At 43.5% G+C, this 144,179-nt stretch overlaps 4 protein-coding genes and 1 pseudogene across 15 annotated transcripts in view; 3 read left to right on the top strand and 2 right to left on the bottom strand.

The window, feature by feature from the left end:
- Positions 1-33,578, bottom strand: part of LOC133501221 (metalloreductase STEAP4-like) — an 89,945-nt gene extending 56,367 nt beyond the window's left edge. For 2 of the 10 annotated variants that reach the window (XM_061820822.1, XM_061820823.1), the window contains exons 1-2: positions 23,671-23,894; positions 19,559-19,613 (exon numbers count right to left, since the gene is read on the bottom strand). Coding sequence is in view for 6 of the 10 variants with exons in the window: in XM_061820814.1 (XP_061676798.1) it covers positions 11,760-11,829; positions 19,559-19,613; positions 33,460-33,542 (208 nt within the window). In the remaining 4 variants the exon portion in view is untranslated. Of the gene's footprint in view, positions 1-11,759; positions 11,835-19,558; positions 19,614-23,347; positions 23,633-23,670; positions 23,895-33,459 lie in introns of those variants that run through there. The other 8 variants (XM_061820817.1, XM_061820818.1, XM_061820814.1 and 5 more) reach the window with 8 other exon arrangements.
- LOC133501220 (G patch domain-containing protein 8) lies at positions 6,750-56,569 on the top strand. 2 transcript variants are annotated; one of them, XM_061820812.1, is made up of 4 exons: positions 6,750-7,473; positions 44,451-44,588; positions 51,356-51,486; positions 52,843-56,569. In XM_061820812.1, exons 1-4 carry the CDS (start codon positions 7,321-7,323, stop codon positions 56,291-56,293), a joined length of 3,873 nt encoding a protein of 1,290 aa, XP_061676796.1. In that variant the 5' UTR covers positions 6,750-7,320; the 3' UTR covers positions 56,294-56,569. The 2 variants fall into 2 exon arrangements, with proteins under 2 accessions (XP_061676796.1, XP_061676797.1); XM_061820813.1 differs by lacking the exon at positions 6,750-7,473 and adding an exon at positions 44,071-44,324.
- On the top strand, positions 24,001-24,121 carry LOC133501536 (5S ribosomal RNA; annotated as a pseudogene).
- A 16,614-nt stretch (positions 56,570-73,183) lies between the features above and the next one.
- On the bottom strand, positions 73,184-109,894 carry si:dkey-12j5.1 (uncharacterized). Its single transcript, XM_061820507.1, has 11 exons — positions 109,668-109,894; positions 109,282-109,391; positions 109,033-109,179; positions 108,799-108,951; positions 105,812-105,921; positions 105,604-105,727; positions 103,962-104,054; positions 103,322-103,390; positions 95,721-95,774; positions 84,076-84,228; positions 73,184-73,496 (listed from the first exon to the last, which is right to left on the bottom strand). The coding sequence occupies exons 1-11, from the start codon at positions 109,732-109,734 to the stop codon at positions 73,323-73,325; spliced, it is 1,254 nt and encodes a 417-aa protein (XP_061676491.1). The 5' UTR covers positions 109,735-109,894; the 3' UTR covers positions 73,184-73,322.
- Positions 109,895-110,140: 246 nt separating this feature from the next.
- mindy3 (MINDY lysine 48 deubiquitinase 3) lies at positions 110,141-142,312 on the top strand. 2 transcript variants are annotated; one of them, XM_061820505.1, is made up of 16 exons: positions 110,141-110,313; positions 110,738-111,057; positions 111,466-111,545; positions 111,684-111,744; positions 111,826-112,020; positions 113,809-113,860; positions 115,173-115,287; positions 115,381-115,454; positions 115,592-115,671; positions 116,326-116,396; positions 117,397-117,477; positions 131,557-131,629; positions 134,691-134,763; positions 137,731-137,818; positions 138,555-138,626; positions 140,943-142,312. In XM_061820505.1, exons 2-16 carry the CDS (start codon positions 110,964-110,966, stop codon positions 141,090-141,092), a joined length of 1,359 nt encoding a protein of 452 aa, XP_061676489.1. In that variant the 5' UTR covers positions 110,141-110,313; positions 110,738-110,963; the 3' UTR covers positions 141,093-142,312. The 2 variants fall into 2 exon arrangements, with proteins under 2 accessions (XP_061676489.1, XP_061676490.1); XM_061820506.1 differs by lacking the exon at positions 110,141-110,313 and adding an exon at positions 110,347-110,412.
- Positions 142,313-144,179: the final 1,867 nt, after the last annotated feature.

Genomic DNA, 144,179 nt, shown 5'->3' with positions numbered 1-144,179 from the left:
ATATACCTAAAGGTTTCATCTTGTGAATCACCAGTGCAAATACCCACACCCACCCTCAAATCATGCTCATGCATATTCAAAGGGAGCCAATTAGTGTCACCTGATCTACAATATAGCTTCTTGAGAACCTTCCTCTAAACTTGGGGGGAAAAAATTAGCTTATTTCTCATCATTCTGCAGTCCTGGTGATTTTTGCAAATGTCGTTTGGATTGTGTGGAGAATGCACACATTACTACTGCAATGTCCACATAGTGGCTGTCTTGCACATGGAAATACTGGATATCACCTTGAAGGGCTTGCGATCATAACGACATTAACTAAAGAAGTAGGGAGCATGAAGGTAATTTCCTGAATTAAATGTTTTTATCTTTTCAGGACGAGGGAATGTTATTTAAAAATGGATACTGAAATCGTAGCGACCGGTGCATTGTCACTGCTCTTTGCCTTAGAAAATACACTGAGCTGGCGATGAATATGTATGTCTATAGATGTCTCAGTATCTGTCTGCATGCGCTCTAATCAGATTTACCAACATCGCATAAGATCAGCAGATCACCCACTGCAATGGGCACATCTCTAAGGACACGCCCGCTGCGCTGGAACGCCCGGCTTGGCGCAGACCGGTCTGACAAATTGTCAAATCCCTGCAGCAAGGCATGTTCTTGCGCAAAATCTGAATCTGCCAGCACTTACACACTACTGCAATTAAGCGGTCTATGAAAATGGAGCAACACCCCATCCATCCATCCATTTTCTGAGCCGCTTATGCTCACGAGAGTCGCGGGAATGCTAGACCCTCTCCCTGGTGTCATCAGGCAGGAGGCGGGGTACACCTTAAACTGGTTTCCAGCCGATCGCAGGGCACATGGAGACGGACAACAGTCGTAGTCACAATCACACCTATGGGCAATATAGAGTGTCCAATTAATCCAAGTTTTTGGAACGTGGGAAGAAAACCTACCCAGGCACGCAAACTCCACACAAACGGGGCCGAGATTTTAACCCACTTCCTCAGAGCTGTGAGGCCAAAGCTCTACAGCTGCCTACCGTGCTGCCGAGCAACACCCCATTACAAAGACGTCACTTGACGGTGTAGGCGTTGTGGGTAACCTTGGCTTGTTTACAGTGCACGATGGTACAGTGCACATCTCGGGCACGGCAGCGAGGCCCGTGGCTTTGATCAGAGACTTGGGGGGAGGAGATAAGTGATGTTACTTTTAAATTTTGCTAGCTTGTTTTAATGTGCATATCTTTCCTTTAATTTGTGTAATGTGTAGGATGGCAGAATTGTTTGATTACCTTATTAAAATAGCTAACTATAATAAACACTGAGATTTGGTTTCCATTATAAACTAAAGAACTAAAAAAGAAAAACACTACTTTACTCTGTTTTTTCTGCATAGGTTGGCTGTCAATTACAAGAAAATAAAATAGAACATCTTGACCCCGTAAACTCAGTCCCAGGTTCAAATTGGGGCGGGACAGCACAGTAGGTTAAAATCTCAACAACATCCCTAAAGGCAGGTGACAACACATTTACATGAGGAATTCTAGACATTTGTAAACAAGCGCTTAAAATGTCAATTTTCATCAAAAAACAAAAGGAACTTGCTGGGGTTCACAAACTAAAAATCAACCAAGGAGTAGCAATACGACTGAAGCACAAGTATACTTTTTAATGTCCAAAATCTTCACAAAAGAACAAAACTTGTCAAACCTGTGCAAAACTCAGCGTCCTCGATAACAGCTGCACATGAATGAGCCATTATTATGTGTAGAATTACAGCTCTCTATTCATGAAGATGAATAATAAATTGAGTGATTCTTCATCCCCACTCCCCCCCAAAATTTAAAAAATTCAACAAAGGCCATAAATCATTAAGTTGGGGGTAAAAAAAAAAAAAAAAAAATCCCAGAATTCTTTCGCATCAAAAGTTTTATTGTTAACATTTGTCTCAAAGAGACATAAAGGTTTCATATGGTGTTCACTAACAGCTGATTTATGAAGTTATGATGTTTTACAAAAAAGTGAAATAAACTTTACGAGAATACACTAACGCACATTTGGCCACATATTTTTTACGGCGCTTGCCGCAGCCGATCCCAGCTGACTTTGGACGGGGAGGCGGAGTATGCCCCGGAGTCGTCCAAAGTCGGTCGCAAGGCAGCAAAAGCTGCAAAAATGCGAAAATAATGACATAAAGATTACATAGGTCAAATGACACTGAGACGACCGATGATCATTTCTCAGCGTGACATTCGGTCTCCCATCACACAGTACAAGCCCTCAATAACCATTACATCGCTTGATGTTTGTGTGTGTGTGTGTGTGTGTCAAAGAGCAGGAGTGTTCATCATCTGTCACCTTTTTTTGCGTGGAACATGAAAAGAAAGGTGAGAGAATCCCCAATGAGTACAAAGACAAAATTGAGAGCCATCAAGCACTCGCTGGCTTGCAGCCTCACTTTGAATCGCGCAGTTTGTGACTGGGAGGTGACTTACTCGACCCGTGATGTCATCTTCAAAGAGATGAGACTGAAAAGCTGGCAACTTGGATGTGACTTGCCCTGACCTTGGGCACGGGATACAGACTTGGCAGAGAGCTACAAGGACTACATGGCTACTCAGCCTAACAAGTATAAGAGGTTGAGATTCAAACCCTGACCATCAGAACTGTGAGGCTGACATGTGAACAACGTTTGCACAAACAAATTATTATACAGTGGGTATGTAAAGTATCCAGACCCCCTTCACTTTTTGACTATTATATTTCAGCAACTTTCCCCCTCATTACTGTACATACCGAAATGCAGGACTCCGAGGCAAGGGCATCATATTGAGTGGTTTGATCTCAGAAGGAGGTCAAACACAGAACGGCAGTCCAAAACAGGTGGAAGCACAAAAACGTGCACAAGGTCCGATAACTATGAGGCAAACTAAGGAACATCGACAAGACGAAAACCCTAACAAAACCAAAGAGGCACAGGTTTGCTATGACAAAGGATTGCTCTACGCTAAACTTGCGAACTTACGCACAGTACCGGACTATCCCAGGATGCAATAAAGCATATGCAACGAACTGGCAAATGCCAATGACATATTCACCACTTAATTGCTTGAACAATTTGCGTCCCAAATGTAACACAGTTGTGTGACAGCAGTCAGACGTGGTACCGCCAGGGTAGTGGTTTGGCCCTGCCCCTCACAGGAAGCCCGACCCACAGCAGTGGCTATGCCATGCCCCTGACACCATATTGACAGAAACAAACAATTGTTGACATTTTTGAAGATTTATTTAAACTCGGCTGCGGTCCATCGATTCTGATCATCCTTGAGTTGGTTCTCCACCTTCATTGGAGAACCATTCCTAAATCTGACAGTCTGGCCAAACTGAGCAAGAATATGGGAGAGGGAGGTAAAGAATAACCCAAAAATCATTGTGGCTCCAGAGATGTAATCGGGAGATGGGAGAAAGTTCCAGAAAGTCAATGATCGCTGCAGCCCTCTACCAGTCGGGGATTGATGACAGAGTGGCCTGATGTAAGCCTCTCTTCAGTTCAAGACACATGAAAGCCCACCCGCTGTTTGCTATAAAAACATTTTTAAAAAACACCTGAAGGATGGTGAGAAATAAGGTTCTCCGGTCTGAGACCGAGATAGCAATTTTTGGCCTTAATTCTAAGCGGTATGGGTGGCGAAAACAAGACTCTGTTCATCATCTGTCCGACAGAGTCCCAACAGTGAAGCATGGTGGTGGGAGCATCGTGCTGTGGGTGTGTTTTTCAGCGCCAGGGACAGGACAACTGGTTGCAATTGAAGAAAATGGGGTTAAATACAGGGATATCTTGGACGAAAACCTTCTCCAGAGTGCTCAGGACTTCAGACTGGGCTTAAGGTTCATCTAGCGACAAAACAATGATCAATAAGTTCCCAGCGAAAATAACGACGGAAGTGGCTTCACAACAACTCTGTGAATGTTCTTGAATGGCCCAGCCAGAGCCCTGACATAAACCCAATCGAGCATCTCTGGAGCGACCCAAAAATGGCTGCCCACCAACATTCACCATTAAACATGACAGAACTGTACAGGATCTGCAGGGAGGAATGGCAGAGAATCCCCAAATCCAGATGTGGAAAAAGACTCAAAAGCAGCTGAAAAAGGTGCTTCTACTAAATACCGAGTAAGGGGTCCAAATACTTATGCCTGTGTGGTATTTTTCAAAAAAAAATCTGTTTTATTGTCTGTCAATATGTGGTGTTATGTGTACATTAATGAGGAAAAAAACAATGTCGATTATTTTAGCAAATGGCTGCAATATAAGTGAATAATTTAAAGGGGGTCTGAATACTTTCCGTGCCAACTGTACATCTACAGCGTAAGGTCCTCTTTCTCTTCTTTGCTTCAACAATTTGCCTTTCCTGTATCAAAAATTAGTCTCCGCAGGCATCTTAAATCACTAAAAGTCAAAAATTGTGAGAGAAGCATTAGTCATCCATTTACCTTAAGACACGTTTTTACAGACTTGTGATAATTTTCCAACAGAATAATACATTCTATAAGAAAAGTTTTTGCTTACCGTCACTCAATGCATGGGGGGGGGGGGACGAGCAATAACAAAATGTAATTTTCAGTAGATGCAGTTATAATAGACCATCACGCTTCCTGAGTCTGTGCTTGCAAAGCAATGAAATATGTCAGCAAAACAGTGTCAACCGCCTTCCACCCAGGAGTCGCTGCTTTCAGATGCATACAATACTTTCTGGGTCCAACATTACATACAGTACACCTACACAATCTAATGACATTCCAAGCGAGAAATGTACAGAATATGTAGCATTTACAACGATTACATGATGCTCAGAGAGTGATTCAATAAATAACATTTTCAGATTATCACCAAGGAAAATTGTTTGGCATATTTCGGTCACTTCACTACATCACAAGAATTTAATTAAAACTTACAACGTCAACGTTCTTACATTAACATTCAGAGATTAGTAGCTGGATTCTCTCCCCTCATACCTGCCACATTTCATTGGGTAATATTAAATATTTGCTGAAAGCCAAACTGTGTACAGTCAGATCCGCAAAGATCCACAATAGCCCTCAGTTTAATGGCTTATAATCGAAATATGATTTTTTTTCAAAATGCACAGCAAGCCTTCAATTTGCACAAAAAAATTGACTGCCGGTATTTGCTCCCCGCCGCAGATTTATTGTCTATGAAAATATATCCAAAAGTACCTTTTAAAAAAAAAAAAAAAAAAAAAAAATCAGATTTAGCTTTCAGAATACAATCCTCATAACAAACATTAAGTATAATTGATTTAAAATTGCAACAAACACTGTTTGGAAATTAAAACCTAAATATAGTATAGTAAAAAAATAAATACTTAAATTTTGATACGAATGAAATGTATTGCACATAAGTTAAAATAAAAAATTGTACCTCTCAAGAATGAAATGCAAATGTACAGTACTGTGCAGCACGGTGGTGCAGCTGTAAGGGGATGGCCTCACAGTTCTGAGGACCCGGATTCAATCCCAGCCCTCCCTTGTGGAGTTTGCATGTTCTCCCCATCCGTGCCTGTGTGGGTTTCCTTCGGGCACTCCGGTTTCCTCCCACATCCCAAAAACATGAACCGGACACTCTAAATTGCCCCTAGGTGTGAATGTGATTGTGAATGGTTGTCTGTCTTCATGTGCCCTGCGATTAGCTGGGAACCAGTTCAGGATGTACCCCACGTCCTGCCCGTTGACAGCTGGGATAGGCTCCATCACTCCCGCGACTCTTGTGAGGATAAGCGGCTAAGACAATAGATGGATGGATGTACAGTACTGAAAAGTTAAACAACAAACAAATGAATTGTACTTAGGCAGTGATTCTTTTGTTTGCCATTAGAGGGAGGCCAGTAGTGGTCCGAAACTGTTTTAAATTGCAAAAGAATTAAAAAAAAAAATACCTTCAGTACAGCGGCGCATCGGCACACCTGTAGAGCATTGGCCTCAGAGTTCTGAGGACCTGGTTCAAACCCCGGCCCTGCCTGTGTGGAGTTTGCATGTTCACCCCGTGCCTGTGTGGTTTTTGTCCAGGCACTCCGGTTTCCTCACACATTTCCAAAACCTGCATTCATTTTTCTAATTCTAAATTGCCCCGAGGTGGGATTGTGAGTGTGACTGTTGTCTGTCTCCATGTGCCCTGCGATTGGCTGGCAACCAGTTCAGGGTGTACCCCGCCTCCTGCCCGTTGGAAACTCCCACGACCCTTGTGAGGATAAGCCGCTCAGAAAATGGATGGATGGATACCGTCAATACTTTCACTGCTCCTCCTTGCACCTCGTTAGTGAACAGCTCCGCGATTACACTGTTACAGCTGCTTCTCTGTCCCTCATCTTAAAACCCAGCATTATTAAATCTACATCATATTAGTAATTAAAATCCTACTACTGCACACACACTGTTGAATGGAAATCTATACACAAAGTAGAATCCTATCCATACACACGTGCTGGAATGGAAATGATCTGGAAAAGCAAGAGGGAGAGAGAGATAGAGGAGAGAGAGAGAGAGACAGAGAGAGAGAGAGAGAGAGAGACAGAGAGAGAGAGAGAGAGAGAGAGAGAGTGTATATTTCTTTCGTAGGAAAGAATTTGATCCACATCAGCCCGCCTTGATCGGCTCGAGCCTCGACCATAACTCCTGTGGACGGATTTACGCCTCCTCCTCCTCGCACACCTCTGGATTTAATTCATAGCACGGGGACATCTTAAATCTGGAGCCAATCAATAGAGATCATCAAGAGGCAGAAGGAGGAGAAGAGTCGCGAGGTGGGGGAGCGGGGGGGTTGAGTGGGGATGGGAGGAGTGTCACACCTCCTCCTCCTCCTCCTCAAACATCTTTCCGTGCGTGGAGTAGGAGCAGCAAAAGTGCACCAACCCGAGAGGAAGAAGCGATGAGGGACACGGAGGTGGGGGCGAGATACAAACCGGAGCCACCTCCAAAAAAAAAAAAAAAAAAAAGGCGCGCATTCATTCATCTCAGCCTGACCGAGGACAGCATGCCAAGCGCCTTCACACTCCAGCGGCTCGGCTCGGTCCAAAACATCCCACGCCCCTCCCGCTCTCTTTTTCTTTCTTTCGCACATGTGCGCATATAGTTCTCATCCCTACTCCTCATGTGCACACTTGCGAGTGAGTAGCAAGGGGGGGGGGGGTGTGAAGCGAGGAGGGCGCGAGGAGCGAGGCTGTCCTCACCTGCGCCCGACTTTGACGCACTCCGGGACGCCACCGCGGGGGCGGCGACGCGAGGCGGCCGTCACATGGGCCCCGAGCCCCGCGAGTCCCCCGGGATGGCGTGCGGCGCCTGTTACTACCTGGTGATCAGCTCCACGCATCTCAGCAACGGACACTTTCGGCGCGTCAAAGGGGTCTTCAGGGGGCCGCTTTGCACCACAGCCGTGTGTGAGTCACCGGTAGGTACCCTCTTTTCCTCCACTTCGAGCTGCATGCACCCCATCCACTTGCGCAAGGAGCTTTTTGTTTCGAAAGTAGCGGAAAACTCTCGTAGCCGCAGGCAACTCCGTTAAACGACAGTTGATGACTGAGCTGGACTCTTTATTATTGTAAGGGGTATTGGAATATGAATACCACGATTTGGTATTGAAGCAGAAAGTCATTGTCCCTCCATGCTAATTCCCTCTCCCAAGGCTATGGGAATAAACAAATGGAATTGCATTAGAGTGCTTTCGGGAAGAGATTACCTGGCCTGTTGTAAATAGCACTCATTATCGGAGGTGTGTTACTAATAGGATGTGTGTTGCTTCGTGTGTGTGTGTGTGTGTGTGTGTGTGTGTGTGTGTGTGTGTGTGTGTGGTGTGTGTGTGTGTGTGTGTGTGTGTGTGTGTGTTCTATTGTGTAGGTGCACCGGAGCAGCCTACGAGAATAATGCCACAACCTTATTCTTGTGCCTTTGCCACTACCACCAAAATGGCATTTAGTGTCAAAGAGAGCGTATGTGTGAATCTCTGGAGTCGGTACCATTCTTTAGTACGGCCCGTCTTCGCTCACTGATACTACTACTACCCAAACAGACGTAAGGAGAGTGGCAGAGACGATGGAAAAAGTTGTGCTTGACATCACCGGGAAACTTTCTAATCTTGACGATTATGACGATAACAAAACATGGAGGCATACACAAACAAATGCCGATCCTTGTTGTGGTCCGAAAAGCCCAAACCTGAACTAAATACGGTCATTGCGCCACATCTGGCCCGTTCACGGACTTTAAGTGGCCCCCACAGTCTTTCTGATGTCCATCCATCCCTCCATTTTCTTTTCTGCTTATCCTCACGAGGTTTGCGGGGAGTGCCGGAGCCTATCCCAGCTGTCAACGGGCAGGAGGCGGGGTACACCCTGAACTGGTTGCCAGCCAATTACAGGGGACATCGTGACAAACAACCGCACTCACAATCACACCTAGGGGCAATTTAGAGTGTCCAATTAACCCATTCGCAACAGGCATCCATCCATCAATTTTCTTTGCCGCTTATCCCCACGAGGGTCGGAGAAAGAGCCAGAGCCTATCCCAGCTGTCAACGGGCAGGGGGCAGGGTACACCATGAACTGGTTGCCAGGCAATTACAGGGGACATCGTGACAAACAACCGCACTCACAATCACAACTCGGGGCAATTAAGAGTGTCCAATTAACCCATTCGCAACAGACATCCATCCATCCATCCATCTTCTTTGCCGCTTATCCCCACGAGGGTCGGAGAAAGAGCCAGAGCCTATCCCAGCTGTCAACGGGCAGGAGGCAGGGGTACACCCCGAACTGGTTGCCAGCCAATTGGAGGGCACGTACAGACAAACAACCGTACTCACAATCGCACCGAGGGGCAATTTAGAGTGTCCAATTAACCCATTCACGGGCAGGGTGGCAATTTTTTTGCCTTATTGAGATAAAAGTCTCCTAACAGGCCACAATCAAGGAAATAACACTTCTTTTTCATTTATGGTTAAGTTATATGATAACTTTACTCATTTATAATCTGCTGCCCACGAGAGGGTATTTGGGTTTTCTTAGATACCAATTATGGTTTCAGATTTAAATACTTAAATATTTTGATATACAGAAGGAAAATCATGATGTCCCAAAAATGGGACGCTGCCCACATATGGGTTACTGTTGCATGTTTTTGGAATGTGGGAGGAAACCGGAGTGCCCGGAAAAAAACCCACGGAGAGAACATGCAAACCGGGATTGAACCTGGGACCTCAGAACTGTGAAACAAACGCTTTACCAGCTGATCCACCGTGCCGCCCTTTCTGAAGTCAAAAGGTAAAATGTGCGTTACTTTGATTTTCATAACTTGTTTCTTTCAGTGTTGTGCTGATTAGGCAAAATTGCCGCAACAGTGAGCGAATTTTCTGACCTCTCCATTTCATATTTTTATAATGATTTGGGAGTCCGGCTAATGTGGCTTAATGGGCCATACTCATAATGTCGGCACACTTTAAAACACAGCGAAATTCACTGTCGTGTTTTGTTTGTAAATACAATAAAATGTGCTTAATGGGGTCGTTCTTAAAACATGCCAAGATTGGGAAGATTATAGTACTGAATTGTTGGGATATATCTTCCGAATTTTTGTTAATCTGATAAGTGGGGCAAAAAACTATATCTGTGACACAATACTTTTTTTTTTTTTTTTAACCCATTAGTACCAGTGGAGTATGGAATTTGGTATCAAACTACATTATTTATACCCACAACTAGAAAAACTACATCTTGCCTAAAGTGGAATGTGTTATGAGTTATTTTGGGGAGGAGTGCCTTGCCATCTGGCCCCACGTTGATTGTTTTGCAAGACAGCGGCGGATCGAACAGTTTCCCTGCTCCGCGGCTCGTTGCCAGCCTGACAACTTTTTAGAGAAGCCACAAGAGGTTCAGCACAACAGCGTTATGGCCCGTTGCAGGGCGAGGAGGAACTGGGGAGAAAATTTCACCGGTGAGCATCGCGCTGCTGTGGTCTTCGGCAGCCACAGTAGCGCGTTGTCCCACTGAATTTCAAAGGGGGGGAAATTGTCCTCGCAGCACGGCTTACGGTCTTTATGCCATCCGAGAAGCCGCTTCACGGCGGTCCGTAAGACCCGCTGCAACGTGGGTCGCTTTGAATTTTCCTCTCCCCGCTTAGGAGCCGAGAGAGAAGGTAGTTATTTGACTGACAGCTGAAAGTTCCGGAGAGGCGGGTTTTTCAACACATTCAGCAACAGCTGTTTGGTTGTGCTTTAAAAATATTAAAACATTGATGCACATACTGTGAATTATATTTAAATAGTCATGTATTTTCAATAAGACATCTGCAAAACATCTGCTTTATTTTTAGAAAACAATGTGGAACGTTTTTGCCTATTATGACTTTACAAGTAAGCTTAAGTGAATCATAATTTAAAAATCGGTAATTTGAAATAATGTTCTGTTTTTTTTAATAAAGGGATGAAAATTTTAAAATGTTATTTCATCCAATTAACCCCCCCCCCCCAAAAAAACTGACACTACAGCTTTATCAATTATTAAAATGATTGTTCGTTTTTATTTCCTAATCCTACCAACATAAAGTAGGTAGCAGTTGATTTCAATGATACCATTTAATGATTTATATAAATATATTAAATGAATATAGCTCACATTAGATATTAGTAGCCGGCATGGTGGCACAGCTGGAAAACATTGGCCTCACAGTTCTGAGTACCCGGGTTCGATTCCAGCCCTCCCTGTGTGGAGTTTGCATGTTCTCCCCGTGCCTGCGTGAGTTTCCTCCAGGTCCTCCGGTTTCCTCCCACATCCCAAAACATGCAACATTAATTGGACACTCTTAAATTGACCCTAGGTGTGATTTTGAGTCCGGCTGTTTGTCTCCATGTGCCTTGCGATTGGCTGGCAACCAGTTCAGGGTGTACCCCGCTTTCTACCCGTTGACACACGGGATAGGCTCCAGCCCTCCCTGTGACCCTTGTGAGGATAAGTGGCTAAGAAAATGGACGGATGGATAGATATAATGTTGTTCGACAACTGCTGCAGTTTCTCAGATTGCCTCTCGAAAACTAATTGCTCACCCCTGAACTCAACCATACTCCAGCGACCGTCTGACTGCAACACCCAATACACGGCGGACATACTGTATCATCGCCATGTAAGGTAGTGCTGACATATTTTGTGTATGAAATTCAAGTAAATTGTTGTTAGCAAAGTCTTAAGATAAGTTGCTTCAGTAAGGAGCTCATTTGCTCATTGTCCCCTCGGTTTAGGGTTAGGAACCCAACACTAAACTCCGCCTGAACTCTAACCCCTGCAAAACTTTGTCAGCAATAACACAAAATAATTATATCCAATGCAAAAACTACATCAACAATCCTGCATTAAAAAAAAAAAAGTATTGATTGGCATTGTCAGGAGTATTGATTTCACAATATGTTCATTAATGAGGTTGTAGTTTATAGTAGTTTCAACTCTCATATCGCCAAAATATCAAAATATTAGACACAGCTCTCATTATGGCGCATTTGTTCATGCATGCAGGCAGCCATTACTTCATTTTGACTTTATCGCGCTCAGAGAAAAAAAAAAAAAAAAGACGACTAGCAGTTACTTTGCGCAACATCTTTCTTGACAAACGTACATGTGTCGAATTGTCCCGCCTCAAATATTGATGCATGACACGCTGTATTAACTTTGCGTTTCATCTGTCTGCCTTCACCTCTTTGCCGGCTCTTTTGATGTCTCATCCGTCTGTTGCTGCGCTCCTTCGTCTCTTCCTCCGCACTCTTCTGTTCTGCACACGGGAAACAATCACGCGGCAGCCAATAAGATGTTGATCATGCGTCAAGGCACAAAACACGTTTCCAGCTGCTTATCTTCCCGTTTGGAACATAGAACCAGTATTTAACTATGGACTGCTTCCGGCAGGCTAATTTTTGGTGAGCTATCTGACCGAAAGTAAGTAATACACCGTAATTTAGTGAGTTAGTTAGCTGTGAAAAGTTTTTATAAACCCTCAGATACATCAAGTGACCTTCGACTGCCTCACAGTTCTTTGGTTGTGGGTTTCAATTTGCAGTCGGCCTTCCTGGTTGGAGTTTGCATGTCGGTTCATCACTATCCGAATCACACATCACACCTCGACGTTGACCAATAGGATTGCATATTGTTGATGGGCGCCTCGCCTCGCATGCTTGCTGTTGTCAAGATTTATACACGCCCACCAACAGAATTTTACCAAAGCTTTAGAGCATGATTCGACAGAGTACTGCCTTGTTTACATGAAAACATTAGTGCTAGCGCTAGCTTGCCAGGGTATGTAACATTATTCTGCTTGCTTTCAAGCCGTATTGTATTAAAAGTATGTGAACGTAGTTCAAGTTCTTCTTGAATGGACACCCCTCTCCTCCTCCTCCTACCATACTTTACCTCTTTTTATTGTTTCCCCAACCTAATACAATCCATTGTTGTCGCCACTATGGTATAACGGGTGTATCTGGTCACGTTGACCGGTGACACGTTTTCTGGTTCCGTCTCTCCGACAGGGCTTGATTTGCCGAGATAAAAGTCCAGGGGTCATAAAAGACGAGATATGGTGCTATTGGAATGAATGCCGTCAAGAGTCGTCACCATTTGCCTGAGATACGGCTAGATTTTATGGCAGTAGTCTGGCATATTGCAGTTGTGAAAGACCAAATTTGTCTTGTAGTCTGATGCAGGCATCATACATCTATCCAAAGCTGTCTTAAAAATCCATGGTCCTCAGTCAGAAAAGGGTGGCATACCCTCTCCAGGTCGGTGATGAAATCCTTCCCCAAGTGGAGGAGTTCAAGCATCTTGGGGTCTTATTCACGAGTGAGGGAAGAATGGAGCAGGAGATCGACAGACGGCTCGGTGCTGCGTCTGCTGTGCTGCAGACTTTGTATCAGTCCGTTGTGGTAAAGAGGGAGCTAAGACGAAAGGCAAAGCTCTAAATTTACCAGTCGATCTACGTTCCTACCCTCCCCTATGGGCACGAGCTGTGGGTCATTACCGAAAGAACAAGATCCCGGGTACAAGCGGCAATTCAATGTCTCGCCACTGCTCCTCCGAATTGAAGGGAGGCAGATGAGGTGGATGGGGCATATGATTCGGATGCCTCCCTGGTGAGGTGTTCCGGGCATGTCCCACCAGAAAAAGACACCAAGGAACGGCCCAGGACAAGCTGGAGAGACTATGTCACTCAGCTGCTTTGGGACCGCCTCGGGATCCCTCCGGAAGAAGTGGCTGGGAAAAGGGAAGTCTGGGTATCCCTGCTGAAGCTATTTCCCCCGTGAGCCGACTCGGAAAAGCAGGAGCTGATGGATAGATGGATGCATGTTTTAAAAATTACTTATAGATGCTCCTGTTATTTTGGGTAATGTTTTTCATTGGTATAATAGTCCGTCCATCTGCAACAAATGTCCCTGAAGTAAACATGGACAGTTGCTTCCGGGTGCCACAGATTGGGTCCAGGTAGCGCAAATATACTATCAATAATATTTTTTATTGCTTTGAAGCAGAAATATTTTATTCAACCAATTTTTGTGATTGACTTAGCCGATTTCTTTTCACAGCCGTATTTGCCTGTTCTGGAGGTGCTTCTGTGGAATTTTTCCAGGTACTTTGGCCTTCTTCTCATCTTCTAAAAACGTAGACGTTAGGGTCAGTGGAAGTGCAGTATTCAGCTCAGATAAAAGGGCTGTTTTGCTCATTGATGGGGGTTCTAATCCAGTGAGGAATGACAATGCTACAGCACAACATTTTAATGTGAAGCGGAATAATAAAAAAAAAAAAACATATTTGTTCCATAACAGCATTAGTCTGAATGCTTGATCATTAGCATTAGCGAAAGTGGGCCAAACACTTGATTGCTAAATACTGTGCTCGAGTGCGCGCATTTTCTTTTCTTTTAATTTCTCATGGGAATGGATTGAACCTGTAAAGTGACATAGTGCTGGATTTCAACATCCTTTTTGTTGTGCTCTTGTGTGAAATCTGCATCAATTGAATCCATAAAACCTGGTCAATATCACAACACTCTTCCCTCTGGCTCTATGGGGGGAAAAAATGGACTCAATGTTTTGCCTTTAAACACAGAAGTTGACGTTTTTCTTTGTAAGCATCTGACTATTTGATGTTCTCTGTAATATTTCACTTTCAGTAGTTTGCAGGCATCTAAATACTCCATGTAGTTTATTTAGTCAGTTAAATGTTTAATGATACTGCCGCAATGTCGCTTTTTCAGATTAACTTTAGAACGAAAGAAGCGGATGAGAATATTTATGCATGTGATGTGGCTCTTGCCTCCTCTGATTTGTAATTGAAGAACAAAGCAGTGCAACAGTTTCTTGGCATGGGGATGCTTTACTTAATTTAGCAGGAAGCACAAACAGGATGGATGATTATCACGGCGTAATGAGGCATCAAGCAACTATTTAGTGTGAGGTATCACTTAAGTGTTATTAATTCGTGAGGTGGAAGAGGTCTTCACTCCATTTGGAATTCTGCGCGAGCTACAGCTTGGGAGAGATAAACCCCGTGTCCGCATTGATAAAGATGAATCTACATGTGCAAATCTTCGCGAAGTTAGATAAAAAGTTGACTAAGCGGGTGTCAGGAAGGTCAGACAAATACACACGTTTCCATATTTATCCATGCGGACACAGCCCAATTTATGTACCTGTCAGAAGGATAAACATTCTTGTGGATGGTGGTTCAAATAGAATATCTTGTGTAAGCTAAAATATTGGGCCTTGGAGAGACATTTTTTTAGAGGTGAGCGGGAATTGTCCTTCGCACTGAAGAAGACAGACAAAAATATGATGAAATACAATATGGTTCAATTAATTAGTCAAACAGGACTAGATCCCTGAGTTCACATTAAATCTTAATTCTTACAATAAGATTTTGGAAAGTTGAATGCGTCTTATTTGTTCTGGAAAACTTGTTCGTATTCCAGCATGAATATTCTCTAGTGCACATGACAAAGTCTGACGAGTTTCGTGTGGGAAAAACCACACAATACACTTGTGGGATGGACGAGATCAGAGTTTGACCAAGCTATCCATCCATTCATTTTCTGAGCCGCTTATCCTCACAAGGTTTGTGGGAGTGCCGGAGCCTATTCCAGCGATCATCAGGCAGGAGGCACGGTACACCCTGAACTGTTTGCCAGCCAATCGCAGTTGACCAGGCGAAATTCTGATTTTCTTTTACCATGAAATTCTTTCAACTTATTCCACAAAGTCCACTGTCTTTATTTTATAGCTTTTTTTTTTTTTTGTTTAGGCTGGACTCTTTCATACATCTATCTGGATGTTTGATTTGTTTTTGTCCAATCAGATTTCAGTTTCTGTGTATTGCATTATAAATGTCATTTTCCCCAGGGCCTTCAGAATCACTACTGCTGGTCCAGGTAACTTTAACTATATTAGCAATTGGACTAACCAATCTGAACCAGATTTCAAATTCTCTTCTGGGCATTGGCGAGCTGGACCACAATAAAGTCGTCATTTTTCCATCCAATGGTTGGTTAGTCAGAGCTAGCCACGTTTGACCAGTAAAACATATTGGGAGCACTATGCACCCATTGATACATTTAATAATCAGCATCTCAAGTGAGTATCATGTATTATATTGAAATTATGTTTTATCTTATTTAATATCCTGATTCTGAATCTTTGCATTTCGCATATAGCATTGTATTGGTGGTTTCTATAAATGCTACATGATAGTAATAGTTCATTGGCTGATGAAGTTTGATTAAAAAAAACCCGCGGCTCAACACAGGCAATAATAATAATACACTGAATACACTTTGCTGGAGAATTTTTATCATCACAAATGCAATCCCTGTCCACTAGCACTGGGTTTTGTCATTGTTGTTTTGACATTTGCCTGAGACCAGTTTTTGTTTTGATGTTCCAACAATAGTGTTAGTCATGAAAACAAATCGCCTCCAAAAACAACATCTTAAAAGAGTTTTCCTTTTAAAAATGTTCCGTACAAAAAGAACCACAGATGGGATTCATCAGAACACTCTTGTCTGCTCATTGAGGAATCGACCAGTAAGGTGAGCGTGTTTCGATAAGCCTTCATCTTCCTCGACAACGTCCACCACACGTGCGTTGTCTCCCCGCAGGGCGCCTCGGTATGTCTACATTAGACATTACAGCGCATCAGTAATTATCCACTATGACAGGCCCTTCGGACATGGCTCAACTGTAGTCCTCCTAATTGCATTTGTGAGTAACATTCGCCGGTCTTTAAAATCTCATTGGCACCTCTTTTAGCTTTTATTGAGGACAGGAGGTGAGAGAAAGGAAACAAGAGGACAGAGGCGCAATGACTGGATGAATTTCTGCACATGTGCCTTTTGGAACGCTCCATCAGTAGAATATGATATAGCTTTGTCGCTGCATACTAAAAGGATCATCCGCTTTGATGTATATTTAACCGCCGTTGCAGAAAAAAAAAAACAGATGAATCGGCGCCTGGTGTCAGAATGAGTGCCAACGCGCCAGCATGTGTGCCTGTGTGCATTTGCACCCATGCAATCCGAAGCGGGAGCTGAACAGTATTTATGTAAATGCAATGGCGTTTCAACACGTGCCCTCAACAATTATCCTCGAAACAACAATTTAGCTGTGTAAAAAAATAAAATAAAATAAACCTGAGCATGTTGGAAAAGTGCGCACTACTTGGAAGAGACGGAGATGAGCCAATTGGTTCGATACTTTGCTCAAGGCTGAAAGCATAAATCTCTCTCATATTGAAATGAGACAAATAAGCACATATCAAAGATGGTTTTTGAAGTTTGGAGTGCTGGTTTGAAGCCTTGAGGGGGGAAAAAAAATATTGTCATTGCACAAGAAAGCCCAGGAATGAGAGGTATTGATTGACTCTTTTTAAACAGGATTACGCAAAAACTAAGCAGATTCTTTTCATGAAACTGAAACTAGGTTGGTCACATTCTATCCATTTTGTCAGCAGGGTGGAGCGACTTTCAGAGGGGCCACAAGTGGAGCCAAATACAGAGTTAGGAGGGCACTGCCCCGTCCCTCCTGCCCCCTCTGAGAACCGAGACGAGATTGTGCCATAGCAAACAGTGTAGCTTAGCCTCTGGGTATCAGACGTCATGGCTATCAATATGCTTTTTGGCGATATGTCTTCTTCTTTTCCTTTCGGCTTGTCCCGTTAGGGGTTGCCACAGCGTGTCATCTCTTTCCAGCTAAGCCTATCTTGTGCACCTTTCTTTCTAACACCCAAAGTCCTCATGTCCTCCCTCACCACATCCATCAACCCTCTCTTTGGTCTTCCTCTCGCTCTTTTGCCTGGCAGCTCCATCCTCAGCACCCTCCTACCAATAAACTCACTCTCTCGCCTCTGAACATGTCCAAACCATCTAAGTCTGCTCTCTCGAATCTTGTCTCCAAAACATCCAACTTTGGCTGTCCCTCTAATGAGCTCATTTCTAATCCTATCCAACCTGGTCACTCCCAGCGAGAACCTCAACATCTTCATTTCTGCCACCTCCATTTCTGCTTCCTGTTGCTTCTTCAGAGCCACCGTCTCTAATCCGTACATCATGGCCGGCCTCACTACTGTTTTATAGACTTTGCCCTTCATCCTAGCGGAGACTCTTCTGTCACTTAGAACACCAGACACCTTCCACCAACTGTTCCACCCTGCTTGGACCAGTTTCTTCATTTCCTTACCACACCCACCATTGCTCTGGATTGTTGACCCTAAATATTTGAAGTCGTCCACCCTCGCTATCTCTTCTCCCTGGAGCTTCACTCTTTCCCCACCGCCCTTCTCATTCACGCACTAATATTCTGTTTTACGTTCTGTTTCTAATCTTCATTCCTCTCCTTTCCAGTGAATGCCTCCATCTTTCTAATTGTTCCTCCACCTGCTCCCTACTATCAATGCATATCACAATATCATCTGCGAACATCAAGGTCCAAGGGGATTCCAGTCTAACCTCATCTGTCAGCCTATCCATTACTACCGCAAACATGGCCGGCCTCACCACTGTTTTATAAACTTTGCCCTTCATCCTGGCGGAGACTCTTCTGTCACATAGAACACCAGACACCTTCCGCCAACTGTTCCACCCATTTAAAACCGCATTTAAAAATAGCATATATTACATATATTGCACGTGTTTATTGAATCACATGGTATCTATGTCCACTCACATACACACACGATATTATTTTGGGATTTATTTATTTTTTTTTGCTGTTTTTAACGCCCATTTCCAGCACCGTGAGGCAAATTAATCTTACTTAAATGTTCGACAAATGACCACAACCGAGTGAATTATTAAACAGCCACTTGGTCACAAGACATATTTTTCTCCAGTTGTTTTGAAATGAATTATACATGATCTCCATTTATCACCTCTGTCAGCTTGTCACCGAAGGCATTGTTTACCTCCGCTTTCGTATTTAGTGGCGGGACTTAGAAGCAGATTACACTTCAGGGTTGAATTTAAACGGTTTTACACACGGTTGAAATGAAATAAAAGCAGCCATTGAGTCGTTTCTTGCGCACCAGAAAGGTTGTTATTGAATCGAGGCCTCTAAGGCTGCAGTCACTCAAGATCACAAAGACACACACCCACGTACGTACACAGCAAAGCACAACAATCTGGAACTGGGCAGGTGAGTACTGAATACTTAAGTGGTGTGTGATTGGCTCATTCCTGCTGACCACTGCAAAGCGCCCTTGCTGATCACCGCTTATGTCCTCCATCACACTCAATGTGACCACGTGTGTGTGTGTGTGTGTAAGGGAGAACTGTGGATAATTGGAACGGATGGCTGACTCGGGACAAAGCAAAAGAGGAGGGAGGGAGGGAACGAGACGCTCGGCATTGATTTTAACACTCTCTCAAGCTCTTTATTGACATTTCATTTAGCTAATGAATTCATTAGCGCTTCTTAGCATAATAACCTCCACTTGATAGCCAGGATGGCTCCCCCGAGGAAATACGCCATGTTTACTCTACGGGCCTTCGCCATTTTCTTTTCCAAACTCAATCTGCGCTTTCTTTGATTTGATGTTCTCCCCAGTGCCCAACCCCCCCGTCTCTTCGTTTTTACACATTCAACCACCGTATGTTTACAAACTACGAAACAGAACCACCGGGGGCAGGAGACACAACATGCCATTCACGAGGAGTGCTTTCCGGTTTGCGTTGCGCTTTGACCCTTTGCTCATCTACTAGATGGCAAAGTTATTTATTTACTTTGCTGAGCGATGACTCACCCGCACACGTCTTATTGACCTTTGACCTGCTGTTTACCGATGAACACACATGCGCAGAAAGCCTAAACTTACACGACTTGAAAGACCATTTGAGCCTTGTGATAAATTATTTCTCCTACCGCAGGGAGGGCAGCGCATGATATAAAAGGAGGGCAGGAGCGGTGACAGCACACAGTATGCGATCAGATTGGATGCACGGCAATTTTGAGCGTAGCGTACCTTAAAATGAACGCAGACGGGTGGTTTTCTCCTCTTGCTCCCTTGGAACTGTTCCCTAAAATAACACAGAGAGAAAATATAGTTTATTGTCAGTCTGGGGGGCAAATAAAGTTGTGAGTTTATAAGGAAAAAGGAAAAAAAAACAACAACGTGATATCAAAGTTTTATGGGCACTCAAAAGGCACCTTCGCTCCAGGCCATTAATTTCGGACCCCTCCTTGGTCATTTTACTTGCGCCTTCAAGTCGCACCGTGTTGCTCCGGGAGAACTTACTTTATTGTTTTATTGTTGTTATTTTACTTTAATTTCAGCTTATTTCTCTCATATGTTTGGCCCTACGTGAATTAATGCTGCGGAAACACTTTAACCTCCCCACAGGGATCCGTTAAGTTCTCATAACATATTCATTGAACTTGTATGATCATAGACAACCCTCTATAATGCAATCATTGTCACTTTTTAACGTTGCAATTACATTGTAATATCTGTATCAATGTCGTGCAAAAAAATTATTCCTTCAAAGACTGCAATTTTTTTAGTCAACAAATTATGTCCAATGTAAAAATTTAATGACATGTTTTCGATTAAACAACAATAATACGCTTGTGCCCAAAAGCAAGTAATTATATTTGGATTGAAGGATTATCCTTTTGATAAAGTGGCAACATGCAATGTTTGTAATGAAAAGAAGAGATACAACTATGACGTCTAACGTCATCCTTCACAATAAAAGCCGTAGACAGCTTTAGCTAACCAGATAGCTGGTGAAGCAATAACAATAACTTTTTGGGGATCATTAAAAATCATTTGTGAATGTGTTAATACAGTAAAAAGTGCAAGTACAGCTACAGAGTGCAAAGTGGCTAATATGAGGATATGTATTGTGACATAACAAAATTGCTGAGGACTTAACCCAACTAATGGCTTGACTTACTTCATTTTTCTTTTTTTTTTTTTTTTCCCCCCTTAACCTTCAACCGCAAGCAACACGGCCCAAAAACTGAAAAACGAAAAACAGCGACTGACCCGGCCAATCGTGAAAAATATACGTGTTGTCAGTCACGTTTGGCCCTCGCACTTATAAAAAAAGTCTGTCACGGAAAAACTGACACCCCCGGCGTTCCTATTGGAAAACAATTTTAAGGTGGCACATACACGAGTAGCAGCTGTTTTGTTTAATTTGTTTGAAACACGGACAACATGGGGTGATCGAAAAGGAAGTTGCCTCGCCGCTGTAACCACCTTGTAATAATATGAATAAATGAAATGTGCAGGAAATAAAAAGTTAGGGTGAGAATACTTTTTCCAAGTGTCAGCTATTGATTCACAAATACTGTTATTGTTATTGTTAATGTTATTTTCTTTTGTCATTCTCATAGTAGTTATGGAACACTGTAGCGTAATTTCTGGACTATAATCCGCGACTTTTGTCACACGCTTTCAACCCTGCGGCTTTAGCAACGATACGGCTAATTTATGCACTTTTTTCTAACGGCCGCCAGGGGGACTCAAGCAGAAAAGGTAAGAGTGAGACACGTGTCGAGGAAGACGCAAGTTTAAGCTAACTTCTTTTGCGTGAATAAAATTACCATGAACAGACCCTCATCATGGAAAATCTAAGAAGAAATGGTTATGACGCAGCTTTCAAGTTAAAAGCAATCAAGATGGCTGATAAAGAAGGAAACAGAGCTGCTGCACGTAAACTTGACAGAAATGAATTGATGGTGAGACGGAGGAAACGGCAGCGAGAAGAACTGGAGCAATGTACAAAGACGAAAAAAGCTTTCACCTTGCAACAGAGTTGCTGCTGTGTTACTGCCGTGTCTAAGTGACTTTTATCGGTATGTTTTTTTACCCAGCCCTGTTAGTGCTGTGTTACTGCCCTATTTCTGCTGTGTTACTGCCACGTCACAGGATAGAAAAGCTAAGGTATATTATTAAAACGGAATACTCTGTGTACCGTCTTTCTTTCTAAATATCTCATGTTTCAATGTGGGCACATGTGGCTTACACACAGGTGCAGCTTATGCATGTACAAAATCGTTTTTTCCTTTAAAAATGTACTGGGTGAGACTTATAATCAGGTGCATCTTATAGTCAGAAATTACGGTACTTGTTTCCTACAGATCTGCATTTTCCCTTGTTGGTTTGTCAGTAGCTCTCCACCTCAATGTGGTTTCTATGTGACTGCTAGGCAGTTGTAGTACTGTGTGATCTTCTCTCTCAATTCTGAGCTACCTCGAACGCAAACTTTCTCTCTCTCTCTCTCTCTCTCTCTCTCTCTCTCTCTCTGCGTTACACAATATATACAGCGCTTACTCATGTGGGGTTCATTTGGTCTTTTCATAAGCGAGGAGTGTGGTTTAGACCTCAATAAAATTAAAGTGAATTGAATATTTCAGAGGCTGTTGGCTCCATTCATATGAGTCGTGTATTTCCATAAAAGAGACTCTTCACTCTTAATCCATTAATACATACTTTGTGAATTTGTAAATAGAGTTTAAGTATTGTAAAAGAAAATCACTATATCTACTGTAAACAGTTTATTGGTGTGACTTGGCAAATTGGCGGTGGCAGGTGGCTTTGTACACAATTTTTATTGTGAAAGTTGCTTCCCATTTCGACAAGCTCTTGAATCTTTCTTATTCCCCTTCTAAAAGTCAAATATATTTAAATATTCTATTTAAAATCTCTATTTGCTGCATTATACTTTATTTGTTTGGTGTGTAAACAGTGGCAGGTAGCTATAACCTTTAAATGGTTAAATGGTCGACGATCGGCCAGTAATGAAAACTAGTTTCCAAACCCCCACCACGCTGCACGAAAACTCAGTCGGTTTGGGTCCCAAAAAATAAAAATTGGGGTGGGGGGTTCGTGGGGAACTTATAGGTGGCTACAGGCAAGACATTAGATCGGGTAAAGATCAGAAACGTGCAAAATTGCACAGACCCAGCAGATGTCCTGCCTCAGTTTGCACATTACCGCTATACAGATGTTTGCATTTGTGGTCATTAGTGATCCCAGCATCAGATAATTATCTGGAGTCACACCACCACATTACAAACACGCACTCTTATGCAGTTAACGTGTGTTTCATAATCACAAAGCGCGTGGCGAACCATCTGGAACAGCAGCTGAGGTTCAAAGTGAAGACAATCAAGGATCTAATCAACAAACAACCGCCCCCACCCTCAAAAAACCCTCACAGGTACAGATGTAGGACAGAGCTAGAGTATGTTTTGTACTCAGCAAAATGTTTTGTGGTAAAACGGGAGTCACCAACCTCTGCGAGGAACAGTACTTCGTGGGTATTGCTTAATGCGAAGGGTCCCAACTTTTAATACACACTTTTGAAATAGAAAAATTCTCAAAATTACCTTAAAATAAGTGTGAATAGAAGTTTCTTTTGGCTTGTCCCGTTAGGGGTCGCCACAGCGTGTCATCTCAGATGAACGCTCATATTTGTTTGGCACAGTTTTTATGCCGAATGCCGTTCCTGACGCAACCCCTCTTGGGGAGACCTTAAAATAAGTGTGAATATTAATAAATAATGATATTTGTATATCTCACTGGTGTCAAAATCACGGCCCAGTCGCTACATGCGTCCCACCCAAGCATTTTATTTCCCCCACAAAAGTGAATCATGTGTGTCAACTTCCATGATTCTTGCTGAAATGCTGAAATTAAATCACAAGACAAAATGTTCTTCAAATAAACCACAACAAAACTGAGACAATTGTTTTTGCTGTAAAGAAAAGCATATTTTTGTTAGTAAATACTTGGACTCACTAGCTTTAAAAACTACAGACCAAGTCTGAAACCTTGGTGTTCCGACCAGTCACTCATCAATTTGTTGGGTATATGAGGCTGGACCCAAATGCAGGACTCAGAGGCAGTGACATGATGTTGAGGGAGGGTTTAATCCAGGCAAGGGTCATGCGCAGGTAAGCAGTCCAAAAAAAAGACAGAGGCACAAAAACACGAGGCAACAGGCAAGGTCCAAAAACATGAAAATGTGGTCGAATTACTTTCAGGCAAAAAACAAGACTTGACTTAGCTGTGGTGGCACAATAACGCTAGGCTAATAGATAACAGGAGGCTTGTATACTCACACAGACTACTGCAGTTTCAAACACAACAAACTGGCAACTGAGAATGACAAACTGGCCTAATTAGTCTCAAAACGGTGCAGGTGTGGAGCTGCTGCAGAAGGCAGCTCCGCCCAGGGCAGCGGCTTGGCCGTGCCCCTGACAATACTGTTGTAATGTGTATGTTGTCATAACGGCCCTGAGGGAAAGCATAAACTCGCAATGTGGCATGAGACAAAAATCAGTTTGACACCCCTTGTATGTGACGACATCATGTTTATGATTTCTCAGGGGAGGAAACAAATACATGTCGATATGCAACAATTTATTTCCATCAATGTCTCCAAATGTTTGGCTTACGACCATGCTACCCTGAGAACGCCCGATTTCGTCAGATCTCGGAAGCTTAGTGGGTTTGGCCCTGGTTAGTACTCGGATGGGAGACCGCATGGAGGGAGACCAGGTGCTGTAAGCTTCTCATCCATCAATTTTCTTCACCGCTTATCCTCACGAGGGTAGCGGGGAGTGCTGGAGCCTATCTCAGCTGTCAACGGGCAGGAGGCAGGGTACACCCTGAACTGGTTGGCAGCCAATCGGAGGGCACATAGAGACCAACAGTCACACTCGCAATCAGTGTCCAATTAATGTTGCATGTTTTTGGAATGTGGGAGGAAACCGGAGTGCACGGAGGAAACCCACGCAGGCACGGGGAGACCATGTACACTCCACACAGGCGGGTCCGGGATTGAACTCGGCACCTCAGAACTGTGAGGCAAACGCTGTACCAGCTGGGCCACCATGCCGCCTACACTAAGTACCACCTTGATAAATACTTACTAGATTTCCAAGTACCAGCATCATGACCAGGCACATGCACAGATGTATCACAAGTGGTGCTCCAGCACCTGGCCTTTACCTTGTGTGTGGAAATTATCCATCTGCTGGAGCTGTTTTATTTTTATTTTTTTTGGTTTGTTTGTTTCAATTCATCAATGTTTTAAATTGCAACAATATCAAAAAAATATGTTCTGTTATTAAATTCCGCAGTATTTGAGTTTCTGTGAGATTCCACCATCCCCATCGTCATGCCTCGTAAGCTTGTCTCCCTGGCTAAATGCAGAGGGGTTGCGTCAGGAAGGGCATCCGGTGTAAAACTGTGCCAAACAAATACGCGTGCATCTAAGATGACGTGCTGCGGCGACCCCCTGACGGGACAAGCTGAAAGGAAAAGAAGAATGTCTCCAAATCTATACAATTTCAAAAGATGAATTCTACAAGATTCCTAGGAAATTACAATGTCCCATCACTGGTGAAGTATTTTTTAGAAAAGGTCCTCAGGCTACTTGTGCGGTCCTTGTCAGTCATCTAAAAAAAACGTTGCCCGCGGGCTCTATTTTGGTGACCCTCTTCTTCCTCCGGCCATTTCTCATTCCTCTATTCCTCCGGCACGTTCATTTTTCAGCAGCGCAACCTTGGACTTCGAATGTGTGCGAGCGTCGGGTAAGCATATGTTGGGAGTCGGTACGTGTGTTTTGTGCGCTGGAAATGCCGTAATATTGCCGAGGCAAGCCGGCGATAAAAAAAAAAAAAAAATCCTTTGAGGAATTTGCCCTTCAATAATTTTGCTTTTTTCTTGGTGCTTGATTCTGCTTTTACGTGAATGTATGGATTGATAACTATACACTATGTATGAATGGATTCGAGGATACACGTTACAGTACAGCTGTACTTGTGCATTAGCAGGTATTCCCTTTTTGCACCTGTGCGCTCAAAGGCCGGTAGTATGTGCATTTTTACGACAGCCGGGGTTAAGAGCAGCTCTGACAAATTAATTATCTGTCCTATGGGGTGGGGTGGGCTGGGGAGGGGGGGTGGGGGACGATAGACTGAGAGAGGGAGAAGCTGTGAACCGGCACCTTCTGGTTAAGCACAAGCCAACAAATTATTCCAGTCCAAGAGAGACCAAGGGGCTCCCTCAGAATAAAGCAACTTGGAATTCATCCTCAGTTTGATCCTTAGATCTGTTTTTTTTTTTTTTTTGCCCCCCTCCCACAAACACACAATTCATGTTCAGCTTTTTGAAAGTAACTAGCTGAAAAAAAGATGTGCAGGCATTTTTTTTTTTTTTTTTCGCATTTGCACATCAAAGAGTTCAGAAGAATTGTGAGTGGTGTGAGTAAAAGTCGCATCTCCCGAAAAACTGATGGCATAAGATCAAGACTGGCTTTGCTATGGATCTTTTTGGCGCGGCTGGATGCCACGCGACACTAATCCGGAATGCTGTAGTTCAAAACCCGACTGAAAAGAAGCTGAAATATCATTCGAAATATAGCATGGACCGTCCAAATTGGCTTATAGACTTAAAAGTCATTCGCTGAAAAAATGAAAAATCTATCTGGAGGTGTGAGTTGAAGAAAAAAAAATGGGATCGTTTCATTTCTAATGGTGGCACGAAAACTTAATTCCTTGTCAGGATTCCTTTTGGATTTTGATTGCCCCATCCATCCATCCATCCATCCGTCCATCCATTTCCTTCGCCACTTATCCCCACAAGGGTCACGGGGAGTGCTGGAGGATATCCCAGCTGTTAACGAGCAGGAAGCGAGGTACACCCCGAAATGGTTCCCAGCCAATCGCAGGGCACATCCAGACAAACAGCCGCACTCAAAATCACACCTAGGGGCAATTTAGAGTGTCCAATTAATGTTGCATGTTTTTGGGTATGTGGGAGGAAACCAGAGCGCACAGAGAAAACCAATGCAGGGATTGAATCCGGGACCTCAGAACTGTGAGGCCAACGCTTTACAGCTGCGCCACCAGATTTTGTAATACTTTTAAATATTTATATGACCAGTGATTACCAAGTGTACGGCGTCTCTCGCACAAGGTCAGCCGGGATAGGCTCCTGTTACTTGCAAACCCTCAAACAGGACAAGTAGTATCAACAAAAACAACAACAACAAAACAAAAACAAAAACAAAAAAAATCAAAAATTATTAACTTTACTGGAAGTCAAGGTCTGCCAAAGCCCTCTCAACCTTGACCTTTCCCCTCACCCCCATCTCAGATCGACTGGCGAGAAAGGGTCAAAGTCGGGGTGAAGGATTGATAGACGAAAAGGCCCTCACTGAACCGTCACGTCATGAAATCTTAACCTGTGAAGAAACTACGTGCGTCTGAAACATAACTCCTGCCAAGAATAGCGATCACTGTATACGGGACATATAGGCTCCTAGTTATATTAAAATGGCCAACAGTGTGTGCATGTGCATGCACGCCTGCCTGCATGTATGTATACATGGTGCCTGACAAGTTTTATTTGTTCCTTGAGCCAGTTTGAAATGCAAAACATTTCTATCTCAGGTCATCTTTCCTCCTTAATACCAACACAAATGGCAATAATTCTTTGTAGCATCCACTCCAAAAAGTTTTAAATGTTTTGAATGAGTAACTGACGGTGTAGTGATACACTTTCCTTACTTTGGTGCAGGCAGCGTCGGTTAGCACTAACGCCAGCACCGCGCTAACGCTGACAGGGCCGGTTAAAATAAAACTGACCTGTAAATATCACTGACACACACCAGTAACACACCAGCCACACGCTAGCACAACGCGAGAGCAGCGCTAACAGGGATGGGAAAACTCACTTCCTCGGCAAATATATTCCACCGGTCTCATTCTTCCCTTTTCTGCTCGAGTGCCCCCTTGCCGCCGTTAGAAAAAAAATGCACAAATTAGCCGAGATTGATTAGATTGAAAGCGTGTGAAAAAAGTCGAGGCTTGTAGGCCGTAAATTACGGGAAGAATGTTATAAGGACATAAATGGAAAGTTCCACCATTATGTTTATATTCATACTGGTGTATTACAGCTTCACGCTAAAAGGATATGTAACAACGTCCGACTAGCTTGAAGCAGCCAAACACAGATCTGATTCGTTTTATTTGTCCCATCTCGCCTTTACATGAGCCCCCATGTAGTCGATAATCTGCTGCAATTATCATGAGCCGGAGCAAATTTTTTTTTTTTTTTTTTTTTCTTTCAAATTGAAGATGGCAGCCGCTCGGCGTAGCACTGGGCACAGAAAGTGTTTGCCGCGCACAGCCGGGACCGCAGCTTCGCAGTAGTCCGCACGTCGCCCCCAGCTACCAGCCAACCGAGACTTGGCTTTCCTCCTCCAAATGGGCAGCGAGCCTGCTCCTTCTGTCTGTTTGCGTAAGTCACTTTGGCGAGATTGCGTTTAAATATGTTACCGCGGTGCGCCGGCGCATGCCGAGAGGAGTACTCTCGGGATTAGTCATAACACTGAAACGGGAAAGCAGGTGGAGAGGAAATGGATTGAAAGGGAAACCCCACACCTGAGAAAAGAAATGCGCTTGCGTGGGTGTGTGTTAATGTCATCATTTCATGGGTATTCATTACTTCCTCCACTTTTCCTCCGCCATCAAATCCACAGGCAAGCTATAAACACATACTCCGGATCTGCTTCTCTTTCCTCCTTTTTCCCCCCCTCCCTGACATTTCTACTGTTTGGCTGTCTTTCTCTGCTCATGTTAGCGAGACGCATTTGTGCGGGGGATTCTTTGGAATCTGTATGCAAAATCCCCCCCCCCCACCTCCTGATCTAGAAAAAGCCACAGATATAAAAACGAGGCTCGCGGGATGCGGGACTCCTTGGTTTGAGCCAAGTTCACTTCATCCTACCAAGGTGTGAAGACAAGGTTAGAGTGTTGGGGAAGCTGAAAAAGAGTAACTAATCCCAGCCGTGACAAACTGAGGAAGCGGCCAAATTCTTGCACGGGTTCTGTTTGGATGTGGGCATGTTTTTTTTTTTTTTTTTCGTGCGTGTGTGTGAGAGCGTGTTATTTATGTAAATGAGTGTCATCGGCCGAAGAGGAGGCAGAATTCCCAGGCCCGATGAGTGGCTTAATGATTCATCAGCCGAGCCGAGGCAGGCATCAATAATGGATGACAGAGTGGGACGCGCAGGATTGCTCGCCACTTGATTAAAGGGCTCCACAACCCGACGCCTCACTCCTCGTCTGCGAGAATAAATAAGAAAATAGCGTACACGAGCACCCTCGCACACCCACGCGCACCTCCTTCTCAATTTATTTCCGTATGGCTTTACGTCTTCGCACCTCTCTCGCATTCTGTACTTTATAAGCCCTCGTCCGCTCCTCATCTCTTGGCTCTGTTTCTTTGGTCTTAATCCAATCACGGCAAGAAGGCTGAAGAGGCAGAGAGATGCGAGGGCAAATAACATGAATATAGAAAAGAAATCCCCACGTGAATGCTTTACGCAGGCACAGAAATTTCTCTGGGGACGGAACATGAAGAGGCCGACGAGAGGGGAGTTTTTCCAAACCTGCACGTGGGTGTCAAACCTTCGACTATTAGGAGAAATAAACCGCTAAAACCCGGAGCTACACGGCCGTACATACTAATGCAGCCGCACGCAGAGACGGAGAGAAGTTTGAGACCAGAGCGAGACGCGGCGCGAGCGAGAGGAAATGAGAGAACGTGAAAAGAGGGGGGAGCTGCTGAGCGAGTCCTGGTGGCATTTTAGTCCCTGAGCCAGCAGAAGGTCTTAACTGCTTCAATCTCTGAGCGTGGCGACAACAGAGTTGGACTGTTGTGCGTCGCCGGGCGTGTGCGGTGGCTTTGTGAGCGTGTCTGCGCGTGTGTGTGTGTGTATCCGTTATGAGCGCGAGCACAAGGGAACATTTCTTTTCAGCTGTCACTTCTGTGGTATCATTACCCAGACGCACGCTCTTCCTCCGGTGCGCTACAAAAAAGATCGCTCACTCTTTCGGGCCACACTCTTGTTATGCCCGTTAGCGCAAATGAACCCCGTGGAATACAGTTGAAGCCAGACATTTACATACACTGTGAGGATAAGCGGCTCGGAAAATGGATGAATGGATGTGCAAAAACACACATTTCATTTTTTTGTCTCACTGCGTGAAGTCAAATCAGACTAAACCTCTCGTGTTTCAGGTCAGTCAGGACCACCCAAATATTTTTCACTCATTTATCCATTTTCTGAGCCGCTTATCCTCACGAGGGTGGCAGGAGTGCTGGAGCCAATCCCAGCTGTCATCGGGCAGGAAGCAAAGTACACCCTGAACTGGATGCCAGCCAATCGCAGGCCACATAGAGACAAGAGACAAATCAAAATACGCCAGATGTTGCACTTCAAATGCAGTTGTGCAGTTAGATTTATGTCCAACACACAACGCAAATTATGACAATGATTAAAAATAATGACTCCCGTAATTTCTCAAAAATAATGTGCAATTTTTTTCCCCAAAAATATTTTCATAAAGTCAATGGAGCGCATTATATTTGGGTATGGATTAAAAATAACAAAAATAAAATCTGTATACTCACTTACAGTTACATAGAATGGGAAAAAAAAGGTACACATCTAAATTTTGATATGATATTCGATGTCTCATGTTACACATTTATATATTACAATAATGTGCGCTACCAACCTGAACTCTGACCTCCTCAGTGGAGATGGGGGGGGGGGCTTTGCATTTTATGACCGTTAGCGTAGCATGTTTGTTGCTACTGCACCAAAAATCCGAAACGACTGCCCGTGAGTTTGTTTTAACTTAAACGAAGACGAAAAAATGGGCGAGTTGTGCAGCCGCGTTAAAAGAAATGTGTCATCACTCTGGCCGATGACGTGACCAAACCGGAAGCAAAAAACAATGTGAGTTGAAACTACATAGTACGATCAATAAAAAAAAAAAATAGCGCACACAATTGTAATGCTCACGTTTTTAAAAGTGCCCATTATGCTCATTTCTACATAGTTTGAGCATTCGTTTTGATAGCAACCTGACACTAAGAAGATTGTAGCCGAACGGAGGCTACAGAACTGGACCAAGTCATCAATGATGAGTTTGACGGTGATGCACAAAGGTAGCTAACAATGGATATTTTTCAGATTGGAGATCAGTCAGATGCGTCTTTTGAAGTCTTGGCCAAGGATGTGTAATGTAGTGGGTAAACTTCAGTCTGCACAAACGCTTTATGCACAAATATTTACTACAAAAAATGTTTAAGTTAAATCGTGTTAAATAGTTTAATTTTTTAAGATTGAAATATGTGTTGTCAACAGTACTAATAAAATGTTATGCCATCGTTGAGCATTTATTTTAGTCGGTTGAGGGATTCTGTTCTAACAATTGCAGGGACCAGTACAAGCGTGTCCTGTGGCGTGTCCCGAGATATGTATCACCACTGCATCAGTACATGCACAAAGATTATTATCAATGATTGTTGCACAGACGATTTTTTTGAAAAACAATAAAAGTACAAACCTAGCAAAATAGAAATCCAGATAATTCCTGATAATTTGAGCAAATGGATTGCATCAAATTGGTGGTGCGCACTGTTCATTGGTAGAAGGGTTTTCCTGATTTTTTTTTTTTAGGTCAACTTTGGGGGTGCGCATTATACTCGAGAAATTACGCTATCTGTGAAGTGCTTCAATGTAAAACTTCAAAATATGTGCTTAAAATTCTATAGATTGCATAAAAGGATGCCATAAAGGAAGCTTAGTTCCCTGAGTGGCGCACATCAACAACAGTCCTCGCTCCCTCTTCTCAAACCAGCCCAGCCCCTTCGCTTCCGTTCCAAAAGTTCCTGAGTTGGCGAGATTTAGCCGAGCGTTAAGAATGTTGCATGTAATCTCTAAATCGCATTAATCTTGTTTGCTTGGCAAATCTCCTTTGCCTCCAACACTGATTACCGTCATCGTCTTAACTTGTCTTCCTTTTTCATTTGTGTCGTCATTCCCGGATGTCAGATTAAAGTCCCAATTTGATCACGTCACCAGACGCGGACGCAATCCTCTCTAAAGGCCGTCAATCAGCAAACAATGAGACGGGCTGCGGGTTTGAGAATACAAGATTTATAGATGGAAAGTTTTCAAAAATGCCTTGAGTGTAAATACCAAGAGGGTGTGCACCATTTTCTGCCATTTGCCTGAAAGTACTTCAGAGAGGAGATGACATTTTGCGAGAGACGAAAGAAGGCTGATGGAAGGACACTGAACCGACAAGTGCTCCGGAGGCTTTAAAGGAGCGAAGACACGCAGCGCACCTCGCAAAAGAATTGATGATGTTAGAGGAGAAGAAGGAACAGAAAATGAGAGGTCAAATGAAGAAAGTGTGCAGACAAAACACAAAAATCTCAGCAGCCGAAAGGTAGCCGCTTTCATGCGGCAACAGAATGTCGTTGCATTCCTTTCGCCAGCCTCAAATCTGCTGTGGCGGGAGCATCACGGGAAAACAAGAGCAAAAAACGGGCGTCACGCTGAGCATAATTACAGTATACATGTTCTGTCTAAGAGACCAAGAGACAAGCTCACAGCTACATCCTTTATTCTTGCCGTCCTTTTGTCTTCCTATAATTGCTTTTATCGTGTTCACCTTAATGTGCTCTGGGAAGAGCAAGGAAAAGCAAAAATTGCCTTTCAGAGAAACAAATACGAGCCCCTAAAGAGCAAACTGAGCGAGCGGAGAGAGAAAATGATAAATATACAATTAAAAAAAAAAAACCACAGAACAGAGTTTGGAGGTGTTTTGGGAATTTGAACACTTGCTTGGAGACATCCATCCACTGAACGAGGAGTCATGTCCATTCAACCTTGTGAAGTGGATTTTGGCACACAACAGGAGAGCAATAATAGCCTGCACGGAATATACTTTAGAAGGCACCTGTTGAGGTGCGTTAAAGCGGGATGTTCAGACGGATTGAAAAGAAGGGAAAGGGATGAGGAAGTAGATCTGCAGATCACCGGAAAGGTTATTTGGTGTCGCATTTTGACGGGCAGGGAATTAAGTGTTGATCGCTGAGCTGAGCGATCTTTATGGTCTGGGCCTTGGGACTTACACCATGGATTTATGATTTTGTGCTTCAGCCCCGCACAACAAAAGAAAAGGCATTTATTCTGTTCATACGTAAGCTCATAGTTAGCAGCATTGATCAGAGCAATACTTTCCAACATTTTCCTCACCAAAGATCATAACGCTATCCAACTTCTGCAATGGGTTTATTGTTGTAGAAGTGCGGTAGTGGACAACTAAGCTGATCTGTTTGTTCTTCATAGCCTGCTTTAAACAAGAGAGCAAAAATTTTACAAACTATAAAATGCTTGTTTGAATTAAGGCTGTCGATATGAAACCTTTTAAGAATTGATTATCTTACAGATATTTCACCGAGTACTCAAGTAATTGCCAGGAGGCCCCGTAGCTCAGTGGTTAGAGCACTGGTTTGGTAAACTAGGGGTTGTGGGTTCGTATCCCACTGGGGCCTCCACTTCCCGAGAAGGGTTGCGTCAGGAAGGGCATCCGGCGTAAAAATTGTGCCAAACATATGTGCGTTCATCTGAGATGACACGCTGTGGCGACCCCGAAAGGGACAAGCCGAAAGGACAACAACAACTCAAGTAATTGCCAGGCACACACAAACAATTTAACAAAAATTACTCTGTACTTTTTTTTTTACTACTTACACACATTTCATTTTTACAAATGAGTGATTGATTTCTATTCTTGAATGGCATATATTGATGGTGAGCATGTTGTATAAACTCTGGTATGGTATGGTATAAACTCTGCACAGAATTTAAAACAAGATCAACCTTTGCTATTTAACTGTTAGCATTCTCGATTAGCATTAGCGCGCGAGTGATTTACATTTTAATTTGACAATAAGGTGCATACTTCCATTTAGGTCATTCATATATCAGATTATATATAGAGTTCAAATCCAATGTCTTAAAAATCACTTACGAACATTCCTCGTAGTTTCGGCAATGTTTTTCTACTGGCCCGATAGTGCGTCCGTCCGTAACATATGTCCGTGGAGTAAACATGGACAGCAACTAAGACGTTCCAGTCGGTGCAAAATGGTTGCGGTCGGCCCAAAATGGTTTAATTCATATTTTTTATTGCCTCGAGGCAGACATTTTTGCGTCGAAGAACTTTTGTAGTCGACTTAGCCGATTTTTTTTACAGCCCTGGTGTGAGTGTTATCCCGTTTTTCTCTTTTTCTTTCACAAATTATTCACATAGGTATGAGTAAAAATAATGAAAAAAATTGTAAGTCAGTCATTTTTTTTCACATACACACCAAGGGCTCTATTTTCATGAACACCATAAAGAGACAGGAATTTTTTTTTTTTTTTTTTACATAGGTTGTTTATGTTCTCACGAGAAGTCAGCAATACATTTCATACAATGTATTAAATTTTACACTGGAGTCTTTTGTAGGAGTTCAACTGTCACAACATTTACATCCCTGAACCTACACAATCGAAATAAAACCCCTAAAACCTTGGATAGTAATCACATATTAATACTATAACGTGCATTTAAAAAATAAAAAAATAAAAACGTAGCCTTGGGTAATCTGAAAATACATGATTTCTGTTGTCATACTAAATCGCCATTTAAGCGATGCAAAAACCACATAGAGTCAAGTAAACTGTAATATGAAATCCAATATTCTTTCCAAATGATTCGGTTGCAAAGGACGGGGATCAAATTTGAGGAGGCACACATGGCGACAAAGGGCACATTGCGCATTAGCAAATCTAATCTGCTCATCATTTATTTATTCAGTTTGTTTCATGCATGCTGCTCAACCTCAAAGGTCAGGAAGAAGCACATTGTTTTTTCTTTATGTTGGCCAAGCAGCAACAAAACCGAGGAAGAACATATTAGCAGCCGGGCATGTGTGGCTCTTCTTCATCTGGGTCTTCCTCTCCCTCCTGCTGACGGCGGTTTTAAAATCGGTGACAAATCGAGACCAACTGCTAAACGACATTCAGACTACATTTGGACAAGGAATCGTCGCATTTATCCTGCTCGCCCAGCTACGGATTATTAGCAACTTCAGGGCGGCTTCATCTTTCACCTCGCTCGCTAAGAGCTGTGAGAAATTGATGGGGGCGGGGCGTTGAATGTCTTTTTTTTTTTCCCCATCATTCTGTCACTTTTTAAGCTTGCTGTCCCAACATTTATCCTTCTTCGATTCTTCCCTATCATTAAGACAGTTGAAACGTTCTCAAGATATTCTGTGACACTTTTACTCCTGGGTTAATTGGGGCAATGGCCCCCTCCCCTTTTTTTAAGGCAGTTGTTACTTTGCGTTAGTCCATCCATCCATTATCTACCGCTTTTCTGGGTCAGGTCACAGGGGAAGTAGCTTCAGCAGGGATACCCAGACTTCCCTTTCCCCAGCCACTACTTCCAGCTCTTCCGGAGGGATCCCAAGGTGTTCCCAAGCCTGCCGAAGGACATGGTCTCTCCATCGTGTCCTGGGTCCTCCTCTGGGTCTCTTTCCGGTTGGGACATGCCCGGAACTCCTCACCAATGAGGCGTCCAGGATTCCATGTCTCTAGAGCTAGTTTCTGTAGCCGGGGATCGGATCGGCAAGGTCCCCGACTTTGGCCACCGCCTAGCTCACATTGCACCCAACCCCTGTGGCCCCTCTCACAGGTGTTGAGCCCATGGGAAGGGGGACCCATGTCACCCTTTCGGGCTGTGCCCGGCTGAGCCCCATGGGTGCAGGGTGGGTGACCCCCACCTCCAGGTCTGGCTCCAGAGGGGGGCCCCTGTGACCCGTGTCTGGGCAAGGGAAACCAATCTTAAATTTTTGTAGTCATCATAGGGGTTTTGGAGTCATACTTTGCCTGGTCCCTCAAACTAGGACCTGTTTGTCATGGGTGACCCTACCAGGGGCATGAATCCCCAGACAACTTAGCTCCTAGGATCATCGGGACACACAAACCCCTCGATGGCTCAAGGAGGGGACTTTGTGTTACTATTGCTTAAAATGCAAAATCACCATAAATCCACAAACTTCCCAATTTTTTAACATTTTACACATTTTCTTCACCGGCTATCTTCACAAGGGTCGCGGGGAGTGCTGGAGTCTATCCCAGCTGTCAACAGGTACACCCTGAACTGGTTGCCAGCCAATGGGAGGCCACATAGAGACAAACAGCCGCACTAACACTCACATCTAGGGGCAATTTAGAGTGTCCAGTTCATGTTTTTGGGATGTGGGAGGAAACCGGAGGAAATGCACACAGGCACGGGGAGAACAGGCAAACTCCACATAGGCGGGTCTGGGATTGAACCCGGAACCTCAGAACTGTAAGGCCAACGCTTTACCAGCTGATAAATACTTACTAGATTTCCAAGTACCAGCATCATGACCAGGCACATGCACAGATGTATCACAAGTGGTGCTCCAGCACCTGGCCTTTACCTTGTGTGTGGAAATTATCCATCTGCTGGAGCCGTTTTTTTTTTTTTTGGTTTGTTTGTTTCAATTCATCAATGTTTTAAATTGCAACAATATCAAAAAAAGAAGTTCTGATATTAAATTCCGCAGTATTTGAGTTTCTGTGAGAGTCCACCATCCCCATCGTCATGCCTCGCCCTCCCCCTCCCCCACTTTGCTATCATGTAGCGATCATCAGACCGAGCAGCTGCAGTGACTCAGACAGATTGTAAAGACAGTAATGGCAGCATTTGTCATGTTTTGGTGCAAAATGTCAAACAAAGTGCCACTAAAAAAAAAACATCATAATAAAGATTACTAAACACACACAAAAGGGGGAAAGGGATTCAAGCATCACACAATCATTTTAATTTAGCGCACATGCTTACAATCTCATACTTTTGTTTAGCTCTTTATGTACGACATGCTAAACTCTATACATTGTTTGTTATAACTCCAGCAAGTTTAATCTTGACACCTACGAGGCAACCCGTTTTATTCATATTTCACATCTGCAACTTTTGTTCCACGTTCGGACCGTCCAGTATTTTTAATGAACTCTTAACGATATTTTTTTTTTTGCACCAACACGTAAAACGGATCCAGCAGCACAGAGGCGAGACAAAGACATCGGCGCGTAAGGGCACGCAGACGCTCTCGCATCCGTCAAATAAATAACTGGGGGTTGCGGCCATGAAGGCGTAATAAAGGCAGTCAAGGGAGATACATTAGGGTTGTAAATATCAGCTCGTTATCGCTCCGCTGTCTCGTTTGGCGCCGGGCGTGCGCGTGACTTTGTCGAACGGAGATCTTTAGGTCATTACGGTTGCAAATGTGTCATTAGCTCCGTAGGACGCAGGGACCAGGAAAAAACAAAAAATGAATAAATAAATACAACAACATCAAACTTTTTCATGCATAAATAAAATGCGCGTCTGACAAAGACAGATACCAAACAGAAATAGTTTAAGGGTGCAAACAAATTTGCCGGTGCAAATGGAATTGCTTCTTTTCATTACAGTGTCCGGGCTAGGATGCTAATTATGGATTAAGATAATTAAATGCCTAATTGGGCTTGATAAACATTTATATACCGCATGCTGGATTGTTACGGCGAGGCCCGGAAGCAATTAAGGGAGGTGTCGGCGCTCGACGGACGTCATCGCGCCTAATCTTTTTGACACCGTTTGGCAGTAGCGCGTACGAAATATGAATCGTTAGCGAGCGTTTTTGCTCCGGTCGTATTAACAAAACCGACGAGAGGCGTCCTTCAGAATGCGGGGAGGGAAGTGCAGAGGAATTGTGGCTATCGGGTAAATAGTAACAGTGATTCCGATACACTTCATTCTCCGCACAAAACTCTAAAAAAATCAAGCATATTCAATTTCATTTCAATTTGGAATAAACAAATATTGCACCTTGAAGACGCAGTATCAGTACGGGGAGAACATGCACACTCCACACAGGCGGGGCTGGGATCGAACCCGGGTCCTCAGAATTGTGAAGCTTGTTTCAATTAATAAGAAAAACATAAAATAAAAATAAAACACAGACATTATTTCAAATTGACAGTGAAGAAAATGCACAAATATGAATTGATTATGATTCAGTTACTAGTTTGGTCAGTAACATCAGGAAATGGGCATAAATGTTGATCGGTGTTTTCCAAAGTAAAAGCGAATGTTTACAAATGTCTTATTTGGATTGAACATAAACAACTCAAAATACGTTTTGATGAATTTGATCATTGATTAGTTTTTGATTAATCGTGTTAGTTTTATTGTTTTGTAAAATCACTGCATTGGTTCCCCGTAGTGTCTCAGGTTTGATTTCAAGGCTCTTTTACGAGTTTTTAAATGTTTTAGTGGTCTCGGGCTTTCTTATGTTTCAGAGGTACTTTTACCCAAACCTCGCAGGCCCTGAGGTACTCCGGCTCTGGCATTATAGTTATTCTTAAAAGTGTTACAGGCCCCGTTTGCGGAATAGACCTGCCGGCGCACCTCAAGGCTCAAGACCGGCCCTAGCTTTGAACTAATATCTATTTATTTAGACGTCTCTTTATTTTCAATGTTTTATTTATTGTATTTTATCTTCATGCTGTTTTGATATTTTCATGTTTTTTAATTGCGATACATTTTTTGTTTTCATGAGTGTTTCTGAGACACATCTTTATGTATATATTGTATAGCTATCGTCACCAAATTTACTTCTGTTCTGTCTTGATTCGTCTCTCTACAGTAAATATATCCATCCATCAATTTTCTTTGCCGCTTATCCTCACAAGGCTCGCGGGGCATGCTGGAGCCTATCGCAGCTGTCAACGGGCAGGAGGCAGGGTACACCCTGAACTGGTTGCCAGCCAATCGCAGGGCACATGGAGACAGACAACAGCCGCACCCACAATCACACCTAGGGGCAATTTAGAGTTTCCATTTCTTGTTGTATGTTTTTGGGATGTGGGAGGAAACCGGAGTGCCCAGAGAAAATCCACGCAGGCACGGGGAGAACGTGCAAACTCCACACAGGCGGGGCCGGGATCAAACCCGGGACCTCAGAACTGTGATGCTCACACATTCCAGCTGCTCCACCGCGCCGCCCAATAGATATATATATTTATATATACATATATGTATATATATTTGAAATTCGAAAGAATCTGCTAACACTACTTTTGTTGCTCCTGGACTTTTTGTCCTTGTGGTTTCTCTGTTTATTATGTATGAAGAGCTTTTTTTATTGCCCCCTTTTTTTTTAATTGAGTTGTGCCAGTTTGGTGGCGAACACGACCACAATTAGTAAAAAAATAAAAGAGCGAGCAAATACAGCATCCTCCCGCGCCCCTTGTGAGGATAAGCGGCTAAGAAAATGGATGGATGGAATACAGCACCCTCGCAATGTCTGATTTGCCACCGCTGCCAAAGTGTTTGAAGCACAAATCCATCCATCATTTTCTTAGCCGCTTATCCTCATGAGGGTCACGGGGACGGCTGGAGCCTATCCCAGCTGTCGACGGGCAGAAAGCGAGGTACACCCTGAACTGGTTTCCAGCCAATAGCAGGGCACATCGAGACAAACAACCAATCGCACTCACAATCACACCTACGGGCAATTTAGAGTGTCCAATTAATTTTGCATGTTTTTGGGATGTGGGAGGAAACCAGAATGCCCGGAGAAAACCCACGCAGGCACGGGGAGAACACGCAAACTCCACACAGGGGGGTTGGGGATTGAACCCGGGTCCTCAGAACAGTGAGGCCAACGCTTTCCAAGTGCACCACCGTGCCGCCGAAGCACAAATCGTCACTAAAAATGTTATCCAGGCTGCCATTTACCGTTTGCACATGAGCAAACATTCACGCATCAACGTACGGAGGATGAAGTTTTGTTGTAAGTGTAAATATTTTCAATACATTTACTAGTATTATTCCTTTCCAGACAAGGAAGACGCATGAAGGCGGCAAAAACGGGAGGATAGATTTGACTTTGCACACTTTCAATCTGCTGCACAACCGGAGGTCCCTCGTGGGATCTTTTTCATGAATATTTTGTGTATGATTCGTCGGCAACGCACACGAAGTCGAAAAAGCAGACGGGCCGCGCGCGTGGAACACTTTAAGCGTGACTTTCTTGCCGCAACACATTCAATTACGTCCTTCCGGTTCTGCTTGATAAGTTTCCTATTTTACGGCTGCAGCCATAAGCAAACGTGACACTTCTCTTCCAAAAGTGACGACGAGAAACACATTGCGATCTTTCGGGCCCGTGGACATCAGCCGAGCGTTTCCCTCTTCAAATCAAGCTGACAGACGCGCGAGACCGAACGCCGCATTTGCATGTCGCTCTTGGTGCGCGACAGTCGAGCGGAAATCACGTTTAAGGGGACAAAATTCGGCGCGGCGAGCGAGTTGCGACTTTTCCCGTGAGCGCCCGACCGACTTCCCCGCAGATAATTACGCAATTACGCCGTATTGGGTTGTGTGAAGTCAAACCGGGGACAAATACACACACGCGCAATCCTCTCAATCTCATCACAGAGGCAGCACTCAGAGAAAGGCCGTTCTGGCTGATTGGATCATTTCCTGGTCATGGCTTTGGGTCTGCAAGAAAAATCGATAAAACACAGACACACACACACACACATGCAGGATCAATGTATATTACTTACCTCTCGGTGAAGAATCCTGTCAGCCTGCTCGACCGCGCCAAGTGCAAACGGTCCACAATAAATGTGCAAAAGTATTGAGACCTTTTTAATCAAGCAGGCCGAAGCGAGGAGACCATATTTGCTAGCTTCAATCTAAGTGAGCGGCCACATTTCACAGCAAGAGAACCGTGTAAGTTTTCTGATTCAGTGACAAAATATCTTCAAATAAGTTCTCCTTCTTTTCCTTTCGGCTTGTCCCGTTAGGGGTCGCCACAGCGTGTCATCTTTTGCCATCTTAGCCTATCTCCTGCATCTTCCTCTCTAACCCCATATCAATATCATCTGCGAACACCATGGTCCAAGGGGAATCCAGTCTAACCTCATCTGCCAGCCTATCCATGACTACAGCAAACAGGAAGGGGCTGAGAGCGGATCCCTGATGCAGTCCCACCTCCACCTTAAATTCTTCTGTCAAACCTACGGCACATCTCACCGCTGTTCTGCTGCCCTCAAACATGTCTTGTACTATTCTAACATATTTCTCCGCCACACCAGATGTTACTACCAAATATGTATCATTTAAAAAAAAAAGTTCTGTAATGCATTAGAATTCATTTATAGAGTTAAAAAATGATTTTCATAACTACACTAATTGCATCCCTATAATCAACAGAGTCCTAAAAAGGGTTAATTATTCGAGTAATATGAAGGTGTCACTTAATTGTTCCTAAAATTTATTTACTGCAAAAAATCTGTCTCTGAGCATCTATCGATGCCAGTGACATGCTGTGAAAGGAAGAACAAAGAAATGCTTCTTCCGCACGTCGATAATTAATTATCTTGTGTATTTCGTCAACCGGTGTACTGAATAATGTTTGTACCATTTTTTCTTTGGCGTTGTCCTGTTCCATTTTTCTGATGTAAAAAAAAAAAAATGGGCCTTGGCTTACCAAAGGTTGGGAAACACAGTAATGATCAGTCAGAGCCCCTAGTTCCACCTAAAAATACAAACAAAATTAAAAAATGAAAACATTCAAAGCATGAAACTACAGGTTTTCCACTTCAGATCAATTACGCTAGAGTTTAAGGTAACACTTTCCCACCATTTTCTGTCACAAACTTACTCACCATTGGAGACACCATTAGTGAGAAGCTCAGTCATCCGGGAGGGGGCTAAGTGTCAAGCAGCTGCTCCTCCACATTGAGAGGAGCCAGATGAGGTGGCTGGGGCATCTGATCCAGAGGCCTCCATTGTGAGCTGTTCCAGGCATGTCCCACCGGAAAGAGACCTTGGGGATGACCCAGGAATCGCTGTAGAGACTATGTCTCTTGACTGGCTTGGGAACGCTTCGGGATCCCTCTGCCAGAGCTGGAAGAAGTGGCTGGGGAAAGGCAAGTCTTTGTATACCTGCTGAAGCTACTTCCCCTGTGACCCGACCCGTAAAAGCAGTAGATAATGGATGGATGGATTTTACAAGAAAAATTATTATTTTATGAGAAATGAGTTGCAAGTTTGAAGCTAAAGTTGTTAAATTATGAAAAAACAGTCGATCTACGTTCCTAACCTCACCTATTGGCACAAGCTGTGTGTCGTGACCGAAAGAACAAGATCCTGGATACAAGCGGCCGAATTGAGTTTCCTCCGCAGGGTGTCCGGGCTCTCCGGGTCTCCGGGTGAGAAGCTCGTCATCCGGGAGGGGCTCAGTGTCAAGCTGCTGCTCCTCCGCATTGAGAGGAGCCAAATGAGGTGGTTGGGGCATCTGATTCGGATGAATCCCGGACGGCACCCTAGAAACGGACCCCAGGGACGACCCAGGACACGCTGTTGAGACTATGTCTCTCGGCTGGCTTGGGAACGCCTCGGGATCCCTCCGGAAGAACTGGAAGAAGTGGCTGGGGAAAGGGAAGCTACTTCCATCGCGACCCGACCTGGAAAAGCAGTAGAAAATGGATGGATGGATGGATCAATCCAGGTGAAGGGAGAGCAACAGTCATAAGAAGGCGATTGGGAGAACTTGAACACAATCCTCAACTGAGTCCAACTTAGTCAGACCCCCAAGTCCAATAGCGGTCAAAATCTTGCAACAGAACTTCCTTACGTGTCCCTGTACAACTCTCCACGCGGTGTACCGGCAGCTAGAACACGCCATTTTGTTCCTCTTTTTCTTAATTAAAATCACCTTCATATGCACATCAGGGATCATTAGTCTCAAAGGTAATAACGCAGTAATGTCGGAGCTGTGATCTGGACCGGATGACCCTGCCTCGCTTCAACGGAGGAGACCCGAGAAGGAGAACAAGGGCAAACTGGGGGGCTATAAAACGGGGGGTGGCGCGACCAGTACGGCGACTGGATGGAGTTGGAAAAAAGAAGTATAGAAAGAAGTGACAAGCACAAATTAAATTCCCATCATGTCAGTGTAGAACAGAATTCAATAGTGTTTATTGGCAGACCCGAGCCTGGGGGAAATTACATTCTGAAGCCGAGCATGGAATGATTGCGTACACACACACACACACACACACACACACACCTTCAGGACACACACGTACACACACATACATCTAATGTGAACAATCTCGCATATCTTCAGACCAAGTGGGAAAAAAAAAAAATCCAGAGGCAGATGTGAGGATGCAGACTAGTGATGTCTCCCCTGGCATCCGCGTGCCATTTGTGTTCTCTGTCCTTGTTCGGCACACACATCTGTCGGGGATTTCTTTCTCGCATTTTCTCCTTTTCGCACGCTCGCAAAAAAAAAAAAAAAAAAAAAAAAACATCAACCGGGACACGCATGCATATTCGCATAAAAGTTCAAGCGGTGCATTATGGATGATGCATACGGCTGTGTTGTTTTTTTTTTTTTTTTTTTTTGGCTCTTCTTCTTTCTCGATTGCCATTTTCTCAGCAGAGTTGACTTTGACGCAACTGAAAGTCTCGCCGATTATTGCGTTCAAACTTACACTTTTCCCTCATTTAATATTTTCTGGGTCACACGGAATAGGAGGGGAAAGGGGAATATGTGAAATAAAGTGTTAATTTTGTGAAGGAAAAAAATGGAATAATATTTGTTATAGTTACGACAGTAAAGAGGGTAACCTTGAAACTGCGAGGGAGACGCGCTGTCCGCATTTTCACCATCTTGCTCAACAGACCCGGTTCGGCAAAATTAGACGGCCGTTCAAGGTCGGTCACGCTTTGACAATTCACAACGGATGATGTGTACATTGCTTTGTTTGGACGTGCGGCGTGGAATTTATCAGAACGTGGAGGAGAGGAGCGAGATCAGAATCGAATTAAGAAGTCAAACTTGTGCGGCTCCGAGTCAGATGATGGGACTTATCCATCCATCCAGCCATCCATTTTCTTACCCGCTTATCCTCACAAGGGTCGCAGGAGCGCCGCAGCCTATCCCAGCTGTCAACGGGCAGGAGGCGGGGTACACCCAAAACTGGTCGCCAGACAGTCGCAGGGGACATGGAGACAAACAGCCGCACTCACAATCACACCTACGGGCAATTTAGAGTGTCCAATTAATGTTGCATGTTTTTGGGATGTGGGAGAAAACCGGAGTGCCCGGAGAAAAACCCACGCAAGCACGGGGGGAACATGCAAACTCCACGCAGGTGGGTCCAGGATTGAACCCGGGACCTCAGAACGGTGAGGCCAACACTTTCCAGCTGCACCACTGTGCTGCCACTTTTCAAATCATCAATCCAATTTTAATATCCCTCAGACACAACCCAAGGAAATATAAAATCCAGTTTTCAAATGACATGAAAAAAAATCAAAACCTTTCAGACGCTCTGTGAAAAAGTTCAATCACAAAGTGACTGTGGCTAACCCCAAATTTGAGAAAGGTGAGTTCAATTTCATAAGCCACACCCAAACTTGATGACCACCATACTTGTCGAATCAAACAATCACTTAAATAGAATCTGTGAAGTAGGCCACAAGATCTCAAGAACCAATGCATCGATCCAAAAGAAGTTCAAGAAGAAATGAGGAAAAAAAGTGATTTGAATCCATCAGTCTGGAAAAGGTTACAAATCCATTTCCAAGGCTTTAGGCCTCCAGCAAACCACTGTCAGAGCCGATGCGTTTGTTTAACTGCAAGCCAATGCTAGAGAAAAGTACTTCAATGGAACGCCATTTAATGGCTGTATGCAGCGCGCGTGGGGCGGCTATTACCAGGAATGTCTCCGGGATGCAAATTTCCTGTAAATGGCTAACACTCTGCTCCGAGGCTTTATATTAGTGGCGCTTTATTGCCTCCATCTCTCGTCATCGCTCTCCCTTATTCTTTCTAACAGTTTTGTGCGTGCGTGTGTGTGTGTGTTCGACAGGAACGTGCCGAGAGAGCGTTGGGCTGCTCAGTGGAGGATCTGAAGTCTCTTTTCTACTGCGAGCTGTGTGACAAGCAGTATCTGCGCCACCAGGAATTTGACAACCACATCAACTCCTACGACCACGCGCACAAACAGGTACATGACGGGACGCCGCTCTTTGTGGCACTTAAAACACAAAACAAGCACATCTTGTGACGAGCCCCCATTGTGGAATTATGTGTTGACGCCAAGGTGCTTTTCTCGGCTTCTCGAAGAGCGCGGCAATAGGCCCCGTCTTTTTATAGCCACGCACATATCAGATCCCGATTTCAATCTGTAGAAACTCATAAGAAAATGAGAGATGAGAAATCATGAAGGGCAATTAATATTTGATGCGAACAGGAGGAAAAGACTGGTACTTAGAGCCCAGCAGGAAGCACGTGGCCTTGGGACCACATCTTATGAGTTCTGAGAGTGAAGGAGCAACGACGTCGGCGATGAAGAATGAACCTGCGGGCGTAGATGTATCAGCGCCCGCGTTAGAAGGACAGACATTTGCATTAGTGGGGGAGTGGAGACGGGTCAAAACCGCGCCAATACTTGGAAGACGGAGCGGAGGAACATTTTAAGTGCTGGTGAATACATTTGCACTTGAGTTTATGTTACAAACGTACAAGCTTAAAGCTTAATTGCTTCAAGTATGGGGGAAAAAGATCTTCTGGGTGTGTATGCGGGAGGGAAATGTCCAAATGAAGGTATTCACGCCTCGTTCAAGGACGACATTCGCAATACTTGGAAAGAAGTACTGCAAGTCCGATGAAGTGAATTTTACGTAATTCCCTCCCCCCAAAAATCATGGTCTAATTTCTCCTAGAACAAGCCACTGCCGCCCCATTGCCAGCTAGCTAGCTAGCTAGCTAGCTAGTTTGGGTACAACAACAAAAACCTGCTTGGAGTATCTCAACGTTATGTAGTCTTGGTAAAGATTTGTGCAAGACTCATGGAAGATGAAACAGTTTTCGCGGGGCAAATATCATATTTGGCCGGGCAGATCTGGCCCCAGGGCCTTGAGTTTGACACGCAAGTACCAGACTCAAGACTCAAACCCAAGACCTCAGAACTGTGAGGCTTACATTTTGACCACTTGGCCCACCATGCTACCTGTTAGTAACAATTTGACAAATAAAACCACTTTTTCACTGATTTACAATTCTAACATAAAAAAATGTAATTATTAATCATGCTAACATCAAATTTCGAGAAGCATATCCTGCCCAATAGTAACTGGCATAGGCTCCAGCACGACCGCGACCCTTGTGAGGAGAACCAGTTTAGAAAAGGGATGGATGGATCTCATAACCGTGGTTCTCTTTTCCACCCATCCATTTCCTTCGCCGCTTATCCTCACAAGGGGTCGCGGGGAGTGCTGGAGGATATCCCAGCTGTTAACGAGCAGGAGGCCGGGTACACCCCGAACTGGTTGCCAGCCAATCGCAGGGCACATCGAGACAACCGGCCACACTCACAATTACACCTAGGGGCAATTTATTAATAGGAGCTGGGATAGGCTACGGGCCCGACCGTGACCCCTTGTGAGGATAACCGGTTCAGAAAATGGATGAACTGTGGTTCTCTTTTTTTCCTACATTATTTTCCCTTTGTACCGCCTCTGAAAGAACAATTGTGCAGCACACACACAAAGAAAACCCAAACAAAAACTATTAGTCATGACTCAAGTATGATTGTATTGTTCCAGTTTAGACAAGTTAAGGCCAATGAAGCATTAAGAATAGGCCCAGCAGCAGGTTCCGTCCTGCGTTTCGCTTTCATTCCCGTTTTCCTACGCAAGCTCCATTTAGGACTGGAAAAAAAAAAAAAAAAAAAACGTTTTTAACCCTCCTTCGGCTTTGTGTTGTCACGCCAAGCCGTCACACAGGCGCGCAGTCCGCCTCCTGACCGAGCCAGGCCCGACTCGCGCTTCCAGACGCCCACACCGGGGTCCACGAAATGAACATTAAATAAGGCTGTCATTGTTCTTTGAAAATGAATTGAAAGCAACTGCGGGCCAATGTTGATGCTTTGTTTTAGCCAGCGGCGGGCACATGAAACAAGCTGCACGAGGCACTGAGCTGACAGTCGCCACTGGCACTGCGAGAACACACACGCAGCGCCATGCACGCTCGCAGCAGATGAAATTCCAGCCGAAGACACCCCCCCCCCCCCCCCCCCGCAGGAATGTCGGCTTTGGAGAACGGAAGCTGATTGCATTTGCTCCATCTTCCCCGACGCCACGCCAATCGATTCGCGGTTAAACGTGTCCGCGAAAGAGGCCCGATCGGGCGCTTACCGCTGATGAGCGAAAATTGCTCGTCGCGCCAAAAAAAAAAAAAAAAAAAAGACGGTGAATAAAGATGATTATTGAATGAGGCGCAATCAAGACATTTACATGCGCGGATCATTTCGAGCGACGTATCTGAGGGAATATCGGGGGGGTGGGGGGGGTGATTGAGCTCGACGGCGGACATGTTGGGAAAGCGGAAGGGGGCCGTGACATCAGCTTTAAACGGGGGAACGAGTGCAAGTGCAATTTTGCCACTAAATATAGCAACGAAGGATGTTTTTTTTTTTTTTTTTTTTTTACGAGGGAACAATAACCCGGCGCTGGGATTTCAGCAGGAAGGATTGTCTTCGTTATATTCTTTCTGGCTCTCATCAGTCTGATGTCGTGCTTCCTCCTTTTTCTTTCTTTCTTTCCTGTCCGACCCGCTTCATTACGTATGCCCCCCCCCCCCGTACTTGAATATATTGAGTTTTACCGACAGATCTACCATCAGCCATCTTCAAAGCTCGACGCGAGTCCCCGAAATCAAACACACGCCGGCTAGTATTAACCCCGCAACAAGTTGATCCCGTGTCCATTCGCCGGACGCCGCTACGATGAAATCAAAGATGTGAATATATTATTTTGATTGGCACAGAAATATTGATTCCTTCCATCAAACACTGTTGGCTTGTTAGTTAGCAGGAACTTTGATTAAATGCTGCACAAATTTCCATGAAATTTTCTTGAGGGATTGCAGAAGAATCCATTAAATATACTATAGATGCAAATCAATATGAACACGCAGACGCATGGATTGATTTAAATTGTTTATTACATGAGTCAAAATCGACCCGTCTCTGCTCACCCCAGAATCCCAAATGTATAGTCCGTTTTGACTCATCGGAACGCGTTCCGACGTGCTCGATGAGCCGACCAAACAATAATATCCATCCATCCATTTTCTGAGCCGCTTATCCTCACAAGTGTCACAGAGGGGTTGAGGCTATCCCAGCTGTCAACAGACAGGAGGCAGGGTACACCCTGAACTGGTCGCAGGCCAATCGCAGGGCACACCAAGACAGACAACAGTCGGACTCACAATCACACCTACGGGCAATTTAGTTTACATGTTCTCCCCGTGCCTGCGTGGGTTTTCTCCGGGCACTCCGGTTTCCAAACCACATCCCAAAAACATGCAACATTAATTCGACACTCTAAATTGCCCCAAGGTGTGATTGTTAGTGCAGTTGTGTGCCTCGATGTGCCCTGCGATTGGCTGGCGACCAGTTCAGGGTGGACCCCGCCTCCTCCCCATTGACAGCTGGGATAGGCTCCAGCACTCCCCGCGACCCTAGTGAGAATAAGCGGCAAAGAAAATGGATGGATGGATGAAAAATAATGTTCGTTTCTGAATGATACAAAAAGGTACAGCTTCCGGGCTTCAACTTGAAATAGGAGAAACACAAACTGCAAGTGCCACAAAGTGCCACAAAGTCAAAGTTCAGAAGAATATTTGGATTCCATTTTAGAGATAATGCCACAAATATGTTCAGCTGTTATATCCACCCAAGGTGGCCTGTTCACAAATACTGCACATGCCGGTCAAACAGAGCTGCTCGACATTGAACCGGAAGAGAATATTTACAATACCCGAGACCTGTTGTGCTGTTGTTGTCGCAACAGATGAGACGGATATTCAAAGAGATCATTCTAAAGAATACCAGATGAAAATACCAGAAAACCAAAATACACGCACGCCTGTGTAGCGATCACTTGATTTCAGGTAGGAATCTCAAATTACCAGTGTGTGTGTACATGTGGCCGCAATACGCTTCCGTGTACGGAGGAGCCGACTCCCCGTCCTCTTTTTTTTTTTTCCACTCATAGTTAATGAATACGAGTTTGTGTAAAACCAGGTGTCCTTTGTTTAAATATTGGTATTTGTATTGAATACTAGCTGAAAAGATCGATGGATTCCTGCAAAGGATAACGTGTCGCCGAACACGCTCCCGCGTTCATGAGCCGTCAAAACCGTCACTATGCGGGACTTATTCCTGATTTAGACCAGATCAAGTAACAAATTATTCCAGTATAGACTTTTATACGCTTTCAAACTTTTCCGTGTAAATCTCGACGACTTACACACCAGATCCATGCGTATATCCAGTCCTCCAAGACAAGCGGAAGCTAATTAACAGTCGAATTTCTTATCGGCGAAAACATCGGCTTTGGACGGGTCCTTTATACTGAGTTTATCTCATTTTTCCAGGTACCGTCGTTTATTTTCACCTTCTAAATGTCTGACGGTATCGGACAAGACTCTGGGCGTCGCGCTACAAGACATATTTCCGTGTCGTCTCCAACCGACTTAGCATTGAGCAATGCTTAGCTTGACCTGCAATATGGCGACGTAGGCAAAAGTCACGTGATTTTATGACGTAGGTGCACGAGCTCGATATATGTCTTTGTGCAGCTCCTGTACTGGATCTTTTTAGCTGGGTGCAGGCGTACCGAACGCTTTGGCTTCCGCGTGTATATTTAACCGACACAAACCCACAATTGCTTCTGCGTTAGCGTCCTCGGCGAGCCGATAGCAGGACGGTAAGCGTCGAGCGATAATGTAAAAAGACAAGCACTTGTGTAAGACTCAGCACAGATTAACCTGACGTCTGTCAGCTTCTGCGTCGGATCTAAGTGTGAAAGAGCGCCAGTGTATAAATAGAGCCGATGTCTGAGGGGCTAATCTGATGTGTGCATGCATGTGTGCGTGATATATTCTGGATGATAGGTGGGAATGAGTAACATTACGTGGAGGGGAAAAAAAAGACAGGATGATAATCATATCGCAAGGGGCGCTGTAGAATAAAGGCAATAATATGTCACGTAAACACTAAATTGCGCAGGCTAAAGCCAAGAATGTTTTTTTTCGTTGCGTTTGAAAGAGACCAGAGGGATGTCGGGGCACAATGCCGCAGCTATTCCCGAACTCCCGAGTCCCTCGTTAGCCTTTCGATGCAGACAAAGGCGGGCGCGCTAACGTGCGCAAGCACACACCTGCCAAGCGTGGATAAAGGAGGGGATTACAGTGTGTCAGAAAAAGAAAATCGGGAAAGAGTGGCGTGAATCCCTGAGAGAGTCGGCGCGCCGACGGCGGCGGATACATTTTACATACGTAAACACGTGTACACAAAGCGCGGCTAATTGTTATTTTTTCGCAGTGCCGTGATGCATTCAAGGGCCGGGCCTTGCTCCAAATCTAGCGTGTCAAACTCCCTTTTTTGTTTTTTGCAGCGGGCCACAATGCGGTTACGGATTCCCTTAAAGGGCCCTTAAGGCTGTGAAACCATATAAATGAATAAATGGATGATCATATCATTACAGACGGTATGCACACACACAAAAAAAATACATATATGGATAGCTAGCTTTGAAATACAAAGTTAAGGAAAACATTTTGTTTAAATATTGTTTGTTTATTTAATCATCCATCCATCCGTTTTCTTAGCCACTTGTCCTCACGAGGGTCGTGGGAGTGCTGGAGTCTAACCCAGCTGTCAACGGGCAGGAGGCGGGGTCCACCCTGAACTGGTCACCAGCCAATCACAGGGCACATAGAGACAAACAACCAATCGCACCCACAATCACACCTATGGCAATTTAGAGTGTCCAATTAATGAACATGCAAACTCCACACAGGCGGATCTGGGATTAAACCCGGACCTCAGATCCCTATCCATCCATTTTCTTAGCTGCTTATCCCCACAATCTATCTATCTATCTATCTATCTATCTATCTATCTATCTATCTATCTATCTATCTATCTATCTATCTATCTATCTATCTATCTATCTATCTATCTATCTATCTATCTATCTATCTATCTATCTATCTATCTATCTATCTATCTATCCATCTAATCTATTTTAAAGTAGTTTGGTTAACAAAAATCCTGCAATCTCTCAAGGTGAAGACAATTTGCAATTTTGAAACAGATTTTTACCAAGAACCATGACGCACACAGACACGTGACTTGCTTCTATGGGCCACATAAAAGGATGAGGTGGGCCGCATCTGGCCCTCACGCCTTATGTTTCATCCATGAGCTCAAAATGGAGAAAATCTGAATGTCTGTTTTAATCCACACAGTGCAGGCGTTCACAGCGTACAAAAAAAACACAACATCATATTCTAGAAGGTATAACATACTATGATATGATATGATGAGGTTTTACACACCTTTGGAGTGAATAGAAAAATGTGCGAATTCAAAATGATGGGTGTAGATCAAAAGATGAGAGTGCCATGAAACGCACAAGATGCGTCGTCATTTTCGCTCCTCGGCTCCAAAAGACGCAGTGGCGTCGGCATCATTAGAGTACGTCACTCAATAATCTCAACCGCGTCTGCAATCGACTCTTCGTTTGTTTGCTGTTTGCGCTCAAGCTGGCCATTGATCGAAAAGTGACTTTCGTCCAGAGTGTATGGAGTTTCCTTTTTTACATATTTTCGAAGAGGAACATCTGCAAACACCAAGCATCGTTTGGAAATCAAAAGAGTCACCCCCTCAACACCCTTTTCCATCACGTGTGTTTAATGCAGAGGCTGAAGGAACTGAAGCAGAGGGAGTTCGCTCGCAACGTGGCCTCAAAGTCGTGGAAGGACCAACGCAAGCAAGAGAAAGCTCTCAGACGCCTGCACCAGCGGGCGCAGCTGCAGCAGGAACGCCAGCGGTGAGTGCGTTTAGCTTTTTGGGGGCCACGTGTGTGTACGCGTTAAATAAGATCACAACTCCACCGAGGTTAGAATGCGTCACATCCGTTCAATCTTTCTTGGATTTGATGGATGCGTGCACAGATGTGAGAGCACTCAGTTGTCCTCCACGGGCCACAGGTGAAGTAAATATAACATGAGGATACTGGATGGCTCACAAAGGTGTTTTAGGGTCGCGTTGAAAGACATTATGCAAATAAAAGTTGCGTTATACGGGGAAATGTATCTGCAGGGAGTCATAATTTCACAATATCCAACAGTGGTTATTGGTGTCTCAGTTAGTTTCTGGCTTATCTCCCCGGAAAAGCGGCTTGTTTTCCTTTTCCGAAAGAAAAACTATGCTAATATTTAGAATACTGTACAGAAGACATTCTAATTACATCACTTCATAAAATAGTCGTATTACGTATCTATTTTTTGTAACCATTATGGTGTAGTCGTACACAGGCTTGCCTTTGGGGCGGGCAGCGTGGGATCGATTCCCGCTCGGTGATGGTGTCGATGTCTGCCCTGCGACTGACTGGCGACCAGTTCACGGTGTAGTCCGCCTTTCGCCCGAAGCTAGCTGGGAAGGGCTCCAGCTTTCCCGTGAACCTCGTCAGGATAAGCGGCTTGGATAATGGCATGACATTATTCCATGTCCATGATGTCGGAGGTGGAAAGCGTTGGCCTCACAGTTCTGAGGACCCTGGTTCACTCCTGGCCCTCCCTGTGTGGAGTTTTTCACGTTTTCCCCGTGCCTGCGCGGGTTTTCCCCGGGCACTCCGGTTTCCTCCCACATACCAAAAACATGCAACATTAATTGGACACTCTAAATTGCCCCTAGGTGTGGTTGCGAGTGCGGTGGTTGCCAGCACTCCCCGTGACCCTCATGAGGATAAGCGGTGAAGAAAATGGATGGATGGATGTGATTGTGAGTGCGGCTGTTTGTCTCGATGTGCCCTGTGATTGGCTGGCAACAAATTCAGGGTGTACCCCGCCTCGTGCCCGTTGAGAGCTGGGATTGGCTCCAGCAGTCCCCGTGACCCTCGTGAGGATAAGTGGCTAAGAAAATGGATAGATGGAGGGATGGATGGATAGATGTTGCATGTGGGTTCGTGCAAAGTGTTGAGCCTACTACACCGAATACATGAGTAAAGTATAATTGGCCCAATAGGCGTGTTAAAATAGAATTGTAAATGAACTGCTTAAGAAGTTAACACTTGTCGTTAATAATCAGCGATCGCAGTATAATCAGAATAATCAGTGTGAGAGGTTCTCTCGGGGTGATTAAATGCAAACAATCTGAACATGTTGTGCATCGACTGTGGTTGCAGGAGCCAAGGAAGGACTTACGAGCTCCGGAGCGCCGTCAGACTCGTTAGCCAGCAGCAGGACCGGAACGCGGAGCACAAAGCCCACAGCCCTTTGGAGAAATTTGCACCCTTCAAACACTCAGACAGGCCCCCGGCCAAACACACCGGTGCATCGCCGCTGAGCCGCCAACGAGAAAATCCATGCCGGCCTCCCTCCCGAACACCACCGGCCGCTCCGGCAGCGTCCCGGCCAATCACTCATCCAGAGCGCGATAAAGGTCCGGCTGCAGTCAATCAGCGGCCTGGTGCGGGCTGCCAGCTGCCTCTGGAGGGGCGGGGGCGAGCCGGGGGCAGGCGCGGGGTGTCCTTCTGTTTCTCGCGCAGGGGGCCCCGGCTGGAGCCCTGCGCCTCGGTTTTCTCCGACCAGGAGGAGGAGGAGAGAGAGAGGCGGCAGCAAATGAGGGAACGGATTAAGGGCATTTTGGAAGACATAGAAAGGGAAATTGAGGGTGTTGGTCGAAGCGATACCGGAGGAAATTGCGGAGGGGACGCGGAAATAAGGGAGGATGTAAAAAATAATCAGAGCAGCGATTTGACACGGCCGGCGGCGTCCCACGCGGGTAGCGGGACGGACATAAAGCAGACGTCAGGAGCAGCGGTCGGCGAGCACATGTCCGTTTTGGGTAAAGATGGCGCCACATGTGTTCGATGGCCGGTCAGTTTGCTGAAGTTCACCAAGTGTGAGCCTCGCATCTCTTACAGCTGCAACCCCAACGCCACGAACCGACGCGACGCGCAAGATCGGCCGGGCGAGTTCCCGGATGAGACCAATCCGAGCCCCGTGCGCGAGACGGAGAAAGCTGAGGAGGACGTCAAGGCAGACGCACACCTGTTTGTCGAGAACAAAAACCTTTCGCCGTCAGGGGGAGGATCAGAGGGGGCGACACGCATGCTAAGTATAGAGCATCGTGTGAGGGCGCCCTGCTTTCCGTTTGACCTCACTCATAGTGACAGCTCTGACACAACCCCCCCGACTCCTCGGGGAGACAGATTAACAGGCGCAGGGGGGATCGGCGGGAAAGCCATCTCAGCCCTAAACTGTGAATTAGAATCTGTCGCTGAGCCTGGCACACGCGGGATAGGCGTCGGCCCACCCAGGTGCGAGAGCGACGGCGAATCCGCGTGCGAGCGTGCCGGGGATCCCCGTTCGCAAAGGGGTGTCTCGCGCAGAAAGAGTAAACAGAGCACAAAGAAGCCCAAGTTGGGGAAGAGAAAGAAGGGTGAAAAGCGGAAGGCCGCAAATAGGCGCCAATCGCTGAGGTGTAAATTGAGGAGCGTCGTCTCGGCGGTCTCCAACGTGGGCGCCGGAGGAGCCGAAACTGGAGGGAGTTGGGTAGAGAAAAGGGGACGACGGGAGACGGAGGCAAGAAAGAGGGCGGCTGAGACCGAGTCAGTTTACGTCTCCGTCGGGGAGAAGGCGCCTCGCACGAGCCGCCGCTCGGCATCCCAGGTCCTGCCGGGCGGAGGACAGGCCCGACGCTTCCTCGCCTCCCCGCGGCTCTCCAGACACACTCCTGACGCGGAAAGGGGGACCTTTCCCCCGAGATCTCGCAGCTCCTCACGCGCTTTCTCGCCGGGATGTAACACAAAGCTGTTTTGGGAATCGGGTCTCCATGGCAACCCCAGGAGTTTCATTGACTGCAGTTACCCTGACAACAGCTGTGGTGACAGCCCGGCGAGGAAGCGAAAACTCCTCCACGGGGACAGAAGATTTATTCGTGGTAACAGAAGTAATTTGAGATGCCATGAGGGGACAGACAGGGGGAGGGAAAGGGGGACGCAGATAGCGTCCAAAGACAGAGGTCTACCGTCGGAACAATGGGAGTGGAGTGGGGAGAATGGTAGGCCGAATCCGGGATGGAGATGGCCAAACAAGACGATGGGGTGGGAATGGGGGATGAGGTCCAGCCCAAGTCCAAGCAGCAGGGAAATGACGAGCAGGCGAGCAAACACAGAAGATATAGATTGGGACAAGTGGACATTGGGAAGCAGTGACAGCTGGGAAGAAAGGGGGACAGGCAGGTCCACTTCAGGTTGTAGAACCGGTCCTGACGGGAGGTGGAGCCCTAGCTGTTGGAGGGGGCCTGCGGGGACGGGGCGCGCAAACTTTAGGTACGATGCTAGCCCCGAATGGTGGACGAGCAGGCGGAGGTACAGCCCGCCGGCGAGGGCGTGGAACGCGTACGAGTCCAGCAGAAGTCACAGCCCGCGTTCCTGCAGCCCGAGTAGCGGCAGCAGCGTTTCTGAACTCAGCTGGGAGTGGAGCAAGAGCAGCACGTGCTCAGGTATGACGTGTAGGCGGCTCCCATCCGAGGCCAAGACGGAAAGTGACCTTAGCATCGATGCTGGAGAATCTTCATCGGACCCCGACGCACATCACAGTGACAGCAACACGTTTCAGCCCGAAGGGACCAAGTCACAATTTCACAGTGACCACGGACATCCCGCCTCTGTGACCCCAAACACCATCAGCCCACGCCAGACTGATGCCGTACCCCTAAAATCAGCTCGGACTTCACTGCTCCCGCTCATCGGGAAGCTCCCCGCGATCCAGAAAAAGGTGAGAAGGAGAAAAGAACAGTTGGAGAGGCTTCAGAAAGAGCTCGGAGACGAGGAGGTGAGTCAGAAATCGAACGGCGGACGTCCTTCGGGCTTGGCTGAGTCAAACCAAAGCGGGACACCAAATCTGTCTCCAGATGAGATTAGGACCGATGACAAGGAGGCGGCTGGAGGCGGAGCGCAGCCGATCAGCTTTAGCGCTGAGGAGATGGGCAAGTATCGACTCCTTCAGGAACAAGCCAGAGAGCACATGCAGAAAGTTCTAGAACAGAGTGAAGAGAGTGCGGAGGTGCCCGTGGAGATAAACTTCACTTGCGGCACACAGATGGACGAGTACGAGACTTTAGAGGACAGCTACCTGCTTGCACCGTCACTCGACCCACCGCAGGACCCTCACGCAATACAAAGAGGTCACAACCCCCTCGAAAGACTTTTACACGTGCAGCCGCAAGAGGATTTCACACAGCCGGTGGCTTTGGCCGTCCCCAACCTCCCTCCCCTCGCGCTGACCCCCCCTTTGGCCAGCCTCCACCATTTCGTTTTGCAGCACTCGGCCTTCTCCGCCTCGCGGCCCTCCCCCGACGTCCGGCTAGCCCACTCGCTCGCCCACCGCCCGCCGAGCTTACCGGATTACCTTCGCCCTTCCCCCGTCCCGCTCTCATCCCTCTTCCCCTCCATCCTCCTCGCTCACCACGCCGTCCCGTTCCTCCCTCCCCCGCCTCTCTCGCCGCTGTCCGCCTTCCAAACAAACCACCTCACGCCGCTTTCCGCGCTTGCCCTGCAGCCTCCCCGCAATCCGCAGCCTTTCTTGGACGGGCCGTGGCCGGCGAAGTTCCGCCAAAAGGCCTTGTGACGGTCGCAGGTTCTGCAAGCCGCGTTTATTAATTGACCCGCGCAAACGAGATCTCGCTTCCGGAAATGGGGTTGTACCTCGCGCCGCTGTCGGATTAATCCGAGCTCCTCTCCGCGCGCGGTGCGCCCCGCCCCCCATTGACCGCTTTCAATTGAAAACGGCTTTCTCCATTAATTCCCCGCCGCGCGGCAGCCGACGGTGGGACAAGCGACTTTGATCATTTCCTTTCTCCGTCGGTTCAGCTTACAATAAAGAGAAAAGGCGCACCTGCTATTCAAAGACAAGCCGGGCTTGTGTCGTGGCGTCCTCCGTGGAGGCGGCGGGCTGCCTTTTGAAGTGCCGCCTTCATGGAACCTGACAAAGAAGCGGGAGGAAATCACATTGCTCCCCTTTCGTAATGCTAATGGGAAGACTGAGACGTTCAACAATCGGAAATGAAGTTGTGGCACAAGCACTAATCGAACTTGTTCACGGGAGAATTTAGTCGGATTCTGTCCTAAATTCTGGTAATTTTTTTTTTTTTTTTTTTTTTTTACCTGAGAGAGTTTTTTTTTTTTTTTTAAAATTGCAATTAATGAGGCGGCACGGTGGACCAGCTGGAAAGCGTTGGCCTCACAGGTCTGAGGTCCCGGGTTCAATCCCAGGACTCATCTGTGTGGAGTTCGCATGTTCTCCCCGTGCCTACGTGGGTTTTCTCCGGGCACTCTGGTTTCCTCCCACATCCCAAAAACATCCATTAATTCGAGACCCTAAATTGCCCGTAGGTGTGATTGTGAGTGCAACTGTTGTCTGTCTCCATGTGCCCTGCGATTGGCTGGCAACCAGTTCTGGGTGTACCCCACCTCCACCCCGTTGACAGCTGGGTTTGGCTCCAACACTCCTGCGACCCTCGTGAGGATAAGCAGCTAAGAAAATGGATGGATGGATATAATTAATGAGGATATCAACCCTTAACCCTAACCTAGTTACCTATTGATAGTGAAACATCCATCCAGACAAACAGCCGCACTCACAATCACACCTACGGGCAATTTAGAGTGCCCAATTAATGTTGCATGTTTTTGGGATGTGGGAGGAAACCAGAGTGCCCACCCAGAGAAAACCCACACAGGCACGAGGAGAACATGCAAACTCCAAACAGGCGGGTGCGGGATTGAACCCGGGACCTCAGAACTGTGAGGCCAACGCTTTAGCAGCTGAGCCACCGTGCCATCCGATAGTGAAACAATCATGATAAATATCATAGGTGCATTCAAAACTGCAAACAAATCAGTTATCAATGCGATACATGTTTCGACTTTAAGACAATAATAACCTACTACTTTCTCGTAAGAACGTGTTGCACTATAGGCTGACTGTACGAGAGCGGCTGGACTGCAACAGATGTCACCTGTGAAACTTTCTTTTGTCTGTATTTTTATTTTTATTTTTTATTTTTTGTAAATATTCGAACAGACCTTGTGTTTCAGCCGCGACGTCGTTCGCGAACCAACGCGTCACATTTCCATTCCCACGCGTATTTATGACAGTTGCCGCGGCGGCGGTCAGATGTGCCAAATTAAAATGCATCTCCAAAAATTAAAAAAAAAAAAAAAAAATCCAGTTTATTTATTTTGCTGAGGATTGTGAAAACGTGTAAGTAAAAGCGCTTTTCAATGAGACACTGTTGTTATATATGTCAGATGATTAAAATGATGAAATCATTCAATAAATAAAGTGGATTTTATTTATTTAACTTGTTTTTGTTTTTTTATGGCAAATAAATAGGGGGAGCTACATTGTGTCTTTGTGGATCTAGAGAAAACCTAAGACAGAGTACCAAGAGAGGAACTGTGGTTCTGCACGCGTAAGTCCGGTGTGGCGGAGAAATATATTAGAGTAGTACAGGACATGTATGAGGGCAGCAGAAGAGCGGTGAGATGTGCCGTAGGTGTGTCAGAAGAATGTAAAGGTCAAGTGTCATCCCGATAAACATTCTAAAATAGATATTGTCATGAAAAATACATATAACATTATTCACTTCAATGTCTATACGAAAAAGTAAGTACGAGCAGAGAGCGCGTCATCCGTGCGCAAAGTTGCGGAAGTGTCATCCGACAACATCCAAGTGGTCACCACATTGGCTGCGTCTCCTGTTCGTGACGTCACCCCGGCCATTGAAAACACGCTGTGGCCCCCACTACGGGAGTCGAACACGCCCCTTCTGACACGGAAGCTCTTTTCGAAGAAGAGAACATCACACAACCGAGTCAAGTTACCAGGGCAATATTACCCGATTGTTTCGAGCCATATTCAGATGATATGCGATCAAGGCTAAACTGCCTCCCGTCCAATCCACATCCGCGCCGGAGAAGAGCCATCGCAGCCCGGCGCCGCATTTGGAACCCACGAAGCTCTCGTCCTCTGCACCCGTGCAATCCATTTTTCACAACGAACCGCGTCTCTTGCAAACTTATGAAGGGTAAATCCATCCTCCCGAGTGTTCAACCAATGTCCGGCAATGCAACGAGCCGGCAATTTGGCTAACAGGAAGGAAGGACGAGCTACCTTCCCGGAGGTAAAACTGATAGAAACAAACGAGTCCACTTGAGGGCGGTCCTGCCATGTACGTCACTTCCTGCTACTTCTCCAAAACAAATCCCTCAAGAGGATTTTCATGGCGGGAGTTACAAAAAGCTGTATACATCAAAATCACGTCTTGTGGTAAAAAAACGCATGGGTCCATGTCGGCTGCTGTTTTTTCATTAATAGCATACTAAAAGTCATGCATTTCATGACAGTGGCGCTTTAAGGTGGAGGTGGGACTGCATCAGGGATCCGCTCTGATCCCCTTCCCGTTTGCGGTAGTTGCGTGAATGAGAGGGGCAGAGGAGGAAGAGTGAAGCTCCAGGGAGAAGATATAGTGAGGGTGGATGACTTCAAAGCCCGAGCGATAGAGAGTGTGGTAAAGAAGTGAAGAAACGGGTCCAAGCGGGGCGGAACAGTTGGCGGAAGGTGTCTGGTGTTCTATGTGACAGAAGAGTCACCGGTAGGATGAAGGGCAAAGTCTTTAAAACAGCGGCGAGGCCGGCCATGATGTGCCGATTAGAGATGGTTGCACTGAAGAGACAACAGGAAGCGGAACTGGAGGTGGCAGAAATGAAGATGTTGAGGTTCTCGCTCGGAAGTGAGCAGCTTGGACAGGATTAGAAATGACCTCATTGGAGGGGCAGCCAAAGTTGGATGTTTTGGAGACAAGCTTAGAGAAAAGGTTGATGGATGATGTGAGGGAGGACATGAGGGCAGTGGGGGTGAGAGAGGAAGATGCACGAGATGGGCTTAGATGGATAAAGATGACGTGCTGTGGTGACCCCTAACCGGACAAGCCGAAAGGAAAACAAGAAGAAGAAACGAAATAGCAATCTGATATCAGTTGATATTCAGCCTTTACTAAGATTAACAGTGCTACAGAGCTATTAGATGAACGTGAATTTATTTATTGTATGCAACATTCGGGTTATAATAGATGGGACAAAGTATTCAAAATAAAAAAATGAGCAGCGTTATCATTAACGACACATTTTCATACAGTAAGGACTGTATTAGACCTTGCGACAGTGTAACATCTTCAGAGGAATGCCGTCAAGGTTCTACAATTCATAACTTCAGAATCAAAACACACACAAAAAATACTTCATTTGGCCAGCATGCATCCGGAGTTCATTTGTCTTATCTTTTATCGTTCATGTGTGCCACTTAAGATTCTTTAAAAAAAAAAAAAAAAAAAGGTAACTCACAAGTGTTTCATTCAACGGTTATTTATTTTTGTTCTATTAATGACCACCACTTAAAGCAATACACTGCGGTTAATGAAGGTTTTATCGCCTCTGGAAAGTGTCCCGGAATGAATTACGTTTGACCTTCCGTACCGCGCAGATGTACAGTACGTACTTTGTGTTGAGGAGGCCGGAAGAGTACTTCAGCCTAATATCCGCTTTGACCTTAAGCGCATTGATTTAAGACGAAAATGTGCAGCAACAGATTCCGTTTCATTAGTTCGCTTTACACGCAGCACTTGACTAACACGTCTCAAGAGAGACAAAATGAAGAACCCGATCTTTTTGCATCATTGATGACACACTTGCTCCTCACATCTCTGGCCGTAAAGGCGCTCTTACGCATCCGTGTCGTGTGGTTGGGAAGGTCTCCGACATAATATGGTGGATATAAAAAGTCTACACACCCACGTTCAAATGTCACGTTTTAGTGTGAAAGAAGATATAACATGTCCAACTCTTCCCACTATTAATATCCCATCACCCGTACAGATCAATGTAACTGAAATGAGGTGGTTGCAAAAGTGTGCACACCCTCCGAACTGGTAAAGCGTATACAGTGAAGAAAATAAGTATTTGAACACCCTCCTATATTGCAAGTTCTCCCACTTAGAAATCATTAAGGGGTCTGAAATTTTCATCGTAGGTGCATGTCCACTGTGAGAGTCATAATCATGACGGTCAATCTCAATCAGAGTGGAGATATCACCTCGTGGGGTCTCAATGATCCTTAGAAAGGTGAGGAATCAGCCCAGGACTACACGACAGGACTTGGTCAATGACCTGAAAAGAGCTGGGACCACCGTTTCCAAGTTGACTGATGGTAATACACAAAGACGTCATGGTTTGAAATCATGCATGGCACGGAAGTTTCCCCTGCTTAAACCAGCACATGTCAAGGCCCGTCTTAAGTTTGCCAATGACCATTTAGATGATACAGAGGAGTCATGGGAGAAGGTTTTGTGGTCAGATGAGACCAAAATTGAACTTTTTGTTCATAATTCCATTAACCGTGTTTGGAAGAAGACGAATGATGATTTCCATCCCAAGAACACCATCCCTACTGTGAAGCATGGGAGTGGTGCCATCATGCTTTGGGGATGTTTTTCTGCACACGGGACAGGACGACTGCACTGTATTAAGGAGAGGATGACCGCGGCCATGTATTGTGAGATTTTGGGGAACAACCTCGTGGCTGGGTCTTTCAACATGACGATGACGCGAAGCACACAGCCAGGAAAACCAAGGAGTGGCTCCGTAAAAAGCTAATCAAGGTTCTGGCGTGGCTTAGCCAGTCTCCAGACCTAAACCCAATAGAAAATCTTTGGAAGGAGCTGAAACTCTGTGTTTCTCAGCGATAGCCCAGAAACCTGACTGATCTAGACAAGATCTGTGTGGAAGAGTGGGACAAAATCCCTCCTGCAGTGTGTGCAAACCTGGTGAACAACTACAGGAAACGTTTGACCTTTGTAATTGCAAACAAAGGCGACTGTACCTAATATTAAGAATGGTTTTCTCGGGTGTTCAAATACTTATTTGCAGCTGTATCACACGAAGAAATCATTAAAAAAATCATACATTTCTGGATTTTTCTTTTTAGATGATCTCTCTCACAGTGGACATGCACCTGCGATGAAAATTTCAGACCCCTCCATGATTTGTCAGTGGGAGAACTTGCAATATAGCAGCGTGCTCAGATATTTTCTTCGCTGTAGCTGTGGAAGTTAGCTAAATAATGATGTCACGATTCAGCAAATGCAGAACAGCGAGCTCAAAGTCACAATTTAGGAAAGGGGCCGATAACAAAGGATTTATTTGGTTGTGTAATTTCACACTTGATGGGTGGGCGGGCACGCCGGAGAGCGGAGAATTGTATACAAACAATTAAAAAGTCAATTTCCTTACGCAATTCAAGCACTTTATCCTCATCGTGACCCTGCGTAACCGAGTGTGTGTGGCTGTGCGTGCACGGGTGTGTTCAATTTTTAGGGGAAAAAAGAGAGAATCTTTATCTCTCTCTCCGAGACAGGAGATCAAACGGACTGTGTGAAATATAGAGCAGCAATAATTAGCAGCTGTTACAGCATCAAACCTCCTCATCTCCACAACTCTCACTCACACACTCGGCGCTGTCGTTATCCCTGAGTTGAATTCCCAGATTCCCCCCCCCCCCCCAATTTTTTTTTTACTGCGAGATGACACACAGCACCCAACCTACTTAGCAGGGTGGACCTCCATTTTGACTCCAGAGAAAAGGACTGAAGAAAGGGTAAACACGACAAAGGCCAGATTTGAGTCACGCTTTCTAAAAAGCGGGTGTCATCCACGGGGAAAAAAGAACCTCGCTTTATAAAAAAAAAAAAAAAAAGAACACACAAGAGAGCGACGGATTGGAGCCACCCGGGTAATTAATCACGGCGTTTCCTGTCATTGACTGATTAAATCATTTCCAAAGCCTTGAGATTTGCCCCGCAGGCGTGTCGACGCACGCGCGTATGTTTGCGCGCGTCCGCGTGTGTACAAGAGTTGATTTATGACGGAGCGCGAGTGGGTTTCTCTCTCAATCGCTCCTCTGAATTAATGAGGTCTAAAAACTAAGGCTGGCGCTCAGTGAACTACTCCGGCAGCCACTGGGAGCTTGCTGCAGGATAACCATTGGCAAAAGCAATGTGAATGAAATGAAATGAAAATGAATGAAAATAATAAAAAAGAATCCCTCGTGGCTACTGAGGCGACTCATCGTTTTAAAAAAAAAAAAGTCCTATTTTTGTTTGATTGTTTTTGATTCAAGCAGGTCAGTGAGCGGCGCAGCATTGGGCTTCCCCGGCGCTACTTTGTGCTCGCAAAAAAGCCACAATTAGGCTTCGTGGGCCCGACTTCAACAAAAATGGACGTCAAAACACTGCTTTGCGAACTACAATCCATTTTTAAGTGGTTCAATGATACTTAACCTTCCATCCATCCATCCATCCATCCATCCATCCGTTATCTGAGGCCGCTTATCCTCATCAGGGTGGCGGGAGTTCCGGAGCCAATCCCAGCTGTCATCGAGCAGGAGGCAGGGTACACCCTCAACTGGTCGCCAGCCAACAAATGTTTTTTAAATCTCAATTTATCGTAATTTCTGGCTTATAAACCGCAACTTTTTTCACACGCTTTCAACCCTGCGGTTTATGGGGCGATGCGGCTAATTTGTGCATTTTTTCTGACGGTCGCAAGGGGGCACTCGAGCGGAAAAGGTAAGAGTGACGCCGGTGGAATATAGGAGCCGAGGAAGTGACTTTTACCGGTATGGTTTTTTTCTCTTAACCGGTCCTGTTAGCGTCGCGCTAGCGTGTTGCTGCTGTGTTACTGCCACGTTACTGCCGCGTCTCAATGATTTCGGTGTGTTTTTTTTTACCCAGCCCTGTTCGTGCTGTCCTACCGTGTTGGTACTGTGTAGCTGTTTTTTGTTCTACGGGTACGTTTTTTTTTTTTTTTTTTTTTTACCAGCCCAGTTTGTGCTACCGCGTTGTTGCTATGTTAAGCTAAGGTAAGGTATTAAAACTTTGAAAACTCTTTCTGTGTACCATCTTTCTCTGTAAAAAATTATCGTGTTTCTAAGTGGGCACTCGCGGGTTTTACACAGGTGCAGCTTATGTATGTTCCTTTCGAAATGTACTGGGTGAGGCTTATAATCAGGTGCGCTCTGTAGGCCGGAAATTACGGTACATGGTTTTACTGTCCATAACTAGTTGTTTGATAAAAGGAGTCATTTCGTAATCCCGGCCCCGCCTGTGTGGAGTTTGCATGTTCTCCCCATGCCTGTGTGGGTTTTCTCCGGGCACTTCGGTTTCCTCCCACATCCCAAAAAAAAAAAAAAACATGCAACATTAACTGGACACTAAATTGCCCCTAGGTGTGATTGGGAGTGCGACTCTTGTGCACTGGGATTGGCTGGAAACCAGTCCAGGGTGTACCCCGCCTCCTGTCCATTTACAGCTGGGATAGGCTCCAGCACTCCCGCGATCCTCGTGAGGATAAGCGGTGAAGAAAATGGATGGCTCGATGAAATGGGGAAATCTCAGGGGCATCTTCCTCTCCGTGTGTAATGACGTGCACACGCTATCTGGTCGCTTTCATGCTAAAACATAATGTAAGTTCTCCAAATCAGGAAAGCCTTCCGTTACGGAATTGCGGCAAAAAAGTTTCGACCGTCCCCGACTGAGATCACTTGAAGAGCTCGGTGGTTCAATCCCTAGTCCTCATTCACAAAGTGAATTTAAAAGGCAATTAATATCAAAAAAGTCCGCAAATAATGGTTAAGAGGTGTCCTCCAACTGGTACATGAGTAAAGCATGCCGTTTGATACTTTCTTAACATCGCTCATCTTACTTTTGTGCGCTTTTGAAGACCCACTGAGGTGCAGCTCAAAGAGAAAGAGGAACAAAAAAAAAAAAAAACTCTTTTGTCAAGAGGCGCTGCTGCTTGCTGCTGCTGCTGCCACAACACAAGACGAGTGGCTCCGGGATGTTTCAAACTTTTATGTCAAAGAGTCACGATTCAGAATAAAAGACAAAATAATAACAACAAGACACTCCCCTCCCCCCAAAAAATGGCTTGATGCTAGCATATACCAGCGGATTTCTGGTGACTTGATCTTCTCTTTCTTAATTTATGTTTGCATAAGACTCTTGTGTTCTGTTCCAAGTTGTATATTTTAGAATTAGAAGAGGATGTGGGCCGGGAGATGCGCTTAAACTTTGCAGTTGCCCAAGGACACGTCGCCGTCAGGGGACGACTGATACTCATCTGCACGCGTACGTACACACACAGTTTTGTACATAGACGGAGTTGTATTGGGCTCTAAAAATAGTAAGACTCGTTAAAAGAAAGCACGGCTAATTCCCTGGTTATGTTATCTCCGGGAGACAGACGTTCGCGCCGTAGATTGCGATGTGGATCGCACAAGAAACAGAGAGCAAAATGTCAATGCAGAAATCCGTAAACACCTTCCTTTCCGCAGACAAGAGAATGCGACGCGCAGAAAGATAATGACTTTTCTCGGGTCAATTTGGAGATGTAATGAATAAGGCACACAAAAAAAGTTTGCTACCATTCCCCAAAAGTTTTATTTGTAACATTATTGACTTTGACTTCCTCAGATATTGATTGGAGAGAAACTGCATATTTCCCCAATTGGACCACTCAGACAAATCCAAAAGCAATTTAATGATGAACCTGAGATCCACATATTTACGGCGGTTGCAAGGACTGCAAATCTTTTCCTAGGTCAAACGCACTGCATACATTCAGGCGGAAAATCCCTCTCCCCGGCGCACGCGAAAGGTCTCATGATTAAAGCTTCCCACGGCGACTGTCGGAAAAACCCTCGGGTCACAAACCCACGGGGCCTCAATTATGTCATCAATGCAATTTGAATGCGCGGTCACGGCCGGAATATCACACAGATGACTGACGTGCACTTCACGCCTGTCAGCGGTCACCACGGAGAGCGGCCGCTTCTCTGTCTGCTCACTTTTGTTCGGCTTTTCAGCCCGTCGTCACTTATAGGGAAAGCTTGGTATTCCATCCATCGGTCCATTTTCTTTTGCCGCTTATCCTCACGAGGGTCCCGGAGAGTGCTGGAGCCTATCCAAGCTGTCGACGGTCAGGAGGCAGGGTACACCCTGAACTGGTTGCCAGCCAATCGCAGGGCACATCGAGACAAACAGCCGCACTCACAATCACACCTATGGGCAATTTAGAGTGTCCAATTAATGTTGCATGTTTTTGGGATGTGGGAGGAAACCGGAGAACCCGGCGAAAACACGGGGAGAAAATGCAAACTCCACACAGGCCGGGATTGAACCCGGGTCCTCAGAACTGTGAGGCCAACGCTTTACCAGCTGCACCACCATGCCGCCCGTAAAGCTTGGTATTGAAAAGTGAAAAGATTTGGAGAATCTGGATTAAAGAGAGAATCCAAATTAGATGACTTGAAATACTTGGGTTCAACAATCCAGAGCGATGGTGAGTGTGGTAAGGAAGTGAAGAACCGGGTCCAAGCGGGGTGGGACAGTTGGCGGAAGGTGTCTGGAGTCTCCGCTAGGATGAAGGGCAAAGCTTATTAAACAGCGGTGAGGCTGGCCATGATGTACGGATTGGAGATGGTTGCACTGAAGAAACAACAGGAAGCAGAACTGGAGGTGGCAGAAATAAAGATGCTGAGGTTCTCGCTTGGACTCAGCAGGTTGGACAGGATTAGAAATGAGCTCATTAGAGGGGCAGCCAAAGTCGGATGTTTTAGAGACGAGGTTAGAGAAAGCAGACGATGGTTTGGACATGTTCAGAGGTGAGAGGCGTGAGTATATTGGTAGAAGGGTGCTGAGGATGGAGCTGCCAGGCAACAGAGCGGAAGAAAGGAAGACCAAAGAAAAGGTTGATGGATGTTGTGAGGGAGGACAAGAAGACTGTGGGTGCGAGAGAGGAAGGTGCACCAGATAGGCTTAGATGGAAAAAGGTGACACGGTGTGGCAACCCCTAATGGGACAAGCCGAAAGGAAAAGAAGAAGAAGAAGCCTAGCTCTTCAATCTGGTGCATTGTCATTAAAACAATGACACTAGTGAGCGCCGGGGTGAGTGTGGATTGTGGGGAACTCCATGCTTCTACTTGCGGAAGCACGTTCAACCAAGAGTGCGGGGGAGGAAATTGAGGGGCCTTGAAGTGCCACTGTCATGAAATGCATGATTTTTAGTATGTTATTAATGAAAAAAAGGCAGCCGGAATGGATCCATCCGTTTTTTCACGTACATGATTTTGACGTATTTGTGGCTTTTTGTCACTCCCGCCATGAAAATCCTCTCAAGGGATTTGTTTTCAAGAAGCAGGAAGTGATGTTGTCAGCAAGAGCGCACACAGGCGGGCTCATATGTTTTTATTTGTTGTACCTGCTGGAAGGTAGCTCTTTGTTCCTTCGTGTTAGCCAAAATGCCGGCTCGTTGTATTGTTGGATATTGCTCGAACACTCGGGAGGATGGATTAATTTTTCATACTTTTCAAAAAGACCTGGTTTGTTGTGAAAAATGGTTTGCACGGGTGCAAAGGACAAGAACTTCGTGGGTTCCAAATGACAGGTAGGTGTGTATAGATCAACAAAAAAAAAAAATAATAGTTGTTTGGGGGGGGGGCATAATTCTCAGAATGTAACAAAAGATCCGCGCACGTAAGTCAGGGGTGCTAAATTTGTCGATGTACCCATTGGCCCCAACGGGAGTCTATTGTTCGTTAGAAGTGATCCGCATATCATCTAAATATGGCTCAAAACGATAGGGTAATATTGCCCAGTCACTTTAATCCATTGTCAGAGTTTCTCTTCTTCGAAAAGAGCTTCCGTGCCAGAAGGGGCGTGTTCGTCTCCCACAGTTGGGGCCACAGCGTGTTTTCACTGGCGAATGTCGCGGTGTGATGTAATGAACAGACGATGCAGTCAAAATGGCGACCACTTGGATGTCAAATGAGACTTCTGCAACTTTGCGCACGGATGACGCGCTCTCCGCTCATATTTATTTTTTCGTATGGACATTGAAGTGAGTCATGTTACGTGTATTTTTCATTACAATATCTATTTTAGAATGTTTATATGCATGACACTTGACCTTTAAGGCATTTGAACTTGTGAAGACAGCAGTTGACTGCGCGTGGGAGGCGCATGGCCACGTCGGCAAACACAAAAACGCCGTCGGCGAGCTTCACGTGAGTGTCACTTATCAGAAACTAATTTGTGCATGCAGCCGGTACACCTCAATACAGCTCTGCTTACCTTATACAAAGCCACCTCTGGTTAATTTAAAAGTATGTCGATTTTAGTAACACACCAAATGAATGAGCAGGCATTGCAGAGATCCACCAAATTGCATCCAAACAATAAAAACATCTTATTTTCAATAATATGTCCCCTTTTCTAAATATGCAGCCCATACAATGCCAAGATTTTGTCATTAAGGTGCATTATTTCCTCGACTGATGAGAAAATTCTTCCAACCCAGACAAAAGTTAAATGAAATCTTGGCTCCTTCCCAACATTTAATGGCCTCTTCCTTGGCCACCTTCTACCTTTTGGCATCATCCAACAAACTGCAATTAAACAGATGTACGACAAAGCTGGGAAAGGTAACTTAGAAAAGAAAATACCTTTAAAAACTTCCAAAGTTTATCTCCATAGCCTTTTTCAGACAGCTCTTAGCAGGGTCAGCATGCTGTCAACAAACCCATTCATTGCGTTTGCGCTGCGGGGACACTTCAAATTGAGAAACGTTCAACTGAGCGGCTTCAAGGTGCTAACAGCAATCGACTAACCAGCAAGAAAAGCATCAGTCCTACTTTCGCTCAACAAGCGAACACCAAAAAAACCCAAATGCAGTGTGAAAAGGCCTCAAGTCTTCACGTTTGTGTTGTTTTCCTTCAAATTCTTCAAGTTGGGAGCACCTTTTTAATGAAGTCGCCCACGCAGACAAAACTCGACCCGCTACAAATGACATTCTCGTGTTTTCGGTGATGCGAAAACACCCCGCGGTTGTGATTGTGTGCGTGGAGACTTTGTGCGACTGTCAATGATTACGTTGCGCTCGGGATGTTGTTACGGCGACGCGTGCATTCCGGAGCCGATAATCCGGGATTATTATCCCGTCAAGGTGGATTATTTAATGAAAAAAAAAAAAAACTCACTTTGAGATAATCAAGCACTTACTAATTATGCTTATGTTACTGCCATACACAGAAGATGTGATCGTACGGGAATATGTACAATACTTCTCATTGTGTAAAAAACACATTTGAGGGCATTTTTGCTGTATTTTTCTCAAATGCGCAGGTCCCCATCAGTTCAATGACGACGAAAAGAAAACGTAGACCTGTTTTGCTCTTTCCTCAGCTTTGTTGCAACAATTCATAACAATGAAGGTTAAGAAAGGAAAGGAAGCGTCTGCCTCACAAATTCTACGTTAGGGATTTCAAATCTCATCTTTTGGCATTCATTTGTAGACTTTGCATGGTTTAACTGTCCCGTGTCTGAGCACGCCACCCGTCGGTGAAGAACCAAGTGTCTTTGATAACGGCGTGTGACACATCTAGGAGTTAAAACAATTAGTTGGCAGGTCGACTCCGTCAACATTTAAAATTTGAAGTCAGCTCATTTAATTGCCAATCACGTGTTTTTGCCACGTCATATTCAGATCAAACAATCGATAGAGAAGTAAATAGTACCGGCAAGAATTTCAGTGAAGAATGAGGGAAGCGGGATGAAGTAGAACTCCAACTTCATAGCCAACATCCATCCATTTTCTTAGCCGCTTATCCTCGCAAGGGTCACGGGGAGTGCTGGAGCCCATAGAGCCCGCAATGAAAACTTGAACATGATAACATAAATTAGCAATACTGTAATATGATCGGTTTGCTAGGATTAACACTGACCATACTCATCCATCCATCCATCCATCCATTTTCTTAGCCGCTTATCCTCACAAGGGTCGCGGGGAGTGCTGGAGCCTATCCCAGCTGTCAACGGGCAGGAGGCCGGGTACACCCTGAACTGGTTGCCAGCCAATAGATACTTTTCACATGACTTTGTCACACGAGTTGGGCGTGTTGTTTGAATCTCCGCCACGCATCTTGTAAATTGGATGAGTTGGAACAGCAAACGCCTCCTCGTTGTCTTCGTTTTTTTTTTTCCCCCCGTGAGTCCGTTGTTATACTGCTGTCACTGTGACACCATGTAAAGATCTTGCTGTCATGTCATCGAATAATGTAGATGTGAGTCCAACTGTACGTTTTAACGTGGGTGATATAATTATATTTATTTCGCTTCCCCCCCCCGACGACCTCTCTAGCTCACTTCCTTATCGTACTGTCTCGTCGCGGTGACGTCGACACAGCCACAATCACACCACGCTTGCTATATACGAGAAGTACTAAAGCTCAATCTAATAATGAGACGATACTTGCGCTCGAGTTTCACATGTGGCTTCTTTCTTTATTCCTCACACCAGCACGAGTGCCCCAATCGCCTCTGGTTACAGTCTTCGTTTGTCAAAAGACTTTCAAAATAAAAGATCAGGCGATAACCGTAGCTAAAACATTACATTATACACTTATCCTAGCCATGATATGTAGACACGATCTTCCCGTCCAAAATGGCGTCGTAAACAAAAACACGTGGGCGGCGTGACGTCAATGAAAAGCATCGATCGCGGGGCACATCGAAACAAACAGCCGCACTCATAATCTCACCTCGGGGCAATTTAGAGTGTCCAATTAATGTTGCATGTTTTTGGGATGTGGGAGGAAATCGGAGTGCCTGGAGGAAACCCACGCATGCACGGGGAGAACGTGCAAACTCCACACAGGCGGGTCCGAGGATTCAACCCGGGACCTCAGAACTGTGAGAATTTAGTTTTGGGAGCCTGGTCACAATGTCCCGTCTTACAACACGCTGCGCTATAGCGTACTTTATTACTTATTGCTACAACCACATTCAGCACAAAGGTGCTTAGTATGTTTAATTGTTTGTACGTGTTTCCACAGCAATCCATCAAAATTCAGACCGTGATGCAAAAAAAGTTTGGGGATCGCAGTCCTGTACTGAAAAAAATACAAATGTCGGTGACGAATCAACTCCAACTAGATTTTCATCGCATTCCAGTCAAGTATAAAATATCTTCAGTCCTTCAACTTCTCCCACAAACACACACGTATTGTATCTCACAAATTACAGCCAAGTGCCTACACACTGTAAAATAAGAACACTCCGTGTCAACAACATCAGTACTCTAAGGCCCTATACTTATTCAATTTCTTCATTTTTATATCATCATTATGTATTATTATTTTGTCCTTGGTCCCAAGAAAACTATTCTAACAAAGACCGGAGACCGAGGTGAGCTATTCTGTAAGAGTGACTGTCCTGCCCTCGTGATTTAATGTGTGTCCTTGTGCGGAGATCGTATTCTCTCCTCTCAGCGGGTAAAAAAAAAATAAAAAATAAAAGAAAAAATACTGCACCGGTGCTGATGCTGATGTACAGGTGAGAGAATGGCCAAGGATTTGGAGATTACCCGAGGCTTTTGTGCGTCCACCGCGGCCCACTCACAATAGGTCAGCTCAGAATAACTAGAAAGGGCTGACCGACCGTGTTCAGTCACCCCTGGAGTCATTAATCACACAACTCTGCAGATGAGGCAAGCACAGGCGCTTGCACACACGCAGACACACCAGAGCTCGTCGTAATTATGTAGCCAAATGTCGGATGACAGCCTCGCTGCAGGTAGTCAGTCCTCTAAGCCTGCACTCCCGCTACATTATCATACACTATAAGCATCTCGCGCGCAAACAAAAATGTTGTTGCAAAAGCCCCCCTCGACACATAACGACACGTCACATCGGGTTAGGCCCCGATAAGACGGGGCTCGTATCACGCGGCAGAGGATCGGATCTGCGCGTTTCCTTCAGAGCTTTATTTAACATCTCCCTCGTCGCGCATCTGAACCTTGAAATTCTTAAACAGGTTGCAGCCGGCTCGCAATCAGGGCCAGCGTCTGAGATAACGTTGCCGTTTACCGCTTATGGAATCCTTCAAAGTGGCTTCAAAAGGTGAGGGTGTCTGTGCTTGTGTTTGTGATATGCATCGTGAAATGAATGCTTTGTACTGAACATGCAAATGGCGTGGTCTGATTGTAACACAGATGCAGATTTTCATGCATAACTACTATCTATATATCACCATATCGCCCCTCTTTTACATGGCCAACACGTTGCAGTGAAAACATATTTTGCTAGGATTAATGCTGTTATCCAGACGGTTGCTAAATCGCAAACATCTCCCTTTTCAAGTTTTTTTATTTATTTATTTTTTTTGGGGGGGGGGCGCGAATAGTGAATATTTAGTACATGCAAGCACTTCAGTAATTTATCATGCAGGGATGGGAATGACCAATTTGGAAAACCACTGAAAATGTCTGCCTTCCGGCGGGGGGGTTTCAAATGAGGGTGCGCCCCCCCCCCTTTGGGCATGATTTTTTTTTTTTATAAAACACACTGTTAAATGGCGACCTCTGGTTACTTCTAAAAGTGTAAATAAAGGACAATCATAACATTTTGAAAACTTAAAATATGAGTCCAAACAACCAAAATAATTTTGCCAAATGTCAGAATAAAAATGTAAAATGAGTGAAATTTATATCAAATAGGCTACTGCACTTAGACGTTATACTTCAGAAATAAGTACACAAGTAATTTGTTCATATATATATATATATATTATATATATATATATATATTTATGGCGACCTCTGGTTACGTCTAACAGTGTAAATACAAGGCAGTCATAATATTTTGAAAACTTAAAATATGAGTCCAAACAAAACAATTTTGCCAAATTTCAGACATAAAAATGTAGACTGAGTGAAATTTATATCAAATAGGCTACTGCACTTACAACTTATACTTCAGAAATAAGTACACAAATAATTATATATATATATATATATATATATATATATATAAGAGGATGAGATTTACGTCCAACTTACCTTTGTGTTTACTGGCTTGGATATGCAATATGGCTACCACACGGATGTCGAGTGAGACTTCCGCAACTTTGAATGAATGACAACGCTCTCCGCTCATATTTATTTTTTCGTATAGACATTGAACTGAATAATATTTTGTGTAATTTTCATTACAATATCTATTTTACAACGTGTATAAGGATGCCAGTGGCACATCAGACCGCTGCTGATTGGCGTTCAGTGTGACAAACTGGGTCAACTAAATCAGTTTGTGACCTTCTTTGCCCCTCTATGATGACAAAACTGCACTTTTTTTTTTAGAGGACGCTAGGCATGCTGCGACATTATCTAACCTTAAAGATTTGTCTGCATTCAAATTGGTAGAATGGGTGGTGGTAAAGACCCCAAGGTGTTAAATTAATGCATAATAATAATGGAAATTCTTCAGTGTTTAGACTTGTTAAAAAAAAAAAAAACTACCCAAAAAAATATATAAAAGGTTATACAAGATTAATGAGGAAAAAACACAGAGGTAAATTGATGGAGCCAGCTGCAAGTTTTATTCGATTGACTTAAATACAGTTCTTGGATAAATAGATGAAGATTGACCAATGGAAAGTCAATTGAAAAGAAAAACTTGACGTTACACAGCGGGAGAAAAAAGGGTGTAGTTAGTGTTCCATTGCCATGTCTTCATTAGCATCCTCCTCATCACTAGCAGGTTCATAATCTTCATCTTCAAGCGGATCGGCCTCTTCGGAATCCAGTTCTCCGCCCAGCTCGGCCAGCAGCTGCTCCATGTGCTCCAACATGGGTTGGTCGTCACAACGAAGCTTGCCGTGCAGCTGCCAAACACACACACACACACACACAAAAATGACGTGAGCACACAGTCTAGAAAATGAGCATGGATCTCATCCAGAAAGAGGGAACGTTCAGTCATGCACTAAAAGTATTTTTGCAGATGTGATTCAAGTGGTCGTCCCAACATTTAATAATAGAACAGATTATTTCTGCAGTGTAACCCTCCAGTTGAATGAATCTTTTGAGCTCAAGTTCTCTGGAAATATGTTCTGAAAAATGTAAATTTTTCATATTGTGTTGTGCGATGCGAAGAAAAAATGTCAAACCCCATATGGTAAACTCAAGGTCCGTGGGTCAAATCATACATAAATCATGGAAGGGATTGTGGTCAAATTTGGTACCTTAAAGCCACGACGTTTTTCATACGCTTTCAACCCTGCAGTTTATGCGGCGATGCGGCTAATTTGTGCATTTTTTCTAACGGCCGCCAGGGGGCACTCGAGCGGAAAAAGGTAAGAGTGAAACCGGTGGAATATATGTGCCGGAGAAGTGACTTTTACCGGTCCGGCACTGTTAGCGATGTGCTAGCGTGTTACTGCTGTCTCTCAGTGATTTTTACCAGTATCTTATTTTTATTTATTTATTTATTTTTTTTTTTTTAAACTCGGCCCTGTTAGCACAGTGGCACCAGTGTTAGCGTTAGCGCGGCGGTGCTAGCGTTAAACTCTCTGTGTACTGTCTTTCTTTGTAAATATCTCGTGTTTCAATGTGGGGACTTGTGGCTTTGACACGGCTGTGGCCTGTGTTTGTACCAAATGGTATTTCCTTTACAAATGTACTGGGTGAGGCTTATAACCAGGTGCGTTCCGTAGGCCGGGAATTATGGTCAATTTCAAGTTTCCATGTGCCCTGCGATTGGCCGGCAACCAGTTCAGGGTGTACCCCGCCTCCCTAATAAATTCTCTCTCATTATTTTGGCATTAAACAAGATGAAATAGTCTGATTTGACTTCAAACAGTGAGACAAAAAGTGAAATGTGTATTTTTGCAGTGTATGTAAACTTCAGGCTTCAACTGTGGATTATCATAACACTTCTTTCTTGACACTGACCTTGAGCTATAAAGTCTTGTTGGGTACAGTCCTCTGATGTCATCATTTCCTCCCTTGATCAAGTCTTTGTGTCCCCGAATTGAAACGCCATCGCACCGGGCCACTGAATTTAACAGCTCGACATTTAGATGTCAGCAAACAGCCACTTGGAGCTGAGGGAAGTGTGTAACCCTGGTGTTTTAAGTCTCTAAAGTGCCGGTTAGGGCAGCTGAATTACCCAAGAGCAGCTTGCATGCTCTCACCGAGGCTGGTGCGGCTCACAAAATGCTGGTAAACAGTTTTTTTTTTTTCCCCTTCATTTGACAAATTAGCTTATTTGGTGTAACGCTCCTCTGCAAACGGGAGGGGAAGAACGTCCATTTCGACTGCGTGTGGCCTGCAATGTACAGCGCCCGATATAAATGAGTACATTCAACGGACAAGTCGGTAAACCTTTCAAATATCAATATGGTCTGCGGCGTAACACAGTCTCACAATATAAACTACTGATTGCAAATGTATTTTTTTTAATCAAATTAAATCGACGCGCCCGCGTAAATCTGGGAAATCTACATTAGATTAAACAAGAATTTCACCACGCCCAGATTTATTGAAATCACTGCAAAATGGATAAAACGATTACTTCTGAAAGGGAATGTACTTATTTACATCAAGCACTGGAGCTCGGAGCACATGTGGCTATGCAACACATTATCAAATTTGCTATCACAGTGACATATTGCAGGCAAGGAACCCCCCCCTCAAAAAAAGTTCCCTACGCAGCCAGCAGATTTATCTCTGTAAAATACTCCGCTTGTGTGTAATTACTGAACTCAAAGGGGGAGCTGGGTGATAAAACTGCTTCCTCTGCCGCTGAGGACAGGAAGCAGAGCGCTGTAATTCTCAGTGCGTAAATGCAGAGTAAGCAGAGCGGCTGCACAGATTTACACTAATGACTTTTTTTTTTTGGTGGGGGGGGGGACTGGAGGACTAAACCAGAGAGAAGTTGTAATAGTTCATAGTAAAAGACTACTATCGAGTATACAAGTGCAGAGTCACAAAGTTAGAAATGAGCGGGGATGAGTATGTGCGTGTGTGACTGCTTTGCCACAGAAGCAGCCTCCGAGCAACATCCTGACACGCACTGTCAAGAGAACTCATTTGGAGTGTAACAATGTGCACTTGCAGCGTGTGTGCTGTGTGTGTGTGTGTGTGTGTGTGTGTGTGCGTGTGCTTAAATGAATGCTTTCTCTGCAGGTTGCAGTTCCTAAGGGGCAGAAGATGACAAAGGTGGGGAAGGGGGGGGGGGACGGGGACGCACGAACCAGCCAAAGAGTCTGACACACTCCCTCCTTAGCGCCACGCCACAAAGCCAGACACCGGAGAAAATAAGAATAAAAAAAAAACACATTGATTGTCACTCAAGCGCCTGGAGATGTCTATCCTCTTCGAATAAAAGTTGCCTGCGCTGGGAGTAACTAGGGCTCGATACAAAGGAATAATTGCGTCTTGCAGATTTAGGTGAGAGGCTGACTCGTATCGGGTCACGGTTCGCAGAGAGGACAATCCTGCACAGAGGAGTCGGCATACGCAAGGTGTGTCAGATAAGTTGTAGGACTGATGTCATAAACCAGGGGTGTCAAACTCCTTTTTGTCGCGGGCCACGTTGCAGTTCCGGTTTCCCTCAGAGGGCTGTTATGACTGAAACCATGAACATCGTTTATCGCCTCATCATACTGACATGTGAAATTTATGAATTACTTCTGGAATCAGAAATCAAGGGTAATGTTTTTTTCAACTATTTTTGATGTTTGGTAACGTGACAATCAAACAATTGCTAACATGACAATTCGAAATTTTGGTACAGATTTGAACAAGAATCCCAGAAGTTGACATACATGATTTGCCGTCGTGGGCCACATAAAATTGCGTGGCGGGCCGGATCTGGCACCTATGCCTTGAGTTTGACACCTGTGTCATAACCGATAGCTGTCCGATCCATATGACAAACTACGAGTTTCAATGTTGGTCAGATGAGCAACCACCACATCTACAAAATGATCCTGCCGCTGTTTGCCTCGTCCAGGTCAGAGTTTTGGCACGACAACTCGTGGCCGTTTCCCCATGACAACTCGTCAACCCACCCGACCCGGCTCGCCATAATTTTGTATGTCTTTATGGGTTTTTAATACAAGGTCAAGCTCAAGGGGGGGGTCTTTAAGACATCCCATTTTGAAGATCAAATCAAAACTGCTGAAAGGATTGTCGGCACCACGCGATCCGCGCCAGAGGAATTGCACACCACCCAAACTCGGACCGGAGCAGGCAGGATCCTATCACACCCTCCACATCTTAGCCACTAGCTCTTCTAGCTCATTCCCACGGGTAGACGCTACCGAATAATGTAAATCGAAACTAGCATGCATTCCAATAGCTTCTTCCCTCTTGCAATCAACAGCTAACGTACAATAGAACTGCCAAGTCCTGCCAATAATCTGCCTTGAGTTTGTCACATTCTGCCGGGTAGATAATTTGTGCACTCAAAGAGGTCGTCTCAACACTTTGCACCATCTACACATCTTTTTTTGACCAATGTCTCGTGCCTAAGGACTATGCGTAACATTTGCACAATCGAAATTGTCCCAGATTATCGCACGACTAGTTCCTGTAAACTGCATACATTCCTTCAAGTCTTGACACCCTTGCACAAAAGTCATTGTACTGGACATTGTAATTGTTCTAAATGCTAGAAGAATCTGCATCTGTTGCACAACTGTGAGTTGAAAAAAGTTCTCTGTCAATCGACTCTCTGTCTGCTGTCATACTCAACATCTATGCCGTAACAAGGGTGGCTCCAACTACCGGAGACAAATCCCTTGTGTCTTGTTTACATATTTGGCCAGTAAAGATGATACTGATAAAGGTGGTTGTATTGACGGAGCTGCAGAAGATACCAAAAGAACATTTCCGGAGTGTATGAAGGTGTGATCGAGAAGCTGAGGAAAGTGAGTTAGACAAGAGGGCAGTCACTCACATTTGAAAAATGTACAGGTGTGGTCAGTCATGCCCGCAGATAAAGTTGCGGGTGTGTGTTCTGTTTGTAATTATGTGTACCCCTTTAAGAGCGGAGGGGGGGGGGGTGTAAGAAACTCTTTGCTTTCATCGTTGCTGGCTCCGCACCACTCCAAGTCATAGTCCTATACCATCAGTTTCCTCCCTGGCACACTGGTCAAAGAATTCTTCTCAATACTGGACAACTTCAACATCACACGAAACATGTAAATAGACCCATTTCTACCAAAGGTCACACGACATCACGTATCAGACCACCACACCATCCTTTCCTCTCAATACGTCATCACGCTCAAGAACACCAAGAGAATTAGTCCATCAGCCTTGAGAAACCTCCTAGTGAGTCACTTAGCCTTGCAAGCGCCTTACACCATAGCTGATGGTCTAGTAACACCTACAACTACAACAGTCTGTCTTGACTCTGTGGCACACATCAGAACTCAGATGGTCTCCTTTGTACGCCCGGAATTTTCAGTTTACCACCTGTTCATTTGCCACGAAGATCTCTGAACGGAAACCTGAACGGCTTTATCAAAGATCTGGCCTCACTGTTTCAGGTGGACAGGTGGCCCACCATGACCATGCTCCCTGCCCCACAAAAGTAAAAAAAAAAATACGAATCCACCATCTTAAGGCACCAGCAAAGAAAATTCAAACAACCTCTTCTCCCAAACAGCTACTTACTCTGTGTGTAAGAGACGCTTTTGTGTCAATACTAGTCAGATATTAATTATTGGGGAGTATAATGTATATAAAACCAAGGCCTGTCTCTATACAACTTTAATAAAACTCGCTATTGATTGGGGACAGAATGAAAGAGCACTGACTCATAATAACATATGAAACAGATTGGATTCTCAGTGAAAATCAATTCAAATATGTGCTCCGTTCAGATCATCAAAATTCATGAATATTACTCTATTAATTTATATTTTCTGACACACATTCCCCTTGGCCTGGAGGAAAAGATGATAGGCAACGCTCAAAAAGGACTACTGCTGAGTTAGTCATGGTGCAGCTGAAAATTAAAACAAGTTATCAAATATCACACTTGATTTGAAGATGCCTCAAAAAAAACTAAAAAAAAAAAAAAAAAATTGGCAGTCGTAAGGCCATCAACAACAATTTAGAGTGTCTTGCAAATCAACATCAACAGTACAGGGTTCATTAACACTACTTTCAAAGTCACTTTCAAACACTTTAAGGGATTTCAGGATAAATGTAAGCTTTCCTGCTCAAAATTCCACTTGATCATCTGACAAAAGAGAGGGAAGCGTGCCATAAACTAACAATGAGCATTGTAATAGCGGAAAAGCAAGGACATTGAAGGGTGTTTTAGCAAGTTTATGCTAATACACAAGCACAATGCAGTTTACAGGCGTAGTGAGGGTCGACCCCCCCAGATGACCCGTTTGTGAACGATACTCCTGAGTTGCTAAGATTACTTACATTAACGTTTATAATGTTTAATGCATCTCCACCATAATACATTCTTCTACTGTTCCATAACTCTGGTGAAATGCCTCTGAGATGTCTAGCCTTGCTAAGAGCAGCAAGCCATTGTTTGTCTTATCCAAGGACATTCCCAAACGGGCTACAACAGCTGGCTGGGTAGCTGGTGGGAATGTCCTGATTATGTAAATTTACTGCATCTGATTGAAGGACCTTCCTTATAATCTGTCGGTTTTTGTTGTTGTTTTTTTTCTCCTGAATTGCAGATTCAGAGAGAGTATAGGGCAGGGGTGTCAAACTCATTTTTCTCACAGGCCACACTGTTGTTCCGGTTTCCCTCAGAGGGCCGTTGTGACTGTGGAACAAAAATATTTAATCGTCTCATCATATTTACATCATCAATTTATGAACTAGTTTTGGAATCAGAACTCAAGGGTAATGCGTTTTTCAACTATTCATGTTGGGTAACACAAAAATGCTTGTAATATCTGAACTTCATTTATGATATATGACAATTTCAAATTTTGGTACAGATTTTTACAAGAACCATGGAAATTCACACTCTAGGTTTGGCTTTGCGGGTGTTAGATTTATCGTTTTATCATGTATTTGTTTCTATTATTCTTGCCTCGATATTGTTCTCCTTCGTCTATTGTTCTCCTTCCGAGCGGCTGTGTGACCTGAGTGTGACCCAGCGACACCTTGAGGAGTGATGCACACCCTTGCTGACTTCAAAGCAGATACTCCTCAACACCATAAACATGCTGGAAATCAAATGCCCTGCTGATCTCTAGCAGGTTTATCAGGACAATGCTGCAGCTTTGAAGAAATGTTTACTTAAGTATTTGTCTTTGTATTGGTATTCACCATTGTTAGAAATGCTTACAATAGTATTCGACTTTATATTGGTATAGCCATCAGTTTCATCATTTGAATTTATCACCTTTTGACCTGAGAAAGTAAAACAAAGAGGTACACCAGTAAGGCTGACTCAGAACGTCGTTTGGAGTTGCAGCTTGTCAGCCAAACCAGTTTCATCTCATGAGCCAATTGAAGACCTCTTCATTGTTCCTAATTAATTGCATATTTAGTCCAGCGGTTGGGTGGATCTGGCCCCCCGGGCCTTGTGTTTGACATCTCTGGTGTAGCGGCTTAAAAAGACCAAGAGGACACCTGGCCATCTCCCAGTCTCGCTCTTCTTTCTCCCTCTTTGTATAATTAAAAAAAAAAATCAAAGACAAGATTTTTTTTTATTGATTATTCCCCCCCCCCCCCAAAAAAAAGAGAATTTCCTCCACACTCACATAAAGTTATACACTGGGTCTGAAGTGCCATGTTTTTAACAGCGTCATTAAATTCCCATTATTCCTTATGGGGAAATGAGTGCCTTAATGGATTGTGGCTGACCTTAGAGGTTCCACTGTTTTTGCAGATTGATGAGTATGTGTCATGTAATAAATTACAGCATGGCGAGTCCAAACACTCAAATTGAAAAATGCAATAGGCACGCTCAAATTGGTTGACTATGATAAAGGGAAAAGTAAGAAATGATTTAAAAAAATTTACTTTTTGACATCGCCATTCACTGTGGATTTCAGAAATGTGACAAAACTTCAAGGTCAGCAACTGGAGAAAATTCAGCCACACAATTTTATAGTAGTGAATCGATAAAAAAGCAAGTAACATTTCAAGTGCACCATAGTCACCATAGACGTATACAGTAGTGTACAAAACATAATTTTCTATTACATCCATTTCAATTAAGGCGTGAAAGCAGTCTATACTCAAACCTTTCTGCCTCCTTCACGTCGGCTTGCTTTCACACTGGCGTGCGCTCGCTAAATGACCTTCCTGTAAAACTCCCTCTTTGTACATACCTCGTTGGCACGCCTGCGACAAAACATTGGCTTATGTCTAACCTTTTCCGGCATATTCCAAATACCGTATTCTTTTCAGACGGAAAGCGTTCATTGGCAAGGCTGAAATAGTGGCTGCTGAGCAAGGGTGAGAATGTGCACATGCATCTAGTTTAGTCCTCCAGTCACATTTCGGGCGTAGAAAGTCATTAAAGTTTCATGATATGCACACACCTTGGGCCAACCCTTCCCACCATATCCTTGCTCATGAGATCCCTTCCTGCCACATCAAATAGTAAAGCTTTTGACCTCCATTTGCCCTCTTTCTTTTTTGTGCATATTGCGCACACACACACACACACACACACACACACACACACAACTATATATTCATCTATTCCATTGTCCTCGGTGAATACGGCAGATCCTACCTGAATCTTAGCTCTATCTGACTGAGACTCAATTTCCATTTCACGTTGGGTTTACGATTGATTTTACGTGCGCCGGTATGCACCATCCACACTTCGACTCAATTTCACTCACAAACCCACACTCGCAGATCTACCTGGCATTCAATCTATTCGTTTCCTATTTCATCCCCCTTACTGGTTCCCGCCTATCGCTGGTTTTATTCTTGTCCTCTCCACCCATCCACTCGCCTCACTATCATCACTTTTTTTGGGATAGAATCCGAGATGAAAACCTGCGTCGTGTGTGTCTGCATATCATAAGTTATGGTGGTACCTCAGCGTTGACAGCTGGTATAAAGTACATGCTTACTAAAAGTGCTCTATTGATTGTGCGTTTTAAAGCAGTTAACCTTTTTTCCGAAGCCAATTATACTGCACAAGGTTTTTGAGACGCAAACAGACGACAACAGGACAACAACACGAAGGGCACGAGCTTGCCCGTATTTGGCGCTCCTTGCAAAGCAAATGAATCGTAAAATAAAGTAAACTCGTGCCTTTTCCCGCTGGTTTGTACGGTTAAGGGAGGCTGCAGCTCGCCTCTACGTTTTTGCCATCGTTACCGCAGAAAAGCCCTGCCATTACTTACAATAATGAAGGAAAAGAAGAGCAGCGGGGGGAGAGAGAAAATGACGATATCCAATTCTAATGTCATGGCGAGATCTGAGGGAGTTTAGGCTCATCTATGAGCTACAGCTCATGGAGACCGCTTTGAGGTGTACTTCAGGCCGAGTAGGGAGCATATTTTCCCCCTTTTTCTTTATTTAAAAAAAAAAAAAATGAATTCAAGGGAGCCCATTTGTGTTGTGTCCCAGGTTTCAGGACAGTGGCACACAGCAATAATGTTGGGCTACAATTTATCCATTCTGCTTTCCATGTACAACAAATAAATTGTATTTTCCCCACTTATAAGGTGCACCTAAAAGCCATTAATTTTCCTCAAAAGCCGCCTTATAATCCAGTGCGCCTTATATGTGGATCAATATTGAGCCTTTAGTGCAGCTCCATCTAATGGATGCATAACGTAACCCCAGCCTCTACTGTAGCGTCTATTCTAAGCGCCTTATAACAAGGTGCGCCTTATATATGAAAAAAGTTTTCAGATAGGCCATTCATTGAAGGTATGCCTTAGAGTGTGGGAAATACGGTACTTGCTTGTGTCAATCTGAAACCCCTTCGCCATCTCTCTTATACTGGAAGCACCGAGATGTCATCTCATTGTGCAGCAAGGCACGACGGGAGGCGTTGTGCTGGGGTAGCATACACGCAATGATTGGGGCTGGTCCAGAATCACTGTGTTTTTCTAAGTCCAATGTCAAAAGTATTTTGCACTTGTGTGACAATTCATATTAACAATGGATTTTCAAAACTCTTTTTAAAAATGTAATAAACAGTTAAACAGTTATCCTATTTCTTCACTCTATCATGAAACATTTTTGTCTGCTAAACATCACTTCATTCTGCCTCTCATGCACTCCTGGAGGTTAGACTAATTTGTTAGCCTACAGCTAGCCACAAATTGATGTCATAGGGAAAGGCAAGGAGGTCTTGCTTGATGTAAAATTGTAGCCGGGGAAAGTTGTGAAAACAAAAACTGGGAGGATATCACAGTAACTATGAAACATCTCACTCAGAATGATATTGTTATTAATATAGCATGTGACTAGGAGACCATTGTAAAAAGATCTACTGTGTAATAGTTGGTGAGTTTTAGAAAACAAACATTCTATTAGTTATTTAATTTTATTTTTTATTGGTTTCGTTTAGTTTTTTATTAGTTTATTCTATTCTACAGTCTATTCTATAGAAAAATGTACGAGTGTGGTCAGTCATGCCCGCAGATATAAAGTTGCGGGAGTGTGTTGTGTGTAATTATGAGTGTACCCCTTTAAGAGCGGAGGGAGGTGGTGTCAGGTAAACTAGGAAGTAGAAGTAGGCTGAGCAGAAGAGCTTCCGTGTTTAAAAAAAAAAAAAAAAAAAAAAGACACCAGGCTATGGTTCACTGCGCTGGATCGGTTTTCATCTGCGCTGAGTGTGCGCGACAAGTGCGCAGCTTAGCGGGAACATTGGTCAAGACGACAGAAAATAAGCGACATCTTTCAATATCTATGTATTGCTACTCGTAACAAACTTAACGCGCGTGATTTTTCATGCTCGACTGTTCAGATTTGCGACTGCGATGGCACGCAGGCTGTCAAATCAGAGTGACTGCCAGTTAATTTGTTTGCTTATAGAAAATGTATATCTAGATTTCTCGTTGATTTTTTTTCCCCACAATTTTATATTCCAAAATAACTACAGCATACAAATGTGCTCACACTGTTAAACAAGACCCGAGAGAATCTAATTCACTTGTCAGTAATTGTCATGGAAATGGAGATAAAAGACGTCCTGACATATTCTGAACTTTTTCAATGCCGTGTCTAAAAATAATGTTCTGCTAGGTCAGGTGCCAGGTCCATTAGGCTAAAAGGGACCAACGCTGGACTGCAAGAAGAGCCCTAATCCACCCCCCCCCAAGGTTATAGTATCGAAACTAGGAAGCATGATAATGGTGTTGCAACATATTCCACTCTGACAGAATAGTGTCTGGGTTTCCATTCGAACATTATGGTATTTATGAGTCACAGCCCCATAGTACTGCTTCCAAAATAAGCAGCTAGTTGGCATATTTAAGGAGTTACCTTTTTAGCACTGGTCAAATGCAATCTGGCCGCCTCCTTCAGCGCTGACCTCTCCTCGTTCTCCTCCTCGGTGAGTGTTCTCCCCTCTTTTTCCTGCTGCTCTTTGGCTCGCTCCAACTGCAGGTAGCAAACCCAGCCGGAGAGATACCACACCTAACCGAAAGAAGAGGAGAAACTGTTTATTTTAGAAAACAGGGGGAGACCTCAATAACCTTCGAAAAGAAAACTCCACTCGCAACTTAGTGTGCAGTCATGCAAATACACATCACAATTTAATTATTTCGAAATGTTGCATGAATTCCAATGCTCGTTGCGGCCACATAGTTTTGCCGATCCTACTTCCGTACCTCTACAAACGGTGCAAACGCTATGAATTAATGGAACAAAAATGCATTACAATGCAAATGGATTTCTTCTGTTCTGTATTGAAAATCTGATGTTGAACACAAGCCAGACTTTGCTCGAGGCAAAATACGATTTTATTTGTTTCTAATCTGTAATTTCCAATAACTATTACACTTTCTTTTCCCAAAACAGACGAGGAACTTTGCACTCCGTTTTATTTAGGCCGTTTCAGGACGTTCATAAGATAGCTGCGTGAAAACAATGTAAAAATATGAATTGATTTCCTTTTCCACCAATGGTTGTTTTAACATTATTTTTGCGTGTGTGTATTGCAGCTGATGCCTGTGGTTACCATGGAAATGACAATATTCTGCACATTTCAAGCCACTGTGCCACCAACATGAAAATGAAGTTCATAGTGCCATACATTTTTGCTTTTATTAAAAAAATATTTTTATACAGGCACCACGATATTAAATTACAGGTGGACAACTAACTTGATATAGAGTAGAATGTAAAACAAGGATGTATGATCCCACACCCTCAGGCATCGAGTCCCTGGAAAAATGCCATCATTTCCTATCGCTGTTGACTGTACAAATATACATAACGCGGCTAATAATGAGAGGCATTCACTGTAGGCTAATCACGAGAGCACAAAGACGACGACATCAGCAGAAAATGTTTCCAAAACGCGGCGCTGCATTTAAAGCGCGATTGTCGTCTTTACGCGGAGCCAAGATAAGCCCTTTCCGTTGACGCCACCTGCAATTTTCTGGCACAATCCCGCTTTTATGGCAACAATACTTTTCAATTACAATGTTTGCGGATGTATTAAATTGTTAAAAAAAAAAAAAATAAATAAAATAAATAACCTTGTTACCACATCAAACCACTTTCATAGTGATTTGGTGAAATGGCTAGGTGTTGCCTTTCATCTACTTATTTACACTACTAATATCCATCGGTGCATGTTTTCTTTTTTTTTTTTTTTTTTAATTCCACTTTACATCCACACACTGTAGCACTTAAAAAGGCACACACAGCAACACTCCAGTCTGTGCAACGCCAATTTACTGAAGTGTGGATGCGAGCACTTACCCGTAGCATTACAGTATGTTGTCAATTATTGAATGTTGTATGATACTGTAGCACTCTAGGTGCAAATCACAAGCAATTTGCAAGCCTTTTCAAATTTAGAATAATAAAACCAGTGTATTTTACTCGGGCCACCTGAAAATAAACCCAACACTAACGCATTTGTAATGAATGGAAGACAAAGGAATAATACTAAACGGTCTGCGCGTAGCATAAATTCAACAAGCTTGGACTGCGCTTAAAGGTGTCCCTTCAGTTTCATGGCACTTAAATGGTTTCAAGCAATTGATGAGGAGCAATTACAGAACACACATCTTGTCCAAGGTCACTCTGACAAGCACAGGATCAGCCGTGGCTCTGGCCGGCAATGATCCACCGACTACCGTAATTCCCAGTCTACAGAGTCCACCTGGTTATAAGCCTCACCCAGTACATTTGTAAAGGAAATACCATTTGGTATATACATACGCCGCAGCTGTGTAAAAGCCGGAAGTCCCCACATTGAAACACAAAATATTTACAAAGAAAGACAGTACAGAGAGTTTAACGCTAGCGTGGCGCTAATAGGGCCGGTTAAAAACAAAAACAAAACCTGGCGGTAAAAATCACTGAGACAAGGCAGTAACACGCTAGTGCAGCACTGACAGGGCCAGACCGGTAAAAGTCACTTCCTCGACACATATATTCCTCTGGTCTCACTCTTACCATTTCCGCTCAAGTGCTCACTTGCGGGAGTTAGAAACATGCACAAATTAGCCAAATCACCACATAAACCGGAGAGTTGAAAGCGTGTGAAAAAAGGCGCAGCTTATAAAATGAAAATTAAGGTACTCAGCCAGCTAACTATCTATTCCGCTCATTCATCAACGAATAAAATTACAATCGTTGTATGTTATGATTGCTAAATATTCGGAGCGTGAGTGTTTTTCTTCCTAGTTTTAGATGGATAATATGACAATATTAAGGTCAGGGTGGGTTTATTTCTTTGGACTTTGCCTGAAGGTCACCAACAGTTTACTGAAGGAATCAATAAAAACGTACTCATTCATAAACATGTTTCTGTTCAATCTTGGACAACATTACACACTCTTTAAGCACACTGATAATTTGGTTTTAATACTTGCACAATGTATATTTTCTGGTGTCTTTCAATCCACTTCAATGAATAATACTATTTTGCTTTTTGCACATGACAATACATTCTAGATTAATGAATGCAATGTCAAACCGAAATGTTGTCAGCGTATTAATGATTTGTACCATAACAGATTGAAAATATCAAGTTGCAATAAGGTCAAATTCAATTAACATTTTTTTTGCATGATATTGACGATGACAGAGGTGTCAAAGTCATATTTATCGTGGGCCACAAGGTAGCTACGGTTTTGGTGGCTAGGGCCATTATGACTGTAAAACCATACAGATATTGAATCACCTTATATCATCATATTTATACATAAAATTTTGGTACAGATTTTAGCAAGAATCATGGAAGTTGGCGCATATTACAGTGATGCCTCTGTTCTCAACCACAATCCGTTCCAGAAAACAGTTCGAGAAGTGATTTGTTTGAAAACCGAATCGATGTTTCCCATGACAATGAATGGAAAAAGAAATAATGCGTTTAGAGCCAAAAAAATTGGCTTTTTCAAGCATTTTTAAAAGCTTTTCCAAATAATAGACTGCATAGTAGAAATACATGTATAGTTTAAATACTTTATATAATAAAATGAATTAAGCAATATATTGATTTTTTGCTTAAAATGTATGCTTTAGTAGTAGAGTACGCTAGGCTGGGAGCGCCGTATCTCTAGCGACTCGGCCCCCAGCCTAGTAAACTTTTTGTATGAACAAAAGTGCAGAATAACTTTAAACAAGCAACTTGCCTTCTTTGGAGCCATGGTTGGGGGTTAAAACGGTAGTCCTCGAAAAGAAGAAAAACAACAGTCACTACAGGGACCCACGTCTGTGTACAGAGGCTGCGTTATACAGAATAACAAAAGTGCGCTGATTTTGCCGCGTTATGTCATTTACGTTTTTTTTTTTTTCAGGGTGCGTTCGAATAGACAATAACAAAACGTGTCGTGGGTGGGTCAGCTGCTTGCGCCGCGTGCATTATGTTATTTCCGGGTTTTTCGGGGGGGGGCGTTCGAATTGAAAATAACAAAGCGCGTCGTGGGTGCGTCAGCTGCTTGCGTCAAAAGCATTATATTTGCGTCGCACGCATTATGTTATTTCCATGTTTTTTCGGCGGCGTGGGAATTCACAACAAACCGCATCATGGGTCAGCTGGTCTGGCCGCACACAATATGTTATTTCCAGGTTTTTTTCAGGGGCGTTTGAGTACCGGTTTTCGTTCGAAAACATGAGCAAAAAAAAAAAAAAAAAAAAAAATCTTGAAATTTTGATTCAAAACCGATTTGTTTGAAAATGGGTACGTTCGAGAACCGAGGCTTTACAGTATTTGCCTTTCCAGGCCACATAAAATGATGTGGCGGGCCAAATTTGGCCCCCGGGCCTCGAGTTTGACACCTGTGGGCTAAGATAATCATAGTTATATCAAAGATAAAATAAATTGTCCCATATTGAGAGTGAATGTCCTATTATAAACATAAAATTTGAAAAAGTTCCAAATATGAGCACGAGCTGCCTTGCACTCACAAAGGACGTTCTCTAATATTAAAAAGACTGACATCTACAAATCCAATGTATTCTCAAAGGTCCCCCTTTTAGATCCAGTAAACAGCTTCTGCAGTAATTACTCTCCCATTTTCAGTTGACTTAATCAAGCAGAAACTTTCACTGCCCAAAAAAAAAAAAAAAAAAATAGGTGGTAGGGTGGAGGAAGAAGACATATTGCCTTTTGTTATACTTCAGCAAAAATCTGGGAAGCTGACATAATGGAGTGAATAATAATACATAGTGTCGCACTGTGTCGTGACACTATCTTTACTGTGGGGAAATAGGATTATGTCTGAAGTTACTGTGATTACCAATCAGAATCAGCCACTGCAAAACTTCGGTGACAATGTAGCGGAAGCAGTTTCAAATAAAAATAAAAATCAGAAGCCCCCACTCAAGCCCTGTGGCAATGGGATTGACGGGGCTGATAATGGAACAAACTCGTTACAATGCAAAGCAGGTATATTCTTGGAGAGGAAACTTTGTGTATATAATAACATGTACCGGATCATGGGTTCTCCCACCTTTTGAACATCATCAAGTACTTCTCTTTATGAACTAGGAGGTGTGCGTGACTCACTCGTGTGAGGCCAAAGCTCAACGCCCACCTCTCTTTCAGCATCAGAAGACAAACATTGGCATTATTCATCGAGGGCAAAGGGAGCGGTGCGGGGCCCCTCGACCACTTTTCGAACAAACGCATCAAGCTGTGCCGCGCTACATTCAGAAATGCTGCTAAATATTCCAAGTGGGAAGCTGCCCCCCCGCAGCCACATTCACTAGAACATCAGCCGTGCTGGATAAATAGTGTTTGCAAGGCGCTCGTGATTGCACCAACAGCAGGATTTCATTTCCAATCAAAGAGACGTTTCCTGAGAAAGAAAAGCCAAACAGTCTCTCCCGAAACCCAACTCAACTTCCAAATTGTTCCAATTTTGAAACAACTTTTCCCGTTTTAAAATAAAATAAAAATAACTTTTAATTACTGATGCCTACCAATTGTTTTGTACTGAGCAGCGAGAATCACGTAGCTAAGTTATGGTTCTAATAATGTGTTCCATTATTGCTTTTACAGTCGTCATCGTATATTTGCCCTTAGCCATTCCTTTAGGTGGTATTGTCAAAAAAATAAAATTTTAAAAAAGTAAAAGAAAACTTATTGATAGATTAGGACTGAGCGGGAAACGCAAAAACTGTGCTGAAATCTCGCGACAATTGTGGGGCAATCTTGGACATTTTGTGTACTTTTTCAGCATTTTTTTTTTTGTCAGAACTTCAGGGCATTACAAATTTAAATACATCTTGCATATTTATCAGAAAAAAGTGTAATAATTTGAAGGAATAATAGCCAGTCAACCACACACACACAAATTATATATATATATATATATATATATATATATATATATATAGCCCCTAGGTATGATTGTGAGTGTGACTATTTGTCTCTATGTGCCCCGTGATTGGCTGGCAAACAGTTCAGGGTGAACCCCGCCTCCTGCCTGCTTGCTGGGATAGGCTCCAGCCATGTGAGGATAAGCAGCAAAGAAAATGGATGGATGGATGTATATATACACACACACACCCATGAATATAGTGTGTGTGTGTGTATATATATATATATATATATATATATATATATATATAAAGTACTTTACAGAGGGTCGTCTGAAAAGTTTGCATAAAATAAAGATTAAAAAAAAAACCTCAACCAGAAATTAAGAATGCAGCCAAGCGCGCTTTCTAATTAAGAACTTCAGAGACTCTCCTTTACCCTTCAACAACCCAAGACAGAGAGGCACACATAATTTAATTAAATAAACGCCATTTCTGTCAATCAAAACGCCTGCCATTTCAAAGTGAAGGCCCATCTCAACTCCCATACGCCACCGCTTAGGGAAGAACAATAGAATCAGAAATCAACTCGGAGGAACTGGAACGGGCGCTTGTGCGGCTTTGCCTGAGCAGGGCTCCAACTTTCTAACTCGCAGAAGTAGCGATGAGACGGCAGGAGCGAACTTATCGACTGTGCTTAAAGAAATAAAAGAAGACACAAGAGGACAGGATATATGCATTAGAAAGGGAAAATATAACAAGTGCAGTACAAACTCTGACTAAACACTTTCTGCCCATTAAAACTGGAGAGTGTGCAATTTGCATTTGGCCAAATGCCCGCTCGCAGGCAGTGTCACAGCTAAATCTCTATAGTAAGTTTTAAAGTTCAGCCCCCTGATGACTGCTCCCAATCTGTCAGCTGAGGCTTTGTGCACGGGTGTGTGTGTTTGTGTGAGAGGCTGAGCCCGAGGGGGGAGAGTGCCAGAGACACTTGTGCTCTTTGACACTCCGTGGAGCACCTTCGCTTTCTGTACTGCGCACAGTGGGAATTTCAAGCACAGAGAGACGACAGAGTTCCTACCACCTCAAATACAAAATGCTGCCGTTCACACCACTCTGTAATGAACATGCGGTTTCTGACTCAGGAAATAAAACTACGCGAAAAGGAGAAATCTCTTTTTGCAGACACACACACAATAACGGGGGTAAAGCAATTCATCATTCAGTTTGAAGTGTCCTCTCCGTTTTTTGCTTTACTGTACCCTTGTACTGTTTGAGGTGAATTTGACCCCTTTTGGCATTTGACAGCAACAAAATATCTTTCACCTCAGAAATGTGAATTTTTCCTCAAGTGACAAAAATACACAAAATTTGGAAGTTGTATGGGCCAGGAGTGCTACACCTTGTGAGGGAAGGACAGGACAAGATAGGACTGGACAAGGACAAGAAGGAAACCATGCAGGATGAAGTGCTGTGGGAGGAACAAGGGTGTCAAATTCATTTTTGTCATGTGCCACACCAGAGTTATGGTTTCTCTTAGAGGCCCATTAAGACTGTGAAACCATATTACAGAGAGTATACTTGAAAAAATTATCGACAATTAGCTTTGAAAGACAAAGTGAAGGAAACCATTTTGTTCAACTATTCTTTTTGTTTTTAAAGTGGTTTGCTTAAAAAAAATCTTCTAATCTCATAGTTACTACAAGAAAAGACAATTTGCAAGTTTGAAAGAGATTTTTACCAAGACACATGATGTACACACACGTGATTCGCTTCCATGGGCCACATAAAAAGGATGTGCGGGGCGGGGGGGCTACATCTGGCCCACAAGCCTCGAGTTTGACTCATCTGCCTTACAGAATCAGAGTGTGATTGAGGAGATATGCAAGCTGCTAAACATTAGTTCACCCCGTGGATATATCCATCTATCCATTTTCTGAGCCGCTTCTCCTCATGAGGGTCGCGGGAGTGCTGGAGCCAGTCCCAGCTGTCACCAGGCAGGAGGCAAGGTATACCCTGAACTGGTTGGGCATATGGAGACAGACAGCAGTCGCACTCACAATCGCACCTTAGGGCCATTTTTAGTCTCCAATCAATGCATGATTTTGGGATATGGGAGGAAATCGGAATGCCCAGAGAAAACCCACGCAGGCACGGGCAAAATATGCAAACTCCACACAGGCGGGGGCAGGATTTCAACCCCGGTCCTCAGAATTGTGAGGCCAACGCTTTACAGCTGCGCTACCGTGATTTCATCGCCAATTTTTCTTCTTCCTCTTTCCAAGCATCACGTTATTTGGCAAGGAGATTGGAATTCCAGCATGCAATCTTGTCAAAAAACACATCTGCTCAGTTGCTTGCACAACTGATGGAAACAGCCGTCAATAACACCTGGCTTGTGAAGCAAACTGCTATTTGGATTCGCCTTGAAAACACAAGTGGTGCGTCTCCTAAAACCATCGCTGCCTTTGTCAAAGGTAATGTTTACTCTGTGGGTGGTTTGTCTGTGTGCTAAACTGCTTGAAATATGATAGAAAAACAATTAAGTGATGTAGGATTGCTGTTTGTAAATACCTGGAGTGAGTCTTTAAAAAGCAAGTCCCAAATCATACGTATATACCGTATACTAACCCTTCCCAGCCTATAGAGCGCATCTGGTTATAAGCCTCGCCCAGTACATTTGAAAAGGAGATACCATTTGGTACGTAAACACGCCACAGCTGTGTAAAAGTGCCCACATTGAAACCCACATTGAAACATGAAATATTTATAAAGACGGTACACAGAAAGAGTTAATGCTAGCGCGGCGATAACACTAATGATAGCGTGGCGCCGAAAGGGGCGGTTAAAAAACAAACAAAAAAAAAACTTACGGGGAAAAATCATTGAGACATGCCAGTAACACAGCAGCAACGCGCTAGCGCAGCACAAACGTGGCCGGTAAAAGTCACTTCCTCGGCACATATATTCCGGTCTCACTCTTTTCCGCTTGAGTGCCCCCTTGTGACCGTTAGGAAAAAAAATGCACAAATTAGCCGCATCACTGTAGAAACCGCAGGGTTGAAAGCGTGAGAAAAAAGTTGCGGTTTGTAGGCCGGAAATTATGCTATTTGACTTTCAGCAGTCATATCAAATCAATCAATAAAACAGCCTTCTACAAACTACAGAGTATATCCAGAGAGAAGGGTTGCATATTCCAAGCTCATCCATGCTTTTATCTCAAATCGACTTGACTATTGTAATGGCCTTCCAACTAGACCTCCCCCAAAACAGCATTAAACAGGGGCAGCTCATCCAGAATCCTGCAGCTCAGGTTCTGACCGGAACAAAGCGATCAGAACGTATTATTCTAATTCTAAAGTCTCTACCCTAGATCTCAGTCACCTATAAAATAGATTTTAAAGTTCTGCTCGCTACTGGTCTGCAAATCACTAAAATGTTTAGGCTCTGAATACATTAAATACTAATGGAATAGAGACCCAGCAGGACTCTGAGATCTACACACTCGGGTGAGAGCGTGGAGCAGAGTGCAGAGCAAACATTGCGAAGCAGCATTTTGTCATGCTACACACAAGTGGAATACAGAAGTGAAGTCAGCGCCAGGTTAAAAACTATCCTTTTTTTCCTCATGCTTCTGATTGAGTGTTACTATTTATTTTCAAAATGAGCTTTCTTGCACTGTACATATTTAGTCAATTTAGCAAGCTGTCTTTTATTTTTCTCTACTGTTTTGAAATGTCTTTTGCTTTTTGTTTTCAATGTTTTAATTTAGTTTGTGTATGAACTGTGCTATATTAATATGTTTGTTTTGCCTTGTACTTGTATCCATTGGACACTGGACAATTGAATTTGTGTCACCCTATACAGATTGAATTCGACAGGATTGATTGTAACAGATCAAACAAATGGGAAAATCTTGCCAGGATTAGTCAAAGGTTGGCTCGCTCAACATCCGAGCTCCACCCCCGGTTGAAATGGTACCGAAAGCCAGACGCAGTGTTTGTTCTGGTATAGAGTGGGCGGTGGGATTTATCGTACTTGCCGTCTCAAAACGGCAAAATTCCGCAAGGCTTAAAAATAATAAATAAATAAAGGAGGTCAAGTGCGTTGTAATTCTTAACCCTATGAATATTTTGACAGGTATTTTGACAAACTAACTGCAAGTTAGCAGGCGTTTTTAAATGCAAAAGATGTTCTGATAAGGGGTATGAATAATGCAGTGTACAGAGAAATATGAAAATTGAGAATAGCTTTTCATCTCTCTAACACGACTTCCTTTGGCACTTTCTTGTCGTAGCCATTCAACAAACACAAATTGCTTTTTCAGTGTGAGTGGATTGATATATGTAGACCGAAAATAAGACTTACAAATGAGAATGCCGCCATGTTTACCAATAGTGCCAGCACATTTGAATAAACAGTCAAGACTTGAAGTAATAAATATTAGGATCATTAGTCCTCAGTGAAAGGTTTGTAGATCCTTGTTAATGTTGTAGGAGTCATAGTGGGAAACTGGGAAAGTACAGTGAAGAAAATAAGTACACCTGAACACCCTGCTATAGTGCAAGTTCTCTCACTTGGAAATCATGGAGGGTCTGAAATTTTCATTGTAGCTGCATGTCCACTGTGAGAGAGATAATCTAAAAAGAATAATCCATAAATCACAATGTATGATTTTTTAATGATTTATTTGTGTGATACAGCTGCAAATAAGTATTTGAGCACCTGTAGAAGGTAGAATCAGGTAGAATTCTGACTCTCAAAGACCTGTGAAGTCTGCCTTTAAAAGTCTACCTCCACTCCATGTATTATCCTGAATCAGATGCACTTGTGTGAAGTCTTTAGCTGCATAAAGACACATGTCCAGTCCATGCAATCAGTAAGACTCAAACTTGTAACATGGCAAAGACCAAAGAGGTGTACAAAGACACCAGAGACAAAATTGTACAACTCCACACGGCTGGAAAGGGCTATGGAGAAAAAATGCCAGGCAGCTTGGTGAAAAAAGGTCCACTGTTGGAGCAATCATTAGAAAATTGAAGAAGCTAAACATGACAGTCAATCTCAATCGGAGGGGAGCCCCATGCAAGATATCAACTCGTGGGTTCTCAATGATCCTTAGAAAGGTGAGGCATCAGCCCAGGACTACACGACAGAACTTGGTCAATGTCCTGAAAAGAGCTGGGACCACCGTTTCCAAGTTGACTGTTGGTAATACACTAAAACGTCATGGTTTGAAGTATTGCATGGCACGGAAGGTTCCCCACCTTAAACCAGCACATGTCAAGGCCCGTCTTAAGTTTGCCAATGACAATTTGGATCATATAGAGGAGACATTTTGTGATTGTCATTTTTGTTTTGTGGTCAGATGAGACCAAAATGGAACTTTTTGGTCATAATTCCACTAACCGTGTTTGGAGGAAGATGAATGATGAGTTCCATCCCAAGAACACCATCCCTACTGTGAAGCAGGGGTAGCATCATGCTTTGGAGGTGTTTTTCTGCACATAGGACAGGACGACTGCACTGTATTAAGGAGAGGATGACCGCGGTCATGTATTGTGAGATTTTGGGGAACAACCTCTTTCCCTCAGTCAGAGCACTAAAGATGGGTTGTGGTTGAGTCTTTCAACATGACAATGACCCGAAGCACACAGCCAGGAAAATCAAGGAGTGGCTCCGTAAGAAGCATATCAAGGTTCTGGCGTGACCTAGCCAGTCTCCAGATCTAAACCCAACAGAAAATCTTTGGAAGGAGCTGAAACTCCGTGTTTCTCAGCGACAGCCCAGAAACCTGCCTGATCTAGAGAAGATCTATGTGGAGGAGTGGGCCCAAATCCCTCCTGCAGTGTCTGTAATCCTGGTGAACAACTACAGGAAATGTTTGACCTCTGTAATTGCAAAAAAAGGTACTGTACCAAATATTAACATTGGATTTTTCAGGTGTTCAAATACTTATTTGCAGCTGTATCACACAAATAAATTGTTAAAAAAAAGATTTCTGGATTGTTCTTTTCAGATGATTTCTCTCACAGTGGACATGCACCTAAGATGAAAATTTCAGACCACTCCAGATTTTCAAGTGGAAGAACTTGCAATATAGCAGGGTGTTCAAATACTTATTTTCTTCACTGTGTAGCTGAGGTAAAAAAAAATGTCCACCCTGAAAATTATGATGTACTTACCTGAACAACCTCATCGTCTTCTTCCAAAAGACCCTCCAGTACTTCCACTGCCATCTAATTAACACAAACAAAGACAGAGATGAGACGCAATAAGAATGAAAAGCTGAAAAGAGCTTTTCAAAGAAAAGAAAAGAAAAAAAAACTGAAAAAAAAAGCTCCCCGATGCAAACGCACAAACGCACATTGGAATCTCCTCGGCAACCAGATCAATCGGCGCGATCCTGTGGACACAAAGGCAAGGCTCCAGGCACAGACATCGACAGACACGCTCAGCAGTGCTTATTGAGCAGTCAATAGCCACTTTAGCTGCTCTGCCCGATAGCCTTTTTAATCTGTTTAATGACATTCGGAGTCAATTCACTGTTTGTTTCCACACGGCTCGCCACGCCGCACTGATAAATTCTCCACATTTCTCCCCACTCGCTCGTATTTTTCTAAATCGTTCTCTTCAGCGCCCCGGGGGGGACGCTTTGAGCTATGAAAGGAGTCAAATGCTGGGTGACCTTTCGGTGGAGCACGTCATTGTTTGGGTCAGTTGCTGTGGGAACGTTCTATTATGGGGGGAACCTTGACTCAGGTAGTGTTTGTTTTGCTCTGCCTCTCTTCCTGTCGATCCTGTGCTTGTACCGTGTGTGCGTGCATTTTGACAGGCCCCAGGTGATGATTTATTGATTTTTTTTCAACTTCAGGTTGGAGACGACTGTTAGCCAATCACCCGCGGTGAAAGGCGAGAATAAAAAAAAAGCATGTGCAATATTGAGCGTATTCACACGCGCGACACAAAACAGTAAGCACAATAAGCAAGCGCTTGTTATGGCATTCTTATTCGTTGGAGAGCGTCTGAATTCCACCGCCGTCTTTCTTGCTCTTTGGAGTTCTCTTTTCATTAAGCGTGTGCAGCTCCGGAGGCAATAAAGAGGTGTGCTGCCAGGATGCACAGAGGGAGAGACGGGTTAATTGAGACTACCTTGTTAGGGGTGTACAAATGCCCATTTCAGGTGAGTGATCGGTGGACTAATTATCGGATAAAAACGTGCCATTTTTAATTAATTGAATTAATTAAAAATAAGACAGACAAAAACGCTTGATCCCAGACTGACGACAGATGGATGCATGCCCAGTTTTAGAAGTATCTGCTTGACTGTCGGCATATCATTATCCTGGGGGACAGTAATTTGAGGTAGGGATTTGTAAGAGATGGCAGCAAAAATCTGTCTAGGTGTGAAGTGGCCGTAGAACAAGAGTTTTTTTAAAGGCAATAAAAATAGAACAAGAGATATCTGGGAGCTACGATAAGTGAACAGCGATAACCGTTACATCATTGGCAAGTGCCACGCTTCCTAACTGCATTGGTCAACCCCGGGGGCGGTGATTAAAGATTCAGATACGCACTAAACAACAACAAGCAATAAGATTAATGCACGCGCGCCGCTGTGGGGGAGACGGGGGCCGCATGCTGAGAAGATGGGCCAAAAAGCTACATCATAAACTACAGAAAAAGTGCTCAGTGAACAGCAGCACCACAAAGATAAATGCACATGCCTCAAAGTCGCTACGTACGCGTCCTCTTTATTTAAGCACTGTTATTTATAGACCAGGGCGGGAGGAGAGAAATGCTGGCCAGGAAGAACTAATTTTTAATAGCGCTTGTGTGCAGTTTGAACAATCTTGCGGCAATTTGGTCTAACAGAACCATTTTACTGGCATGCAGCAGGAGAGAGGAAAGACAAATGACTCCACAAGCCGGGGCAAACAGCCTCTGTAAGACGCACACACACCTACACACAAACAGCAACGCTTAAGTAAATAAATCCGACGATGGCAGGTATAACTCACTGGAAAGTACAAGCTGCATGCCTTCGTGAGCTACATTTCAGAACACAAACACATTCAGTGTCCAAAAAAAAAAAAAAGTAAACAAGAGCAGAGGAGGGGAAGTCAGCCATTAACTAATAAATATGCTGAAAGACACCTTAATAGCTGTCAGGGGACCGTCTGTCTGAATGACTATGTCTGCCTGAAGTGAATTAGTGGTGCCTCTGACTGTAATAGCCCCCCAATTAATGTTGCATGTTTTTAGGATGTGGGAGGAAACCGGAGTAGCTGGAGGAAACCCACGCAGGCACGGGGAGTACATGCAAACTCCATACAGGCGGTTCGGGATGGAACCCAGGACCTCGGAACAGTGAGGCCAACGCTTTCCACCTGATGCACCGTGCCGCCCTGATCATATTCAGTGTACTGCAATTTATCTGATCTTGTAGCAAAGCAAATTTATTTGTATAGCGCATTTCATACACAAGGTAACTCAATGTGCTTTACAAGATTAAAGGCATTTGAAAACAAAGAGATGAAACATTTAAAACGGGATAAAAACAATAAAAATGACAAACACTATATTAGAAAAATGACAAAACCGCATACAGTGCAATCAATATGATGAAAATGTGGATATATCCTAAAAAGCATGAGGAAAAAAAAAAGAGTTTTCAACCTGGATTTAAAAACATTCACACTTGGGGCTGACCTCACCTTTGTTGGCAACTTATTCCATCTGCATGCAGCATAATAGCTAAATTGTTATTAAATATTTCCACATAATCGACAAAGTTGCCACTATGATTGTTATTTAGCAAATTCATTGTTTCCTTTTTGTATTACATTAATTCAGATTTCCACCTGTGCTACCCCCAACTTCACTTATTATCACGCCCTCGTCATTTCTCAGTGAACAAATCAAGGTCTTTTTTGTAATACTGGTAGTACATTTTTATAAAACCGTGCCAAACAAATATGAGCATTCATCCGAGATGTTACGCTGTGCCGACCCCGAAAGGGGCAAGCCGAGAGAAACTTACTTTTATATGGCTGATAGCAATTGTTAAAATTTTGCTTTAAAAAGAGTTATGATAGCAACTGTTCTCGGAGTAGATTCATTTACATGATATCCTCTGGGAAACGTTGGAATTATAATAATGTGGGGTTCAAGCAGCAATCATAATATTCTATAACGAAATAAACTAATGTATGGCTTTCTCTATTCCCAATGAACGCAGTACCAATATTCATATCAAATGTTAGAATGACTTCACTTTTCTAAAAGCCATAATTTTGAAAACTATTACATAGCAAAGTAGCTTACGTAAAAGAAAATTCTGGGCAATGGAAGGCTTCGAGACAAATGTGAAAATCGTGCTCCACCCAATCGATTATCATCTTGTTGTCTGTGAGTCATTAATTTTTCCTTTCTGTGGGGAATAAAAAAAATGCGCAAAAAAAAAAGAAAAGCAATAAAAAGTCACAAACAGAGAAATGGTATATGTTTGTTGACTGAAATTAGGTATCAAAGATCAATATCTTCCCAAAACCCTAAAACCAGCAATCATGGAACTCTTTTTACAATATTCAAGCTATTGCTATAGTTCGAATCCTGTGATCAAACTAGCAAAATATATTTTATGTAGACTCGGAATTGAATGATTTGAAAATTCGCGAGGTTATGGCTTGCGCGGTGTGAGGGAATATGAAATACTTTATTAGCCAAATAGTTGGACTCAGATGTCGCTGAGGTGTTTAAACACACTCATCTTCGAAATGGAAAGCTTTCATAACTAAGAGAAGTTTCACCATCGGCAGATATTACAGTAGATTGTAAGTAGTACACATAGCATTCAGTGGTGTATATGTTGTAAGATCTTGAATTGTTATTTGCACTCATATATATATATATATATATATTTATATATATATATATTTTTTTTTTTTAAATGTCATTCTGGTTAGGTGGAACAGGTGGAAATGCGTTGGCCTCACAGTTCTAAGGTCCTGGGTTCAATTTCAGACCCGTCTGTGTGGAGCTTGCATTATCTCCCCGTGCCTGCATGAGTTTTCTCCAGGCACTCCAGTTTCCTCCCACATCCCAAAAACACGCAACATTAATTGGGCACTCTAAATTGCCCCTACGTGTGATTGTGAGTGCGACATTTTGTCTCAATGTGCCCTGCGATTGGCTGGAAACCAGTTCAGGGTGTACCCCGCCTCCTGCCCGTTGACAGCTGGGATTGGCTTCAGCACTCCCGCAACCCTTGTGAGGATAAGCGGCTAAGAAAATGGTTGGATAAACAAACAAACAAATAAATAAATAAACATTTGAACAAAATGTTTTCCTTAACTTTGCATTTCAAAGTTCACTATCGATATATGTATTTTTTTTTGTGTGCATACTGTTTGTAATGATATGATCATCCATTTATTCATTTATATTGTTTCACAGCCTTAAAGGCCCTTTAAAGGAATCCGGAACTGGATTGTGCCCCGCTCCAAAAAAGGAGTTTGACACGCTTGACTGAGAGCAACTGTGCCCTTGAATGCATCACGGTGCTGCGAAAAATAACAATTAGCCGTGCTTTCTGAACATGTGTTTACACGTGCCAGTTGACAACTGGGATAGGCTGCAGCACTCCCCGCGACCCTTGTGAGGATAAGCAGCTAAGAAAATGGATGGATGGATAAATGCCAATCTGTGTCGTATTTCACCGAGATCATTTCTGAAATCGTGTCAAAACAGCTAATGATTTATTGCAATTTTATGTGTTACCATCATCACTATTGAGATAATGTCATAAAGCAAAGTTTATTTGGCTGCGATTCTCGTACTCGTTTTGCCAAGCCCTCCATTTCCTCCAATTCCAACTCACACATTAGAGGATGGAATGTGCGGGGCCAAACTGGACTCATTAGACAAAGAGCTCAAAACAAACAGGTGTTTTTCTTCTAAAACTGTTGCTCTTCCAAAATGCAACGTTAGGCGTGCAGTATGCCTCTTTGGCAAACGGATACATGCAAAAAAAAAAATTCAAAGCCTTGGCGTTCTTCCGCAAGACAAAACAAAAATGAGCGATGGAGGAAAATATGGACAAATTGTCAGTTTCTGGCAACCCGGTAGAGAGGTTGCCTTCAAACCAAAAAAAAGAAAAAAAAAAAGAAAAAAAAAAACTTTACAGAGCAAAAAGTGCAAGCACAAAACTTTGTGAATTGCATTACAGTCTGCTGGGAGGCGGCGTGCGCGCGTTCACATTCAATCAGGATTAGTCTCAGACTGAGAAGATGGACAATAATAAAAGATTGCCACTGTCTGTAAACTCATTTTCCATCACAAGCTTCCAAATTGCGGAACAGATGAAGAACAAAAATGTTGCGGAGGGGGTGCAAATGAATATAAATGCATACATGCTCGCGCAGGAAAACACCGATGATATTTATGAAGCGGTGACAAGTGTCTGCAGCTGCTGACATCGACAGCCGGATGAAGACAAATGACATGTCAGAAACTGTGAACTGAAATGCTGTCATTTCACTGATACACCTGACAGCCCATCCTCCTCTCCCGGCCCCGCTGCCTGTAATAACCATAAACTTCTCGACAAGGCTGAGCACCAATTAATCGGTGGATCAGAACACGAAAGAGCTAAAGTGCTGTTAGCGCGCTGGAAATCACAGAAAATGAGTTCAAACACTAATGAGTGCGAGGTTCTGCACTGAACCGACAAGCGTTTAGCCACAAAAAAAAAAAAAAAATTGAAAAATCATGGTAATTAATATAGGAAATTGATGGGTGATTAAGCAGGCAAGTATGCCGTAATAAAGATATTGTGGCAGCGACACGCACTCCAACTTCAATTATACCTCCACTTAGCATGAATCACTAGAACAGACATTGTAGGTTAATTGAAGACAATATTCTACCTAGGTGTGACTGTTTATGAGAGTGGTTGTTTGCTGATATGTCCCCTGGTGACCAGTTCAAGTTATAGAGCTCGTGCACGTGACGGCGCCATATTGCCGGTCAAACAGAGCTGCTCGACACTGTGGGAGACATTGAACCGGAGGAGAATATTTACGACACCCGAAAGCTGTTGTGCTGTTGGTTGTCACAACAGATGAGTCAGATATTCAAAGAGATCATTCTATGGAATATTAGCTGAAAAGACCAGAAAATATCGATGGATTTCGGCAATTAAATGTGATAGATGGTGCCCAACCAAAGACACACGCCTGTGTAGCAATCACTTCATTTCAGGTAGGAATTATTCTTAATCTAAAATGACAAAGTATTTATAAGGGCAAATTGGCTCATTTGAGAACAATGAAAAAAAAAAAACATCTGTCACAGAGAGGTTTAGATGTGTGTGTGCGTGTGGTCGCAATACGCTTCCGTGTACGGAAGAGCCGACTCACCGTCCTCTATTTTTCTCCCAATCATAGTTAATGAATGCGGTTTGTGTAAAACCAGGGGTCATTTATTTAAATATTGGCATTTGTATTGAATAATAGCTGAAAATTTGAGAAAAATGCATTCTTAAAAAAAAAAAAAAGTCTGTCACGGAGAAATTTACCTAAGTTTGATGCGTGGCTGCAACACGCTTCGTGTGCGGAGGAGCCGACTCGCTGTTTTTTTTTCCAATCATAGTTAATGAATGCGAGTTTGTGTAAAACCAGGGGTCATTTATTTAAATATTGGTATTTGTATTGAAAAAAATCAGAGTGGCTCCATCACTATGTGGGATTTATGCTTGATTGAGAACAGATCCAGCAAGGAAGAATTTGTATATGTCCAGACTTTTCTACGCTTTCAAAGTCTTTTGTGTAAATCTCGACGACTCACTCACCAGATCCACGTGGAGATCCAGTTGCCCAAGACACGCGGAAGCGGGTTAACAGTCCCATTTGTAATTCGAAAACATCGACTTCGGCATTAAATATGGGTCCCTCTCATTTTTCTTTCCTTCTAAACGTTTAACGGTATCAAACAAAACTCTGGGCGTCGTGCTATAAGACGTATTTTCGTGTCATCTCCAACGGACTTAGCATTGAACAATGCTTTGTTAGACCAGAAATATGTCGACGTAAACAAAAGTGACGTGATTTTATGACGTAGGCGCACGAACTCTATACCCCATCTCTCGCCATAAGTCAGTTGAGATCCAGCATGCCCACAAATCTAGAGATTCCATTGTACCGAATTCCAATACCCTCTAAAAAAATGATGTGAAAAGAAGAACACATTCAAATTTAATGCAGATCCCCACAAATGCAAAGAGGACTCCCCCCCCCAATTCAGGTGTTACGCTCTACATAGACTGGGCAAAAGCTCAGCTGATTCACCTCAAATAGAGAGCTAAGCTGAGAAAAATTAGTGTGTGTGTGTGACAGTTGGCTCCCACTTCTAATTGGCATCACTCCTAACTACTGGGGAACTGGACTATCGGCCAGCTTGTCGTGATGTTTCAGACTGACATTTTGTAATTGATTGTTTGACCTTGCTGGAAGTCTTCGCTGAATTGACTGCTATTCCTGTTATTTAATTTTTTTATAAGTTCTATCTCTCCTCGTGCGGCGCCGCGGCCTTCTTTCACACTGCAAATACCAGTCTTCAATTATTGACAGAGGACTCTGGAGGGGATAAAGACCAGCCATGACCCTGCCACCTTCCAAGCTATCCAGTGGAAAGAAAAAAAAAGTGATTGTCCGCCCTCCCGCCTCGAAATCCAAGAAGAGCGACAACAACAGCCGAAATGTTTGAGCTCGGTGCACGTTTTTACCTCGTACTCCTCGCATTCGACGAGAAGCTTGACTGTGGTGATGCGGGACTCGTACGGCGGGAGCTGGTTCTACGGGAGAGAGGGGAAAAAGAAGAATACTGCAATGTCTGCGCATTGACACAACCACGGTTGCCGCGCAATGTCCGATAATGGCAAGATCCAATTTCAAGGTACGGGACGTTCCGCGGGTCATGTGGTTGTTAATCACGGTGAACACGACAGCAGTCAAGAGTTTGGATCAAGCTGCAGCGGAAGATAAGAGACACAATGCCAGCGCCGCCGTGGGATTGTTGTATCGTGTCATAAGCACATTTGCCACATTTATGTAGGCAAACTCAGGTCACTTTCAGAAATAGTTCTATTTTTAAATATTCTTCATCACATTCTTCGGAATCATTATTCTAATTTTTGCTTATACTTGCATCCTCCTTAAACACACAAACACAACGACAAGGTTTAGCATACCGTTGGTTCCGCTTTTAACTTTTATTATCCTTTTTTTTCATTATCTCCAACTTTTTATCTGACTGGTGTTTGTGCTAGCGGCAAAGTGCTCTGCGAAAATCCTTTTAGAACAAAGTGTTTCTGAAATAAAAGTGAATCATAAGCGTCGGCTGACGGCAGAAACGCTCCGACTAACCTGCACGTCGTCTTCCAGGCTGGAGGAGGCTTCAGCCGGTTTCTGGGCAGGCAGCCACAGTCTGACACTCTTCAACAAGTATTCTTTACCTTCCTGAGCAGGGCATAATGTTGTGCAAAGAAGTATGAAAACATCAGTGACATTGACGTATAATATACAAGGCATACTAATGACTTATTAGATTAGCAAATATTTTGTTTTAATTGCTGAATAGGTGTTCGGCACAGACTAAAATCTATGGGGTGGGTTCTTGGATAAAAACCAGCAATTAAAAAAAACCTGGACATATGATGGTGTCAATAGATCCAGCCTGCCCCCTACAGTTTACTAACTGATACTTCAAGTGCAATTTCACTCAAATTTTAAAAAATGTATTGACTTTTTAGGGAAGGTGTTGCTCTGATCCAATATTACTGCACCCGAATAAAGCAAGGTGCATAATGACATGTTTGGATTAGCTTGTTGTGGGCAAACTTGAGCTGACATTAAATCTAGCAATTTTTCAAATATCAAGGATTTCTGCACTCATAAATGTTATTCGGGACAGACAAACAAAAATTCAAATGCCAAACGTCTTCTAGAAAGGGGACCCAAAGTTACATTGAAGTCCAGTTTCAGTCCCAGTAGGTTTCAATATTCCGGTAAGTCATAATGTGTACCTTTCATTCCTTATTTAACTAATATACATTTTCTAATATCATATCTCGTCTGATGGATATAATAAAAGGGCATGTCAGGAGGCCCCTCATTTGAAAAAAAAAAACAATGTAACTGGAATACGGTGATAAAATTAATGTAGTTTAATTTTCTGGAAGAGATGGTTAGAAGTCAATAAGTCTTTGGAATATTAAATTATTTTGCTGCACCGCATAGTCAGAATACAAGCGCAAATATTTTTTTGCAGCAGTGTGACATTCTTAGGCGAGTGACTGCAAAAGCAAACACGTGACCAGCGCCACTCCACTCCACGGTTTTCAATTTCTCTCTTATTACTTTATTCTATGTGAAATTAAAATGTCAAAAAAGAGAAAGGTGTGTAGAAATGGACAAAGGGGTTGTGGAAGGTTGGCCAGATCTTCATTAGAAATAAATTAAATGCAAATCAAAAATAATTTTCGCACTCCTTCCGGAGAAAAGACATTTCCTGGAAAGGTCAGCCTGCGACCTTTCGCTTGATATGTGGACTGTCTTCCGCTCGCTTCGCAAAATTTTCTTATTTTTTAACTATTCGAAGGGGGGTGTGAACTTGAGAATAACTTGCTCGAACCAACTCTAATACGATGCATATGCGTTTGCTGACTGTAGAAAACGCACGGCTGACTGAACATTCGGACTAGTAGTGCATATCCTTGTACCGAACAGGAAAACACATTAAGTCATCATTTAAACATCAGTTCAAAGTGAAGGAATGTTCTTGGGACATTTAGTCCTCATGCAGTCCAATCAGTTTCCCCTGATTATCTCTCTCACACATTCCTATCAACGTGTGTGAGTGTGTGTGTGTACGTGCAAGTGATAGTTTAAGTGTCCGTCTGCTGATTAATGCCATACAATTCAATTTTCTGAGAATAATTAACTCATCATATTTCTGCTTTAATGTGGTTATATTTCATCCCATGAGCGTGCGCGTGGATGACCTGACCTGATTTTTCTCTGTACTGAACAAGAAGCTGGCCATGAGCTGAAGGCCTTCTGGGTTAGCGGGGTCATTCTGCAACGCTCGATCAATGAACTCTTTGCACTTGTCGGCCGCGCCTTCCTCCATGCTGCGCACAGATTGACAAATCTCAACTCATTAAACAAAGTAGGGACATGAAGAGAAATTAGAGATGTGCAGAGTTCTCAATTACCACAGATCTGTTAGGTAAAGCTCAGCCATGGAGCAGTAAGCAACGCTAATATCCTTCATCGTCGAGCGTTCGGGGTCTTCGACTACGGGAGCCGCAGCTCCGGCCAGGTCCTGATTAAAACACGAGGCAACAATTACACTGGTCGTTTTTGCAATTCTATGATGATCATTTATAAATAGAATACCACTGCAATAGTGGATATACAGTACAGTGATGAAAATAAGTATTTGAACACCTTGCTATATTGTAAGTTCTCCCACTTAAAAATCATGGAGGGGTCTGAAATTTTTATTGTAGGTGCATGTTCACTGTGATAGAGATCATCTAAAAAAAAAAGTCCAGAAAACACAATGTATGATTTATTTCTGTGATACAGCTGCAAATAAGTATTTGAACACCTGACAAAACCAATGTTAATATTTGGTACAGTCGCCTTTGTTTGCAATTACAGAGGTCAAAGATTTGCTGTAGTTGTTCACCAGGTTTGCACACACTGCAGGAGGGATTTTGGCCCACTACTCCACACAGATCTTCTCTAGATCAGACAGGTTTCTGGGCTGTCATTGAGAAACATGGAGTTTCAGCTCCTTCCAAAGATCTTCTATTGGGTTTAAGTCTGGAGACTCGCCAGGCCACGCCAGAACCTTGATATGCTTCTTACGGAGCCACTCCTTGGTTTTCCTGACTGTGTGCTTCGGGTCATTGTCATGTTGAAAGACCCAATCCACGACCCGTCTTCAATGCTCTGACTGAGGGAAAGAGGTTAGTTCCCCAAAACCTCCCAATACATGGCCGCGGTCATCCTCTCCTTAACACAGTGCAGTCGTCCTGTCACATGTGCAGAAAAACACCCCCAAAGCATGATGCTACCACCCCCATGTTTCACAGTAGGGATGGTGTTCTTGGGATGGAAATCATCATTCGTCTTCCTCCAAACATGGTTAGTGGAATTATGACCATAGTTAAATTTTGGTCCCATCTGACCACAAAACGTTCTCCCATGACTCCTCTGTATCATCCAAATGGTCATTGGCAAACTTAAGACGGGCCTTGACATGTGCTGGTTTCAGCAGGGGAACCTTCCCTGCCATGCATGATCTCAAACCATGACGTCTTAGTGTATTAGCAACAGTCAGTTTGGAAACGGTGGTCCCAGCTCTTTTCTGGTCATTAACCAAGTTCTGGGCTGATTTCTTCTCAACTTTCTAAGGATCATTGAGACCCCACGAGGTGATATCTTGCATGCATCTCTATTTACAGGCTTTTTGTTTGCTTGACAAGTAAACGGAGTAAATGTCCACGCAGACCAACTTATCAATGTAAACATTTCTGTAGATTTTATGTGGGGGAAAAAAATAAATAAATAAAAGTACAAACAATGTGCCATTTATCATGTTAATATTTTAATTGTTTAAAATACATTTAATATGAACTAAATGTTCTTATAACTAGATTTTATTCTTATTTCAACGTTATAGCATATTTTGCATGATAAACAAGTCTTGAGCAACTACTTTCAGGCTATGCTTGAACAGTAGAAAAAAATTATCTCCCCAAAATATGTATATCAAAGAGTACTGTATGCTTACCTTTTACAAAGTATGCTGGGCAAAAATACACTGTATTTTTAAGACACAGTTACATCTTTAACCCTAAGGTAACACCTTTGAAGCTGAGTATCAAAAGTACTGTATCACGTATTTCTTTAAAAGCCCATCTTAGACCTTACACAATACCACCACCATGCGACCAAAAAGTAGAATGCACACGGAAGGGCAGACGAGAAATGGATTGACATCTTCTTATATATTATGCATGCGCTCGTGCGCGCGCAGAGGCACTCTCAGTCCTGTGAAAAAAGTATTCGCCCCCAACTCAAAATCCTTTTTTGCATAGTTTCCCCACTTTCATGTTTACGATCATCAAAGAATTGTAAATGGACAAATATAACCCAAATGAACTTAAAATTCTGTTTTAAATGCTGATTAAATTTTTTAAAACTAAAACTATGGCTGGCAACCAGTTCCGGTTGAACCCCGCCTCCTGCCTGTTGCTGGGATAGGCTCCAGCACTCCCTGTGACCCTTGTGAGGATAAGCGGCTAAGAAAATGGATGAGTAGATGGATGGATGAAACTATTCAAAGTTTCCTGGACCAGTCTGGAAAAAAAGTAATTAACCCCCTTGTTAAATCATTAATTAACTGTGGCGAACCACAATTTTTGATTGATTTTCACTGATCACATCCAAGCCTGTTCACATACAGAAGTTTTGAATCAAAAAACACTTTAAGGAAAAGACAAAAAAATAGCACCCATGGAAGACTTCAAAACGAAAACCACAACAGACCGAAAAGAACAGAAGGTTTGTCTTTCTTTTGCAAAAAAAAAAAAAAATCTGAATATGATTCCCAAGATTTGTGGGAGAATGTAATATGAATTGATGAGATGAAAATTGATCTTCATGTAAAGTGTGTGTCCCAATATAAAACACACACACACTGTTCGGAGTAAATGTAGCACAGCCTTGTGGAAAAAAATTAAACCAACAATCAAACATGGTGGTGGGTGTGTGATAATCTTGACCTGGAAAACTTCCACTGATTGACGGAACCATGAATTGTGTTTATTCCGAGAAAATCCTGAAGGAAAATATTCAGCAACAAGTTTGTGTAATTAGGTTCTGCAGCAGGATACCGATCCAAAACACACTAATAAATCAACTTCTGAATGACTTGAAAAAAAAAACAGATTAAACCCAGTGAGTGGTGTGACCTCAAAAAGGCCATTTGTGCTTGAAAACCCTCCATTTTTGCTGAATTTGAACAATTCTGCAGGGAACAGTAGGCCCAAATATTGCCACAGAGATGAGAAAGACTGTGACAGTTATAGAAATTAATGATTTCAGTTGTTGCTGTTTCACATAAGGCCAGGTAATGGGGGAAGAGAGCTGGGGTGAGGGTATGAGTAATCAATCAGTGTACACTCACAGTGGTCCGTGCTTGTTTGTCCAATGCGGAGAGCAGGACTTGTATTCCTTTGCTGTAGTAGTCAACCGCTTCCTGACCAGTATGGATCTGTCCCAAGTACATGTACTTACTGTGGCCTACGTCTGGGCTGAGCTCCACAGCACGCAGAAAAACATGCATGATAAGTCAAGGAGGCTACGGTCAGCAAGAGAAGATGTGATTTTTTTAAAAAATGCAACCCAGAGTAAAGGATATTGATTTAGCTTTCTCTATGTTTCCGAGCTCGGAGGAGATGTGTCCCAGCATGTCAAGAGCTTGCAGGTTGGTGGACTCCAGGTCCAGAGCACGCTGGCAGTAAAGTCCGGCCATCTCAAAGTCAAAGCTGTCCATGCATTCTTCAGTCTGTGTAACACGAAAGTGCATGATAAAGTTATTATGATGAAAATTAGAGCGTGGATGTCACATAGAACATGTTGTTTTGTGTCAATTGTTGTTTAGAGCAACCTTGTCCAGTAGTTGTTCAACAGAGTACTTGGCAGCTGTTTTCTTCTTTGCCTTTTCATGCATTCTCACTTTCATCCTCTCCTGAGGTGTCAAGCCCACTATGCCTGGATCTAGAGATGGAAAACACATTATGAGGTAGAGATAGATTTGTTTTTAACTAAACTAGATGCTAAAAAAAAAAAAAACTTTATAGAACATTTCGAAAGAATTTCAAAACAACTATAGAAATTTAGGACCCAAGTCCAATAGAATCTCTAGAGAAACATTTTTGTTCAGTAGAAAATCACAGCAGACGTTGTACAGAACGAGCTGTTCTGTACAAATTCTGTAGAATTCTATAGTTTTCTATAGAAAATATACATTGATGTTGCTTATCCTAACCCTACCTCTGTTTGGGCGGTTTTCTTTCCTCTTTGGCTTGGTTTTCTTTTTACTTTTAGCCTGCCCTCCCATAATTAGGAGTAAGATTTCTTATGTATGGAAAAACTTCAGACTTTATGAGGAGAATCTCTTAAAGTTAGCCCCCAAAACACATGGAGAGGAGGCGAGAGACAAGTACATACTGCGCATGCGCCAAGTCATTGCTTCCTGGACGCTACGGGGAGGCACAGTGGACATAATACATAGAAATAGTCAAACGATACGGCATGAGAGAATTGTGGCTGTCGTCCATAATGTTATCGGGTGTGAATACAAATTTACCAGTTAAGACAGGTTGATTTTTAATTTCATTTCCTTAACAAAGTGAATAAAAACACGATAAGATTAGGCGGGATGCATTGTTGAGCATGAATTTTTTTCACTCGGGCGGAACACACATAATTGACAAGAGTGTGGACCAATGAGACGACGTGTTGAGAACCCACCCCTGACGCATTGGGAAGCTTCTGAATTTCAACCAATGAACGAGCACGTTACATTTACGCACAGGCGTTTCGGACCCCCGTTGTAAATACGAATGACAGACAGAGGCGTTGATATTAATGACTTAGCACAATCATTACGGAAACCCGACTCGACTTTGTATTTCAGGTAATTGCGCTTTCGCTTGATATTATTGTTGACGAACAACGTACAACCCCATTATCCTCGTTGTGCTGTCAGGAAATTGAGTTCCTTAGCAATAATAAGGTTAGCTGACACTCGTAGTAATGCTAATGCTAACTTACGTTATTATTACTCATCAAACACATTCGGGTTTAAAAATGTATCGCCCACGTATTAAATGCACAAGCATGAAACGCAATCGTGTGGCCCCTGTCAAATGTCGTCATTTTATTACGTTTTTCATCCCTTTTAACGATTAGCGGTTAGCTTTCCAGCTGTTTAATTGCTTGCATTTGCTGTGTATGTGCAGGTCTAGTTTTTTTATGCACACCGTATGGTTCGGTTATAATATTATGATGAACTGTAACAGGCTTCTGTTTAATATGCTTGTTTTTTGTGCTACCTGTAGGCTGATGAGACACCGTTGATGTCATTCCTTATACCAACCAGCGTCCTGACAGCCGAGGGAGGAAGACTGCCGTGTTCCACAGGTAGCTTGTGGCCAATGCCACAGGCGCTACCTGGCCAGGGAAGTGGACTACCAACCGGACTACAGAGCTTGCAAGTTGGCCCCAACGAATATCCGTTGCCCTGCCTAGTCAGTTGCTGTGCATCTGCCTTCAGGGAAAGTGGTCATGTCAGACTTAAATAAAGAGCTGGTGGATTTAGTTTGGGGGAGACCAACAACCGGGGCAGTTTCCGCCTCCATCTTTCGAAGATGGACACAAGGTAGGACCTTTATGAACGATATGTTGAATTTCAACTGAGATTGAGTGCATGTTACGTCGTTTTTGGTCGCTTCTACCTCACCGTGGTAGACGTATTTTTAATTTTGGATTTCAAGCAAATCATCCACCTCAGAAAACTGTTTATGGGCAACACAGTTTTAAAGTAAAACCTGTTTACATTATGTGTGAGTTCTCTCCCAATAGTAATGTATGCTCATGCCATGTTTGCCAAATATTCTGTATCCTAAAGAAAATAGAAATGACAGGCAATACATTGTAAATGTATGCAACGGGCATTTTGAACATCATTTTTGCACATGCACATAGTTGATAACCCCGACAGCAGCCTGGTTGGATGCAGAGTGACAGAGTACCAGCTTCTTGTGTATTTGTCTTGTTTCAATCGCAGGGTTTGTGTTCAGCGAGAATGAGCGCACAGCTCTCGAGCAGTTTGAAGGGGGCCCATGTGCTGTAATTGTGCCTGTACAGGTATGAACCCTTTTAAAGCCCCGTGCAATAAGATGTGGGCTGTCTAAAATTGGAAGTCAAATGCATAAGAGGATGACGGAAACAGAAGTCAACATGAAATTCTGCATATTGCAGTAAGCATTTGTTGTCTCCTTGCAGGCTTTCCTCTTGAAGACTCTTCTCTTTAACCCAGAGGCTTCAAACTGGCGAGACATGACGGGTACCTCAAGCCAAGATCCATTACCATTCCGTCTGTATGCTTATTAAATTATGCATGATAATGTGTGTGTGCGCTTTTCAGAGGAGAAGCAGAAAACTGTCCTGTGTTCCGGGCTGAGCGAAATCCTGGAGTCGGCCTGTTCTAGCACCTCCACGGGGTTCTGCCTCGTGTCGTGGGCTAAGGGACAGAGCCCTCATACGAAAGCACAGACCCAGTCACAAACACAGGACATGCCGGCGCCGGAGAGCAGCCAGCCGCTAGAGGGGCAGCAACCCAGTGAGTCTTTTTGTCTTGTTGAAAAAGGCTCTGATTTAAAATAATGACGCTCAAACATGAATGCTCACTTCACAAGAATTTGAATGACTAATTGTGTCTCAGCATGCTGTATCATGCTCTTCAACCACCATCATCTTTTCTTTTCGGCTTGTCCCATTAAGGGTCACCAAAGCGTGTAGTGCAAGGGTGTCAAACAAATTTTTCTCGCGGGCCACGTCGTTGTTCCGGTTTCCCTCAGAGAGCCGTTATGACTGTGGAACAGAAATATTTAATCATCTCATCATATTTACGTCATCAATTTATGAAGTAGTTTTGGAATCAGAAATCGAGGGTAAAGTGTTTTTCAACTATTCACGTTTGGTATCACAAAAATGCTCATAATAGCTCAACTTTATCATTTATGATATATGACAATTTGAAATTTTGGTGCAGATTTTTTACAAGAATCATAGAAGTTGACACTCTAGATTTAGCTGTGCGGGCCGCATAAAACCATGTGGTGGGAAAGATCTGGCCCCCGGGCCTTGAGTTTGACACCTGTGGTGTACTGCATAAATAAAGTCTACATGCCGCTGTTTGGTTGGCATAGACCCAGGTAATTCTTTTCAAAGGTTTTTCTTCCATTAATGTGACCCATAACCACTAAAACTCCACACATTTTTTGTAATCTGAGAGGGCAATAAAAATAAACATGGACAATAAGTGTGTGCACACTTATAACTGGGATGTGGCTATGCTCATAATTAACCACCAATCATTTTAAAACTCACATTAATTGGGAGTCGACACACACCTAACACTATTTAAAGTGGCAAAGATGACCCCCCCACCCAAAAAATATGTACAAGTAGGCTTTTCCTGACGTTGTTTTGCTTTCTAGCAGGATCCCGAAGTTTTTGTGCTAACACTGACTGTTATTTCAAACTGCTCATAATTCCTTCCACTTTTTGAATTGATGAGCAAAAAGGTTAAGCTTGGTTTCATCCTACCATAACATATTTTACCACACGTTTGGGAGAGTTTACGACTGGCCAATGGAACCAAAGTTAAGCTTTTTGGGCCTAAGTACAAAATGTATATGCTTGGTGCCAATACAACACTGCCCAACACAAAAACAGTAGCATCATTTAGGGCTATTTTTCTTCAGGTGAATTTAAGGCTGTAGACAAGCTAGAAGGACTTGGGAACAGTTTGAAACAGCAGTCATCCGTCCATCCATTTTCTTTGTCGCTTATCCTCACAAGGGTCGCGGGGAGTGCTGTTGCCTATCACAGGTGTCAACGGGCGGGAGGCAGGGTACACCCTGAACTGGTTGCCAGCCAATTGGCGGGCACATCGAGACAAACCGCAGTCAGTGTTTGCAAAAATGAAATAAAAAAACATCGGGCTTCTGCTGGAATTAAAAAAAAAAATGAAAAAGTCTACTAGAGGAGACAAATTTTATTTTCGGGTGAATCAGAGGCACATTAAAAATCATGTTCAATAGGAGTCAGCCGGGAATCATGTGATGACATTTTTAAGTGTGAGCATGGTTGTACAAACACCACATTATCTCATTTAATTTTTACTTTGGCTCTCTCTTTTTTTTTTTTTAATGAGCTGTGTAGGTTTTAGGTCACAGTTGTGGTGGAAAAAGTTTTTAAATGATTTATCTTGATCTAATCTTTGGGGTCACAAAAACCGGGCATTTCACCAGGGGTGTGTAGACTTTTTGTATCGGCTTAATGTGAACTGATCAATATTTGCTGATTGTTTTTATCCACAGTATGTTTGTTTTCTTGTATTTAGCTGCTTTGGCTGTTGAAGACCTCGGCTTTGAGCGATTTCACAGCCTTCTTCAGTAAGTTGCCACTTTTTCTTCTGTCCAAGCTATTACTTTGCAACTTAAAATGGACAAATTACGCAAATTAAAATACTACTGATGAATCTTAATAACATTTATGTGATGTTCTTTGGTTAAAATTCCCTGAGAATTGAAAATATAATAAATCTAGAAACAGTGTACATTATCTTTAGCACCCATATTGAAGTCATCTGATTTTGGGATGTGGGACCTCAAATTTTGGTTTACAGCACGAAGCAAAACAATCAACCGAGCAATGGCTCCTAATTCTAAAAATTTGGAAGATGATGCTCTCACTCAAGGTATAATTATAGTGCTTATAATGCTATAAAATAATGCTAATCCATGCAACTGAACTCAACTTAACTCTTGGCTTTGACATTAATCTTTCCTTAATTTTCCTGTGAGGGGAAAAAAAAGAGGCGTTCATTCCATAACCCTTTGGTAATAAGGTCAATATGATTTTAAATTAAACAAAATCAGAATGACTTGCTTACAGAAAAAAAATCAGTCATGGAAACCCCCGCCCCAAAAATTTTTGTGCAATTTCACGCACTGCACACACGAAAACACAACCCCAGTTGTTAGTATGCAAGCAATTAAAAAGTAAAGTTTCCACAATATGCCCTCTTTAATACATGCTCACTTCACATTTGCACTTATTCGTTTAGTTGAAGGGGTTTCTTGAAGGAATGGTACATATTTCCTTTTTTTGTTTTTAAATGGCTTTGATACTGAATTATTAATTTTCCTCCCATATAGCACAGGGACACTTTCATTGATTACCTTATTGGTTAAAATAATGTCTTTCTCGCTCCAGTACTTGCGCACACACAAATACAAACAAACTTCAATGATTGTGTAGCTGTATTCACCCCAAGTTACAGGCCTGCTGATCCACAAATTAAGTAGTAAATCTTATATATATATATATATATATATATATATATATAAACAAATTACTCGTGTACTTCCTTCTGAAGTATAACTTGTAAGTGCAGTAGCCTATTTGATGTAATTTTCACTCAGTCTACATTTTTATGCCTGAAGTTTGGCAAAATTATTTTGGTTGTTTGGACTCATATTTTAAGTTTTCAAAATGTTATGATTGCCCAGTATTTACACTGTTAGAAGCAGCCAGAGGTCACCATTTAACAGTGTGTTTTATAAAAAATTGGTCATTCTCATCCCTGTATACAAAATCTGTTATATAGTAAATAACGAAAATATGTTACATTCTATAAAGTGTAACAAATTGTTTGTATTTCTTGAGTTTCAAAAATATTTTTGTTGATTTCCTTTCCCACAGGAAGCGGGTGGTGATGTCCGTGTCAGATCTCCAAGCGGAGGTGCTTTCTCTCTACCACACCTGGAGGGGGTGTTGTGGAGTTTTGCTTTTCCTCTACTCTGTCATCCTCACCAAGGTATTCTGGGACTAAAAAAAGGAAGGAATTTATGCTCTGATTGGATAAAGTGGAGAGTGAAAGTCACACTTGTTTTTCCGCTGGTCTTTACAGGGCATTGAGAACATCAAAAACGAGATCCAGGACACACTGGAACCCCTTATAGACCCAGTGCACGGCCATGGAAGGTACCAGAACATATTTATTTTCACACTTTGACACCAAAATGATGCATACACTGTGAAACTCATATGAGCACAATGGGCTCATTTGTATTTTTCTCATAACAGTTCTTTATTAAAGTATTCTTGTATTTGTTTTGTAGTCAGAGTCTGGTGAACCTCCTTGTTACGGGCCATGCTGTCTCGAATGTTTGGGATGGAGATCGAGAATGTTCTGGAATGAGTAAGACGATAAATATTTAATGCATTCAGAGTTACAGGTAGGCCACAACAAACATACAACATAAATGTACTTTATTCTCCAAAGTTTTAACACCTCTTTTTGACAGTACAGTTTCTATTCAAATCTACTCAGAATCTAAAATTGGCTTTGCAGCAAGTTGAGGCTGGCGACTGATCCTAACGTTTGCCAGCAACCTTAAAAAAAAGGCTGAAATTCTGGACACAACTGCTTCTATGAATATTTTGAACTGAATGTGCCTGCCATGAAAGCGTTTTTTAAAATCCGCTAGTTGTTTATATTCCAAGTACCTTTTTGTATTTTAGCTACCTTCTAATAAGCCTGTGGACAAGTGTTAATCAATAGTTAAGCTAAAACTCTTAAAGCAATGCAGCAGGTTTGTCCAATGTTTTTGTCATGTCCATACCAATTAAACAAATAAAAATAAATAAATAATTTGTAAAAAAAAATACTTTTATGCATATAAAATCTTAATTATTGTTTAACAACAAAGAAGCAGCCTAATTTTCTGTGCTACATGTCAATCTTGTCCACCAGAGGGCAATGATTTTGTTTTCATGTTTAATGTTGCAGCTCTTCAATTCATTTTTTTTTTTTTGTGAATCTTTTTTTGTCTTTCTCCATCTTCATGTATAGAGCTTCACGGTATTCATAAGCAGGCGTCAGTTGGCTTCCTCACGCTCATGGAGTCATTACGCTACTGCAAGGTACAGTTAACTTTAAACACGCGCGCAAGGCAAAATACACACTTTCCAACAGAAATGGCGAACTTAGTACGCTGTTTGCTAGACTACCAATAAACATGATCTCACTGTTACATGGACAGTTGAGCTTGTACATATTCAGTTTGCTGGAAAAAAAAAACTGTTGGAAGGCTCCCGTGTGAAAATATTTCTGAACAAAAGCCACAAACTCTTAGCTACTCTCACATTAACTTGTAATAACTATAGATTTTTCATTACATTTAAGAACACTTTGTTAAATGTCATCCTAAGAATTTGGCAATTTACTGGTACTTATTGCCAACATAAGCACTGAAAAGGACATTACAAAAAGTTCATAAGTTGATGCATGCCACAGTGAGTCTAAAAAGGCTTTAAAATACCATTTCATCCATTTTCTTTGGTGCTTATCCTCATGAGGGTTGCAAGGCATGCTGGAGCCTATCCCAGCTGTCAACGGGCAGGAGGCGGGGTACACCCTGAACTGGTTGCCAGCCAATTGCAGGGCACATAGAGACAAACAACCACACGTACAATCACACCTCGGGGCAATTTATTAATGTTGCATGTTTTTGGGATGTGGGAGGAAACCGGAGTGCCCGGAGGAAACCCACGCAGGCACAGGGGGAACATGCAAACTCCACACAGGCGGGTCTGGAATCAAACTCAGGACCTCAGAACTGTGAGGCCAATGCATTACCAGTGAAATACCATCTTTTGTTAAAATGTATGTGATATGCCGCAATATTTAACACCTCCCTGCCCCACAAAAAAAAAAAAAAAAAAATCTCCAATGCCAACAGTACCTCGAATTATAGTTCATACAAGTGACACGTTGAAACATGGAGCAAAGAAATCATTATTAGTTAATGTGCTACCTCAGATTTCATTTTTAAATGTAATTGTGGCTCTTTGTCTCATTTTAAACACTTAACATTGAATCGGTATTCATTAGAAAAACATTCTGTCTGCATGTTTATTTCAGGTGGGAGCATTCCTGAAGTCGCCCAAGTTCCCTATTTGGATCATCGGCAGTGAAACTCACCTCTCTGTTTTTTTCACAAAGGCAAGTTCAATATACGGGGTTCATAATTGCCTAAACATATGTCACAGTGTTTAATAAAAGCCAGACTTCTGGACAGGTTAGGAAAACCAAAATATAAAACCCACTTAACAGATTTAATAAAGGGAGGTCAGATATCAGTGCAAGGGGGAGTACAATGAAGGGAGGAGAGGAAAGTGAGCGTAAGAAACATTGTCATATATGGCCAGTGTGGTTTCTTGACTTTCCAACCGATCCTGTGTTTTTGTTTTTTTGTTTTCCTACAACGAGTGGTGGCCTACCCTCACAGTCGTAACCACATTGTCTCTGTCATTTACGGAGAAGCGCACGAGCTCAATTCTATCCAAATCTGTAAACATGACAGTAAATGTATCCTCATTGCATGCGGTACGTATGTACGGTATGTAAAAGAGTTATTGATTGCAGTAATAATTAGTTCTGGCTGCAGTGACCACAAAGGCATCCTTCCCTAAAGCGGTTGTTATGCAAGTGATGCAGTGCTAAATCCGCAGTGCTTGCTGAAGCGCAAACAAGTCTGAGCGAGGCGCTGGTTTGTCAGTGTCAGTCAAATAAAGTCTTGTCTTAGAAAATTGCAGTCAGACAGTGTTTCTTTGCCGAACTGTCAGAAGAGGGGTTGTAGCAACAAAAAGGAAGGAATTTCATTTTCGTGATGTTAAATGTGGGGAGATACTCATTTGAGTTTGTTTTGATGAAATGGACGAATGCTCCTATTTGTTTGGAATGAGATTTTGAGTCCATTTGTGGGAGGAAATCACAGCCAGTGGATAGGAAACAATTATTAATAACAGGAGCTGAAAAGTTAGGAAGGCCACACAACTGCCTCTGAGGTAGGAAATGTTTGTTTTCCAACTTAATGATCAATTTAAGCCATCTAGCAGTTTAATGTATCCAGGTTGTGATGTTTCCATGATGAATCGCTTGTATCATGCAGAACTAGACAAAGACTTGTCCATCATAGCAGGTTGTTTTGGGTTTAGAGTGAGATTCGGATTCTTGTTAGTTGAATTCCTCAAGGGGTTACGTGTTAATGAATCCTCAGATCATTTTACAATAACAGAGATGTGCTCGTAAGCATATGCGAGCACAAAGTGCTACCTTGCTTGGTGTCGAATGCCCTCATCCGTAGCGAGGTCACCCGTGTTGGTTCAACTTCATTGAAAGGCCCTCTGGAGTCAGAATCCTCAGATTTCAGCTTGTGGAAGTTCAGGTGTGTATGTGTGTCCGTCAAGCTCGGTCTCTGAACAAGTAGCATTAGATATTGTTGTGTCCTCTGGAGTTTAGCTGGCCGGTTGATGTGGGCCAAATCAATGGACCTTTCCGACTGTGGATCTTAAGCTCCGCCCCCTTAGCTGAAGTCGCCATGTCCCACAAGCTTCACTGCTTACATGCAAAATGGCGACTGAACAGAACAGGTTTGAAGTCGATTCTTTATCGCGTATTCCAGATAATATTGCGGTATGTTTTTTTTGGCAAATGCTTCAGGTTTGTCCAAAAGTTCTGCAGAGAGGTCTCACCTATTTCACGCAAGGCTATGTCCACGGAATTAAGATTTTGGACGGAGCAGGACGCAATGTCAGAGTTACAGCGAAACGTTGGTGATCGATGCAAAAAAGCTCGGTGTCTCACAAACTTCATATTGAAATCCAACAGGATAAAATAGTGGAATTGTACTGCGCATGTAAAGCAGGGTAAGTACTTTTTACTTGGAAAGACCACAAGTAATATCGTAGTCTTTGTGAGTGGTTGTATTCATTTGACTTGGCTCGTTTGATAAACTAATGCAACTTTACACGGGGCAGTGTTTTTGAGAAAGTTAGTTTTGAACACCATTGCAGGTAAAATTCCAAAATGGATAGAAAAATTTGGTTCGTGTAATAATAATTCTAAGACTACAGACAAGTTGTGCTCAAAATAAATGAAACTTCTAGCACTCACTATTTTTTAAGCCACCAGGATGAAATGGACCTTTCCGACAGAGAATCTTAAGCTCCGCCCCCTTAGCTCTATTTGTCCCACAAGCTTTCAAAATGGCGACTGAACAGAACAGGTTTGAAGTCAATTCTGTAACTTGTATTCCAGATAATATTGGACTATGTTTTTTTGCCAAATGCATCAGACTTGTCCAAGAGAGTTCTACAGAGAGGTCTCAACTATTTCACGCAAGGATATGTACACAGAATTAAGATTTTGGACGGTGCAAAAACGTTTGACACCTCACAATCTTTATATTGAAATCCAACAGGATAAAATAGAGGAATCGTACTGCATATGTAAAGCAGAATGAGTACTTTTTACTTAGAAAGATCATGAGTAATATCATTGTAGTCTTTATAAGTGAGTTAGGTTTGATTTTCTACATTTAAACAATAGTGATTAACTCAGTCAGTACCGTACTCACCAGATGAAAAAGTTTGACTTGGCTCGTAATGGAACCCAGAACTCAGTCTTAAAAGTCTGATGTGATACAAATAGGCAAATTGACATTTCCCTTGCATGACATCGCGCATTTACGTATCCTCTTCGGCATAAAACATTACAGACTTCATTCAGCAGGTCAGTGGTACACTAAGTGAAAGTTGTTCTGCTGCACTGACAAAAATTCAATCAGACTCAGAGAAGATACTTCTCCCTCACTCACCTTCGAAGGTACAGCCTTGTGTTTGTTGATATTGTTCATATTTTGTTATACGTGCGCTCTTCCACGAGCCTTAATCCATCGTAGACACTTTATCGACTGTGTTTTAGCCTTTGGAAAATGAATCAACCGGGCTCCTTGTAACCTAGCAGGATATCTTTCATCAGAATTGCACGTTCCCCAAGCGCATCTGAGGATCATTTTCATCGTAACATGAACTTTTCCAAGCGCAGGCTACTGACAACCATCATTGCTTGTGGGACAACATGGCGGCAGGGGCGTGTCAAGCCAGGGGTTGAGACAATGCGGCTATCTGATTGCCTATTATTGTATGAGTGATTGGCATGCCGGAGAGGTCCGTTCTCCTTGGTCTTTGGCGGGGGGGGGAGCATTAGAGAGATGGGGCAAAAAGGATCCCAGGGACTACACCCGTAGTACGCCATTGATTAAAAGCTCACTTCCATGTGTTGAAATTAAGTGATTCTTGTGTTGGTTCGTTGATGACCAGATGTCACTATGCATGCTTACCAGTTACCATAGTGACACATTCACAAACTTATAAAAGTCACAGTCACACACTCTTCATTGTGTGCAGGGAACCTAATCCTTATTAGCATTTGTGTGTGTGTATGTGTGTGTGTGTGTGTGTTTGTGGTTCAGGTGGATGACTTCCGCGAGTCAAAGTGATTCCAAAAGTCCCATCTGGATCCATTTGTACTCTTAAAGACTGGACCTGAATATATGCACACGCATGTTTACTGACATACTGTAGATGTTTTTTTCTCTATGTGCCGTCCCACCATTAACATGGTCGACCTCAGTGAGCCAGAATGCGCTTTCCTTCACAGAAAATCTGCTGCTTTCAGACCTTATTTGAAGTGCGCTACGATTTCCCAGGCATTGTGATACAGAATCTGTACTACCTGCTAATGTAGCTTTTAGTCCCGATTTGGAGACGTGCTCACAAAAGCTGAACATCCGATCCCGGCTTTTGATGTGTCAGTCGCTCCTCCTGACTGCCTTTGGGGACGGCTGTGTATTCCCCGGAGTTGTCACCAGTGTGAGACTGTGCCTTTTTAGACCATCAACTTAATAGCGTTAGTTTTTTTTTTTTCCTGTTTAATCTAATCTACCTACAAAAAAACCCATTCCGCCATTTCCCTACCCATACACAATGTTCTCGTGTGTGTGCTTGCGAGAAGTGTTTGATAGCATGTAACAGGATCTGTTCTCGAGATGCCAGGAAAAATGAAGGTGAGGTGAAGTTGATGTATAAGACATCTTTGATAATTTTACATCTCTCCTGTTGTTCTCCCAAATGGATCATTTTGCCCTCACTTAAATCCTCAACATCTTTGTAAAACGACAAGTCGCTGTGTATGTCATTTGTCCACGTAAAATGGACGTATTGGTCCCAAACGGGGAGCAAAAAGGAAGGAAGACGGTGGATCGGAAGGATGTCCTTCAAGCAACGGTGCGGCGGTCACTCAGGAAAAGCTTGTGTGTGCGTGTGTGATATTTTTTATCGACCTTTACCCTCCTCGATGAGTGATGATGGTTTCTGTATATCTGCTTGAAGGAGTTATGAGTGTGTGTGTGTGTGTGTGTGTGTGTGTGTATCTGTACAGTAGTTATGTACTGCTGTCAGTGATTTACTAGCAGAGAGAAGAGCCTCACTGGCGCTTTGTGTCCTGAGAATACGCTGAATGCACACACACACACACTACAAATTTTGTTCAAGGATTGGTACAAGACAGAGAAAACATATGTGCAGAGTGCAAACAGAGTTGATGTAAAGTTCTCTCCGCTGTCTTGGCAGAACCACAAAAGGTTATTAAATCCATGCCATCAGAAAAAAGACTGGAGAGCTTTGAGTTTCACGCATTAAATAATTGAATACGTCTTTGATGGGGCTTAATGGTTTTTCCCCGTTGCACAATCTGGATAGATTACAGAATTAACAAACGTTAAAAACTGCAATGTTTAAGTGTACAAAAATAGAGTAAATTAATTCAACGTTCATCTGCTGTAGAAGGGAAAATCAGACGGATTTACTGGAGATGAGATGACATTTACGGGAGATTGCGCTTTGATGGAGAACTCATGCCCAGGGGAACCTCCAATGGAACAACCCTGCAGTTACACAGTGCAGTTTTTTTTGGGGTGAGGGAGGGGGAATATGCCTCTAAAATCGCACAGAACAACCATCATTCATCACATTACACCAGACCCCAACCTACCTCGCGAGAGCTCAGTTCAGTGAGCATCAAAGGAAAATCCTGCATCTGTTTTCTTTTTTCTTTCTTTTATGGATTTTTTTATGACACTTATACAGCTCCCAAAAATCTTTCCCATTACACAGTAATAACAGTAACAAACTACATTACTTGCTTAATATTTCCCCCCCCCCAACACTTCCATGAAATCGTAGGTTGACTGAGATTATGTTAAATCTACAGGTCACCATGTAATAATATATTTGCGTTAAAAGTAAAATGACAATAGTTTCTTCTAAGTATGTTTTCAAGGAGATTTGAGGTGAGGGCAATGTAGAACAACAGAGGAGCAAAGCGGTGTACAATGACAGTCATTAATAATATTTGGGCGGCACAGTGGCTCACCTGGTAAAGCATCACAGTTTTGAGGACCCGGGTTCGATCCTGGCCCCGCCTGTGCGCCGTTTGCACATTCTCCCTGTTCCTGCGTGGGTTTTTCTCCGGGCACTCCAGTTTCCTCGCACGTCCCAAAAACATCCAACATTAATAAATTGCCCCTAGGAGTGATTGTGAATGCAGTTGTTTATCTCTATGTGCCCTGCGATTGGCTGGCGACCAGTTCAGAGTGAACCCCGCCTCCTGCCTGCTTGCTGGGATAGGCTCCAGCACTTCCCGCGACCCTTGTGAGGATAAGTGGTGAAGAAAATGGATGGATGGTTAATAATATTTGACAGGGTAGACCAAAGGCCATTGTGGATGGCAGAAAGGGTGTGGGTGCGTGTGTGTGTGTGTGTGTGTGTGTGTGTGTGTGTGTGTGTGTGTGTGCTGCAATAGTCATCTTTCCCCCCTGTGCATTGTCCTCTGTTACAGGATCATCAAAATGCTATAGAACTATTCTGTGGTGTCAAACCGCCACCCCCCTTCGCCAGGCAGTCTTTAACATACAAACCCCAATTCTATGTCCTGAATCACTGATGCATCCAGAGCATATCAAGGGAAGCAACCTCAACCTTTTCAGCCTGTTTTGTAGCGATCCTGTTTTGGAACACGATAGTCAACAAGATCTCAGCTTTGTTGTCTTGAAACGGATCCTTTCAGACTTGCTCCGTGGCCACTGAGAGTTCGGACCCTCTCGGCACATACAATAGCTCTTTCGTGCTGACCGGAGGGAAATTCCCCTGCAACTTCCTGCAAGTGAAGATAAGGGTCAAATACAGAAAAAGAGGAAGTACTCCAAATTTTCGAGCACCTTTTTACCGCTGATAACCCGGACTCAAGTGCACGTACGTCTCCTTCAAAAGACTAACCTTAGCTAGAATGGGAAAGAGAGTAGTGTTGTTATCGTCTAGATTGGAGCTTTGGTCAGATTTGACCAAAATGTGGGATCAAAAAACCTTTCCCTGAGAGTCTGATGTCAGTGTCTATTTAATAGGACATGCTTGATTGTTAGCGCTTTATTTATTTTGCTTTGTTCCTGTGTTGAGAAGCTTGTTGTTGCTCTGTGAAGAGGGTCAGAGGTTCGAGCCAAAGCACTGGACTGTGGGGAATGGAATGTGTTCCTCAAGGCCACACACATACGCACTTTTCCATGTTAACATTGTCTTGTTTGAAGTGTCGATTGTAGAATCCTCGCGTCTGCGACTAGACTATAGTTCAGTTTCCAAGGAAATTAACATTCGCAAGCAGCTAATTAAACTGCATCTCAGACACAAACACACCCGTAGTAACGTAATGGCACCAAGAGCAGACACACACTTGTGCACACTCCCTGTGGCGTATGTTTGCTCCATGTTTCCCAACTCAGCAGCTTCTTCCTCAGGCCTCTAATAAAACAGATCAAAGACGAGCAAGCAGACCTGTCATCACACATGCGGCCATGTCATTTTGGGTGCCATTATTTTCCCTCAAGAGTATGCTCTGAGACCTCCTGAACGTTGTAATGTCACTTACCAGTACTTAATGGCTTTTCCTGTTAATGACTATATAGTAGGTGTTTTTAGCAGTAGACATTGTCCTGGAAAGCATAACTTGCATAACTTACTTGCACGATGTTCATTGGACCGCTGGGTTTAAATTTTAATATGAGTTGCTACCAAAAAAAAATCACATAACTCTGCTAAGTTGACTTCAAAAATGGGTTGACTGCAAAATTTCTGCCTTGAAATTCTACAGTGTGACTGATGGTGTAGTGGCACCCACCCCCCTGCCTTTGGTGCGGGCAGCGTGGGATCGATTCCCGCTCAGTGATGGTGTTGATATCTTCCCTGTGACTGACTCGCGACGAGTTACACGGCGTAGTCTGCCTTTCGCCTGAAGCTAGCTGGGATAGGCTGCAGCTTTCCCGTAACCCTTGTGAGGATAAGCAGCTTGGATAATGTCATGACAACTCCACAGTAACCCAAAAAAAGGGCCTGTCCAGAACTGCGTTTGTACTATCGGAACTAATGTTTCACGTGGACATTTGTAGCAGATGGAAGCGGTTTTGGGTCAGTGATAAACTTGGCCAAAAACAACAAGGAACGTCTGTATGTCATTTTTTAAAGACGCGATTAGTTGAGTATAGTATTCATATAACATTATGTATGAGTGAGCAACATTGCATTTCTTTTTACCTAAAATGCTGATAGCTAGCACGCTAATTATAATTGCGAATGCTAAAGATTTAGCAAGGACTGATTTTTGTATATGATAATCGATTCCAAAAAGATTCAATCGTGACAGCTGTAATTATGAGTACAGTCATGCCTCTGTTTTCGACCACAATCCGTTCCAGAAAACGGTTCAGGAAGTGATTTGTTCGAAAACCGAATCAATGTTTCCCATTTCAATGAATGGAAAAAGAAATAATACGTTCCAAGCCTAAAAAAATTAGGCTTTTTAAAACTTTTTTTTAGCTTTTCCTGATAATAAACTGCATAATAGAAATACATGTATAGTTTAAATATTTTATATAATAACATAATTTAAGAAATATATTTATTTTTTGCTTAAAATGTATGCTTTAGTAGTAGAGTACGCTAGGCTTGGAGTGCATTCCCATATCTGTAGCAACCTGGCCCCTTGTGAACTTTTTTTATTAAAAGTGCAGAATAACTTTAAACAAGCAACTTGCCTTCTTTGGAGCCATGATTGGTTGATACGGTAGTCCTCAATAAGAAGAAAAACAACAGTCACTACCGGGGCACATCTGTGTACAGAATAAAAAAAATTGCTTTTTTCGGGGGGCGTTTGAATAGACAATAACAAAACGCGTCGTGGGTGGGTCAGCTGCTTGCGCCGCGCCCATTGTTATTTCCGAGTGTCTTTCGGCGGCATGGGAGTTCACAACAAAGCGCGTCGATAGCGCAATAGGTTATTTCCGGGTTTTGTCGGGGGCATTCGAGTACCGAATTTTGTTCGAAAACCGAAGCAAAAAAAAAATCTCGTAATTTTTGTTCGAAAACGGGGACGTTCGAGAACCGAGGCTTTACTGTATTTAGATCGTCCACATCGCATCGTCAATGTGTCGACCTCCACTCCACTGTTCCACCAGTGACTGTTAGACTAATAAAAAAAGACTTTACTCATGATGATCGGTCACTTTTTATATTCCTTGTGGGACAGACACGTTTATGCAATGACAAATCTACCAGCAGATTTATGAAGCCTATAATGTTAACAAATCAGGACCAGCTATAGTATGTGTGACAGATCACCGTGTCGACTGGTCTGTTTTCTTTGTCTCCGAAGCAAACGCAGCTGGGAGTCATCTCTGCTTCAATCTCCCTCCCTGTACACCTCCCGAGTGAACGCTGAGCACAGTAATAAGTGGATGGTGAAACCTTAGCAGCCTTGCCCAGATCAAGCTTTAATAAAGCCCGAGTATAACCGAGATGATCCTGACTTAATATGGAGGAACCAAAAGAAATGTCTGTTTCTCACATACACACCACATCACAGGTCTGTTGTGAAGAAAAATGTCTCGTTTCATTTTCACAGCAGTTGTTTTTTAACTCCAGTACATATGGCTTAATGAGTTTTTTTATTTTTGATATTTTTGCTCCCTTGCCATTGTAAATTGTCACCTTCATGTCTGCTTTGGAGAATTTAGTGGACATCAACTTTTTTCACCTCAAGCAGTCACTCACATTTGAAAAATGTACGGTTGTTGTCAGTCATGTACGCAGATACAAAGTTACGAGTGTGCTCCACCAGTCATGCCCACAGATATAAAGTTGCGAGTGTTTGTTCTGTTTGTAATTATGAGTGGACAGCTTTAAGAGCAGAGTGGCGTTGTGTCAGGTAAACTAGGAAGCGTGCTTCTGTGTTTAAAAAAAAAAAAAAAAAAAAAAAAAAGACATCAGGCTGTGGTTTTCATGCGCACAGAGTGTGGAACAAGTGCACAATTGCGCGGTGGCGAAGCTTCGAGGGAACATTGGTCAAGACTACACAAAATAAGCAACGTCTTTCAATATCTCTGTATTTCTACTCGTAAATTTTACGTGCGTGATTTTTCGTGCTAGACTGTGCAGATTTGCGAGTGCGAAGGCGCGCGGGCGCATACGGGACTGTCAAATCACAGTGACTGCCTCAAGTTATGTTAATCATGACTTATAATTTAAAATCAATTTAGTTGAAAACATGAGGTGACTAAAAAGTGTACATTAAGCTGGCTGCATAAGCGTACACCCCTAAACCTAAATAGGGTGTTGCTTCGATTAACATGATTGTCCATCTTCGTGGAACACTGTTTCAAAACATTGCTTTCCTTCTCTTTTTGTTTATTGGAATATATTTTGGAAGCTTAAATTCCTGAAGCGGAGTTTGGGCTAATGCTGACTGGTATTTTGGAACTGTTCAGTTGCTCCGCAAATTATTTAGTGTTCTCATTTTTTACAGAAGATAAAAATATTAAGAGACTTTTGTTCATTCTCTGTATCTACTGTAATTTCCGGCCTATGAGCCGTGACTTTTTTTCACATGCTTTTCAACCCTGCGGTGATGCGGCTAATTTGTGCATTTTTTTCTAATGGCCGTGGGGGGCACTCAATCAGAAAAGGTAAGAGTGAGACCAGTGGAATATATGTGCCGAGGAAGTGACTTTTACCGGTCCGGCCCTGTTAGCGCTGCGCTAGCGTGTTAGTGTCATGTCTCATTGATTTTTACCAGTATGTTTTTTTTCAACCGACCCTGTTGCCGTGGCGCTAGTGTTATCGTTAAACTCTCTGTGTACCGTCTTTCTTTGTAAATATCTTGTGTTTCAATGTGGGTACTTGCGGCTTTTACACATCTGTAGTGTATGTAGGTACCAAATGGTATTTCCTTTACAAATGTGCTGGGTAAGGCTTATAACCAGGTGCGCTCTTCTTCTTCTTCTTTTCCTTTCGGCTTGTCCCGTTAGGGGTCGCCACAGCGTGTCATCTTTTGCCATCTTAGCCTATCTCCTGCATCTTCCTCTCTAACCCCAACTGCCCTCATGTCTTCCCTCACCACATCCATAAACCTTCTCTTTGGTCTTCCTCTCGCTCTTTTGCCTGGGAGCTCCATCCTCGGCATCCTTCTACCAATATACTCACTCTCTCGCCTCTGAACATGTCCAAACCATCGAAGTCTGCTCTCTCGAATCTTGTCTCCAAAACATCCAACTTTGGCTGTCCCTCTAATGAGCTCATTTCTAATCCTATCCAACCTGGTCACTCCGAGCGAGAACCTCAACATCTTCATTTCTGCCACCTCCATTTCTGCTTACTGTTGTTTCTTCAGTGCCACCGTCTCTAATCCGTACATCATGGCCGGCCTCACCACTGTTTTGTAAACTTTGGCCTTCATCCTAGCAGAGACTCTTCTGTCACATAACACACCAGACACATTTCGCCAGCTGTTCCAACCTGCTTGGACAGGTTTCTTCACTTCCTTACCACACTCACCATTGCTCTGGATTGTTGACCCCAAGTATTTGAAGTCATCCACCCTCGCTATCTCTTCTCCCTGTAGCCTCACTCTTCCCCCTCCACTTTTCTCATTCACGCACATATATTCTGTTTTACTTTGGCTAATCTTCATTCCTCTCCTTTCCAGTGCATGTCTCCATCTTTCTAATTGTTCCTCTGCATGCTCCCTGCTTTCACTGCATATCACAATATCATCTGCGAACATCATGGTCCAAGGAGATTCCAGTCTAACCTCATCTGTCAGCCTATCCATTACCACTGCAAACAGGAAGGGGCTCAGAGCTGATCCCTGATGCAGTCCCACCTCCACCTTAAATTCCTCTGTCACACCTAAGGCACACCTCACCATTGTTCTGTTGCCATCATACACGTCTTGTACTATTTTAACATACTTCTCTGCCACACCAGACTTACGCATGCAGTACCACAGTTCCTCTCTTGGTACTCTGTCATAGGCTTTCTCTAGATCCACAAAGACACAATGTCGCTCCTTCTGACCTTCTCTGTACTTTTCCACTAGCATCCTCAAGGCAAATAATGCATCTGTGGTACTCTTTCTAGGCATGAAACCATACTGTTGCTCGCAGATACTTACTTCTGTCCTGAGTCTAGCTTCCACTACTCTTTCCCATAACTTCATTGTGTGGCTCATCAACTTTATTCCTCTATAGTTCCCGCAGCTCTGAACACCCCCTTTATTCTTAAAAATGGGAACTAGAACACTTTTCCTCCATTCTTCAGGCATCTTTTCGCCCGCTAGTATTCTGTTGAATAAGGTGGTCAAAAACTCCACAGCCATCTCTCCAAATTGCTTCCCTACCTCTACCGGTATGTCATCAGGAACAACTGCCTTTCCATTTTTCATCCTTTGTAGTGCCTTTCTGACTTCCCCCTTAGTAATCATTGCCACTTCCTGGTCCTTCACACTTGCGTCTTCAACTCTTCCTTCTCTCTCATTTTCTTCATTCATCAACTTCTCAAAGTATTCTTTCCATCTATTTAGCACACTACCGGCACCAGTCAACACATTTCCATCTCTATCCTTAATCACCCTAACCTGCTGCACATCCTTCCCATCTCTATCCCTCTGTCTGGCCAACCTGTAGAGATCCTTTTCTCCTTCTTTCGTGTCCAACCTGGTGTACATGTCTTCATATGCCTCTTGTTTAGCCTTTGCCACCTCTACCTTTGCCCTACGTCGCATCTCGATGTACTCCTTTCGCCTCTCCTCAGTCCTCTCAGTATCCCACTTCTTCTTCGCTAATCTCTTTACTTGTATGACTCCTTGTATTTTGGGGTTCCACCACCAAGTCTCCTTCTCCCCTTTCCTACCAAAAGACACACCAAGTACTCTCCTGCCTGTCTCTCTGATTACCTTAGCTGTCGTTGTCCAGTCTTCCGGGAGCTTCTGCTGTCCATCGAGAGCCTGTCTTACCTCTTTCCGAAAGGCCGCACAACATTCTTCCTTTCTCAGCTTCCACCACATGGTTCTCTGCTCTACCTTTGTCTTCTTAATCTTCCTACCCACCATCAGAGTCATCCTACACACTACCATCCTATGCTGTCGAGCTACACTCTCCCCTACCACTACTTTACAGTCAGTAACCTCCTTCAGATTACATCGTCTGCACAAAATATAATCCACCTGCGTGCTTCTACCTCCGCTCTTGTAGGTCCCTATATGTTCCTCCCTCTTTTGGAAACAAGTTTTCACTACAGCCATCTCCATCCTTTTTGCAAAGTCCACCACCATCTGCCCCTCAAAGTTCCTTTCCTGGATGCCGTACTTACCCATCACTTCTTCATCGCCCCTGTTTCCTTTACCAATATGTTCATTCCAATCTGCACCAATCACAACTCTCTCGCTGTCTGGGATGCTCAGAACTAATTCATCTAGTTCCTTCCAGAATTTCTCTTTCAACTCTAGGTCACATCCTACCTGTGGGGCATAGCCGCTAACCACATTATACATAACACCCTCAATTTCAAATTTTAGTCTCATCACTCGATCTGATACTCTTTTCACCTCCAAGACATTCTTCGCCAGCTCTTCCTTTTCAATAAACCCTACTCCATTTCTCTTCCCATCTACTCCGTGGTAGAATAATTTAAACCCTGCTCCTAAATTTCTAGCCTTACTCCCTTTCCACCTGCTCTCTTGGATGAACAGAATATCAACCTTTCTCCTAATCATCATGTCAACCAACTCCTGAGCTTTTCCTGTCATAGTCCCAACATTCAAAGTCCCTACACTCAGTTGTAGGCTCTGTGCATTCCTCTTTTTCTTCTGACGATGGATTCGGTTTCCTCCTCTTCTTTGTCTTCAACCCACAGTAGATAAATTTCCACCGACGCCCTGCAGGTTAGCAGTGCCGGGGGTGGGCGTTGTTAACCCGGGCCACGACCGATCCGGTGTGGGATTCTTTAGATGAACGCTCATATTTGTTTGGCACAGTTTTTACGCCGGATGCCCTTCCTGACGCAACCCTCTGCATTTATCCGGGCTTGGGACCGGCCTACAGATTGCACTGGTTTGTGCCCCCATAGGGCTGCATTAACCAGGTGCGCTCTGTAGGCCGGAAATTACGATAAATTCCTCAAGCGGAGTTTGGGCTAATGTTAACTGGTATTTTGGAACTATTCAGTCGCTCCTCCAATGATTTATTGTGTTCTCATTTTTTTGAGAAGATGAAAATATTCAGAGACTTTTGTTCATCCTCTATAGCTCCTGTAAATTTTGAAACAAAATAGAAGACAGAACGTAACCCTCCACATCTTTATTATCCTAAAGAACATAGCGAAATGAATGAACTTACAAAAATTACTGTCCGTTATTTGGTAACTGATGATTTTATTCGGGGGAAAATTCCCCACCAAACCAAGTGCAGCGTTTTTCATGAATTATGTTTATGTGTACAACTTGATTACCTGATTGTGTGTTTGCAGTAAAAACAAGTCAGCATACTTTATCGGCAGATCACTTAATAGCCTGGCAGACGACTTTGATTGCGTGGGCCCATTGCACAGACGTACACTCACACATGTTCGGCCCACATTGCCAGTGCACACACATATGAGCACAGTGCTGTTTCTACAGGTTGTTTGGAAGTGCCAGATGCTCAGCATCCACGTTATTGTTACTTCCAATAGTTCTTATGTCTGCTTGCTTGGTTTATATCTGAGAAGTTTATCGCTAAAACATTCTTGTCAACTACGATTTCTCACCCCCCCCCCTTTTGAGTCTCATAATGTGATACTATGTCTATATTCTCGCCTATAGGAGATGTCCCTCGTTGGTCCAGAATGTCCATCAGAGCAGGCAAGGAGGGTCTTCCAGTCATTTGATCCTGAAGGTAATCAATCGTTGCAACGTATTCATTTCATGGCGTCGCACTCTGTACTAATGAGGAGACATCGTGTCATCAACACGGCATTCCTCTCCCATCCAACTGTAGATGTTTAACCACCCTCATTGCTTCATCCTTCATTTGCTTTGCTCCCCCCCCCCCCCCGATCCAATATTTTTCCTTTTCAACAACCAGAACGACTTTTCTCTCTCATCTCCACTGTTGTTGTTTAGGTTGGTGAGCTCAACTCCTCTCACAGCTGAGTCAACCGTCCCACTTTTTTTTCCTTCTTTTCACTTCCAGGTTACTAGGGGAAAGGACAAATCAAGTGATTGAATACTAATAATAGAAAATATGGGTTTGTTATGTAAGACATGCTCTGTACCACTGTAAAATAAAAATGTGCCTATTAGCAGTCCAAGAGATTTGAAGTAGGTGCAAAACGCTTATGCATCCACAACCTCATTCTATTTTTTAATATAGTGAATCGTAAGACTGATAAAGTCTTAAAGTCAACATTATACAAAAAATGGTACACTGATATTCTTCCGTGGAATTTTGTAGAAAGTGCAAATTGATACTACATTCCGTAAAAATGTATGTTCCTGGCGGCCCTGTTTGTCTTTTGGCCAGTTTTTTTATCCATATCCAAGTCTAAATTTTCTCATGATCTGTTTGGAGAAAGGGGCTGGCGAGTGCCGGATGCTCAAAGGTGCACTATGATCCGTCTTGCAATCTATCACGGATGCCAGTACGTTCCTTTCTGACATGTCTCGTTTTGATGAGCTCACTTGCATTTTTCATGGACGTCGGGCTGTTTTAGGTGAAGTTTGTGGCCGGCCCAGATTCAACTAAAGCTCGCTTGCAAGGCAGCTTTATACTCATACCCACTTGGACCACGTGTACCACTTAAGACTGTAGTGATAGCCTTGAGAAAACGGGACAAAAAAAGCTCACTAAGCCTTAAACAAAACCTGAAAGGACTGTGACCTGCCAGGGAAATACATTTGCTTCTGGTCCCACTACAAACCTCCCCCCAAGATTCTTTACTCCCGATTATGTACTGTCAGGTTGCATTGCAGTCACCCTTTTTTACTACGTCCATGTAGGTAACTGATCCTCACCGTGACAGGCATGGCACATTTTTTGTTGTCAGTTTCAAAATCTGGTCAGGCATTGACAACATTCAGGCCTGAAACGTAACTGCCATGGCCGCTTGGAACAACATGCAAGCAAAGCACAAGCACGGCTTTGGCCAAGTACCTGAAATGTGACGAGCTTGTTTTCTTAATACACGCGTGTGTGTGATCCACATAAAAACAATTCATTCATGACAGAAAATTGTGATCACCATACTATCTTTTCCACACATTCTCTAAGATGCACCTTCACCTACAGCCTTAGTCCGTGAATCCTATTTTGATGCTCACCACGTGCACACGTGAGAGGATCTAGTCTGTGTAATTACATGTATTATGTTCTCTCTACACCAGGGGTGCTTAATGCGTCCACCAAAACTGCCTTGCGATCGCAGTCTTGGTCGATCGTGGGACGGCGTGCCAAAAAAAAAAAAGAAAGACGTCAGCCGATGTTCTCTCTAAACTGCGCACGTGCGCAATTGCGGTCTCTTTGCAGATATTCCGCGTAGCGCGCAAAAAAATCAAAACCAATCCAAAATGAAAGTATAACATACAGCTATTCAGTTTGTGGCATTTTGCAATGTGATTCAATGAGTGAGGGATGGCTGGTTGTTACATCCTTTTGCACAATTCACATACGTACTGTAAAAAATGAAAAGAAGCCACTGGTTTCTTTTAGGCAGCACACGGAACTTTCTCTAACAACGACTGCTGCTCTGCCACACACTCTTTTTTTCCTAATTTCCTTTTTACGCACAACCCTCCCCCCACCCCCCACCACCCCGCGCGTGAAGATGTACACTGATAATTACAAATGTTACAGTACTTACGCAGCCCAACAATGTGTTTTATAATGACAGCGTCCACCACCACTGCTTTAGTTAGCAACACAGTCCGGGCAACGTAGAGCAAAGACTAGCTAGACGTGCTGCTTATGTTTACTTTTGATATTAATGAAAAAAGTTAAACAAATGCTGTTGTTTTAAGATGCAATGACTGTCGGGGTATGTGACTAATCGAAGAAAAGTGGTTAAACTGGATGAGATTTTCTCTTTTCTGAGTTGGAAAGGTCGGCTCTCAAGGCAAAGTAGAAAGTCCAGTATGAGATGGTGTGTGATTGTAAAATTCCACCTTGGCACAGCCTGATCCAGGTTGAAAGCACAGACAATACAGTGCACAAAAAGCTGCACTTTAAATGTAGGAGGCAACCTAAAATTCACCTTAAAACGGTTTGGGAGCATCATCATCATCACCCATCCCGCACCACGTCGTCGGTAGCTCGCGAGAGGCTGGTTGCTTGAAAAGTAGATCTTGGGGTAAAAAAGTCCGGGCACCCCTGCTCTACACGCATGATTTGGTTATGTTTCAGCACACTTGAGTGCCGCAAATCTGACCGAGTCACACGGCAAGTCAGCACAGCACCACATGTTGTGCAGGGAGAATAACACACTCAATAATTTCCAGAAAATATGAGGACACAGCCACCCACTGTCTGTGAAGTCGGTTTAATAGATACTGTTTGTGCCTACGCTTCTGGGTGAGGTTGAGTTGTTTAAGAGAAGCAGTCAAAACAGACTGGGCATGCATCTAAACATGTGCCCACATAGGCTCACGTGTTCATGTTCGAGTGAGTCACATTCCAAATAAAGACAGACGCGCCCTCAGAAGCACATGTTAGCGTTTAAAGCGTCTCCTCACAGGTAAAGTGATCATCATGTCCATGGTGTTGGAATGTAGGTCAGAAAGAGAGGGCAAGGTGTATATGTGTGTTATTTTGACGCGGATCACGAGTTAATTCCCGTATGGCGTGTATGTGTGCGGTATGGGTGAAGGTCTCCTTCTCTTATTTTTTTTTTTAATTTTTTTTAGCTGCAGCTGTGTCGTGCTACAAGTTGTTCATCCATCTCTCTTTGCGCCTCTCCCTCCAGATAACGGCTTCATCCCAGACTCTCTGCTGCAGGATGTGATGAAAGCCCTTGACCTTGTCTCGGAGCCAGAATAGTAAGTACTTGCATGTCTTGAGGCTGGTCTTTGCGGCTGTTTCTGTGTGTGTGTGTGTGTGTGTGTGTGTGTGTGTGTGTGTGTGTGTGTGTGTGTGTGTGTGTGTGTGGGTGTGTGGGTGTGTGTGTGGGGCACCTGTAGCTCTTCTAAAATTCCCACTCCAAAGTCACGGCCAGGCCAGGTCACCAGCCCAGCTCATGTTTCACTATTAGGCTCCTATAAAGTACAGCTAGAGCTGACTCATTGTGAAAGTACAGGAGTTTAAAAAAAAACAAACGCCAGAATCCGGGGCTCAGAGGGAGAACATTAACGACAGGAAGAAGGAGGAAACACTTAAAAGCGTCGCTTCAAACAGGAGCACGTTATCCACCGAGGAGTGGTAAGCCTTGCAACGGGACTGCAGGCAGAGTCGAGTTTTTGGACCGCTGATGGTCTCTGCAGAGCCCCAGATGGCCAACTCATCACATCATAACAGCACACACCGTGGGGGGTACTCCTTTCTCTTCCCTTGCCACACAACGGGAGGGTAACCGCCCCAAATCCACCATGTTGAATAATATACAGTAAGTTGGGTGGTGCTGGTCTAAATCAACTTTTCTTTTTTTTTTTTTAACTATTTATTACCAAGAGATCCAGCCCATGCAGGTCTTTCCATGCACCTAACAATGGCTGACTTTATTTTAGTATTTCCTGTGAGGGTCAGCTCCTCGCCACTGTTCAAATTGTAGATGTTCTCAAGAATTAAAGAATAATACATGTTTATGTCTAGCTGTTTGAAGTTGATCACTTTTGGTGGTGGTGGGGTGGAGGTAGGGTGGCCAAACCATGTTCATGTTTTGGGGATGGTGTTTAAATATGCAACTTTTCGCAGCATTGTCTCTTCAAGTGAAAATTAATGTTTACCGTTTATGGAAGTAAAGGCGGCATGGTGGCTCAGCTGGTAAAGCGTTGGTCTCACAGTTCTGAGGACCCGGGTTTTGATTCCGGCCCCGCCTGTGTGGAGTTCGCATGTTCCGGGCACGCCAGTTTCCTCCGACATCCCAAAAACATGCAACATTAATTGGATACTCTAAATTGACCCTAGATGTGATTGTGAGTGCGGCTGTTTGACTCAATGTGCCCTGCGATTGGCTGGCAACCAGTTCAGGGTGTACCCGTCGACAGCTGGGATAGCCTCCAGCACTCCCCGCGACCCTCGTGAGGATAAGCGGTAAAAAGAAAATGGATGGATGGAAGTAAATAAGTGCCACCAGGATTTGAATTTGAAATGCCGCAGAAAAACAGGATTTGAATTTGAAAAGTAAAGTGATCACATTTTCAGTAGTTGTATTTCAGTGTACCTTTTCAATGTTAACAATTCAACTGGCTACAATTGGCTGTTTGAAATTCAACCAGCTATATTTCGCTGTCTGAAATTCACCGTCTGTGGCACCAGGCAGGGTTACTTCAGGTCAGAACCAAACAGATAGCCAATCCAGTTGCGCTTTCTTAGCATGTGACGTCACGTGACTAAGAAAGCGTAACTGCGATTGGCTGGGTGTTCGGTTCTGACCTGAAGTAACCCTGCCTGGTGGCACAGACGGTGAATTTCAGACAGCAAATTATAGCCGGTTGACTTTCAGACAGCGAATTATATAGCAGCTATTGAAAATGTGATCACTTTACATTTCAAATTCAAATCCTGTTTTCTGTGGCATTTCAAATTCGAATCCTGGTGGCACATATTTACTTCTATAAAGGTTCTCCATTTTGACTCATATTTACTATAGCAAATTGTTCCTTGCCCTATCATTAAATTCAAATCCATAGCACCATATGTGCATTCATCACTCTAAAGAAGCCAAGCTTGGAAATTAATGTTATTAAAGCTGAAAACATATCGTGTCAATTAAGCAAGTAATTAGGAATCTAATTAGGGAAGATTAGTTTGCAAAAGGAAGTTTCGATTGCTATCCCAACACGGAAGGGAAACTTACTGTTTCCAGAGAAACAGCAAATGTTATTTTTTTCCGTGGGCAGCGTCCCATTTTTGGGACATCACAATTTTCACACATTATATCCTTCAGTATATCAAGATATTTAAGTCTTTTAATCTGAAGCCATAATTTGGTATCAGGAGAGTATAATTTATCGGTCAAAGTTAGCAGTTAGACATGTGAGACGAGATTATAAATTAGTAAACATCATATAACTTAACCATAAATGAAAAAGAAGTGTTCTCTCCTTGATTGTGGCCAGTTAGGAGACTTTTATCTCAATAAGGCAAAAAATTGCCACCCTGCCCATGAATGGGTTAATGAGGAAAGATTGTTTAATAAAACTATTTTAGACACGCTTTGAATGACTTCCTCATTTGAAATTTTACTTCGTCTTCTTTTCAACATACTTTATGGGTGAATGTTGCGTTCGTGTCTGTCTATTATTGGCAGAAAGCTGCTGATAAGATCAAAACTGGCCTTTTAAACAAGCCAAGCGACTCTTATCTTGAAATGAGTGTGACTTCCTCAGACTTGCATCTAAAGCGATCAACACGGCTGTAAATTATAGAGCAACTCCAGACAAAAACATCATCTGATTGCTTTGGCGCACCGTACACGAGGATGGATTAGCACGCTCCACGGAGAGAACTGCGCATATCATCACGTTGCATCCAGCGGGCTTTCGTACGGTCACGTCTTGTATACACGCACACGCATCGCACTTGCATGTGCTGGGTTTCTACTCTCCCCCTGCTGCCTTAAAAGGAGAATTGAACAGGAGCCTTTTTTTTTTCTTTGTTTCATTTCCCTGGTAGTAATAATAATAATGCTGATCTAACACACAGGAATGTCTGGAAAGGAGTATATTTAGTTGTACCACAATCTTTGTGAAAACACGCAGGCGCTCACCAAAACAGCGCTGACGTGATGTTTCCCTGTATTCTTAACAACCTTTTTTTTTTCTAATTTCCCCCTTCTTCCCCACCAGTGTCCGTTTGGTCAAGAACAAACTGGATCCAGAGAACTTGGGCATAATTCTCCTGGGCCCGTTCCTTTTGGAATTCTTTCCCGATCAGGTATGCGTACAGAGGTGGACGCACAAATTCTTTCCCATCCCCATTTGTTTGTGCTTTATTGCAGATTTAAAAAAAACAATCGGATTGAGTTCTCTTGTACATAAGCGTCAACATCTGACATCCAAGTGCTGTTCTAGCTAATCAAAGGCTTTTGCGCCAAAAAACATTCCTGCGGTGTCTCATGTGAAATGCATGTGTGTGTTCACAATCATGACGCCGCTTGTTAAAGACTTTCGCAAAAGCGGTTAAGCTTTTTTTTTTTTGTTTTTTAAGCAGAGATAGAGGGAACTGTGTTTAAGTGATCAGGGCTTTCGGGACCCACCAGAGGAGCAGCTCAGAGCTGCAAAGAAATTACGCCGCCATTAGTCAAGTGGACGCGCACGCAGACACACGTGGGATCAGGTCAAGGGTTTGGGTTTCATATGAAGGCTTACGAACACGAGAAACTGGACGCGCTCTCAGACAACACACCCGATTAGCATCCTGCACCTCCGAGCCAAAGTCAGCACAAGTGTCATTGTTTTCCTACGTTTGGCTGTTACGTGGTAATCGGAGTTGCTTCAGTGCATCGAAAGCGCTTGAATGTAACACGCAGGATTGTAAAATCGCTGCCAGGACTTTAGCATTAAAAATGTTCCACTTCTGGGTTTTCACCTCCAGTCGTAAGATTATGTTCTGGTCACAGACTCTGTCCACCATGTTTTTTTTCACTTTTGTTTACCGACCTGTGTTCCAGGATTCAGGAATCCCGGACTCGTTCCCCGTCTACCACTACAACGGACTTAAACAGTCCAACCACAACGAGAGGGTAAGAGAGTGGCACTTCTTTCTCTTAAAGGTCTAGTGTCATCCCTAAAACATTCTAAAATAGATATTGAAATGAAAAATACATATAAGATTATTCACTTCAATGTCTACACGAAAAAATAAATATGAGCGGAGAGCGCGTCATCCGTGTGCAAAGTTGCGGAAGTCTCATCTGGCATCCAAGTGGTCGCCATATTGGCTGCATCTACTGTCCGTGACGTCACCCCGGACATTCGCCATTGAAAACATGCTGTGCCCCCTACTGCAGGACACGCCCCTTCAACGGACGCTCTTTTCGAAGAAGAGAACATCACACGACCGAGTGTATTGTCTGGGGCAATATTACCCTATTGTTTGGAGCCATATTTAAATAACATGCGGATCACGGCCAAACCACCTCCCGCCCTATCCACTTCCACGGCGGAGATGAGCCACCGCGGCGACAAGCCATCACGACCGTCAAAGCCGGCGGCAGGCTCGGCTTTGTCAACTAGGCCGCGGCCGACTCGGCCTTGTCGACAAGGCCGGTAGCGATCCACAAGGCGGAGGCCGTCCTTCACGGCTGCTGCATGGAAGCCTTCCGAGCACATAAACACATTTAGCAACCCTGATTTATGGATTACGCCCTCCCCCATTTCCCCCAACTGTTATTTTTTTTTTTTAGTAGCTGTATACACACCTACCTGTCATTTGGAACCCACAAAGCTTTCGTCCTTTGCACCCGTGCAATCCATTTTTCATGACGAACCGGGTCTCTTGCAAACTTACGAAGGGTAAATCCATCCTGCCGAGTGTTCAAGCAATGTCCAGCAATGCAACGAGCCGGCAATTTGGCTAACACGAAGGAACGACGAGCTACCTTCCCGGAGGTAAAACTAAGACAAACAAATGAGTCCACTTGAGGGCGGTCCTGCCATGTACGTCACTTCCTGCTACTTCTCCAAAACAAATCCCTCGAGAGGATTTTCATGGCGGGAGTTACAAAAAGCTGTATACATCTAAATCATGTTTTGTGGTGAAAAAACGCATGGGTCCGTGTCGGCTGCTGTTTGTTTTCATTAAGAACATACTAAAAATCATGCATTTCATGACAGTGGCACTTTAAGCTATGTCTATCCATGTTGGATCTCTTCATTGGCTGTCATCATGCGTGCACACACACACACACACACACACACACACACACACACACACACACACACAGTCGGCGGTTCCCTGCCCTTCCAGAACAAACAGTAGCCGTTGCCTAATAGCCTGCCCAATCATCTAAAAAGTCCACGGCTTTGCCTCCTGTTCGTTAAAGTCATTACGGGAGAGAGGCGAGTGTCAACAGCACGGCTGTGATAAATGGTCACCGGCAGGCCTATTAGACCAACCTACTGTGACCGATGGCTTGTCAGCGTGTGTCACGCGTATCTGTGGCTGCAGACAAGCCTGGTACGCAGGAATATCACTTTCTGCAGCTGTCAGCGTGGCTGAGTCTGCGAAACAACTTTTTTTTTTTTTTTTTTTTGCTCCTCTCCAATATATGTGCCTGAAGTCGTAGGAGATGTACCACAAGTACCTAGAAACGTATGCATACACTGTATCCGCAACACTGCAAGGCAGTTCTAAAGTTGCAGTGGCGATTCTTTTTCCATAGACTCAAAATATTGTTTCCGCCCGCCCATGTACGCATGTCTGCACATTTGGGTATGTCTGCGCTAAAATAACACCGACACTTTGCGTTTCAAACCACTTTAAGAGACGCGCATGTAAAGAGATTGATAGCGCTGTGGCTGGGGTCGGGGAACAAATTCAATCATGCGATTTTGTTTCCCCAATGGGATACATTGGATCTATAGTCGGTAATCCACTACACCGCAGACATTTCTGTGTGTGCTGCACCAAGGCCACAGCTTTATTTGGGTTATTCAAGTGGGGTACACGCGTAGTGATTTTTAATAATATGAGAGGCCACATGGGATGAGGGAAAAACTCTGCGGATTGTGCTTCACATTACCGTTATTCCCGGCCTACAGCACGCACCTGGTTATAAGCCTCACCCAGTACATTTGTAAAGGAAATACCATTTGGTACATGCAAATGCCGCACCCATGTAAAAGCTGCAGGTGCCCACACAATTGACATTGAAACACAAGATATTTACAAAGAAAGACGGTAGAGTCTAACGCTAGCGCCGCCGTGCTAACAGGGCCGGTGGGAAAAAAAAAAAAACATACTGGTAAAAATCACTGAGACATGGCAGCAACACGCTAGTGCTCCTAATCCGAGCATTAGCCTGCCCAAAGTTTGGACTGATCTGTGTTTGTTTCAGGTGGAGTACGTGGAAGGGACGGCTTTGGTGCTAGGGTTCGAAGACCCCATGGTACGGACCGACGATACTCCAGTCAAGCGTTGCCTACAGACCAAGTGGCCCTACATCGAGCTGCTGTGGACCACCGAGCGCTCTCCGTCACTCAACTAGTCTTGTTTGTACATGCAACGGACCACTACTGCCTCCATCTCACTCACACACACACACACTTGTGCGGTTCTGCTCCAGGGAGCTTAAAGATAACGGGACCACAAACAACACAGACATGTACACATTCCGTATACGCAACGTTAATGAATGAGAACTTCACAAATGCACACTAAAAGACTCAAACAAACACACTGTATATGCCTGAAATTCATTCTCTCAGTCTCGATTGAACTTACCTTTAAACGATACTTATTGTCTGTTCAGCACGGCTCGCCATTTGTCACGTGGGATGTTTATCATATCGAACCGTCGCGCGTCACACGAACCCACGTGCTGGCGCGTGTACGGAGCTGTCACGGGAACTGTACGACTATTCGAAGGACGGGTAACACAAAAGGAATGACCAAAGCCTTCCACGTGAGAACACGGACTTTCACTCTCACTGCTCAACGTTTACAATGTTCAGACCAACGTAAGCACGTGTGGAACTGTGGAAGTGTCTTCAAAGTTTTCCACGGTATGTAAGAGCGCACACTGAACGATGTACCTCATGCACCGCGTCGAGAAGGCGGCCCGGCGATCATGTATTTATTAGCACGCTCACAGTTCCGATTGTGGAATAAACACTTTTTCTTGAGGACATCCTCCTCTGTTGTTTAAATCTGAAGCTCTCCCCGGGCCAACGTCAGAAAATGTCAGGTTTCCGGGTCCATCTGCATCCTTTCACGGCGTACGTTTGCGCCGTGGAGGCTCACGAGGAATAGAGCGATACATCTCCAGGAGGGTGAGTTGAAATGTCTGATAAAAATGGTGTAAGATGATGTGTTCTCACCTAGTACACTTGAAGGAATGTTTGTCTTGTACCTTACAGGGTCCAAACGGACCTGTCCAAACCCACTTGGTTATGTACAAGTCTTGCTGATAGATTGAAATAGTGAAAGATACGCGTGAGTTCATGCTCGGTACTGTTAAACAAAATTGATAAGAAGTCGCATTCACACTGACTGGATCTGTTTAACCTGATGAGCTTTTATTTGGGTGTCAAATTTGCATGCAACAAAAATGTGCTATGCCAGAGTGATTTGCAAAGTGTACATTTACCATTAATTGTGCGTGTCAGAATCACCAAATTAAATCTTCAAACTGCAGTACATTTTCCCCTTATGTTTAACATTTGGTTTCTATTCAAACGTTTGAGCGCATTTTTATTTCACCTATAGAGCTCGTCGTGCACGTGATGTCACAGTTTGCACACCGGCCACATTGCCGGTCAAATTTAGCCGCTCTGCACTGTGGGGGGTCGTTGAACCGGAGTAGATTTTTCAAATTGCCCGAGAGCTGTTGCGCTGTTGGTTGTCACAACAGACGAGACAGATATTCAAAGAGGTCATTCTATGAAATACCAGTTGAAAACACCAGAAAATATCGATGGATTTCGGCAATTAAAAATGACGGATGGTGCCCAACCAAAATACACACACCCCTGTTTAGCGATCGCTTCATTTCAGGTAGGGATTATTCTTCTCAATCTCAGATTACCAAAAAATATTGGTATTTGTATTGAAAAAATCTACTGCGTGGGATTTATTCTTGATTGAGAACAGATCCAGCAATGAAGTATTTGTATGCGTCCAGACTTTTATACGCTTTCAAACCTTTCCGTGTAAATCTCTCTGATTTACTCACCAGATCCGTGTATAGATCCAGTTGTCCAAGACTATCGGACGCGAATTAACCCATTCATGGGCAGCGTCCCATTTTTGGGACATCATGATTTTCACGCATTATATGCTTCAGGATATCAAAATATTGAAGTGTTTAAATCTCAAACCATAATTTGGTATCAGGAGGATAACTCATCGGTCAAAGTTAGGACGGAGTTATTTCCCTTTCCTTCCTGACCCAACATGGCTGCCTCTAGTTATCATGTAACTTAACCATAAATGAAAAAGAAATGTTGTTTCTTGTTTGTGGCCTGTTAGGAGACTTTTATCTCAATAAGGCAAAAAATTGCCACCCTGGCCATGAATGGGTTAATAGTCCAATTTCTTATCGGCGAAAACACTGACTTTGGCATTAAATATGGGTCCTCTATGCCGAGTGTATCTAATTTTTCCACGTATTTTCGTTTATTTTCACCTTCTAAATGTCTGACGGTATTGGACAAGACTCTGGGCGTCATGCTATAAGACATATTTTCGTGTCGTCTCCAACCGACTTAACATTGAACATTGCTTTGTTGGACCGGCAATATGGCGACGTAAACAAAAGTCACGTGACTTTTATGACGTAGGTGCACGAGTTCTATATGTGGGATGAATTTAAATGAAATACCATGGACCTCCAGCACTACTATATTTGAATGTCATTGTGGTGGTACTTGGAGAGCTAAGTATTTTTTTGATGTGCTACTTTGCATGCAAGCTTTTAGAACCACTGCTATGTCATAAACATGACGTGCAGAACGGTGGACTTGTGATTAGCCTGTTCTGAGGTTCTGGGTTTGAATCCCAGCTTTGGCTTCTCTGTGCAGACTTCTCATGTTGCAAATGTGTGGAGTAAATGTAAAAAGTCATCAGAAAAAGTACTCAAATGCAGATAAATCTACAGTACATAAACACGGCAACAAAGGATTTGTACTTCCTTCCAAACCCTGAATGTATTACAAGTATCCTCATTTGATATATTTACCTGCAAACTGCCTCAATGTTTCCTCAACAGCTCAAACACAGAACTATACTTGTGTTATAATAATAATAATAATGTAGACCTGTTCATGTTAAGATTTACATGCTGACAAAGAGCAGAACCTTTGCGTACATTCTTCTTGCATGAATGCTTCTCAAAGACAAGGCGAACCGCACAATTAAGTGATGAGGCCAGCGGGTCAGGCAGTAAAAGCCGGTAGGTGTTGCAAGTGTCTCCTTTTGACGGCTCAAGCTGTAATTTTTTTACATTTTTATTTTCTTAACTTGACAGGCTCATACTGCTTCATTTTTCTTAACACTGCACGTTCAGACTGCCATTAAACTTCTTTTTATTGTTTGTAATGCACCTGTAAAGCTCAGTTAAGTACAACAGTGTACC

This window comes from Syngnathoides biaculeatus, chromosome 5 (genome assembly GCF_019802595.1).
Source record: "Syngnathoides biaculeatus isolate LvHL_M chromosome 5, ASM1980259v1, whole genome shotgun sequence".
Lineage (NCBI taxonomy): Eukaryota > Metazoa > Chordata > Actinopteri > Syngnathiformes > Syngnathidae > Syngnathoides > Syngnathoides biaculeatus.
This window is presented reverse-complemented; position numbering and strand designations above follow the sequence as displayed.

Excerpts from the sequence above, each read along its gene's own strand:
- LOC133501220 (XM_061820812.1), top strand. The coding sequence starts at position 7,321 with ATGGGCCCCGAGCCCCGCGAGTCCCCCGGGATGGCGTGCGGCGCCTGT. Across the intron at positions 7,474-44,450 it reads CAGCCGTGTGTGAGTCACCG|GAACGTGCCGAGAGAGCGTT; the intron begins GTAGGTACCCTC and ends TGTGTTCGACAG. Across the intron at positions 51,487-52,842 it reads CTGCAGCAGGAACGCCAGCG|GAGCCAAGGAAGGACTTACG; the intron begins GTGAGTGCGTTT and ends CTGTGGTTGCAG.
- si:dkey-12j5.1 (XM_061820507.1), bottom strand. The coding sequence starts at position 109,734 with ATGGGAGGGCAGGCTAAAAGTAAAAAGAAAACCAAGCCAAAGAGGAAA. Across the intron at positions 109,392-109,667 it reads AGAAAACCGCCCAAACAGAG|ATCCAGGCATAGTGGGCTTG; the intron begins GTAGGGTTAGGA and ends TTCCATCTCTAG. Across the intron at positions 105,728-105,811 it reads CTTTACCTAACAGATCTGTG|CATGGAGGAAGGCGCGGCCG; the intron begins GTAATTGAGAAC and ends ATCTGTGCGCAG.
- mindy3 (XM_061820505.1), top strand. The coding sequence starts at position 110,964 with ATGTCAGACTTAAATAAAGAGCTGGTGGATTTAGTTTGGGGGAGACCA. Across the intron at positions 115,288-115,380 it reads ACTCTGTCATCCTCACCAAG|GGCATTGAGAACATCAAAAA; the intron begins GTATTCTGGGAC and ends TGGTCTTTACAG. Across the intron at positions 134,764-137,730 it reads CTTGTCTCGGAGCCAGAATA|TGTCCGTTTGGTCAAGAACA; the intron begins GTAAGTACTTGC and ends CTTCCCCACCAG.